The sequence below is a fragment of the Lichenostomus cassidix genome, chromosome 19 (genome assembly GCF_008360975.1).
Source record: "Lichenostomus cassidix isolate B80296 chromosome 19, HeHo_3.0, whole genome shotgun sequence".
In the NCBI taxonomy this organism is placed as follows: domain Eukaryota; kingdom Metazoa; phylum Chordata; class Aves; order Passeriformes; family Meliphagidae; genus Lichenostomus; species Lichenostomus cassidix.
This window is the reverse complement of record NC_139499.1, coordinates 2,300,814-2,420,042: the sequence shown is the minus strand read 5'-3', so window position 1 is coordinate 2,420,042 and position 119,229 is coordinate 2,300,814. Positions and strand designations below refer to the sequence as shown.

General features: G+C 52.4%; 4 protein-coding genes across 17 annotated transcripts; 2 read left to right on the top strand and 2 right to left on the bottom strand.

The window, feature by feature from the left end:
• The first annotated feature begins 1,468 nt into the window (after positions 1 to 1,468).
• Positions 1,469 to 13,344, top strand: SEPTIN4 (septin 4). Of its 3 annotated transcripts, none has more exons than XM_085078146.1 (12): positions 1,469 to 3,688; positions 5,360 to 5,659; positions 5,864 to 5,957; positions 6,079 to 6,165; positions 7,056 to 7,179; positions 7,348 to 7,482; positions 7,673 to 7,790; positions 8,101 to 8,202; positions 8,555 to 8,651; positions 8,779 to 8,941; positions 11,047 to 11,146; positions 11,355 to 13,344. In XM_085078146.1, the coding sequence occupies exons 1-12, from the start codon at positions 3,653 to 3,655 to the stop codon at positions 11,412 to 11,414; spliced, it is 1,416 nt and encodes a 471-aa protein (XP_084934272.1). In that variant the 5' UTR covers positions 1,469 to 3,652; the 3' UTR covers positions 11,415 to 13,344. The 3 variants fall into 3 exon arrangements, with proteins under 3 accessions (XP_084934272.1, XP_084934269.1, XP_084934268.1); XM_085078142.1 differs by lacking the exon at positions 1,469 to 3,688 and adding an exon at positions 4,499 to 5,111; XM_085078143.1 differs by lacking the exons at positions 1,469 to 3,688; positions 11,047 to 11,146; positions 11,355 to 13,344 and adding exons at positions 4,496 to 5,111; positions 9,718 to 9,854.
• A 3,632-nt stretch (positions 13,345 to 16,976) lies between these two features.
• On the bottom strand, positions 16,977 to 22,231 carry LOC146428932 (coiled-coil domain-containing protein 183-like). Its single transcript, XM_085078820.1, has 14 exons — positions 21,999 to 22,231; positions 21,803 to 21,924; positions 21,594 to 21,665; positions 20,755 to 20,922; positions 20,520 to 20,624; positions 20,242 to 20,349; positions 19,500 to 19,628; positions 19,316 to 19,373; positions 19,133 to 19,233; positions 18,730 to 18,890; positions 18,259 to 18,418; positions 18,043 to 18,162; positions 17,797 to 17,893; positions 16,977 to 17,177 (listed from the first exon to the last, which is right to left on the bottom strand). The coding sequence occupies exons 1-14, from the start codon at positions 22,081 to 22,083 to the stop codon at positions 17,068 to 17,070; spliced, it is 1,596 nt and encodes a 531-aa protein (XP_084934946.1). The 5' UTR covers positions 22,084 to 22,231; the 3' UTR covers positions 16,977 to 17,067.
• Positions 22,232 to 22,577: 346 nt separating this feature from the next.
• On the bottom strand, positions 22,578 to 28,543 carry SBDS (SBDS ribosome maturation factor). Its single transcript, XM_085078821.1, has 5 exons — positions 28,416 to 28,543; positions 27,616 to 27,745; positions 26,190 to 26,390; positions 25,474 to 25,638; positions 22,578 to 24,855 (listed from the first exon to the last, which is right to left on the bottom strand). The coding sequence occupies exons 1-5, from the start codon at positions 28,541 to 28,543 to the stop codon at positions 24,727 to 24,729; spliced, it is 753 nt and encodes a 250-aa protein (XP_084934947.1). The 3' UTR covers positions 22,578 to 24,726.
• LOC146428930 (S-adenosyl-L-methionine-dependent tRNA 4-demethylwyosine synthase TYW1-like) lies at positions 28,532 to 118,145 on the top strand. 12 transcript variants are annotated; one of them, XR_014855859.1, is made up of 18 exons: positions 29,467 to 30,436; positions 30,597 to 30,745; positions 31,381 to 31,521; positions 32,059 to 32,160; positions 32,924 to 33,118; positions 34,454 to 34,735; positions 35,644 to 35,751; positions 46,742 to 46,847; positions 58,295 to 58,347; positions 61,477 to 61,595; positions 70,070 to 70,179; positions 75,346 to 75,523; positions 79,653 to 79,788; positions 98,968 to 99,078; positions 106,899 to 107,066; positions 116,605 to 117,532; positions 117,596 to 117,658; positions 117,710 to 118,145. XR_014855859.1 is itself a non-coding variant. In XM_085078815.1 (17 exons), the coding sequence occupies exons 3-17, from the start codon at positions 30,611 to 30,613 to the stop codon at positions 116,818 to 116,820; spliced, it is 2,160 nt and encodes a 719-aa protein (XP_084934941.1). In that variant the 5' UTR covers positions 28,535 to 28,658; positions 30,313 to 30,436; positions 30,597 to 30,610; the 3' UTR covers positions 116,821 to 117,673. The 12 variants fall into 12 exon arrangements, 6 of the variants coding, with proteins under 6 accessions (XP_084934945.1, XP_084934941.1, XP_084934943.1 ...); XR_014855858.1 differs by having other exon boundaries at positions 116,605 to 117,553; XM_085078815.1 differs by lacking the exon at positions 117,710 to 118,145 and adding an exon at positions 28,535 to 28,658 and having other exon boundaries at positions 30,313 to 30,436; positions 116,605 to 117,673.
• Positions 118,146 to 119,229: the final 1,084 nt, after the last annotated feature.

Here is a 119,229-nt window from a genome sequence, read left to right as displayed (position 1 = left end):
CCCTGCACCCAGTGCCCGTGCCCTGTGCCTGGTGCAGTGCCCTGCTCCTGGTGCAGTGCTCTGTTCCTGGTGCTGCATCCCAGCGCTGATGCTGGAGCCCTGTGCCTGGTGCTGCTGCCCTGTTCCACCACCCGTGCCCAGTTCCCGGTTCCCGCTGAGTGCTGCCAGAGCCGGTGCCTGCTGCACGGTGCACGGTTCCCGGCCCCGGTGCCAGCTGCCAAAGCGAGTGCCCGGGGCCCGTGCCAGGTATTGACTCCAGAGCCGAGTGCCAAGGCTGGATGCTGATGCCCAGTGTGTGATGCTGGTACCCGGTGTGCAGTGCCTGGTCCCGGTGCCCGGTGCCGGTGCCCAGGGGCTGATGTTGATGCCGGTGCCCGGTGTACGTTTCTCGGCCCCGGTGCTGATGCCCGTGCCCGGTGCCTGTGTGCAGTGCGCAGTGCCGAGCGCTGTTGCCGTTGCCGTTGCCGGTGCCGGTGCCGGTGCCCGGTGCCGCTGTCGGTGATGCCGAGCGGCCGCCCCGCCCGCCCCCCCGCCCGCCCCGCCCCGGGGCCGCCCCCGCCCCCGCCGCTGCTATTTCTGCTAATCCGCGGCGGGGCCCGGCCGTGCCCATCGGCAGCCGCCGCTCCCGGACGGCGCCCGGCGCCGCAGCCATGGTAAGGCCGGCGGGGAAGTGGGACCGGCCCGGGCCGGGCTGCTCCGCACAGCCCCGCAGCGTGGCACGGGCCCGCTCCCGCAGCCCGGGCCCGCTCCCGCAGCCCGCTGCCCTCCGTGAAGGTGACGGTGCGCGGGGGCGGAGCGGACCGGGGCCGCCGGTGCCGCAGCGGAGCGCGGGGGGGACACGGGCGGCGGGGCAGCACCTGCCCGGCCCCGGCGAGCGGCAGCCCCGGGGGAGGCGGGGGGCGGCCGCGGGCCCTTCACCGGGCATCCGGGCGGGCAGCGCTCGGCAGCGTCACCTGCGTGTCCCCGCGTCCCGCGCTCCCCGCCGTGGGTGTCCGTGCGTGGGCGGCGGGAGCTACTCTGGGTGGCTCCGTGCCGAGCATCGGTCCCCGGCTTCTGGCAGGTCCCCGGGCTGCGGCGCTGGTGGCACTGCCAGCCTGGCCGGGCCCTCGGCCGGGACCGTCACACGCACGGAGCCGGCTGTGTACTCACCGGCAAGGTCCGGAGCCGCCGCTCGCATTGCCAGCCCGCGGGAGCTTGCTCTGCAGCTCCCGTCCTGCCTCACCCCTCCGCGGCGGTGGCAGGTCCCCGGGAGCCGCTCGGCCGGGCCACGTCTCCGCGGGGACCTCAGGCTGTGTCCGGGGTGGGGATGAGGACGGAGGGCTGCGGCCGTGGCTCGCGTGGCACCGGCTTGTGGCCGCTGGGACAAGTGGCCTTGGCGGGGAGCGCTGCGGCCGCGCTGCTCCGGCCGCCGCCGTGGGAACCAACCCGGCACATTCCTCCGGAGCTGGACGCAGTGAAACCAGAGAGGAGGGCGGCCGGCGGAGCGTGTCGCAACGGAGCGCCTTCCCGACAGGCTCCAGACTGTGGCTTTGGGATGCACACATCCAGCCTCGGACACATCGGGGGGAGGACAGCAGTCACAGCTGGGGACCGAGGGCAGCTTGGCTCCCTCGTCCGTGCATGTGGGGTGAGCTGGGGCTGGAGGTGCTCCAGAAGGACCCGCAGAGGCAGAGCCGGAGCCCCTGACACTGGTGCCACATCCCTCTGTCCCCAAAGCAGTTCCCAGCTTGCCTGGAGGAGCAGGATGACCAGTGGTCTCCCCCGACCTCTGCTCCCCACTCCGAAGGGGTCACATCTTGCCCGGTGCCACGTGTTGATGAGATGCCACCCGGTTCCCAGCCTGGACAGGCCCCGCTGTCACTTCCCGGCTCACAGGGAGCCACTGCTCACAGTCCCATTCTGGGGTCCCCAAGCAGGTGCCCACAGGTCCTTCAAGCTAGAGAATTCCCGGCGGGAAAGGGACCAGAGGTGCTGCACCAGGGATGTGGCTCTTGTCCCCTGTGCTCACCTGCCTGGTGCTGACCCCCTGCCCACAGCAAGGACCCACAGCACTCCCTGCCCCACATCCACAGGGTGCCAGCATCCTGCTCCTCTTGGAGCTGCTGGGAGACTCCGTTTCCCAGCTGGAATGCTGCTGAGGGGTGGAACGGGAGAGCTGGGGGTACAAAACCCCGATTCTCTGGTGGGAGCATCCTGAGCATCCAGAGACAGCTCAGAACAGGCAGGGCCCAGGTCCTGTCACCTTGGGAAAGAGCTGGACTGGTCCTGGCAGCGCTGGGCTTCGGTGGGGCCACCAAGTTCTTGTCCTGCGTGGGATTCGTGTCTTTGGGCCAGCGTTTGTGCCTGGGATGCTCAGCCGTAGTGCCACAGTGGCCGTGCCGCGGGTGGCATTCTGGGTGTCACCTTTAGAGGGCTTGGGAACGCCTCTGTCAGCCTGGCGGTGGGGACAGCACCTCGCCGGGATGTTCCCTTCCTCTCCCTGCGGAAGCAGGCTGGGAAAACACCTCCCGTGGGAACGTGGTGCGCCGTGGAACGATGCTCAGGGGCAGCCGGTGCATTTCCTAGCTCAGGCTTTGCCCGCTGCTCCCGTGTCTCCCCGTGCCGCATCCCTCGGGCTGTCACCGCACGGGGACACCGCGATGCGGAGTGACAGGCGGGGACGAGGCGGCGCGTGTGGCCCCTCGGCGGGGCTGCGGGGCTGCTGACAGCCCGGGTGTGAGGCCGGCTTGCACTCAGCCGCGTGTGTAATCTGCTTACGGGGGCACCGGCACAGCCCCGGGCTCTCGCTGCCGTCAATCCCTGCTCCTGCCGGGAGTGCGGCTTGGGACGCTTGGAAAGCGGCCGAGCCGCCCTGGATCGCGCCTGAGCTGCTCTGATGCATCTCGACATGCATCAAGGTGAATCACCGTCCCTGGTGACCCCGAAGTGACAGCTGGGGAACCCTGACTGCCACCCACGGCTCCTCCTGGGGCACTGTTAACCCTTCTCCTCCCAGGGAAGAGCCGGGAGAGCCGAGGCAGGAACGATGGGGCTTCTGGCTGGGATCCCTGTAGTGAGCAGCGTCCCTGCTTCTCCCAGTCCTTCCCAGCCAGGCCCAGCTCGAGCAGGAACGTGGAGCCATGTGGGGAAGCTTTAATTGTCAGGTGCAAAAGTGTGGAGTTCTCAAACAGCTTGTATGGAAAACCGGGTTTCTGCCCTCAAAGGGGTTGTGGAGCCCTGCTGGGGGTGCTCCAGGGTGGGCAGCACGAGAGGATGTGGGATGGAGGGGCATTTTGTCCCGGGATGGAGCGGGTTTTTGTCCTGGGACAGAGGTGTTCCCAAGGGCTGAGTGTCCTCCTGGGCTGGAGCCAATCTGTGTGTTCAGCCCAGGGGTGCTGGTGATGGTGGTGGTCCTGCAGCCCCCCAGGACTTCCCTGGCCAACGATGCTTTGCTGGTCCTCGAAATCCCCCCAGCGGGGCAGGAGCTGGGTTTGGCTCTACCCCGGGGGTCACTGTCCCCTGCTGTGTCCCTCGCAGGGCCGTGCCTGGTTCCTGGGTGCCGCGGGCGCTCAGCCTGCCCAGGGTGGAGTTATGCTAATGCTGCTCCCCAGCCCTCGGCGCAGCCGGTGCCGCTCGGCATCTTCTCCTGGCCACGGGCGACACCGGCTGTGCCATGGCCACCTGCCGCGAGCTGCAGCCTGGGCAAGAGGTACGGGGACAGCGACCTTCCCCGGCGGGGCGAGAAGGGGGCAGAGGGGGGGCAGGGGGGACTGAGCACCCCGGTGCTGCGGGAAGGTGCCACAGCTGATGCTCCGTCCCTGGGACAGCCCTGCCGGGGGCCGCACTTGCTGCAGGACACCCCAAAATATGCTGCAGACCTCGGGGCCGCGCCACTGCCGAGGTCATGGGCTTCGCTGGGGCGAGGGACAAGGGGGAGCCCCAAAGGGCTGCAGCCCCGAGGCATGGAGCGGCAGCAGGGCTGGAAGGGCACGCTGGTGGTGGTGGCATCGTGTCCCATCCCTGAGTGTCCCCGGCCGGGCTGTGCTGTGCTGGGGGTTGGCCCTGAGCCGCCCAGGTGAAGGGCGGTGAGGAAGAGGATGCCGCGGCCACACAGACCCCCCGAGCTCTCGGGACCCGCTGGGGCAGAGGGCAGCACGGGGCTCCCGCAGCCCCCACGTGGGGCCACCTGCTGTCCCCCAGCCTGGCACGGTGGTCCCCATGCTGTGGCCGAGGGGGCAGCGGGGGGCAGCGGGAGCGGGGCCAGGCGTGCGAGCGCTCAGCCCCGGCAGCGCAGTGACCTTGTTTCCAGCCCGCTAATTCCGCGCATCTCGCCTCGCCGCCGGCACCGCTGCCCGCCCCGCCAGCGCGCGGGGACACGGCGTGGGGGAGGACACGTGTCCCCACGGAGGGCTCTCGGCTCTCGGCCCCGCTCTGGGGGGACACTGACCCCCAGCCGGCAGCCTGCAGGGTCACGGGCTCCCCCGGTCCCTGCGTGCCTCTCCTTTGGGGTCGCCTGGCAGTTGCCGTGGGACCTTGGGGACATTGGTGCCTGCTGGCAGGAGGGCTCGGTCCCACGGGAGCCGCTGCCGGACTTGCCCTTGGGAACGCTTCTCCTCTCGCCAGCGCTTGTAAACAGGATGTGGAGCCATCCCAATCCCGCCGTCCCTGTCCCTCGTCCCAGCCCCGCCACCCCACGGGGCAGCAGTTCGGGGGCTGCTGTGTCTGATCCCCCAGCCCGTGCCGGGAGCCGCTGCCCGCTCCGGGATGGGCAGGGCCAGGGAAACGGGGTGTCTGGGTCCTGGTCATGTCCGTGGGCTGACATGACCTGGTGGTGTCCTGGGACCCTCGTGCCATGGTCCGTGCTGACCTGGCAGGGGGGCACAGGACCCTGCCCACCATCTGCCACCCCCGGCTGCGGCCCTGCTCAGGGCACCCCCCCACTGCTCTTCATCTCTTGTTGGTGTCTCTGCCTCCTCCCGGCTCCCTCCCTGTCCTCCTGGCAGGCCATGGGGCGCGGGGGGGTCCTGGCTGCCCCAGAAGACCCCGAGGAGCGGCGGGGTGCCCAGGGGGAAGGTGCCCACCCCTGTCCCCCGGAGTGCCAGGAGCTGGCTGCTGTCCCCGCGCCGCAAGCCGTAAGCGCCCGGGCCGCACGGGACCACGGCTGTCCCCTCTGCCATCCCCACGGCTGTCCCCGTGGCTGTCCCCAGGGTGGTGGCTTGTCCCCTGGGGTGACGGTGTCCCCTCTCTCCTCCCATCCCTGCCACCCTTAGGCTGCGTGTGTCTGCCTGCCGCGGCTCGGGGGCTCGTGAAGCTGAGTTGGGTGGTGCCATCCCGGGCTGGCACCGCCACCACCAGTGTCACCTCCTCCCTCGGTCCCCAGATAAAGCGTTTCCTGAAGGAGGACTCGGACGAGGCTGAGCTGACGCAGTTCCTGCGGGATTGCCCACCAGCTGACAGCTCCAGGAAGGTGGAGACCCCGGAGAGCCGGCGGGAGCCCGGCCACCCCGTGGGCAGCGCGGGCAGGGTCCCCCCTGACGAAGCCAGCGACGAGAGGGACGCCAGGATCTTCTCCCGCTCCCGGCCCGGGGATTTCCAGCAGCACATCGCCGCCCCGCCGCCCCCCAGCCCCAACCGCCCGCGGAGCCCCTGGGGGCAGCTGGACCCCTACGACTCCTCCGAGGTGCAGGACGTGTCCGTGGGGAGGGGGGACACGCGTGGGGCAGGATGGAGCATGTTCCCACAAAACACAGAGGTTTTGGGCAGGCATGGAGTTTGGAACTCCAAGCCCGGGAATCCCCTCACGGGCGGGAGGAGGGAGGGGCTGTCCAGGGTAGGAGGTGGGCTGGTGGTGTCCCCTGTCCCACGTCCCCTCTGCGCTCTGCAGGATGACAAGGAGTACGTGGGCTTTGCCACGCTGCCCAACCAGGTGCACCGCAAGTCGGTGAAGAAGGGCTTCGACTTCACCCTCATGGTGGCAGGTAGGGGGGTCCAGCCCGGCCCGGGGGGTGCTGACCCCACTCTGGATCCCAAACACCCCGGAGTGCTCAGGGGGAGGGGGGATACTGGCTGTTCCCCCTCATCTTTGTCCTGCTTTCCCAGGGGAATCCGGGCTGGGCAAGTCCACCCTGGTCAACAGCCTCTTCCTGACAGACATGTACAGAGACCGCAAGCTGCTCAACGCCGAAGGTGAGGGGGACAGTCACAGCCCAGAAGGGTGGCCTGGGTGAGCTGGGCAGTGGCAGAGCCCAGGGATGTTCCTGGGGGCTGCAGCCCCTCTCCCTGCCTGGCTGGTCTCCTCTGAAGCCACATGTGGTGCATTGCCAGCTGCCCACTGGCACTGGGGACAGCTCCGAGGCAGTGGGGACACCCCTGCCCAGGATGGGGACCCCCCACGGGGACTTTATTCCCACTGGGAAAACAAGCCCTGGCTTGTTGGGATCGGCTGGAGCTGCAGCATTTCTGGGAGGCTGGGGACAGTCAGGGCCTGGGGCACAGTGCCAGTTCAGCTGCAGCCAGTTTTGGAATTTAAATGGTCCAAACTTGCCCAAATCCCCGGGAGTTCGAGGGGTTGGTTTGATTTGTTTCCGTTGCTTGGAGTGAAAGCCAAAACACAGCAGCAGGAGCATCCCTGGGGATGCAGGGACAGGGACAGTCCTGGGGTGAAGGGACACGAGCAGTCTGGAGCTGTGGGGTCACATGTGGGGTACAGGGAGCCCAAAATGTTCCCTGCAGCAAAGGCTTAGCCCCAGCAGACCCTCATGCTGCCCTAGCCAGCGTCCTGCGGTGACAGCAGCACAGCCACCAAGGGATAGGTGCACATCCACGGGGCTGTGGGGACCATGGAGCATCCTCTCCTGGGCTGCATCGTGGCGTGTGTTGGGGCTGATCCAGCTGGGTCACCCCAGCCTCCAGTGTGGGGGTGACACCTGGGGGTAGCAGCATGTCCCCATGCCACCTCCATCGTCTCTGGCGTCCTCCTGGTGACGTGTGTCCCCCTGGTGACGTGTGTCCCCCTGGTGACATATGTCCCCCTGGTGACATGTGTCCCCCTGGTGACGTGTGTCCCCCTGCCACAGAGCGCATCACACAGACGGTGGAGATCACCAAGCACGTGGTGGACATTGAGGAGAAGGGGGTCAAGCTGCGCCTGACCATTGTGGACACGCCGGGCTTTGGGGACGCCGTCAACAACACCGAGTGGTGAGTGCCACGGGGTGGGGAATGTCCCCAGGATGGACACCCACAGTGGGTAGGATGCCCATGGCTCTCCAGGCTGAGGTGCTGAGCCCCAGCAGGTGTTGAGCTGGGAACCCACGGAGAGCAGGGGCGTCCCACAGAGGACTCGGTGTCACCGTGCTGTCCCCACAGCTGGAAGCCAGTGGCTGACTACATCGACCAGCAGTTCGAGCAGTATTTCCGTGACGAAAGTGGCCTCAACCGGAAAAACATCCAGGACAACCGAGTGCACTGCTGCATCTACTTCATCTCGCCCTTTGGCCACGGGTACGGGCAGCCCTGCTGGGGGGGCTGGGCAGGGCTGAGCAGGGGGTGGGCAGGGGCAGGGACAGGGCTGGGCAGGGGCTGGGCAGGGGCTGGGCAGGGGCTGGGCAGGGGCTGGGCAGGGACAGGGCAGGGCAGGGGCGGGGGCTGGGCAGGGCTGGGCGGGATGTGGCTCACCAGGCTCCCCCCGCAGGCTCCGGCCGCTGGATGTGGAGTTCATGAGAGCCCTACACCAGCGTGTCAACATCGTGCCCGTGCTGGCCAAGGCTGACACCCTGACCCCCGCCGAGGTGGAGCGCATGAAGAACAAGGTGAGGGCAGCTGGGCCAGCTTGGAGCCATCCCAGCAGGTCCCTGGGCGTTGGGGTCTCCATCCTCCTCCTGCTTGGAATTTGCCCTGGAGCGTTTTCCATGCAGACAGCACTGTAGAGGATCATGTTGCCCCCATGGCCACCAAGGACATGTCTGCCCAGGGTTTAGCTGGGGGTTGGAAGGATTGGAGAGGTGTCCATGACATCCAGTCTGGGGGGAACAGGCTTTTGGGGGACACTGGCCCTGTGTGGTGCCTCCCACGCCCTTCCCGAGGCCGGAGCCCTGCCCTCAGGGGGCTGTTTGCCTCCAGATCCGGGAGGAGATCGACCACTACGGCATCCGCATCTACCAGTTCCCTGAGTGCTACTCGGACGAGGATGAGGAGTTCAAGCTGCAGGACCAGGCACTGAAGGTGGGTTTGCTCCTCCAGCCCCACCCCTGGAGGGGCAGAGCCCCATGGCTGGGAGGACAGGTCACCGTGGGGACCACGCAGGCTCTCCAGCACAGAGGGGCTGGCACATGTCTCACCACCCAGACATGTCACCGAGATCCCACGGGTGCCACCTGCAGCTGGGTGGGATGGGGCTGGGGTGGAGAAACCCCTGCCACGACCCCTGCCGTCCCACTGGGGCTCTCCACAGATGGGGCTTTGGGATATTTTGGCAAATGGGTGCTGGATTCAGCCGAGGAGGGCACGTGGAGGGGTGTGGGTGCTGGCAGAGGGCGCCATGGCAGGGCCCTGCTGACCCCAAACCCCCTTGCAGGAGAGCATCCCCTTCGCCGTCATCGGCAGCAACACGGTGGTGGAGGCCAAGGGCCGGCGAGTCCGCGGGCGCCTCTACCCCTGGGGCATCGTGGAAGGTAACGCTGGGCTGTCCCCGGCGTCCCTCGGCCTTTGGGGACGGGGACACGGCGCGCCGGGTGCCAGCCGCGGGTTGGGGACACTCGGGGAGCTGGCCGGGGCTCCCTGACCGCGCATCCCCCGCAGTGGAGAACCCATCGCACTGCGACTTCGTGAAGCTGCGGACCATGCTGGTGAGGACGCACATGCAGGACCTCAAGGACGTGACGCGGGAGACGCACTACGAGAATTACCGCACGCAGTGCATCCAGAGCATGACCCGCATGGTGGTCAAGGAGCGCAACCGCAAGTACGGGGCGGGGCTGGGCTTGGGGCCGGGCCGGGCGGGGGATCCTCTCTGGGGTGACCCCACACGCTGCCAGGGGCGGGGGCGGCGGGCAGGGCTGTGTGCGGGGGAGTCCCGGTGCTGTGGGGGGCTCTGGCCGTGCCCTTGGGCTGGGAATGCATAGGGGGACACCCCGGCAGCGAGGGGACTCTGCACCCCCCGAGGATGGCTCTGTCTCGGCAGGGACACTACAGCAGGGAGAGGCACACTGTGACCTGGGCTGGCTCAGGGGATGTTCTGGTAGCCAGGGGGATCCTGCAGCTCCCCAGGGCTGGGGCTGGTTTGGGGGGTGTTCCAGCAGTGAGGGGAACCCTGTGTGTCCCCAGGGCTGGGGCTGGGGACCAGCAGTGTGCTCCGGCAGCGAGGGGGACGCTGTGCCCCTCTGGGCTGGGTGTGTCTCGGGGGATGCTCCAGCACTGAGGGGGATCCTGCATCCCCCCGGGGCTGCTTGTGGGGTGACCCTGCATCCCTGCAGGCTCCGGGGCCAGGGCAGGAGCCAAACACAAGTCTGTGCTGCGTTCTGTTCCCGGATCAGCCGAATCCGTGGCACCCAAGGTGCTGGGGGAGTCCCCCAAGCAGGGTCCCCAGTGGGACCCTCCAGCCGGGGTTGGAGCAGTGTGGGAGTGCGTGGAAGCTCCGTGGGTCGCGGGGGGCTGGAGCCGCGGTCTGGGGGGCTGGCAGCGGCTATAGGCACTCTGTAGACACCTCTAAGTGGTCTCTCCCTGTGCGCCCCGGGGCAGGAGCCATCCCTCCGTGCTGCGGCTGTGCTGCGGGGACTGCTCCTCTGCTGACTGAGCTGGGACCGGCCGGGGCCGCGCTGGGCCCCGCCCTGCCACCCCTGCCACCCCCTGCCACCCCCTGGCCCCTCTATAAAGTGCTTGTTGGTACCCAACGCTGTCTTGGTCCTTCTGTGCCCGCGCAAGGGCCAGGCAGCTGCCCTCGGGGCGAGCCGGCCCTGTGGCCACCCACTCTGTCCCTGTGGCCACCTCCTCTGGCCCTGTGGCCACCCACTCGTGTCCCACACAAGCTGTCCCTGAGGTGCCAAAGCACACTCTGTGCTGCTGGTGTCACCCCGGCTCACCCAGGTCTGGGGGCTGTGTCCCTGTTTGGTGACACCGCGTCCCCGAGGCTGCACAAGGGAAGGGTGTCCCCACTGTCCTGCCCTCCCGGGGATGCGATTTTGGGGTGCTGGCAGCCTTTGCTGGGCCGCTGGAGCTGCTCACCCCCTTGCTGGTTGTTGCTCTAACAACCTGCTGGCAGCAGCTCCATGTGCTCCCATGTCCCCCACGGCGAGGAGCCGAGACAACGGCAGCGCCTTCCAAAGCTGCTCCAGAGCGGCCAAAGCCCATCCCTGGCCCTGAGCCCCCGGCACAGCGGGACCCCGCGGGGCAGGGATGGCCTGTCCTGCCCGTGCCACATCCGCCCTGTCCATCACCGAGGGGCCGCGGCGGCTTGTGGCGGCGGCACGCGGCAGCACGCGTGACCCTGCCAGCCCCTCCTGGTGTCCCAGCCTTGTCGTCACCCGCTGGGGTGGCACGTGGCATCCAGAGGGACGGGTGGGAGAGCTGGTCCCTCCCAGTGCCCTGGGCAGGGGAGAAGCCATCGACGGGGCTGGCCCTGGTCCTACCAGCGCGTGGCCTCAGGAGGATGCTCCCGGCTCTCTCCAGCAGGAATGGGCTGGGACGGGAGCAGAGGATCAGGAAAAAGGGTGTGGAGCATCCCTGGGGCTGGCAGGGCAGTGGAGCGCCTGGAGAGCCCACCCTGGGGCTGGGGAGAGAGGGGAGATGCCGAGGTTATGATGTTTTAAAGCAGCAGGGAAAATACTGGCCCAGGAGAGCCCAACCCCAGTGGGATTCTTCCCAAAATGGGAGGCTGTGGAGGAAGTCCCTCGGTTGGTTGGGCGTGCTGAGGTTTGGGGGATGCCTGGAGCGGCTCACCTCCCCCTCACCTGGAAAAAGCCACTCCGCTGGTGGCCACGGGCCCGGGGGCTGTGCAGGGGGTGCTGGGCACGGCAAGGCTTGGGGCATCGGTGGGGAATGTCCATCCTCACCTCCTGTCTCTTCCCGCAGCAAGCTGACCCGGGAGAGCGGCACAGACTTCCCCATCCCTGTGATCCCCCCGGTGCCGGACGTGGAGACGGAGAAGCTCATCCGGGAGAAGGACGAGGAGGTGAGTGTGGGAGGGCTGAGCCCCCAGTCCCCCCCTCCCTGCTCCCTGCAGCCATTCCTGCAGCATCCCAGCAGCAGCTGCAGCAGCAGGGCTGGAGGTTCGTCCAAGGGCTTCCCCCACACCTCCCAGCCCTTGGTGATCCCAATTTTTCTGGGATGCTCAGCCATGGGAGCTGCACCATGCTCATGCCTGCTCTGCTCCCTTCCAGCTGCGGCGGATGCAGGAGATGCTCCAGAAGATCCAGAAGCAGATGAAGGACTCGCACTAGCCCTTCCCTCCTCCTCCTCCTTCTCCTTCTCCTCCTCCTCCTGTTCCCGGCCCGGATCAGAAATGTTTACATCACGCTCCACCCGCCCGGCCCTGCTGCCAGACTCGGTACCAACACCCACCCACCACCTTAAGCTGCTGCGGCATCGCCTTATCCAACCGCCCAGCGCCCGCGGGGACACGAGGGGACAGCGAGGGGACACGAGGGACAGGGCACCCAGCCCGGAGTCCCCTGCCCCGGGCCCCCCCTCCTCGCTAGGGACAGCTTGGTCCCCCAAGCTTTGGCTTTCCCCACAGCTCTGGGGAGGGTCCAGCCAACCTTGTCCCCACGTTGTGTCCCTTGTCCCCCTGTCACCCCGGGCTCCCTGCTTACAGCCTTTCTGCTCAGCTTGGCCCTGGCTTAAGGGAAGAGGAAAGGGGGCCTGGTGGCAGCCCCCCAACACCCCCAGCTGCCCCCTGGGGGGGACAGGGCTGTTCCCTCGGTCTTGGCTGGCACAGAGGGACAGCAGCTCCTGAGGACCACAGGGGACAGAGGGGATGGAGAGGCAGCCACCATCCTGTCCCATTGCATCCACCAGTGCAGGGGGACTGAAGCTTGTCGGTGTCCAGCCCTGAGTTCTCACCCTGTCCCCTCTGAGTGACAGCAGGGCTGTGGCACGGGGAGAGCTGGGGAATCAATGTCCCCAGGGAAAAGCCCTTGAACCCCAAATCAGAGGCTGGGCCACCCCAGCCCCCGGGATGGTGGCCCTGTAAAGCAATAATGAGTGTCCTGTGCCCGTGTCACCTCCCACCCCATGGCAACAGCACTGGCCCTGGCTGGAATTTCAGCCCCTGCTGCCACTTGCTTGTCTGTGGTGTCCCTGAGTGCCCAGGATGTCCCTGTCCCTGCTGCCTCCTGGCACAGCAGCCCTGTGTATTCTCCAAGGATATCCCTATCCACTTCGCTTCCCAGTGAAGCTCTGCTGTGTGTCCCCGTGCTCCCTGTGATGTCCCTGTGTTCCCCACAATGTCCCTGTGTTCCCCACGATGTCCCTGTGTTCCCCACGATGTCCCCATCGGTGTTGCTGCCCTACAGAATATTGCAGCTTGTCGCCCCCAGACTGTCCCCATTCATGTTGCTTCACCACAGAGCACTGTGTTGCATCCCCATGTCCCCCAGGGTGTCCCCAGCCATACTGCCACCCTGAAGGGCTCTGTGTTGTGTCCCTGTGTCCCCAAGGATGTCCCCAGCAATGCCATCACCCTGCAGAACTCTGTGTTGTGTCCCTAAGCTTGTCCCCAGCCATGCCACCGCCCTGCAGAGCTCTGTGTTGTGTCCCTGTGTCCCCAAGGATGTCCCCAGCTGTTATTTCCTGGCCAAGCCCCGCTGTGTGTCTGCAGGGTGAACCCTGGCTGCCTCTCACAGCATCCCTGGGGAGATGGATCCAAACCCCTCCTGGCTATGGAAAAGCTGCCAGGGGAGGGTGAGGCTGCAGGAGTGGGAGCAGTGGGATCGCTGGGAGCAGTGGGATCACTGGGAGCAGTGGGATCACTGGGAGCTCGCTGGCCTGGGGTCGTGTCCTGTCCCCAACAGGGTCCCCCAGGTGGGGCGTGGCTGGCGGGGCTGTGCCGGGCTGGGGCTCTGGGGGTGGGGGCTGCAGGGTGCCAGGGCAGCACCCAGCCTGTGCCCCCTGTCCCTGTGCCAGCCGGGGGTCCCGCGGCCCCCCCAGGCAGAGTCCCCCCGGGCAGGGCCCCGCAGGGAGTATTTAGCGCTTTCCTTTTTTTAATCTCGCTATTTTCTTACAGAAGCCCCTCCCCTGGCATGACGGTCCTAGAGGCGTTTATTAACGGATCAGAGAGTATAGGTTTATAAATTCTTATAGAGTAGTGGAAATATTTTTATCCCTCCACAACCGTTCTCAATAAATCCGGCTGACCCGGCTTGTCTGCAACCCTGTGTGGCTTCCAGCAAACGGGGACACCCATAGCCCTAGGTGTCCCATGTCCCTGGGATCCCACATCCCTGACAATACCACATTCCTGGACATCCCATGTCTCTGGGCACCCCACATTCCCAGGCTGGTGGTGATCAGCCTTTTGGTTTCTTCATCCCAGCTCCCATTTCCCTGGAAAAGGCTCAAAATGGATGTTGTGGGGTTTGTGCTGCCCTCACAGGGAGGATGTGGGAGAGCCCTGTGGCAATGAGCTCTGGGGATGAGGGGCACAAGGACAGGGCCACCCCTGCCTGCTGCTGGCTTGTCCCCCTGTCACGTGCCTTGGGGTCCTGGGTGCTGCTGGTATGGGCTGGGATGGGAGCTGGGAGGGCAGAGCCTGAGCCAGGGGATGGAATTGCCCTCCCTGTGAACCCCCTGGGCACTCTTATCCCCCCCAGGGATGGATGGATGGATGGAGGGAGGGATAGAGGGAGGGATGTATGGGTGGATGGATGGATGGATGGGTGATGGAGATGACCCTGAGAAGGAGGACTGGGCAATTCCAGTGGGTGACAAATGTGACATGACCTGGCCATGGGCACTGGCAGCCCAGAAAGCCAAGTGTCTCCTGGGCTCCTGGCTGTGGGCAGCAGGGGAGGGAGAGGAAGCTCCCCCTCTGCTCTGCTCTCCTGAGACCCTCTGGAGTTTCCTGCAGCTCATCCCAGCACGGACACAGAGCTGGTAGAGCAGGTCCAGAGGAGGCACCAGAATGGCCTGAGGTGGTCCATGGTCTCTGCTATGGAGCAAAGCTGCTCTGTGGGGGCTGCCAGCCCCATCCACTGCTCCACTGCAGCCACTTCTCCCTCGCTGAGGTTTTATCCCCTGGAAAAAGGGGAAGATCCTCACCTGCTCCACCTTCCCTCCTTTGCCAGCAGTGCCTCAGCCCCGCCCTGCTCTGCCCAAGGTGCTGAGCCCTCCCTGGCTGTGATGCCAATTCCTGCTATTCACCAGCCCAAACCCCACCATCCCCACCCTGAGCCCTTTTAACCATCAACATGGGAATGGAAAATGTTTGTGCTTCCTTGGCTGGAAGCAGCTCTCACCCCAAAGCCTGGGATACACAGACCTCCCACATCCCACCGTTGCAGCTCCAAGAAGGATCCCCTGGCCACCTCTCCCTCCCAGAACAGCCAGCAGAGCCTCTGCTTTTGGCCCCAGACTGGCTGGTTTATCCTGTTCTCCTTTTATCCAGTGGCTAAAACCCAGCACTGGTGCTCCAGCGACAGCCCCAGCTGTGCCCACCCTTCCCTGCACTCCATTCCATGTGATTTTCATCACACCTTTAAAAATAAAAAGCCCCAAACCCACTCAAACCCAGCCTTCCCAAGGCAGAGATTGATATTTCCACATGGCAAACGCTTCCATGCGATTCCCCAATGTCCTATTTTTGGTTTCTCACCAGTGCTGGCACTGGTTGCAGCAATCCGTGCTGGAGCTCCAGCCGAGCTCAGAGGAAGGGAATAAAGGTTTCTTAGGGCAGAAAAGGAAATCTCATCTCCTTCCCTGGGCTGTGCCAACCACGCCTGACACCTAATCAGACCTCAAGTGGCATCAGTCGTGTCCTTTCTCTTTCCCTTTCCATTTCGCTTTCCCTTACCCTTTCCCTCTCTTTTCCTTTTCCCACTCCCTCTCTTTTCTCTTTCCTTTTTTCCCTTTCCTTGTCCCTTCCCTTCCCTTCCCTTCCCTTCCCTTCCCTTCCCTTCCCTTCCCTTCCCTTCCCTTCCCTTCCCTTCCCTTCCCTTCCCTTCCCTTCCCTTTATTCATTTGTTCTTTATATAATTAGTGATATTTTTCCCTATGGCAGAGCCCCTGCAGCCTCACCTTTTCCCATCTCTGCAAACCCAGAAACCAAAGCACTGCCTCTGGTCCTTCCCCCTCTCTCTTTGTACCTCTTCTCCACTTGTCACATCCATTCCCATTCCCATCTCTCCCGGATCCAGGGGAGCCAGGAGCAGTCATTCTGATTGCAGCCAGCGCTGTCTGCATGCCCAGGAGCTGCTGGCTGGGGGGTGACAACCCTTCCCCTCTCGTGGCAGCTGTGACAAGGTTTGGGATGGGGTGTCTGAGCACATCCAGTGAATGCTGCTGATGGAGCAGGTAGTCCTTGGATCCTCTGCTCACAGCAGGGTGAGTTCAGAGATATGAAACCCCTTTGCTGCTGCTCTGCCCCTCCTGTAAAGGCACCTAAAATACCCCTGCATTGCCTTCCAGGCAGAAAATGGACCACAGGCTGGAGCCTCCCTCCAGCTCCAGCTCTTCCACACCTTTTGTGGTTTCCCTGTTCCCCACAGCCAGTGTGGAAAGATCAGACCAGGAGCGTGACATATTTCTCAGGCTGGGAGAGCTGGGGGTGCTCACCTGGAGAAGAGAAGCTCCAGGAGAGCTCAGAGCCCCTGCCAGTGCCTAAAGGGTCTCCAGGAGAGCTGGAGAGGGACTTGGGACAAGGGATGGAGGGACAGGAGACAGGGAATGGCTTCCCACTGCCAGAGGGCAGGGATGGATGGGATATTGGGAAGAAACTCTTCCCTGTGAGGGTGGGGAGGCTGTGGTGAGAACACGACAGGAACAGATGGATATGAAATCACAGCCTGGTCTTTGCTTGCACAAGAGCCCACCTGTGCCTGTGGATTCTGGGAAGCTCCATGAGATGCCTTCACTGCCATGTGATGCTATTTCTGGAGCTTCCCTGAAAAAACTCAAGTTGTGCTGTGTTCTGTGAAGATAATCCCCACTCCACGAGACCCACCAGGAACGGTGCTGAGAGCCTTGGGAGAAGCAGCCATTCCTCCCCTTGGTAACAATGCCATTGGTGATGTCACCACCAAGCCCAGGGACTGAGCAGAACGGGCAGTGCAGGGCTGCTCTGAAGCTGATGTTTCCCTGTGGAAGAGGACAAGGTGCCACCAGCCTGGGGCTCTGTCCAGGGCCACCACAGAGCCCCTCAGTGCCAGCTGTTCTTGGAGAAACAGCACCATCTATTTGCAGTAGGAGGGGAGAGAGGACAACATGGCCTCTGGGCTTGAGTGGCTGTGGCCCTGCAGGACTGAGGATCCCTGGAGCAGCATCCCCTGCTGTCCTGGCTCACACTGGGGCACTCCTGACCCGAAACTGAGGCCCTCCTGCAGCCCACAGGTGACACCTGGGGCTTCCTCCAAGGTCAGGGTGGGAATTGCAGGAGCAGGGAGAGGAGAAGCTCCAGGCTGGAGCCTCAGCACAGCTTTGGGTGTCTCTTTCCCAGGCAGGCTCTGCCTTTCTGCTCCCACCCTGGGGTTCCCTCAGGTTTCAGCCACTCCCCACATTTGCCCATCACTGGCTCAGACAGACTCCAGCCCCTGGGGCATCAGAGATCTCAGAATGGTGTTGGTGCCACAGCACCAAGGGGGGAGAAAGCCAGCCCAGCCCCATCCCATCCCATCCCATCCCATCCCATCCCATCCCATCCCATCCCATCCCATCCCATCCCATCCCCACCTCCAAACCCAGCCCAGCACCCCTCAGGGTGAGACCCCAACGTGTTCTGAGTGACAGAACAAGTGACTTCATCCAGAAGTGACTTAGGACCATCCATTCCAGCCTTCCCACAGAACTGGGAGGAATGAAAAAGATCTGTTTTATTCAACCTGCTGGAAAAAGGGGTACAAGGGGTGGCCTGGGGCCCCCAAAGCTCACGTGGAGAAACCACTACTTCCTCCTGCGACGTTTAGTGTTCATTTTGATCAGCTGCAGCCCCTGCTTCTTGATGTCCTCCCGGCTGGGGACGTTGTCATGCTGTGCATCTAAATCCAAGGTGTCTGGAGGGGACAGTGGAGAGGAGGGGCTGGGGATGGTCTGGGGGCCCTTTCCTGTTGTGCCCATGTCCCTTGGAGAGCTGGCACAATTTGTTGGGCTCGTGGCATCCCAGAGAGCCCTCGTGGGCTTTTCCTCCCCAGCATCCCAGGGTGACCTGCAGGACCTGGTGCTGCCAGCACTGTGGCCCATGTCCAGCACTGCTGGGCCTGCCCATAAAGGGCTGAAGCTACAGGTGGTCCTGCTTTGCTAAAAAACTGGGGTGAGCTGCCAAAAGCTCTTTGTCTCCTCCAGGAGCATCCACAGGCAGAGCCAAGCACTGGTTAGTCTTCACAACCAGGTGATTTTGAAGATCAGGGTCTCCCTTCTTGCCCCACAGCATCTCTCCTTGTTCCTCCTGTGGCTTGGTGCTCAATCCCCCACCACCTGCCTTTGTTCTCCTACATCCCCAGCTAAAACACCACCCAAGCCTTGGAAACAGCCACGGTCAGCCTCAAGACCCGGAGGCAATTGGTGGCTTGGTGACTGCTGGGACAGTGGGAGGCAGGCAAGGACTCCCAGAAGTGCCAGTGGGCAGGGGCTGGCACAGTCACTGTGGGACATGTCCCCACTGTGCTCTCCTACCCTCTTCCACAATGTCTTCATCCTCAAAGGTAATCTTCAGGTTCTGTGTTTCACCTGCAGTTCTTTGCTCCAGGAGGTTCCTGACCTTGGATATAGTCTGTGAGAGACACCAGGGTTCAGTGCTGCAGGGTGGGTGCCCAGTGCCATCGGGGCTGAGCTGCTCCACGACTCTTCCCTGGGGCCTTGCTGAGCAAGGATGTCTCCGGGGGCCACCTGTGTGTCCCCAGGGGCACAGAGTCCCCATACCTCACTGCGCTCATCAGTGCTATCCTCAGGCCGAGCTGCCACCCTCTGCTTCAGGAACTGCAGCTTCTGCTCACAGTGCTGCAGCTTCTCCTCCAGCCCCACCGCCTCCACAGGCTCCTCCTGGGGGAGAGAGAAGCACCTTGGTGGGGACAGCGAGCCCCTGGTGGCGGTGGTGGCTGTGCCAGGTGTCCCCTGCTCCCCCAGTGTCCCTGGTACCTGGCCAGGGATGACAATGCCCTGCACACGGAGGAACAGGTTGTCAACGATGTTCTCAAACTCGATCAGGCGTTTCTGGTTCCTCGACATCTGGTCTCTCATCTGCTCCAGTCGGGCTTCCTCCTGCTTCAGGTTCTCCTTCAGCTCCTCCTCTCGCAGCCTGGAGCCAGCCACGCTCACATCACACAGCTGCAGAGGGGTGCAGGGACACCCCAAAGCTGCTCCTAAAGCTGCTCAGGCTCCTCCCAGCCCCAGCTCCACGCTGCTGGCAGCACTTCCCATGCCAGGCGAGGAGCAAGGGAGGCCCCAGGACCCCAGTGGGAGCTTTGGGTGCTCTGCCAGGACTGGAGCTGGGAGCTCAGAAACCCTCCCAGTGTGGCTGCAGTGGGATGGAGGTCGGGGTGCCTGTTGGGACATTTCCCCCCCAAGGGTGGTGGCCAGCTTGGCACCACTGTGCAAGGCCAGCAGCACCTGGTAGTGCTGACAGGAGGGTTGAACTTCAGTTTAGCCAGCTGCAGCTCCAGCTCCTGCACCGTCTTCTTCAGCTCCTTCTTCTTCTCCCTGCACTCATCGATGTGCTGCTGCAGCTCCCCCAGGGACTTCTTCTGGGCCTCGATTCTGCTGGGGATGTCCTGGCCAGGGGAGACACAAGGACTCAGCCCAAGGTGCTCCTGCTGGGCAGAGCCTCAGGGAGGTCACAGCAGTGCAGAGCTCTGCAGGCTCTGGCCGTGGAGAGGGGCAGCTCCGTGCTGCAGAGAGGGGCTTTGGGAGAGGAGAGCAGATAACCCCCTAGTGAAACAGGGGGAGCAGAGAGGTCACAGCTCCCCAGTGCTCCAGCAGCCCCAGGTTTTGGCAGGGATGGTTTTTCCATTACCCAGAGGCAGGAGCACTGCAGGGCAGTCTTTGCTTTCTCCATCTTCTCAGTCACAAAGGCTTCCCGTGCCAGCTTGACCAAGGCAGCCTCTGCATCAGCACCTGGGGGGACAGGGAAGCAGCAGGGCAGGATGCCCGAGGTTGTGCCCACATCCCCCAGCCCTGTCCCCTGCCAGCCACTCACCCATCAGCGTGCCCGAGGAGCTCAGGTCCTGCTCTGCCGAGAGCATGGATACAGCTTGCTGCAAGGACAGTCACTGTCACCCTAGGGGGTCAGCACTGCTGCCTGCCCCACACCCCAGCCCTGCCTGCCCCACACCCCCAGCTCACTTACCCCAGCCCTGCCTGCACCAGGACCCCAGGCTCACCTTCCTCAGCTGCTTTTCATTCTCCTCCTCAATCCGGAGGCTCTCGATGTGCATCCTCTGCTCAGCCAGGGACTGGTCCCTGAGCTGCTTCTCCAGACGGACCTGGGGTCCGGCCTCGTCCATGAGTTTCTGGAGCATAACAGAGAAGGGACAAGTTGCTGCCAAAGTCAGCTGGAGCTTTCTTCACATTGGTTAATAGGTTTAAGTATTGGTTTAGATTGGAGATGAGGAAGGAATTCTTCTGTGTGAGGGTGGGCAGGCCCTGGCACAGGGTGCCCAGAGAAGCTGTGGCTGCCCCTGGATCCCTGGCAGTGTCCAAGGCCAGGTTGAACACTGGGGCTTGGAGCAGCCTGGGCTAGTGGAAGGTGTCCCTGCCATGGCAGGGGTGGCACTGGTTGGGCTTCAATGTCCCTCCCAGCCCAAACCATTCCATGAATCCATGATTTGAGCTACTGGGTTGGCCAATGTCAAAAATGCCCCCACTCCATGCAAAGAGGCTGTGAAGGAAGCTTGGCCAGGCAGGATGGGCTGAGGGACACACAGCCTTTACCATGGCTGGTGCTTCAGCCAGGCTGCCCCCAGCCCCGGGGGACAAGAGGGGGATCCAGGAGGACCCATGGAGGCCTCTGGGGGCTGTGGGCAACTCCATCTCCTTTGTTCTTTGCTGCAGGAAGGCTCCCAGGCCTAGGTGTGGTGCTGCCTGTGGGCACTGCAGGGTGGGAAGGGAGCCCAGTGACCTCACCTTGATTACATGGTTGGCTCTGAAGCTTTTCCTGGCTGTGAGCTCCTCATCGTACATCACAGTTATCCCACACAGGAGGTCCAGGTACTCAGGCAGGTACACCAGCTCCTGCCACACAGGGAGTCACAGCACATCAGCCACAGAGCCCTGGAGTCCCCTGTGTTGTCACAGGGCATGGAAGGGACCAGGAGGGCATCCCCTGGGACACAGCCCCTCAGACACCTCGTGCCTTTGCAGGGGGAGCAGGTGGGATGATGGCATGGTGAGGGGGAGCTCACCCTCTTCAGGATTTCCTGCACCTTCAGGTACAGGGTGGTCACAATCTCTCCACTCCGAATTTTCATAAGCATCTTCTCGATGTCATTGCCCAGCTGGCGAATGATCTGGGGCAGACAGGGGACAGGGAGGACATGAAGTGAATCTGTGTGCTGTGCCCAGTGCCCAGCTGGGGCTGCAGGGGCTGGATTAAAGCCCCCTGTGGGTGGTGGCACACCAGGAAGGGCTCCTGGGCACCTGCAGCTGTGGCTCTTGCCACTTGGGATCTGTCTCAGCCTCCTGCAGCTCCTGTAGGTGCCTCTGGCGCTCGTCCCTGGCTTGGCTCCACTGCTTCAGCTGGTGCAGCAGCATGTCACACACCTTCACCTGGTCATGGATTACAGCCTCGACCCTCTTTTGGGCCACCTGGATAGGCATGAGAGCATTTCCCAGGCTGGATGCTGCAGGAGAAGGGGGTGCTGCCTGGAAAACTCCCCCCAAGCTACAGCTGAAGACAATGGGATGCTGCTCTGGGATGTCACTGGTTTGACATGATGGGATCTGGGAGAGCTTTGATCTGGGGGCTGGCTGGGGTAAGGCAGAGGTGGACAACTGCTGATGGCAGGGCTGGGCTGGGCCTAGGGACTGTGCATAACAAGAGCCAGGGCTAGGGGTCAATAAAATCGATCAGGGCCCAGATGGGGATATTGTCTCTGTGCCTGCAAGAGGCCCCTGGGCAAAGGCAGCCCTGTGGGGACAGTGCCTCAATCTCCATGGGTTTATAACCAGGGCACAACCTTGGCACAGGCAGTGAAGGGCAGGGACAGCAGCTCTCTGCCAGGGATGTAGCTGGACCCTGTAGGAACCTGGGCAGTGCTGAGGACACACAGCGTGGGACAGCCAGGACATGCTGGGACAAAGGGTTGGCATGGATGGGTCCCATGGTGGAAAGGGACCCATGGGACCACATGTGAACACCCCGTGTCTCCCTCCACAGCAGCCCTGTGAGGCTGTCCTTGAGCTGGCACCACATCCTCTGCCATGCACTGTCCTTCCCAGTGTCCCCAGTGCCTGTGCCCCCAGCCCCCTGCTGTTACCTCCACGCTCTCAGTGAGAGAAACCAGATCCTGGCCCTCTGCGAAAACATCCTTGATGGGGAGTTTGTTGTACTGTGGGCAGGGGAGGGACAAAGAGATGGTCACTGTCAGCCTGGGAATGCCACAGCCTCTTGCTGGCAGCTCCTGGAGGAGCAGGGGGTGCAGGGCCAGCAGCAGGCAGGGGTGCAGCAGGAGGGTCCTGCTGGTACCTTCAGAACAAAATCCAAGACACTGGTATCCTCCTGCAAGGCCGCCTGCAGGCTGGGGAGCAACTCCCTGTTCTGCCGGAGCTTCTCCTCGCAGGACTGAGCGAAAATCTTCCCGCCTTGCTCTGGGGGACATCAGGGAGCTGTTGGTATTGCACAGGACAAGGGGGTTGGGACACCCCTGTCCCCAGGGCAGCACCTTGCAAGGCCACGAGGACACGCAGCTCCTCGCTGCGCTGGGTCAGGTCGGCCTTGGGGCCCCACGTGTTGTCGGGGAGCTCCATCCCTGAGCCCGCTGTTCCCAAATCCCTGCGGCACAGACTCGAGGCCCTGCTGCCCCGGGGAGGTGTTGCAGCGTTGTGGCCACAGGGTTCCACTGTGGAACTGTCACCGCGGCACTGCCAACTGTCACCAGCCACACAGCTCCTGCTCAGCCACAGCCCAGCCCCTCCTCAACGCCTCTGCAGGGAACAGGGTAATTAATATCTGATTAATGAGCTCTTGGAGGGGGCAGAGCAGCACTCCGGCTTTGTCTTCCATCGCTGTGGCAGTGGCAGTTGTCACCTGCCCAGTCAGGGACCATTCTGAGCCCTACCAGGAACAGAAGGACAATTTCAGGGAAAGCACATATGCATGTCCATCCAAACACACCAGCACTGCTCTCCTGGAAGCTGCCAGCCTATTTAAATGCCCACCTCTTTGGCAATTGCAGTTAATTAGCCAGGAAATAGCTGTGCAGGGAGTTATGCTCTTGTTGGAATGGGCAAACACAAACCAGTTACCAATCCTGAGCTTTATTCTGATGCTCACCATACATTCTTGCCAAACTACAAACATGACAAGAAATGCCAGCATGTACGTTTATTTGTCCATAAATAAACCCAAGCTCCCTCTACCAGAGAAAATCTTTAATGTTTGGATTTGCAGAAAAGGATTTTATAAAGAAATTGCCTTCCTAGCACTGAGCTCATGAATCAGCTTAGATTACGGTTCTGTAACTCCAGATCTTTAACCTGCTGCCATCCTGTTGTTAAACATGGCAAACCAGGGAATTCATGAATTGTGAAATTAGATACTGACACAATATCTTCTAAGGCCGTTGCATGATGTCTCATTTGCATATTTATGAATTGCATGTTAGTGGTAATTGTCAGTGACAAGCTAAATATCAACTTGATCATCTTCAGTGATCTTCAACCCTGCATTTCCTAGGCAGCATTTAAATACCCAGGGGACAAACAAAAGCATTTTAAAATGGATAAAGTGGTTCAAGAATCTGTTTTGCCTGTCCTCAGCAAAACACAAGCTCTAGAGAGGCAGATCCTCCCAAAATACTGCTGAAGGAATTGATTCTGGCCTTGCCCAAGTGCACATCAATTGGCTGCTGCAGAAATCTGCTCCCAAGGGGCAGCCCTGGACTGAGGATCCAGCCCTGCAGCCACCTCATGTGCCAAACCTCCCCTCCTCCAGCTGACTTCCACCCTCCCTGATGGAATTCCAGAAAATTCACAATGAGTTAAAAGTGGAGAGCAAAAGGTCAGGAGTACAAACTCATCTGTTCAACTGTCATATGAGCGGAGTCTCTGGAAGGCAACAGCAACCAAAGAGCACCACACTCACCTGGGAGAGATCTAATCCCTGGCTTGCCCACAGCTCCTCACCTGCTGCCTACTATCTGCATGGAAACAGGAATGTCATATTAAAGGCTCCTAAAATTCCTGCTGATTTAGCTTTTAGTCACTGAACTGTATCTGCTTTGCCTGCTGGTTTGTATTTTTAGTATCTCCTTCCCCCGTTGTTGTCCTCTCTTCCCCTTTTCTTTGAAATACCTCGGTTTAACTTCAAATCATTTGTTTAACACAGCTGCAGCAAGATTTAACAGAATTAGCAAGAACTATAACCCATGCCTCAGGAGCTGGCTGGAAAGTCCGTGCATGGATTAAAGAGCAGCACAAAAAAAAAAAAAAAGACAGAGGATAAAGGACAGCTGCCAGAATTGTTCTGTTGCACTAAAAAGCAAAGGGGCACACACAAACAATTCCTGCTGGGAATTACTGTCCAACAAAAGCCTGTCTGGCTCCATGGCCAGAGGCCACCACTGCCTGTTTGAGATTGGTTTTATCATGTGAAAGCAGCAGCTCCCAAGTACAGGCTACTCCCTCAGCCTACAAAAGCACTGCCACAGCCAGGGATATCTCCTCTACTATTAACAAAAATAAGTACTTTATTTCTTTCTGTGTCTATAATATATAAATAGATGATCATTTGTTTTTATTAATGTAGCTAAATATATTCTACGAATAAGTTATTTGCAGAACATCATCTCTAAGTCAGCAAATGCTGTTACAGCCAGTGAAGGAATTCTTTATGAATGGTCCTTTGAAATACTTTAATTATCAAGCAGCCAATTATGTAAGCCCAAGTCAGTTTTCACGCTGCCAAGAGACTGATTTTTGGACATGATCCACACTTTGCACCTGTTCAGAAGTGAAAATGCAGCTCTCTGTTCTTAAGGTCCCTCTCCTCACACACAAACCCACTCCCCATTGCACTGGTCAATCTCCCACTCGACACTGACAAACCTGAAGGTACAAACAATTGGCACCAAATCACTCAAACACTCTTCAACAGCAACCCTGAAATTACAGCAAAGCCAGAGTAACCTCCTACCACACCCTAACTCAGTCCTTATTAGTGCAGCTCTGACACAAAATCTTCTTACAGGCGAAGACATCTGTAAACCAAGCAAGTGTAAAATGATAAAAAAAACCAACCCACACTGCACGGAAAAATCCCAAAGGATTAGTGTCAGAAAATATTTGGCAGCAAGAGATTGGAAAAAAACCATGAAGGCCTAACAGAAGAGAGTGGCTACACCAGTCACTTCGGGGAGGCTGTTGAAGCAGATCTGCTGCAGGAAGGTTTTGTTATTGAAGCTTTTCGTCTCCTTCCTCCACATCCTTCAGGCTGAGCACTTCCAGGGATCCTTTCCCTTTCGTCTCGCTGCGGATCAGCTCGTCGATCTCCCTGAAGCAGCCTGGGTCAATAAGGCACACCTGCAATGTCCAACATTTCATCAGTCAGCCAAGAATGTTTGAACCTCATCAGCCCCTACCCAAGGCCTAACACTCCTTTTCACTAAAACAATTCTGGTTAGTTACTGAGAAGACTCTCCAGAGTTGATAAGCAGCAATTTTTCTACAGAAGCTTTCAGTTCCAGTTCCCCATGCTGGACATGGCTTTTGCCATTGGGATTGCTGGATTCTGATCTCTTCTCATGAAGATTTTAATACCAAATTTTGTTTACCACAGACTACTTTAAAAAAAAAAATATTAATCACTTTCAAAACCCAGGCCCAAACCACCAAATAAACAACAGTAACATTCCACATATGAGAGAAACTGATCAGTGTTGCAGGATCATCACTGCTAAGAGGAATTGCACTGTGCTCTCCTTAGCTTGGAGCACCAATCTCTGGCTACCAAAGGCTGCTTCCACGCTCACCTCACAAGGATTGTGTGAAATTAAAAATTCCCAACAGCAGCTCTGCTTCAGGATCTCTGGTAAACCTGCAGTTTATCTGAACAACTTCCACCTATGACTTCATCTCCTAGTAAAATACACAGGCGTAGTTCAAATCAAACCTGAAACCCAGGGACTGCTTTTTGCTTACAATTTCCAGCTGTTCCTGGAAGTCTTCACTCTCAATAACTTTAATCAGTGGCTTGAGCTTCTCTTTCAGCTTCTTGCCCTCCTTTGCTGGCAGGATAAACCTCAGCCTCATGTGAGCACGTTCAATCTGCATGGTCTCCTTCAGCTGCCTGATCACTTCCAGGGCCTGTTGGGCAAGAAAAAGAGCTTTTACACATCTGTTTAAAAACCAGCACCCAGATCCAAATCTCAGAGCTCCTTCCTCAGCTTCAGAGCCACCTCTCAGCACTGCTCACTGGCACTCTGTTGCAGGGGGGTTGCTATCATGCTCTTCACAGATTAGGAACAGTTCTTGCTGATTGTGATTATTTCAAAGACTTTAAAACTGTCTGAAATAAAATGAAATGGTTGTACTGCAAAACACCACAAACTCACGTGGCTCAGATGCAAAGCTGATATAGCACCTCAATTAGCATAAAAAATAGACCTTTTATTTATCTTTCAGGTATATCACTGTTATCTTTTTTGCTTTCTTTCTCCCTTCCCTGAATTCTTAGCAAACAAAGTGCCTGAGTTTGAGGAGCTGCTTCTCTCCAGCACTCAGCTGCCAGATGGCTCAGTAATCCCTCTGTGGGCCTCAGATCCTGGGGCTTTGCTGATCCCTCTGTGACTGAGAACTGAGGAATTAGCCTGGATGACAACACCTCGGAGCAGGAGCTGACAGTGCAGAAATCTCACCTGCTGCTTTGTGCTCTTGTTGGGTTTGACAGAGTAGTGAATGTCCTTCATGGCCCTTTCTATGAGGATCACTGTGTAGGGTCTCTTTGTCTCGGGGTTCACACACTTGTCAGCCACGATGGTGGCGATGTCCCTGAACATCTGCTCCAGCTGTGTGTGCCGCTCCTTGTCTGACACCTGCAGCTCCCCTTTGGACAAAATCTGTGAAACAGAGAAATCAGTTAATGAACATGGTGGATTTGAAGAGTGGAAAGTCAAGTGACTTTGTTAAATTTGACAACTGCTTGAAAGGTTTGGTTAGATTTGAAGTGCTGAAAACCATAATCAAATTAATAATGTGAATCATTACAACAAACAGCACTGGAAAGGCTTCAGACAAAACAACTCACCACAGAAACACAGAACTCAGTGAGAGGAGCACAGATTTCACAGAATCATAGAATCTCCTGAGTTGGAAAGGACGCCCAGTCATCATCCAGCCCAGCTCCTGGCCCTGCACAGACACCCCAACAATCCCACCCTGTGCATCCCTGGCAGTGCTGTCCAAACACTGCTGCAGCTCTGGCAGCCTCAGGCTGTGCCCATTGCCTGGGGAGCCTGGGCAGTGCCAGCACCCTCTGGGGGAAGAACCTTGCCCTGATATCCAACCTGACCCTCCCTGACACAGCTCCAGCTATTCCCTGGGCCCTGTCCCTGTCACACAGAGCAGAGACTGGAGCTGTCCCTCAGGAAGAGCTGCAGACCTCAATGAGGTCTCCCCGCAGTCTCCTCAGGCTGAACAGACCAAATGCCCTCAGTTGCTCCTCATGAGGTCCCTCCAGGCCCTTCACCACCTTCATAACCTCCTCTGGACACTCTCTCACAGCTTTAGATCTTTCTTATATTGAGGCACCCAAAACTGCCCCAGCCCAGAGCACAGCAGGCCAATCCCCTCCCTGGCCCAGCTGGTGATGCTGGGCCTGGTGACCCCAGGACAGGGATGTCCCTCCTGGCTGCCAGGGCACTGCTGACTCAAGAGATTTACTTGAATTCTCATTACCCACAGCAAGTCAACAGCTTAAGTCCCACCAATAAGGACTAAGAATTTAGATCTGTTAATAACACTTAAGTGAGCTCTCCTAAGTAAGCAACTGACACTTTCCTTTCTCTGCATCCTTGTAACTTATCTTAGATGAGGAACTCTTCAGTGTTGGCTGTGTCCAGATACATCAGTGCATGAAAGTTGTGTGTTAGACAGAATTCTGATCAGCCACATGCATATGCAAAATTTAAAAATATATAACAGAGTTACTGCTCCTTTTTACCTGCTTTTTAACAAGCAACCCTTTCACCTACAGCAGCATTCTGCAAACATCAGTACAAACTGACCTAACTGTGTGACTACATCTTCTCACATCTTTTATACAGCAAAGTGTGTGAAACCTACCATCTTACAGATTTCTGTTTGGTCATCTGTCCCAAATGCTTGAACCAGATCCTCCTTCTTTGCCACCTGGCCTTTGGAGACATTGACAAACACTGTGTGTGTCTGCAGGACCTCATCAAGATCTTTTTCCCTAGAGATTAGAACAGGGTTAGAAAACTTAGAAAAATCCTAGAAAGGTTTGGGTTGGAAAGGACATTAAAGCTCATCCAGTGCCACCCCTGCCATGGGCAGGGACATTTTCCACTGTCCCAGGCTGCTCCAAGCCCTGTCCAACCTGGCCTTGGACACTGCCAGGGATCCAGGGGCAGCCACAGCTTCTCTGGGCACTCTGTGCCAGGGCCTGCCCACCCTCCCAGGGAGGAATTCCTGCCCAATATGCCACCTAGCCGTGCTCTCTGGCACTCTGAAGCCATTGCCCCTTGCCCTGGCACTCCACCCCTTGCCAAAGCAGCAATGCCAGCAGCAGAGCTATGTTCAGCGAGGAGAACCAGCTCCCGCAGCCCCGGGCTGGATCAGCACGGCTGGATCCTTCCATCCCCGAGCTGTCACTGCCCAGGACGGGCAGGCCGCTCCCTTCCCGGCCCCGCGCCTCTTCCCGGCCTCACAACCGGGACCGCGCACCATCCCCGGCCCCACACGGTCACTGCTGGGCTCCGGGGACCCACCCGTGCCCTTCCCGGTCCCCACACAGGCTCTCCTGCCAACATGGGGCCCCCGGGTACGATCCCCTCACAGCCCGCTCCCCACATGGGCCCTTCCCCGGGCCCAGCCGCCTCCCCGCCGCCTCCCCGGGCACTCACGCTCCGCTGCGCCAGCCCATGACCTTGTTGCGGTAACAGGCGATCTCGAAGCGCTTGCCGGCTCGCCGTGCCCGCACCACGGCCACATTGGTGAGGCGGATCTGGTTGGTGGGGGTGAAGATGGACATGGCGGCGGTTCGCGCTCCGCCCCCGGCCCGGCAGTGAATGGCGGCGGCGCAGCGCAGGGCGGAAGGGGCGGGAGCGGCGCATGGCGGCGTGAGGGCAGCGGCGGGAGCGAGCGGGGTCAGTGCCGGGCTGGGGGAGCCGCGGGGGGACGGGGTGATGGTGTGGGTGTGAGGGAGAAGCGTGGCCGGGGGGATGGAATAACCATGTGTGTGGGGCAGTAATAACTGTGGGGGGTGGTAACCGTGAGGGGAGATGTAGTAACCGTGAGGGGGAATGTAGTAACCGTGTTTGTGCGATAATAAGTGTGTGTATGGACTAATAAGTGTGTGTATGGACTAATAACTGTGAGGGGAGGATAGAATAATCACGTTTGGAGGGTAAAAACCATGTGTACGGGCTAATAACTGTGAAGGGGGGGGGATCTATAACCGTGTGTGTGTGTGTGTGGTACTAACTGTGAGAGGGTGGTGTGGAGGGAGAGGAGGGTGAGAGCCGTGGGGCTTTGTGGAGGTATTTATTAAATATAAGTGGTGTAGGGGGGTAATAACTCAGAAAATGGGGGTATTTATTAGATATGAATGGTGTAAGGGGATAATAACTCAGAAAGTGGGGGTATTTTTTAAATATGAGTGGAGTAGGAGGGTAATAACTCAGAAAATGGGGGTATTTAGTAAATATGAGTGGTGTAGGGGGGTAATAACTCCGAAAATGGGGGTATTTAATAATTGTGAGGGTGGTGGGATAATAACCACGAGGTGCAGGGGAAGGTGGGGTAATAACCATGGGGGTTTTGGGGAGTATTTATTAAATATAAGTGGTGTAGGGGGTAATAACTCTGATGAGAGGGGTTTTTAATAATTGTGAGGGTGGTGGGATAATAACCACGAGGTGCAGGGGAAGGTGGGAGTGATAACCGTGGGGAGAGATGGAAATTGACCATGAGAGGAGGAATAACCACGAGGGGGTGTGTGTGTGTGTTTATGGGGTGATAACCATAAGGGGGTGTGTGGTTGTGTAGGGGATAATAGTGAGTGTATGTGTGTGTTTTGGAGCTAAAATGGTCTTGAATATATGCAGCACCTATTGCATTTGAGGGAATTCTGCAGAGGTTAAGGGAATCCCTATAACTGGGTTTGGGGAGCACTGGTTGAGTGCTCTTGGCTCTTCTCTTTTGTGAGTCTCGGTGTTTCTCCTGGAGGGGTGAAGGGCATCTCCTCAAGCCTTGGATCTGCTAACTCGAGTAACAGACAGTACTTCTAGCCTCTTGGAAATACTTGGATTCTGTGCTCTTGACTGCTGTCTGCAAAAACAAGAACCAAGCTGCAGATGACAGTAGGAGGGTGTCAGCTGTGTTCCTCATTCAATAAATATCACAAACCAGCCTTTTTTAAATGTCTGAATATTCCATATGGAACAGATATTCCCAGATACCATGCAGGTGTGCTCCTGGCTGCAGCATTCTGTACCCTGAATGTTCTGAACCAACCTGAAACATCTCAGTTGTTCCAAATCAAACCTCACTTGCATCATAGAATTCTATGAAAGTGTTTCCAATTGAATCCAGGCTCCAGCCTGCCGTTGAAACTGTTTGTAATCGGTGTGTGACATGTAATGTGTGTAAGCAAGGGTTGTGTTTGGCAGAATGTTCTGTGGAGGTGATTCTCCCTTGGGCTGGAGCTTTCTCATTCCAGAGAGCAGCATTTCTTGGGTCTGTGTACAGCTAAGGCCAGTGCAATCCAGTGGGTGTTTCACAAGGTCTTTTTCCTTTCAGGCACTTGAACAGCACAAGTTTTTTCTGCTTTTCCTTGTAACAGAGCTGCCCCCTATCAAGTTAAAGCTCAGAGTTTCCTTCTGACAGTATGGAATGTTAGCTTGGAGCTGACACACCTGAGGAGGTGAAGGCTTCTTGATTCAATTTGAGTGCCTTGTCTTTAGCCAAAAGCTGTTTTCTGCAAAGGCTGGGGAATAGCTGATGACGTGAGACTGTGGGTACTGTGTGGTTATTTTGTGTGCGCTCATTCCTTATTCACACTGTAGGAATCTGTGACATTCCAGATTTAGATGTCTCAATGGATACATGGAGCTACTTCCATACTTGCCTGGTGTCCATATGGCTGCACAGATTTTACATCTATTCTGCTGTTGCTTTGGGGATCAGCCTTTGGATTGTTTTTCAGTTCGCCACCACCAGAACCAAAAGGAAGGTAACTGAGCCTGTCAGCACTTTTCTCTGAGCAGACCCAAAAATCTGGGTGGAAGTGAGTAGATACTGGGTAAAGGCACCCACCATGGGCCTACTGAGGATGCTGCAAATCCCAAATGCAGTTTAGTTATCTGGTTGTGATCCTCAGCCTGGATTGTTTGTGTCTGTGGGTCACTAAATGCCCTCATTGCTCTCATGTTGGGGCAGAGATCAGCTGGACATTCCTCAAACTGGGAGAATGTGTCCCCCTGGGTTGCTCTGTCCCTCCAGGTAAAACCCCTGCTTGTTTTCCCAGTGTTTGCACCTTCATGTTTTCATGATGCTAATGAGAAGGTTGGGCTGGTTTTGGGATGGGGATTAGAAGGGGAGTAGGCCATTCAGGAATTGAAAACCTCCTCGTGCAGGTGGTGAAGTTCTGCTGCAGGAGCTGGGAGGTTCAGCTTGGTGTCTCCCAGACCAGTGTGTACTGTAGCGTGGCCTAGGTCAGGAAAACAGGTCCTGCTGTGTTTGTCTGGATGTGAGAGGAACCAAAATGCTTTGACATTGCTTAGAGTAGCCCCAGGACGTGAATTTTAAATGTTCTTGGTTTGACATCCCTTGGAAAAGGGATTGAGTGTGACACAGCTCATTTCCTAGGGTGAGAAATCCCATGGGAGTCCAGCTTCCTCCAAGGGAACAGCAGCCAAACTGGGAAATGGATGTGCTCCCTCTCAGGCACAGGAGGTCCATGTTGCTGGAGTGAAGATTTTTTATGGCTCTCAGACTGGCACAGCAAAGGTATTTGTACTTCCACTGCACATCTGTGAAATTGCTTTGAAATATTGTTTGGATCCAAGAGCGTTGCTTGCCTAGAAACACTGCACTGGCTACAGATCTGGGAGTTCATCAGCATGTTCATTAGCTTGTTACAATCATTGCCCAATCATTCAAAATAAGTAAAAATTAAGTAAAAATAACAGTTTTTCCCTTCCCTTTAAGCAAAGCATGCAGTAGAGATTGGTTATGAAACTAAAAGTTTACTCTTGCAGTATAATTTAAATTTTCTAGTAGATCTTCTTAGAGAGAAGCACTGGTTTTGGTGCTTTCCCAAGAAGAAATGTAATTTTTGTGTGTCTCTGTGAAGTGATTAGTCATTATAACGTTGTGACTCTCAGCCAGAACACTTCTTTTTGTTTCAGTGTGAGGAATTGCAGTTCCAGTGTCCAGGTCTCCTGTGTCATTATTCTTCATGTGCTCAGAGAAGTCTTGTGGCTGAGCACAGCAGGGCTTGTGTGGGTTGAAGTAATTGATAACTTTCTATGTTTCTTTGTTCAGAGATTTGCCAAAGCTCTGGCTGAAGCTGTTATTTCCCTTAAATTGCCTGTGGAAGTCTTTAACATGGGAGACTGTGATCCAGAGGATTGTTTATCAGAGGAGGTGGGTATGGCATAAACATGAGTTATAACTACAAGTTTTTCCTAAGGTTGTCTTTTCCTCTTGCATTTCTCTCCTGTTAGTCTGGAAATCCCCAAAGCTTTGTGTTGAAAATTGCCTCCCTGTTATATATGCAAGTGTAGCCCATCAGCCCCCAGCAGAAAATACCTGAATTTTAAACATTTAAAAGCACCTGTAGGACGTTTTGCTGTGACAGTGACTCTGTGATGCTTCTGCAGATTTTAGAGGCTTTTCAAGTTAGAAACGCTTTGTGAGGTGTATTTATATTGAGTAATCCTTGATGGGTTTTTCTTCTGTGAATATCCGTAGTTGCTACTTGAGAGTTTTAATTAATCCCAACAAAAAGTTTTGGTGGGAACTGTGTGCTGGGAATTCCTTGGGGTGTCAGTATGAATTGTCAGCCTTTGATAGTGCCCCAAACAAACCTGTAAATGTGAGGCTGAGAAGTTTGATATTTATCCATGGATTACTTTGTTGCTGAAGGAATCTGGTCAGGAAACTACTGATGGGCTGGATGTCCAGTTCTGCTTTGCCACCATGTCCAGCTTCATGTCTCTCTGCTAATTTAAGGTGCTCTGCAGGTTGTTCAGCACCCTTGGGATTGTCACCTGCACCATCCCACCCCAACTTGTCTTTTGACTTCTCCCAGCTGCCTGGGTGTCGTAACTCTGTTTGAAAAAAAAGTTCTGGAAAACACCGTGATTTTTTTTTTTTTTTCTCTCTCCTATCCTGTTTGTGTGATCAGACAAGCAGCAGGAACGTCTGTGTGTTCCTGGTGGCCACCTACACGGAGGGACAGCCACCAGAGAGTGCAGCCTGGTTCTGCAAGTGGCTGGAGGAAGCAGCCAATGATTTCCGTGTTGGGAAAAGCTTCCTGCAGGGCCTGAGATACGCCGTGTTTGGCTTGGGAAACTCGGCCTATGTGGATCACTACAACACAGTGAGTGTCCCCTGAGCTTGGCTTCTGCTCCTCTGGGAGCCCCAGCTGCATGAAATGCTTCAGATCTGGATGATGCTGGTGGTCTGTGTGGGAATTGCAGCTGTTGTGCTGCCTGGGTGAGGAGCTGGGTTTAGGGCATGGGCAGAATCCCAGAGCCATTGAGGTTGGAATACACCTCCAAGGTCATTGAATCCAAGCTGTGCCCCATTTCCACCTTGTCCCCAGCCCAGGGCACTGAGTGTCACATCCAGGCCTTCCTTGAGCACCTCCAGGTGTGGGGACTCCAACACCTCCCTGGGCAGCTCCTTCCAAAGCCTCACCACCTTTTCCAGGAAGAAATACCTCCTGATGTCCATCCTGGACCTTCCCTGGCCCAGCCTGAGGCTGTTCCCTCTCCTCCTGTCCCTGTTCCCTGGCTCAGCCTGACCCCCCTGGCTGTCCCCTCCTGTCAGCAGTTGTGCAGAGCCACAAGGTCCCCCTGAGCCTCCTTTGCTCCAGGCTGAGCTCCTTTCCCAGCTCCCTCAGCTGCTCCTGGGGCTCCAGACCCTTCCCAGCTCCATTCCCTTCCCTGGACACACTGCAGTCCCTCCAGGTCTATCTTGTCAGGAGGTGCCCAAAACTGTCCCCAGGACTGGAGGTGCCCCAGCAGTGCCAGCACAGTGCCCTGCCCTGCTCCTGCTGCCACATCATTGCTGCTACAAGCCAATGCTGTTGGACTTCATGGCCACCTGGGCAGTTCAGCTTTGAAAGTTTTGGTTTTTAAATGGGAAATAAATCCCACAAGCACTGAGAGGTGTGGATAACACATTTGGTAAATCCTTACTGAGTTCATTTCCCACCTTTGAAAGCTTTCTGCAGTCACCAAGGGCACAGCACTGTAAACCCTCTTGCCTGCTGCCTTTAGTTTTTAAACTTGGCTCCTTTTCCTGATGTGGATTTTAGCTTTATTCCCTGATGTAAACTGTGACAGTATCTCTGCCTGGTCATTGGTGTCACTTCACCCAGAGAAATGGCATCATGTGTCACCAGCTTGTGTTTAGAGCTTGGGCCATGTGTTACACAGGTGACCAATCTGACCACAAGCACCATGCAGAGCAGCCTGTTTGCAGAGCCCATCCCTTCACACCAGGGCTGGCAGAGGGGTTTTCCAGTGAGGTGTGTGGTGGTGTTGAGGCTGTCTGTGCTGAGCCAGCACCTGAGAGGGACTCCCCAGTCCCTGCCCTGCAGTGCCATACAGATCAGCAGCTCTATTCCCAGGGCTGATCCTTGCTTTTTGGTTGTCTGTTTGACCTTGGCCTTGGTTTAACTTCCTTTCCAACCTTTCCCCTGTCCTAGGTTGGAAGGAGGGTTGACAGGTGGCTGTGGATGCTCAGTGCCAGCAGGATCATGACTCGAGCTGAGGGGGACTGCAACGTGGCCCAGAGCAAGCATGGCAGCATCGAGGCTGACTTTGAGGCCTGGAAGGACAAATTCCTCACTCGGCTCCAGGTGCTCTGCAGAGGGGAAAAGAAGCCCTGCAGTGGGAAGTGCAAGAAAGGGAAGTGCAAATCTTCAGGGAAGCAGAGCAAGGAAAGCTCGGATCATGAACATGGGACATCAGAACATGAGAATACTGAGGTACAGCCAAAATCTGTGAGGTCTTTTTTTGATTTTGAGCACTATTTGACTTCTTCCTCCTGCAGTCCAGAGGGCTGCTGTGGGAGCCTGATGCTTGTTCTGGAACAGAGGGAGAAGAGGGGTGAGAGCCCATGGCAATGACAAGTAGAATGAGCCATCCAAAAGGACCAAAGGGTTAGTGATGGACACAGGCTTGATGGCATTTGTGTGGTGAAGGAGTCTTGCTCTCCTTCAGAGCAAGACTCACAGATGTGACAGGGAGCCAGGTGACAGATGCTCCAGGGAGCCAGGCTGGGCTCTCAGCAGAGCCTTTGCCTTGTCCCAAGGCTGAGGGAACCATTCAGTTCCCTGTGAGTTGTTAACCTGCTTCTACTTCAACCTGGTGCAGCTCAGCTGCTCTGCTTCCATCTCAAGGTTTTCCAAAGGCAGCTGGGGAGTGTTATCTGAGCAAGCCCTGTATTTCCTTTGTGTGTGTGTCTGCCTGTAATCATTGGTCTCTTCTGGAGTGTTTCTTGATTGCAGATTTTGACTAAGAAATCCTTTCTATTGCTCTCCAGTGCAAGACCCAGAGCTGCTATGGCACTTTATTCCTCCCTCAAGCCTTTTACTGTGGGCTGGAAATTATTGCTGGGTTGAATTTTGTAGGAAAGTAAGCGGTTCTTCTGGCTGGATTTGGGACTGCTGGCTGCTGCAGGGCCAGGAGGAATAAATCAGACTGTCAGCAAGGCAGTCTTGGAGAGTTTAAAGGGGTTCAGGGTTCCATATCCATTCTATGAGTTTTTGGTAGGCTATTCCTTTTTTTCAGTGGTCTTTACTGCTGAGGAGAGCTCATTTCAGTGTTTAGATGAAGGTCTTATGTTTAACAGTGAGATAAATTCCTATTTTTTTTTCTCTGCTCCTTCCCACAGGCAGAGGAATTGTTTGAAACCAGTAGCGAGGAGGAAGCTGGAGGCACAAATCCTGTCATTGATGTTGAAGATCTTGGCAGTGTCATGGGCCACATGAAGAAAGCAAAGGTACTGCTGTTAGAGGGGGTATGGAATGGTCAGGTCTGGGTCACTGAGCAGTTGGATTGATTAAAATGTTACTGGCTGGATTTGAATCTTGGAGGTTTTGGTTAGAGGAGAAGGGAAGGGGTATGGAATGAGATGATCTCTAAGGTCCCTGTCAATCCCAGCTGCTCTGTGACTGAAAACAGAGCAATGTCCTCAGTGGTCTGAGCTGGGATGTCACTGCTGGGCCACCTGAAGCCAAGCCATGGCCCACAGCAGCCTGTGTGCTTGGGAGGGCAGGAGCTTAGCAGGGGAGCATGGGGATCTCTGTTCTTCCCCTTAGGGAGGGGAAGTAGGTAAATCAAACCCTTGCTGCTGTTTGTAAGCAACTCAGTGAGCAGAGCAGCCCCAGTGATGGGGACAAGGCTGGCTGCTGTGGGAGGGCTCTGTCCTGGGGCTGGTATGGGGCTGTGCACTGCAGCTTGTGAGGGAATGGTGGGGGGTGATGCCTTAAAAGCTGGTAAAAATGAGAGGCAGACACAGCAGTATAGGGAAAAGGGAATTATCTTGGTTTAATAGGATCCTTTGGTGCACAGCTCGTCAGAGGTGGAAACACTCTGAGCAGCACCCTGTGTACAATGTGTGTACAATTTATGGAGCTCACAAATTAGCAATAAGAAACTTAACAAATGAAGTAATTCTCCTCCTATTCTAATTATCCTACTCCAAGTGAGACTACAGCCTAGTTTACACAACCATGTTCCAGAGAGGAGGCTCTGTCCAAGGTTGGAGCCTCTAGTTTTGAGATAGTTATGAATGTTTCATCTTCCCCCACAGAGAAGCCCAAACTGAGCTAAATACCAGAGTACAGGAGTACATGTAGGGCTAAGGTACAAGGAGTGTTTGTGAAGGGTGCAAGGAAAGGGAAAGGGTATAAAAATGTATAAAAAGAAAGGACAAAACACTATCAGGCATCAGGGGAACCTTTTGGCTTCCCTTTGGAGGGAGAAAAGACCACAGTTCCTCATGGAAAACGTTGCTCCTGTCTCGTCTCTCCTGCGCTCACCACTAGAGGTCAGCGGCCAAAAGGGAACCGCGTGTGCTGCAGCAGCTGCTGCTCCTGGGCGGCGCTTCAGCCCTGCCAGGGGACATGGTGACAGCCAGCGGTTTTGTGAGGGATTGGACACTGGGCTTTCACTGACTGACGGAATATGGCAGCACCGTGATCGAGGAGCGGTGTAATCCAGGAAAAGCACATATCACAGTCCAGTTCACAAATAAAAAGTGAACACAGCAATAAAATACCTCCTGCTTTTCACTGGAAGAAGTCAGTGCTGAAGTCAGCGTGGTGTGGGTTTATACACAGGCAGGGAAAGTTCACTGCCATCTGGGTGAGACAAGATCCAAGCTGCTTTCTGCTCAGCCTTCCTGTTGCTGTCCTGGAGCAGGGAGAGGGCTGGTGTTGGATGTACTTGTGTTCTGCAGTGAGTTGTGTCTCTGTGCAGACCAGGTTCCTGTGGCTGTGACCCAAGTGCCACCCCTGATCAGAGGGGCAGCTGCTGTCTGAGCACAGACACTCAGCTGGAGCTGGAAGCTGCAGGTGTTGATCCTTTGAGTGTTTATTTGGAGCAGCTGGCACAGTTGTTCTGCTGTGAGAGCTGAATGCTGTCCTCTTGCCAATGATTAAATCCTGAGAGGGCGAGTGTTGGTGTGGGCCTGAGAGTTCACACTGTGTGTGCATGAAGTGCACCTCTGTTGAAGTCCTGTCCTCTTTGTGGGCTCTGAGTCTGTGCAGGGAGAAGTTTCCTGTGCCAGGTGAGTCGTTCTCCCTGTGGCCATTTTAGCCATTTTCCCTCCCATGGGATGCTGAACTGTGTAAAATGAGTGTGACACTGTTGTTTTATGCTGGGGTAACCTGTTGTCCTGCAGGAATCCTTGCCCACACAGCTGAGTGCTTTGGGATCTGAACTAGTCACACACAAGTGAGCAAGTCTGAGAGAAACTTGTGTATTTTCAGGGTTATATCACAGACAGTTCTTGATCCTCAGGGTTCCTTGGGTTTGGAATGTGCCTGACACTTTCTAGCAGGAGTTTTGTGGGTGCCAGTGTTGGGTGTTCACCCCTCTGTATATGGGAGGTGGAGCAGCAGGTTCTGCCTTGTGCATTACAGTTAATTTGAAATGGTTTTGGGGCCAGCTTTGATCTCTTCTGCACGAATTGCCTCTTGTGAGATTCACTAGAAGGTAAGACAGCTGTGCAGGCACAGTTAGTCAGAATTCCTTGTTGTCCTGCCTTTTCTGGATGGCAGAGTGAGGCCGTGGAGGTGAGTGGATCTAATAAAGGCTTGCTCACATCTCTGCAGGTGATCCTAATTTAATTTTGTATCTGTCCTTTGTTGTCTGACTTGATGGAAATCAAGGCTGAGTTTGGTTTTACAGATTTTTCCTCCCATATTCTGCAGGTTCATTGCACTTTGGAAAGTAAACTATTGTCAAAGGGCTTGAAGCAGGTATTGGATTTTTGCAGCTGTTTGGATCAGACAGATGAATTCAGGAGTTCCAGGGCAATGCCAGAACCTCTCTTCCTGCTTGAGTTGTAGCTGTTACAGACTCTGAGTTAGAGATGAGATGGATTTTCAAAGAGCTGCTGAGTGTGAAGTTACACAGTTCATGGTGATGCTGCCCTCTGCACACCTGAGCCCAAACTGGCACAAGGTTGGGTATATATTGGTAATATATTCAAATATATTAACTGATAACTAATCCCACAGTGAATTGCACTGGAGTTTACCAAATTTCATAGCATGTGCTGATGGTTTCTAATGGATTTAAGAACTAGGTGGACTGTTGAGGTTTGCATTTGTGGCACACTTTGCCTGTCCTCCAGAGTTACTCTCCTGACATGGATTTATCAGAGAAAGTGAACTCTGCTGGGTGTTTGTGGTGCAAAGTGCCATTAATCACAGGGACACCAGTTCTGAGTGTGGATTGTCTCCCCCAGCTGGGAGAGTGTGATCAGCTGAAAGGATAGATCCATCTACACTCATTCCCAGGGAATGGAATGACTTTATTAACCTTCATATTTATAAACTTCAGGCATGAGTAACAGCAATAATAATATCCTGATTCCTCATTTTGATGGGTTAGGAAGCAATCAAATGAGCATATTTTGTTGACACAATTTTGAGATTAATGCTCATGTTTTCTAAAACAAGAAATGTAATGATGCTGACAGGCTCATTTACAATGTAAAGATAGAGGAGGGTGATTGGAGCACACCAAGAGTTTCCAGGAACCAAAATCTACCCCAGAGTGTGTTCAGTCAGTTTGTATTCCTCTATATCCATTTGCCACAGGGGAGTGTTCCTGGTCCCCTTGTCACTGTTCTCTGAAAAGTCACCCTGTGTTAGCCATGTGCCACCACTGGGATTGTAAATCCCACCTCTTCCAACACTTCCTAAGAGCCCTTGGAGTCTGGGGCTGCTGTGGAAACCCAAACCTTGCAGGCCTTGGATGGAGAAACTCTTAAGGAAGCTGAGTTGGATTGGACTGGGGCAGTGGGCAATGAGGTATTTAAGGGTTTACAGGCCAAGGGTCATGTGCAACTTGTGCTGCAGGTAGAAACTCTTTAGGGTAGGGAAGAATAGTCAGTGATATTTTAACCAGATGGAACAAAATTTAGGTGTGTACCTGTCAGTTAAAACTGATGTGGACCTCTCCAAAACCTTCCACTTTTAATGGGTGACAAATTCCTTTATGAAAAATGTGCCCTTATCTTCCTCAGCTGTTTCTGGGCTAGACTATGACCTGTGCTACTCTGGCTCAGAATTCACTGTGAGTCTACATTTTAAAATAAGCTTTAAGAAATAGAATTTAACTTCTTGGGGACTACTTCTGGCATTAACAGCTGGATTTGTCACAGGGACACTTCAGCCTTCTCCTTTCCTGTGTTCAAATCTTTATTCTCCAAACCCTGGCTGTTGGAATGAATTACAATTGCTAAACAATATTACAAGAGAGCTTGAGGCTTTTCTTGAGTAAGGTTTGTGAGTGATAAAAATGGGGGAAAAAGCCCAAAATAATTTTAATGTAACCTCTGGTGTGGTATGGCAGTGGCTTCCTTGGTAAAGGCCTTTGAGAGCTCTGAGTGTTTATCTGCAGCCTTTTCTTGACCACATCCTTTGATGGAGGGGGTCAGGACTGACCCTGCAGCAGCCTAGCCTCCCTGCTCACTATTTCTCACCAACTTTGTGCTCCATTTCTCTGGTGGTTTTTTTTCCCTGTGGATTTTTTCAGTCTCCTGCCTGTCTAATGGCACAGCTGAGCAGAATTCCACAAATTCTACAAATCAATGCAGCAGAGCCCCTCTGCTCTGGAGCCAGGCTGGGAGAGCTGGGGGTGTTCACATGGAGAGGAGAAGCTCCAGAGAGACCCCAGAGCTCCTGCCAGTGCCTAAAGGGGCTCCAGGAGAGCTGGAGAGGGACTGGGGACAAGGGATGGAGGGACAGGACACAGGGAATGGCTTCCCACTGCCAGAGGGCAGGGAGAGATGGGATATTGGGAAAGAATTATTCCCTGTGAGGTTGGTGAGGGGCTGGGATGGAATTCCAGAGAAGCTGTGGCTGCTCCTGGATCCCTGGCAGTGTCCAAGGCCAGGCTGGACAGGGCTTGGAGCAACCTGGGACAGTGGAAGTTATCCCTGCCATGGCAGGGGTGGAACTGGATGAGCTTTAAGGTCCCTTCCAACCCAAACCATTCTGAGATGATTCTGTGGTTTTCTAAGCACTTGAAAAATTGCTGTTGAAAGGAAATGTTCTGTTAGCCCTGAGTTCCAAGGAAAAGAAAGAAATGGAGCGCAGAAGTCTTTTATAGAGCCATTTGAAAAAAAAAATCTGCAAAAGATGGCAGGAGTGTGGAAGGATGTGTGCTGCCTGCTCTGAGTGTGAGAGAGCAGAAGAGACTGAATGGAAAATCTGACTGGTTTGAATTTGGGCACTTTGGGACACTTGTTAAATTGTATTAACTGGGTTTCAGCTGGGATTTTTGTAGCACAGAAGAAAGAAATAAAATGTGAAAATATGGCTCAGTTTTCAAGTATAAACAGTCACTTTTGGGTGGACACAGACACACTGTTAGTTTTGACTCCCTTGGTTCCTTTGAAAATTAATCTTCTTTATGGCCTGTCCAAAGAAGTCTCCCAAATCAAACAGCCTCTGGCAGGGTCCCTGAGCAGGGAGGGAATTGGGGTTGTGCTTCAGCAGCACCTTGTAAAAGCTGCCTACAGCACAGCAGTGCTGCTGGCACTCACTGCAGCCCTCTGAAATCCACTGGAGCCCTGCAGATAGACTGGGAAGTTGTGACCTGGGAGGAGTTTTGTCCTTGAGCACTTGGGCTGGTGTTGAACCTACAAGAAGATGACGTTGGTGGGATCATTTTTCCCTCTGCATTTCACAGAAGATGCACAGTGCCCTTTCAGGCTGATTCACTTGGATGGCAGCATAAGCTCCTGTCACTGCTTGTCTGCAGGAGTTTGGGATTTAAAATGCTGCTGTAAATGTCCAAAAATCTCTGCGCTGCCTTTTCAGACAAAAAGAAATGGAAAATTCCCTCTGTGAGGATGGAGCTGCAAGTCTGTTTTCCTTTGTTTAGGTGGGAGCTGGGACCTGCTGCCTCAGGATAACACCAGGGACTTTCTGTTATCCTACAGCATAGGGAGATGGAGACCTCCTCATTTAAAATTCACAGGGGTTTCTACTTTAGGAGAGAGAAGTCCTGTTTCTGAAGTTGGGGTTTTTTCTGGTTTTTTTGTTTGTTTGTTTGTTTGTTTTGTTTTTTTTGTATCAGTCAGAACTTCTCAGGGACTTTTCCCATTTTGAAGGGAGCCTACAAAAATGGAGAGAGACTATTGACAAGGTATGGAGGGACAGGACACAGGGAATGGCTTCCCAGTGCCAGAGGGCAGGGAGAGATGGGATATTGGGAAGGAATTGTTCCCTGGAGGGTGGGCAGGCCCTGGCACAGGGTGCCCAGAGAAGCTGTGGCTGCCCCTGGATCCCTGGCAGTGTCCAAGGCCAGGTTGGACAGGGCTTGGAACAATCTGGAAGGTGTCCCTGCCATGGCAGAGGTGGCACTGGATGACCTTTAATGTCCTTTCCATTTAATTCTGTGATTCTGTGACTTTAGGGCCACTTTTTGAAAGCACCTGCCCCAGTTTTTCCTTCTGCCCCAGCCAGCTGATGTTTCAGTCATGGCCAGGTGCTGCATTGCCCCATTCCCATCTCAGCTGTGCTGCTCTCAGCTCTTTGTGCTTCACTGGGCACTGCTGCCTGGGCTGGGTGTGTACCTTGTGATTATCTAGGCTCTGGCAGCCGTTTTTAATAAGATTTTCTGTCTGTTGGGCTGTTTGCTGGTTCACAGCTCACTCACTCCCCGTTCACAGTTCTCCTCTCTGCTGCAGGAGCTCCAGGCCGTCTCTGCTGCTGACTGACAGCACCGAGGGCTGTGGGATTGACAGGGTGTTCCTCCCTGGGCTGAGCAAATTGCAGCTCCCTCTGTGCCTGTCACAGCCGAACTGTGACAGCCACAGCTCTGTCCCTGCAGCAGGGCTGGTGCCACAGTGCACCCTCTGCTCCTCTGCTGGTGTTCAAGGGTGTCTTTGTGCAAGTGGGCTCCCTGTCCCCTTCCTTTCCATGTGTTTTAGCCTGACAGGAAGGTTGTTTGGTGAGGAAATGAGTGCCATTCCTGTGGGCAGCCTGGTGTCCCATCAGCTTCCCCAAATGCCCACGTGGCTCCTGCCAGTGGTGCCCCTGCCAGATGAGGCTGAGTGAAGGCAGAAGCTGTCAGCATTCCTGGCTGTCCTGCTGCCCCTGGAGCATTGCTTCCAGAGCTCTGCTTGCTGTGAACTTTAACTCTCCATTCATGTAATTCATGAACTTTAATAGTTCATTTCCCAGCCCCTGGGGAAGTGTTGCTAATCCTTCTTGCTGCCAGGCAGCTTTTCCTGACAGCCTGGCCAGCATTTCCCTCAGTGCAGTTCTGTTAGTGCTGGCTCCAGCCCTGGTGTGTTCCTGTTTGCTTAGTGCTTGGGCCTTACATTTGGGAAAAGATCCTGGAGCCTGTGGGTGGATGAGGCTGTAAATCATGGCAAGGCCAGGAGTTCCCTTTGTCTGACCACAGGGAGGTTAAGCAGGGAAGAAGTTGAGTCAAAATTGAGTGTAAATTTCTTTCTGAGACTAAAAGCTTCTGGGAGGGGTTTTTTTTTCCTGCCATGGCACATCAATAAATAAAGTTTTGAGGTTACAAGTGCTAAATTAAGTTAATTTCGGGAGTCATAGAATGGTTTGGGTTTGAACAGACCGTAAAGCTCGTCTTGTTCCATGGTCAGGGACACCTTCCACTGTCCCAGGCTGCTCCAAGCCCTGTCCAACCTGCCCTTGGACACTGCCAGGGATCCAGGGGCAGCCACAGCTTCTCTGGGCACCCTGTGCCAGGGCCTGCCCACCCTCACAGGGAAGAATTTCTCCTTAAGATCTAACCTAATTTTTCCCCCTTTCAGATTGAACCTGTTATTCCCCATCCTGTCCCTACAGTTCTTGCTGCAGGATCCCTCTCTGACTTCTCTGTGGATCCTCCAGACCTAGGAGGTGCTGTGAGGTCTCCACACAACCTCCTCTTCTCCAGGCTGAACAGCCCCAACTCTCTCAGCCTTTGTGTGGAGTTTAGGTGCCTTTTTCAATTTTTTCCCTCCTGCAGGATCAGTTTGAAGAGTATTTGATGGAGAAAGTGGGGAACACAGGGAGATATTGAGCACATGGACATCGTGGAGAGAGCACTTCAGAGAGCAGAAGTGGCAGCAGCACCTCCTGTTGGGCGCCTTTTGGGGTGACTGTGGCTGAGTTTGGAAGGCAGATTTGGAGGAAGCCCTTTGAAACCCTGGCACTATGACTTATTCCTGAGACAGGGAATGCTGAGGCCTTCCTTTGTGTCAGGGGCTCTGGAGCCATGGAAGTTGTGGTTTCCTTGCCTAGGGAATGTGCTGCCTCTGCCTGTTGTACTGCCTGTGTGAGAGAGAAAGGGAAAGGATTCCTTTTTCCTTCTCCTGAAGATGAAAAATGAACATGATTGCTTTTTTGCTGCACCTGAAGAGCAGGAGATCTTACCTGCTGAAAAAAGCTGCCTTTTTCAGGTCTGCTTCAATGGCAGCACCAAACCTCTCCAGGCTGCAGTGGAGCTGTGCTGAACCTTCCAAGCAATCAGGGTGTATCCAGAGGTTTTCCTCATCTCTGGCCTCACTCCTTGGTGAGCTGCATCTCCAGGTTTTGGCAGTGAAGTGTTTCAAGGGCCTGAAAAGCTGCCTCTTGTCACTGCTTGCTTGATTTGTTATGGAAAGACAGTGATTTGCCTTGGATTTACTGCAGGGCTTTCTGCTAAATCACCACAACTGGAGAAGTTTGCTCTGTGCAAAGTTAACTTTGTTCTCTCCTCTCCAACCCTAAATAACAGATCTGAAAGGTTTATTAAGCAAATAAGTCAAACTCCCTGTGCAGTGAATTCCATTTCCCACCAGGAGTATGCAAAGCCAGTCACCTGCCAAAGTGAGCAGGTCAGGTATTGCAGGGCAGGGGAAAACAAAGCATGGATTTGTTTACAGGCTGTCACATCAGGATGTGGACAGGGAAAATTATGATCCTCTCTGTGAGGGGAAAATGGTCACTGAACTGTATTTCTGCCCTGCCAGGAAGGAATTGGGATGTTGTTCTATTTAGGTGCTTTTTTCAGGTGCTGCAGTGACAGGGAGGTAGAAATGCTTTCCATGCAGAAAGACTTGGAAGATGAAGATTTTATATGTTATCTCATTCCTTCCTTATGCATGAGGCTTTCCCAGCAATATTAATATTTTACTGTTGAAGAGTCTTGCTGATAAATGAAGATCAAGGCTCAAGAAATGAGCTTTAAACCCACTAAATGACAATTAATTACTAGCTGTAGCCTTCCAGGGGAGTTGTGATGTGTTACAGAAACCAATGAAGTCCTGCCTTAAAGCTCAGGAAGCTGAGTGGAAGGAAGTAGAAGATGGATACAGCTTTCTCCTTCAGAAAGGACCATGTTGTGGTACTGGTTGTTGAAAAAAAAAAACATTTCTGAACAAAATCCCTGAGGCTGTGAGCACAGTTTTGTGCAAAATGAGTAGGGAAGGTAATAAGCTGTAACTACTATGTTTTACTCTCCCATTTCCTTCTCAAGTGTTTGTTAGGAGCTCTGTTCTGTCCTTGAACTTCTGAGTCTGTGTGTGTGTTTTATTATTTAAATTTATTTTTCTTCGGAGGCACCTTTGATTTTCTGAAATGTTCTCAGGTACAGAATCAGTCTGTTTACATGCAGGAGCAGCCAGATTCCTCTCCCTGTTTGTGAAGAGCAGTTTGGCAAGTCAGGAGCACTGGTTTCCTTAGTGATGCTGACAGTTGGTAGGGAGATTCAAACTGGAAGCATTTCCATTAACTTTTCCATGGCTTTGGCACCAGAGAGGCTTGGATGTGAAATAGCCTCAGTTTTGTCAAGACAGAATGTCCTCTGCTAGCTTTTGTTTGTTGTTTATCCATAACTCCTTTCATAAAAGCCATAAAGGACTGACAGATTACAAGTTGCATGAAATATCCAAGTAATTATTTCCACTTTGATGCCTCTTTGTGCAGACATGAAACAATAAATACCCATAAAGTCTCGGCAGTGACACTAACACAGCAGGGGAGTCACCAGTTGTTACGTGCCAGGGTTTGCTTCTCCTGCTTATGACTTTATCCCAAAATCTGATACTCTGCTCCTGGTGTTAAGTGATTCCAAGGGCTTAGCTGTGTGTGGAAAGCAGGAAAGCCAGAATTCCAAGGAGCTGGAGCTGGCTGTGGGGCAGGGGGGAGCAGCCTTTTCCTGCAGGCTCTTGTTGTGGCTGAATTGTGGTGGTGCAGCTTGGCTGCTGTCTCGGGAGACTCATGAGAGCTCCTGTGCTCTGTGAACTGCTGGGCTTCTCCCCTGAGCTCTCCCAAGCAGTGTCACTCCAGGCACACACTGCTGTGGTTATTGTGAGCTCGTTGTGCACTCATGAGACAACTTGGGCTTAAAACCTGGAGTCACTCTTGGATGAGATTTATCACCCTGGTTGTCAAAACGTCCTTGGGAGTTTTATTGCTGTGCTAGTGGGACAAATCCAGTGTGCTGTGGGGCTTTTCTTCTCCAGGTTACTGTCCGAAGTTACTGATGGGAAGAGGGATAAAATGCAGGATTACACAGGAACAGGAATTGCTGTGTGGGCATTTGCCTCAGTTGGAGTTCAGCAGGTGTGTGGCTGTGCCCCAGTGTTTGAGGTGTCATGCCTGTGTCACTGGAGCTGAGGGAAAAACAAAACCCTCCAGCAACATTTTGAATGTCAGAGAGTCAAGGCGTTACTTTATTATCTGGCCAGGATGTTGTTCTGGCCAGGATGTACCACAGAAATCATCTCATCCACACACAGCCTGGCTGTGCAGAGAGAATCATTCCATGACACATGACTTTAACTAGATTCCTTAGATATTTTATACAGTCAAAATACATAGCAATGTGTTGGGTCAGTGTTCATTGGTCCAGAGTTGAGCAAACCCCCAGTATTCAGTTCCCCATTGGATCTGAATCTCCTCACCTCTGATGTGAATTAGATTTTTCATTCTTCAATTTGCCTATCAGTCCTTTCCTGCCCAGATGTCTTCAGCCCTGCTGGAGGTGCTCTGGGGTAGCTGTTTGTAGATAGCCACTGCTGGCTGCTGATGTTCTGCTGGGAGCTCTTTAGCTTTGGGTTCCTCCAGTCTGTTGATATGTTGAGTTCATCAGACCTCACCTGGTAGAACAATGGCCTGGAAAGAAACCTAAAATTCCTTTTTCCAGGGTAAAGACAAAACCTTTTGACTAAAGTGATACAAAGTTTTTTAAGTGGTGTATTTTCCAACAGTGGGTCTAACTGGCTGTAATTCCCTGTCTCCAAACAGAGAGAACAGGAGCTGGAGGAAGGAGCTGCTGGAGCTGGGAGGAAGGAGGAGGCTGAGAAGAGAGAGATGATCACCCCAGCCCTGAGGGATTCACTCACAAAACAAGGTGAGGCTCTGCCCAGAGCAGCTGGGGGCACAGCTGGGGTTTCAGTGCTGGATTTGAGCAGGGCAGTGAAAGAGGGGCTCTGTGTGTGCAAGGGGCTGGCAGGCCTGAACCCCAGCCAGGACACATGGAATAGCTGGGCTTGCAAGGACCCTCTGGAGCTCACCCAGTCCAACTGTCCCCAAGGCAGGCTCAGAGCAGGTGACACAGGAATGTGTCCCTAGAGGGAGACTCCACACCCTCCCTGGGCAGCAGTTCCAGGGCTCTGCCACCCTCCATGCAAAGAAGTTCTTTCTCACGTGGAGATGGAACTTGTTATGTTTTAGTTTCTGGCCATTGCTCCTTGTCCTGTCCCTGGCACCACTGCACAGACTCTGGCACCATCCTCTGACACCCCTGGGGATATTTTATGGATTGATGGGATCCCCTCTCAGCCTTCCCTTCTCCAGACTGACCAGGCCCTGCTCCCAGAGTCTCTCCTCACCAGGGAGAAGCTCCAGACCCCAAATCATCCTTGTGGCCTCTCTGGACCCTCCAGCAACTCCTTTCTTGACCTGAACACAGCACTGCAGAGGTGCCTCACTGAGGCAGAGCAGAGGGGCAGGATCACTCCCTGACCTGCTGGCAATGCTCTTCCCCGTGTCCCCAGCATCCCAGTGGCTCTCTTGGCCCCCAGGACACTCTGCTGGCTCCTGGAGAGCTCCTCAGGCAGTGCCTGGGATTCCCAGGGTTTGATGTATCTGCTGGGGCAGCTCCAGAGAGGTGCTGATGGTCCCACACTCTTGAGCTCCCACAGTGCAGGTTTGTCAGGGAATATTTAAAGATCAGCTTTGCATCTGTTTTGCATCTTAGTTCCCTGCTTTTATTTCAGTTTCAAATGCTGATTTTTGTTGTTGAAACTCTTGTTTCCAGAAAAGGAAGTAGTTCAAACTAATTTTAACCAGCCACTAGATGTTTAGCTCAGCAGCTCTCCAATGAGAGCAGTTGGAGTGGATTGAATGTGTTTTTTTTTTTTTTTTTAAACAAAGGAGCAGCATGAGGAGAGCCAGACTGAGCCCTGCAGTTCAGGAGTCTCAGCTGGGAGTGGCAGAGCTGGGAGAAAGCTGATGGGAGCTTCCTTTGCTGCTCACAAGGAGGCTAAAGGGAGTTCAGTCTGATTTCTCTCTTAGGGTGGAATGTGCTCAGTTTTCTTGCTAAATCAGTGTTATAATGGAGTTGTTGAGGTTGGAAAAGGTCTTTAAGATCATCAAGTTCAGCCATCAACCCAGCACCACCACCTGTTCAGCACTAAACTATGGCCTCAAGTGCCACAGCCTCGTGTTTATTCAGCACTTCCAGGGATGGGGACTCTCCCACTGCCCTGGGCATCTCTCCTGCTGCTCCTGGGAATGCACCTTGTTACTGAGAGCTGAGCTCTGGAGTTCTGCCATGTCCTGGGAGAGCCCAGCAGCTCTGGATCCCAGCACTGCTGCTCCCAGGGGCTCAGCTGCCCTTTGGCCAGAGCTCCTGCAGGTGCTGGTGTGTTGAGCCCACCCACAGTCTGACAGGTTGGGTCACTGCGTTTCCATCAGCCTTGGAAAGCAAAGAGCCATTCTTGAACTTGGCAGTGGGAAGGAATGAGCCAAAGGCTCAGCAAGGAGTGGCAGAGACTTTGCCTTCTGCTCATGGAGGGGCTGCTAGCTGGGACCAGGGCAGGCCTTGGAGCAATCCTTCTCTTCAGCCTCAGTCCTGAAGAGGTGTGGTGGCAGTTCCTTTGTTTTTATTTGTCACGCATTTTACTGGATTTAATTTGTATTTTACTTTGCTTTGTGTTTAAGGTGGCAGCCTTTTGTTTTTACTTATGAATTTATTTAGTTAATTTATAAATTTATTTATTTATTAAATGAATGGTTCTCAGAGGGCAGGGCTCTGTGCTGGCCCTGTGCTCTGTGTGCTGCTTGGAGCATTTCCCCCTGGCTCAGTCCCTGTTGGGTTGGGTTTGCAGTATGAATGAAACTCTGCTTTTGGACAAAGTGGTCATTTGGAAAATGAAAGCAGTGCTGGGGGGAAGGTCACCTTCCTGCCATAATTTTTTTGACACAAAGAAGGCTCCCCAGAGAGCTCTGATTTCCCTGTGTTACTCCAGGGACTGGAATTCTTTATCCAGATAAGTGGGTCCATATTTTCTCCCTTCCTGCAGTGCTTGGGGTAATGCCAGTATTGGAGCCACTGGTAGGATCTGCTTACAGAGATCTATACTTTCAAACCCTTCAAATTATTGTGTCCTTACAGGCACAGCTGCCTCTCCCAGCTCTCCCTCCTCTGCTGCTCACCAAATTCTTCAGTGGTCACTCAGCTGTGAAAAAGAGAACCTGGTTTGGCTTTTTTTTTTTTCATGTCATCTAACATTTTTTCCTGTAAATAACACACCAGGAAGGCCTTTGTGGCTATAAAAATAAAACAATTCCCTCCTTCCCTCAGCATCATTCCGCCTAAAATAACAAGTGCAGTGTAGTCAAAAGATTATCTCATTTATTTAGCACCAACTGGCTGCTTTGGGTGTAGGCTCAGTGTCACTTCAAGAGTATCCCTGAAGGCATAATTAGCCCAAGAGAAGGGAAATGAGTATTAGTGGTTCAGGAGTGAGCTGCTCTTTGATATTGCAGTTGCATAACAAGTTTTCCTTGGAGCAGCATCTCCTCAGACCATTGTAGTGCTCACTGTGGGTTCACCTTCAAAGCAATTTACCTTCCCAGAGGTAAAGGGAATAGTGCTTAAGCAAAGGTTTTTATTTTAGCCCTGGCATCGAGTTTTGGCTAAATTTAGCCTCCCAATGGGGCTGTAGAGGTGTGAGCCCTTGGAGCTGCCTGCTTGCAGATACCTCGATAACAGGAACTCAGCTTGGGAAAGTCACAGCCAGAGCCAACCCAATTCTGATTCCATCAGTGCCCAACCCTGCCTCCAACCCCAGTGCAGGCTTTGCTGAGTACCCACTGCTGGGGGAAGAGGCTGGCAGTGGCTGTGGGTTAGTTGCAGTGCTCCTGTTCCTGCTTCAGCCATTTTGTGTGTTCAGGTAGCTTGAAATGAATGAAAGAAGCTGAAAATAGAAACAAACTTTTGCTGTTAATGTTTCCTGTGGTGCTTGGTGAATACAGCCCAATCTCACATTCACTTTTTGGGGTTGTTCATTGATTTTTTGAAACAATCCCTTTTTGGCTGGAAGTTGTTTTTGCTTGGCCTGGGAGCCAGGAGGATTTGGTTCATGGTGAAGAAGTTGTGAGCCTTTTTAGTGTTCCTGATTCCCCAGGAAGTGTTGTTAAATCCTTGGGGAGCTTTAGAGAGAGCCTCAAGCTGCTGTTTCAATAGGAAAGATGAAAGCAGGAAAACACAGTGGGATTTTCTTTTCCTGTAAAACAAATAAAAAACCAAACCAAACACTATTCTATATGCCAGGGCAGGGTCAGGCTGGATTTCAGGAAAAGGTTCTTCCCCCAGAGGGTACTGTCACTGCCCAGGCTCCCCAGGCAATGGGCACAGCCTGAGGTTGCCAGAGCTCCACCAGTGTTTGGTTGCACAGGGTGGGATTTGGGGTGTCTGTGCAGGACAGGAGCTGGGCTGGATGATCCCTGAGTCCCTTCCAGTCAGGCTGTCCATGACTCAGTGCCTGCCCGTGACTCTGTGCTCTTTGGGGTTGGTGCCATCATCACTCACAGCTGCTCCTGCACTTGCCAAATGTTTTATTGATGCTGATGGCCTGACTGAAGCCAAACACATCCTGCTGGATGCTGGCAGCAGGGAGAGGGATTGTTCCAGTGCCCTGTCTGCTGGAGCTGTTTGGAGCTCAGACATGATGTGGCTCAGTGACAGCCACCTGCAGCAGCTCTCGCACGTCACAGGTTGTTCAGCAGCCCCAGGGTGGCTCTGACGTGCTTCCCTCAGCAGGGCAGGAATGGAACAGGAGAGATGAACCCAAACCCCTGAGAGCTGAGGGTTTGCTCAGGAGGCTCCAAGGGGCAATGGTTTCTCAGTGCCAGAGGGCAGGGTTAGGTGGGATATTGAGAAGGAATTGTTCCCTGGGAGGGTGGGCAGGCCCTGGCACAGGGTGCCCAGGGAAGCTGTGGCTGCCCCTGGATCCCTGGCAGTGTCTAGGACTTGGAGCAGTGTGGGATAGCAGAAGGTGTCCCTGCCATGACAGGAGTGGCACTGGTTGGGCTTTAGGTCCCTTCAAGCCAGACCATTCCATGATTTCCCAGGCTGCTCATACTGTGTATTTCCACCATGCCCTTTGCTTTGCTCTCTTCTGCTGTGACAGCACCAAACAAGTCCCTGCTCTCCGTGCCTGGCAGCACAGTGGCAATGGGTTAATGATGCCAAAGGCTGATTCCACTGACACTGGATAAATTATTTTTGTGTGTCTCTGCTCCTACAGGAATAGTTTTGCTGCAGTCCAGTTGGATCTTTGTGTCCTTACTGGTTAATTTAGCCCCAGGGTGCCCAGGACACTTCTATTTTACTTGTCTCCAAAGACAAGTGGTGCATTAAGAGACAGCTCTTATCTGGAATAGTCTGGGCTGCTTCAGCAGCCACTTAAACTGTCGTGCTCTGACTTTGTGCTGGAGCTAAAGCTTTGCTTTGGCCTGTGGTTTTCAGTGGGGATGGGCAAGCAAGAGGCTGACCAGAAAAATACTGAAAGCTAGGTTTTTCAAGTGCTCACCAACCTGGAGTTGAGGTTTTTAAAAGCATTGGTGGCTTTGCTAGCCCATCTTGGGCTGAGAGTTCAAGCCCAGCTCAGCCTGGCTCTCTGTGCTGAGCTTCTGGATTGTCCAGCCTGTGGAAATGGGATCCAAAGGCATTGCACAGAGCCTGGTGCTGCTGGCTGGGTGTTTGCAGGCTCTGTGCTCCAGGGTTTGGGATCTGGCAGGCTTTGGGAGGAGCTCTTTAACTCCAGGTGGCACTAGCAGCCCACAGCTGCCTCAGGGATTGGTGACACTGGTGCAGTCCCCAAAACGTGCCACAGCAATCAAATACCGGCCATGGGGAGATTAAAGATTACTTTGCTAACTAACAAATCACTCTTGGTGAGCAGAATCAATGCAGTGACCAAACCCAGGCACCGGGAAGTGTTTGATCAGTTCCTTGGAAATGTCTGTAAATAAAGGGCAAACAGCCAGGTGAAAGGAAGGAGTCCAGGCAGCAGAAGATGCTCAAATCCCACTGTATGGGAGCTGCCAGGAGCTGGTGGAGAGCTGACTGCAATTCCAATGTGCTGGCACAGCTGTAGCACCTGGTCAGGAGCAGAGGAGAGGGGGAAAATCAGGTTTGGGGAGCTGAATCTTATCTGGAGTGTTACCAGGGCTGGTAGAATTACCCCATGTGTAACAGAGGGAAATAAAAATAAACACATTTGTATTAGAAGTGCATCATTTTTTGGTTTTGTTTTAGATTTTGGCAGGGCTTTGGAGAGTATTGGGCTTTGAAATTAAGTCTGAGCTGGAACAAAGTACAGGATATGTTCAGGCAAGGATAAAATTTGCTGTCCTTTCTTTGTAACGTGACACTCACCCCACACAAGGGGACAGTTCAGACAAATGGGAGTGTGGAGAAGGGAATGTGCCCTGAATGACTGAAAAGTGTCTCAGGAAAACAAAACAAAAGAGATCAAGTTTAGAGCAATTTGTAGTTGTGTCTCTTACTGTAGGAGGAGACTTGTGCAGGTGGCACCTTCCATTCCAGACTTACTGAGGTACAGATCTTCAAAATGCCAAGTTCTTGCAGATTTCTTGAATTTACTTGTGAGTAAAGAATCACAGAACCCTAGGATGGTCTGGGCTGAAGGGACCTTAAAGCCCATCCAGTGCCACTCCTGCCATGGCAGGGACACCTCCCACTGTCCCAGGTTGCTCCAAGCCCTGTCCAGCCTGGCCTTGGACACTGCCAGGGATCCAGGGGCAGCCACAGCTTCTCTGGGCACCCTGTGCCAGGGCCTGCCCACCCTCCCAGGGAACAGTTCCTTCCCAATATCCCATCTAACCCTACTCTGTGGCAGTGGGAAGCCATTGCCCCATGGGAATTGCTGAATCACCAGTTGGACTGGTTGATCTCTGAGGTCCTTTCCAACCCAAACCATTCCATGGTCCCTTTTTTGGGAGTAAGAGAGCAGCTGTTCTCCCCTTGGGATGGCAAAGCTGCTGTAGAAGTTGGTGAATCTGCTTGGGCTGAGGCATGAACAGCCTTCCTCCAGCTCTCCTTGGGTCAGAGGAGGTCTCAGGAACCTGCAGATTTTGGGGGATGGATTTTTTTATTGTCAATGCCCATGGCCTCCCTTCTGTAAGCTGTGCTTGGCTGACACTGGAATCCAGCAGAGTTTGTGAGGCACAATGAGGCCTCAGAGTGGCTTTCCCAAGCTCCTGGTGCCTGCACTCCTGGAGAGGATGGCTGGGTCATTTCCTTATGGATTCAGGAGCTTTTTCAACCATTGAGCTCCTTTCAGAATTGCATCTTTTGCTTTGGGATTTCAAAGACTAGGATCAGAGCAAAGTTTTGTAGCAGAGATCTGAACTGGCAGGTGTCACCCAGGCAGGGATTGTCCCTTGTGCTGGCACTGCTGGGACACCTTCAACCCTGGGGACAGTTTTGGGCACTTCAGGATAATACAGACATTGTGGGGCTGGAGTGTGTCCAGGGAAGGAACAGAGCTGGGAAGGGTCTGGAGCCCCAGGAGCAGCTGAGGGAGCTGGGAAAGGAGCTCAGCCTGGAGCAAAGGAGGCTCAGGGGGACCTTGTGGCTCTGCACAGCTGCTGACAGGAGGGGACAGCTGGGGGGTCAGGCTGAGCCAGGGAACAGGGACAGGAGGAGAGGGAACAGCCTCAGGCTGGGCCAGGGGAGGCTCAGGTTGGACAGCAGCAGGAATTTCTCTATGGAAAGGGTGGTCAGTCATTGGCAGGAGCTGCCCAGGGAGGTTTGCAGTCCCCATCCCTGGAGGTGCTCAAGGAAGGCCTGGATGTGGCACTCAGTGCTCTGGGTTGGTGACAAGGTGGGCATTGGGCACAGCTTAGACCTGATGGCCTTGGAGGTCTATTCCAGCCTCAGGGATTCAGGGGGGTCTGTTCTGGACATTTTGCCACCTGGGGATGATCAGCAATCCTTGAAGGTTGCTCAGCATGGCTTTCAGAAGAGTTGTTCTGAGTGTGCAGGTGGTGTGACACAGCTCCTGACAGGGACACTTGTGCTTGTAGAAATGCAGCTCCTCTGCTCTGAAAAAATAACAGAATTGCTCAGTTATGTCCATAATTCATCCTCATCCAGGAGCTTGGAAAGACTAGATGTGTGTCTGGCACTGGCAAACCACACCCAGAGCACCTGGATATCCTGGAATGTGCCCTGGGAATACAGCCAGCAGTGTCCTGGCTCAGTGCTGAGAGCTCAGCTGGGTCCCTCCAGGAGTTCTTTGAGTGTCAGAGAAAAGACTTTGAAATTCTTCATTCCAGGATGGAGTGGAAGTGCTGCAATGTGATTTCAAAGAGCTGAGCCCAGTTTTGCCTCAGCCTCTGGAGCAATCAGGAGCTGTGCCTTTGACCATCTCTGCAGTTCCAAATCCCTGTGTGCTCCATTAAACTCCCGTTGGCCTGTCAGGGTGAGCAATCACCACGTTTCTCAGCCTGGTGTTACTGCCTGATAACACTCATTTCACCCCAAAGGTTGTTTTAAAGCTTAATTCACGTCTATAAAAGTGACACTTAATTTCAGTGAAGTTTGGCAAGCTTCTGGGTCATCTAAAATTTATCATCTAGAGCCGGATCAACGAACACTCAGCCTCCAGATGAGATGTTCTTGTCCTTTAGTCGGGAGCTGGGCTGATTATTGCTTATAATTGAATGAATCCTTTGAATATTAGGCTGTAGAAATGATAAATGGATTGGTTTGTTCAGCTTTAGTAGCTGAAAGTACACAGGGATGAGGAGCAGCAGGTCCAGCAAAACACTGGATTGTTTGGAAGGTGCTGAATCCAAAAATCCACTTGGAGTTATTGCTCAGGAGTCATTCCTTTGGAGCAAAGGAGGGAATGTGTTCACAGGGAGTCCTGGCATCCTCAGCTCCAGACTTGGGGCCATCAGGAGGACTGGATTCAAGCACTATTTGCCTTGGCAGAGCCACAGGGATGTTGTGGCAGAGCTGCTGGGAGAGTGGAGCTGGCCTGAGCTTCCAGAAGGGAGCAAGAAGGCTGGAGCCCCTCAGGCTGGTTTGGATCACAGTTTTTCACATGCTTAATTTCAAATTTTAGAGTAGGGAAGTGTTGTCCCCCTGTGCTGAGGTCACACCAACAATCCTCGTGGGGGCAGATTTGGGCCTCTCAGGACAGAGAGGACATTGTGGGGCTGCAGTGTGTCCAGGGAAGGAATGGAGCTGGGAAGGGTCTGGAGCCCCAGGAGCAGCTGAGGGAGCTGGAAAGGAGCTCAGCCTGGAGCAAAGGAGGCTCAGGGGGACCTTGTGGCTCTGCACAGCTGCTGACAGGAGGGGACAGCCAGGGGGTCAGGCTGAGCCAGGGAACAGGGACAGGAGGAGAGAGAATGGCCACAAGTTGCACCAAGGGAAGTTTAGTTTGGATGTTAGGAAAAATTCCTTCACTGAAATGGAGCTCAGGCCCTGGCTCAGCTGCCCAGGGCAGGGTGGAGTCCCCATCCTTGGAGGGAATTAACAGCTGTTTGGATGTGGCACTTGGGGACATGGGTCAGTGGTGGCCTTGGCAGTGCTGGGGGAATGGTTGGACTCGATGATCTCAGAGGGATTTCCCAACCAGAACAGTTCTGTGATTCTGGGATACTCCCAATTTCTTGCTTAATGTTTTGTCCTTTCCTTTAACCCAAAGTGCTCAGCTGCCTCCTTCCCAGCAGTGCAGCCAGTGCTGGAGAAAGGCTTTGCTCAGAATCTCTGCTCCCCCAGGGCAGGCCTGAGAAAAGTGTCCAGCCTTGGGCTCTGGTGCTTTATGGAATTCCCAAGTGTCAAAAGCGTGGCAAAGCCAGCATCCAGAGCTGGGTGAGCACAGCTTTGCCCATTTCCCCTTGTGGTGAAAGAGCCCAGCCCTGTGGACAGTGGCTTTAGCAGCTCTGCACTTCTCTGCTGCTCCCTCCTGTCACCACAGCTGGGACTCCTGGCAGTGACAGAGATGACTAACTCCCTTCTCACCCCTGGAGTTTGTCAGACTGTTTTGATGTTGAACATGTACAGTTTTCTTGGCCTTTAAAGGGAGCTGTGGGTGCTGCACATGGTGCAAGCTGATTGCAGTAACTTAAGAGAAAATGCTGGAGCTCTGGAGCTTGGCACCTTGCTCAGTTTAGCTACTTTCTCTCTTCCCTCAAACAACTCAGTAGCAGATTTGGGTGAGCATGTCCTATTTCCAAGGTAATTTTTCTCCAAAACCCATTTGAAAGCAGCCATATTACTGTTACTGACAAGCGATCTGGGAGAGAATAATCTTAAATGAATGCTGTTGCTGGATTTGGAGAAATGGGAAAAATAAGACTTAGGCTGTGCTGGGTGACAGCAGCAGAGTGTGCCCTGGACAGCTGTATCAGAGGGAGGAGGAATCAGCACCTTTTCAGCTGTCATCCACAAATCCTGTGAGGACACACATTTTTGCAGGGCAGGGGGGCTGAGCTGAGATTAAACCTTGCTGGACAAGCTGTCAGGAAAGAAAAGCTGGAGACAGAGGCAGGACAGAGCAGGGCAGGGAGATGTTGGGTTCCAGCCATGCCCAGCTGTGTGTGTGGCTGTTTCCCTGGAACCTGCCCCAGGATCCTCAGGCTCTAAGCCAGGCTGAGATAAAAGTGTCCCCAAGGTGGCTTTGGGGACTGTCTGAGAAGGGCTGGAATGGTTTAGGCTGGGAGGGACCTTAAAGCTCATCCAGTGCCATGGCAGGGACACCTTCCACTGTCCCAGGCTGCTCCAAGCCCTGTCCAGCCTGGCCTTGGACACTGCCAGGGATCCAGGGGCAGCCACAGCTTCTCTGGGCACCCTGTGCCAGGGCCTGCCCACCCTCACAGGGAACAATTCCTTCCCAATATCCCATCCATCCCTGCCCTCTGCCAGTGGGAAGCCATTTCCCCTTGTCCTGTCCCTCCATCCCTTGTCCCAAGTCCCTCTCCAGCCTTCCTGCACCAGAGGTCACTCTGGCTGTGTATTCCAGCATGAGGAGATGGATCAAACACCATCAGGTGGAGCAGGCAGAGGAGCCTGGGCAGCTCCCTGCTGGCTGAGAGTGGCAGGAACAGAGCATTGTTTGGTTCCCTCTTAGCCCTGGCTGCCTGCACAGTGCCATTTCTGCCTGCTGCAGCTGTTGTGGCAGCTGCTGTTCCTGTGATTCCTGGCTGGCTTGGTGTGTCCTTGCAGCTGTGGGGACTTTGGGATGCAGTTGCTGTCCCTGGGACCTTGCTGTGCCAGAGCTGCTCAGGGACACAGGGCAGGGCAGTTGTGCTGCTGCTCCGTGCAGGAGCTGAAGGCTCTTCCCCTGTTACATTCATGCTGGTTGGCAGGAAGAAGGCTTGATAACTAAAATGTGATATTTTTCCTTCCCTTGAAAGTGTTAATGACAGCAGCAGCCTGCAGTAGGCAGCTGAGATGAGCCGAGTTTGGGGACAGCCAGGGCAGTGACGTATGAATGCCACCGTGAGGGACACAGCGAGGCATCTCAAATCCCTCTTATTTTTATGCTGATTTTGAAGGGACTTTTAATCCCTGAGACATATTGGCCTCTAAGCACTTTTCTCAGAGAGGAATAGAACCTCACTCCAGCAGTTTGGGTAATAATAGCACTTAGTGCTTAACGAACATTGTGCAATTAATCCTCGTGGGCTCATTGAGATGGCGTTGATCGTGGTTGGGGAGTGGGGAGGTGACCTGAGCTCAGCTTTGCTTTGGGCAGGGAGGAGCAGCTCTGTCCCTGTGGCTGCCCCAGAACCACTGGGGTGCAACTGGGGAAGCTCAGGGTGAGGTTCAGGCTGAACCTCAGCCTGTTTGTGTTCCCTTCCTGAGCCCTCCCAGCTGCACTGAGAATTGTTCCTGTCCTCCAGTGGGACAGTGGGATCAGGATCCTTGTTTCTGGGGTCAGGGCTTAGGGCCAGGGAGATGCTTCTTGTTCCTGTCCTGCTCCTTGGTGGCCCTGAGCTGTGCCACAGCCTGGGTTAGGTGGCTCTGCCATCCTGTTCCCTGCAGGAGCCTCCTGGGCACCCTGATTCAAACCAGAATGAGCCACATAAGGAAATGTCCCACTAAAAGGAAGCATTCCTGGCTGGCTGAAGTTCCTGGGGTGGCCACAGCCTGGGCACTGCCATTGTTGGTGGTGTCACCTCAGGCCAGTGGGGAAGAGCAGCACTGAGACCATGCTGTTCATCATTTTAGGTACCACCTGGCATGTTTAGTGGATCAGTTCTTGCAGGCTAAACTCAACTGTTTGATGTTTTTTGCTTTGTTTTTAGGTTATAAACTCATTGGGAGCCATTCTGGGGTGAAGCTCTGCCGATGGACAAAGGTATGCTCAGTTTCCTTTTCTCGTTTCATAAATAAAAACAAAGCTAGAGACTTGCTCAGTATTCCAATTTCCTGATGAAATATCATTTAAAACGTGCTATTATTTGCACAAAACCAAATTCCATCCTTCAAGCTGTAGTCTTGCATTTCCAGCCATTAAAATCCCTCTGTAAAGAGTGAGAATATGATTGTGGCACAGAGCTGGGAACATAATTTTCTCGTTTTTCCTGTTGTTCTGCTGTCTGCTCAAACATCTCCTGCCTACTGAAATCCAGGCAGGAGCAGCACACTGCAGGGAGAAGTGGGAAGGTTGTATCCCCAGTGTGAGGGCTGTGGAACAAGGAGAACACAGCCACTGGCACAGCTGGGCAGGCCCAGGAGGGGGTTTGAAGCCCCTGTTCTGGGCTGGCTTGTGGCAGTCAGGGCTCCCCTGCTTCCCAGCATTTCTCAGATCACGTTTCCATGGTGAGGTGTCCCTTGCTGATGGCTGAAGTGTCACAAATGGCTTGGGGGGAGTGTGTGTGGATGGAGCTGTGTGTGGATGAGCACACCTGTGGGACACAGCCTTCCCAGCCCTGCCCTTATCTCTTGGAGCCTCTGGAACTCAGGAGCTTTTCCAAGTGCTTTGCAGACTTAAAACCATTTCCAGCAGAGTCACAGAGCCCTGAAGAGCAACCTGCAGCCTCTTCAGGGTGGGTGTTGTTTGAGCTGTGCTTGGCAGGTCCCTCAGGAGCTCACAGGTTCAGAGTTGCTCCCTAATGTTGTACATTTGGAGAGCACCATTGATCAGAGAATCCCAGAATTGTGCAGGATGGAAAAGCCCTGCAAGGTTATCGAGTCCAACCATTCCCCAGCACTGCCAAGACCACCACTGACCTCTGTCCCCAAGTGCCACATCCACAGGGCTGTTAAACCCCTCCAGGGATGGGGACTCCACCCCTGCCCTGGGCAGCTGTGCCAGGGCCTGAGCTCCTTTTCTGTGAAGGAATTTCCCCAGTATCCAAGCTGAGCCTCCCCTGGCCCAGCCTGAGGCTGTTCCCTCTCCTCCTGTCCCTGTTCCCTGGCTCAGCCTGACCCCCCAGCTGTCCCCTCCTGTCAGCAGCTGTGCAGAGCCACAAGGTTCCCCTGAGCCTCCTTTGCTCCAGGCTGAGCTCCTTTCCAGCTCCCTCAGCTGCTCCTGGGGCTCCAGACCCTTCACCCTCCATGATGCAACATCCTTCAGCATTCCTGGGAGGAGAACCTCTGGCATCAGCACCTCATTAACATGCCAGCACATCTCTAGCTCCTGTGCTGTGGCAGTGATCAGTCGCTGGTCTCTGAGCTCTCCTTTGCTGCATGATTAACTGTGTTTATTTTTGAAAGAGCCCTTAGGATGCCATCCCCAGGGTGGGCTGCAGACAGTTTTTACTGCAGTGCCTGTTGCCAATGAACTGTTTCATCAACAGCCTCATTCTCCTGAGCAGCCTGAATGCCCACCCTGGACTGGCAGGATGCTTGTGGGATGCTCTGATCCCACTGCTGTTCACTCTTCCAACCATTTCTCTCTTCTATCATTTCAGTGTCAGACATGATCACGAAATGTTTAAAAGAAAACTTGCCAAACTTCAATGTTGTGACTGAGAAAGCCAGAGAGCCTATTTTTTATGAAAGACCCAGACTTTAATGCAGCACTGTAAAGCCATTTCACAAAATAAATAGCAGCTCTGTGTGCTTAGATGGGCCCACACTATTTTTAGCTTAAGCAGGAATTGAATGTAAAGTCTTCTAATAAATGGAGCTGAAATTGGTTCCAGGCAGTGGCTTTGCCTCAGGTTCACACCAGTGTGTGAGTGTCTTCAGGAGCCTTTGTGGAGATTTGTATCAGTGGAAAGCAGGATTAGTATTGAGTAGAGTTTCACAGGGATATCTCAGATGGAAAAGATTTGGTTCTGTCAAATTCTGGGAAAAAGCAGAAATCCTGTACGTTTTAGGAAGAGTCTGTTTATTTGCCTTATGAAAAGCCAAATATAACTTAGTCTCCTGGAATTTGTGAATCTCCTGAAGTCTCTGTCATTTGAAGAATGGGTGGAATAAACAGCATTTTCCATGTCATTCAATCTTCCACCTGTACAACCAGTTAGGGTTTGCCTGTAGATATTTCCCTGCTGCTCCTTTCTTTCAGCTCACCAGGACTCTCCAGGAAGAGGAAGGCAGATTAAAAGCTGCTGTGTTACATTTCAGATTTTCTCTTGAGAGTAGTAAAGTTTCTTTCTCATTTATTATTATTTAAGTGAGCTAATGACAGACAGCTCTTTCTGCAAGCAGCTTGCATGATAAATAGGAGTTGAATCCTGTTGGGAAAGCTGCTGTGGCTGTGCTGGGAAGGGAAGGCAGCATCCTGCTGGAGCCACTGCCGGCTGTGAATGAGGGTTTATAAGGTCAGGGCATTTATTTAATTTAGAGCTGGAAGAAATACTCTGCCAGAGAAATGAAAAGAATGGAGTGTTCAGTAGGACAGCCTTGAAATGGATCCTTGTTGCTCCTGAGTGAGCTTTTCCAGGAACACTTCCTGCAGCTCAAGAGGCTTCACCTGCTTTTCCTGGGCTGAAAAGCTCCAGGAGAGCACATTGTTGTGCTGGGCTCTGAGAGAGAAGGGATTGAGTGGCTTAAAGTTCTTTCTCCTCTAACACAGCGGTGAGTTTGAGCTCCTAAATGCAGTTTTGCTGCAAGGGTGCAGATAAAGAGTCACATTTTATCCTGAGCTGGGGATTTCTTGGTGCAGGTGGCACTGGTGTCCCTTAGCCCTGCTCTGTGGCATTGCTGGACTTGGAACTGAAATCACAGGTGGCTGAAGGGAGCAGATCCATGGCTGTGCCCTCAGTTGGATTTCACATGGGGAGTTGAGTTCTCCTGGTGTGAGTGTGTGTGTGTGTGTGTGTGTGTGTTTCAGATGTGGTTTCTAACTCTCCTGGTGTGTTTGTGTATTCCTTGCCCTCAGTTTGGTCCCAGCTGGGTTTCCAACTCTCCTGGTGTGTTTGTGTGCCCCCAGTTTGGGTTCAGCTGTGATTTCTAACTCCCCTGGTGTGTATCTGTGTTCCCCTGCCCCCAGCCTGGTCCCAGCTGGGTTCCTAACTCCCTGTCTCTCTCCCAGTCCATGCTGCGTGGCCGTGGTGGTTGTTACAAGCACACCTTCTATGGCATTGAGAGCCATCGCTGCATGGAGGTCACCCCCAGCCTGGCCTGTGCCAACAAGTGTGTCTTCTGCTGGAGGTAAGGAGCCCTGGGCTTTGGCAGTGGGCTGGGGGCTCTGTGGGACAGGGACAGTTAGCTGGGGGCTGGCAGTGTCCTTGGAAGTGGCACCATTATTGGTGTCACCTCCCCCCACACCAATTCCATTGCTCTGAGCAAGTGAGAAGTGATGGCTCAGGAAGTGTTGCCTTCCTAAAACAGCAGCTGATAAGTCATAGAATCATTGAGGTTGGAAAAGCCTTCCAGGGTCATCAAGTCCAGCCTGTGCCTGACCCCTACCTTGTCCCCAGCCCAGGACACTGAGTGCCACATCCAGGCCTTCCTTGGTGACCTCCAGGGATGCGGACTCCAAACCTCTCTGGGCCAATCCTTGATGATACTTTCCATGGAGAAATTCCTGCTGGTGTCCACCCTGAGCCTCCCCTGGCCCAGCCTGAGGCTGTTCCCTCTCCTCCTGTCCCTGTTCCCTGGCTCAGCCTGACCCCCTGGCTGTCCCCTCCTGTCAGCAGTTGTGCAGAGCCACAAGGTCCCCCTGAGCCTCCTTTGCTCCAGGCTGGACAACCTGTCCTCAACTCAATGACTTCCCATTTTGATCAGGAAAATGTCCCCTTTTCTCAGAGGAATGACTTTGTGGTTGGTTCCCTGGTGGAAGGAGCTGTGCTGGATCTGAGCTGCTCTGGCACTCCTCACTCACTCCTGCCTGGGCTTCCAAGGGAGGTGTGTGCCAGGCTGGGGGAGTGCTGGTGGGACTGGGAAGAGGCTGAGGCTCAGCAGAAATGCCAGCAGTGACGTGAGAGCACCTAGAGTGGGAGGACAGGGAGGCTGTGCTTTGAGCTCCTTTGTTTTCCATCCTGCTAAATCATCCTATGGGAGCTGTGCTTCCTCTGGGGCTTACACCTAACCCCAGGCTGCCAACAACACCCATTCCATCCCCCAGCCTGGGGCTCCAGCATCCCAGGGAGTAATCCATGAGCACCCTGGGAGAGTAGAAGGTGTTCCTGCCATGGCAGGGCATGGAATGAGATGGGCTTGAAGGTCCTTTCCCACCCAATCCATTCCATGTTTCTGTGCTAATATTTCCATGCAAAACCAGCCAGATTCCTCTGAGTGTCCCTTTCTGTCTTTCAGAATCTTCAGGTTTTACTAATGCAGCTATTTCATGGGAGCAGTTCAAGGGCTGCTCTAAGTCTGAGATCACTTTGAATGTGTCTCCCATGTTAAGTACAAGCATTGGGCACTGGGCATCCATTTGGGAGTCTTTTCCAAAGTGCTAATTGGTGCTCTGGATGGGCTTTCCTCACATCCTGGCTGGGAAGGAGGCAGCAAATGGCACATTTAATGTGCAGGTTCTGCTTTGCTTCAGAGCAGGGCAGTGGCTGGGAAGGAAAACCTGCTTGTTGTTCCATGTAGTGCAGAGTCCTGCAGTGGCACTGTGCTGGGAGGGACAGTGCCATGCCTGTGATTGTCCCCCTGTCCCCACACACGAGGGACATCCTGAGCAGCAAACAACTACATGGTCAGGATGAGGGGCTTTGTTCCCAGCATGGCTCCACAGAGCACTTCCCAGTTTCTCTTCCAAATTTCCTGTCAGCAGCAGCAGCCTGGGTGTGCAATGGGCTGAGTCAGGGAAGGCCAGCAAGTGTGAACTGAAGAGTGCAGACACTGATAAATAAGATACTACAGATTATCAATAATTGATAAATCAGTCCATTACTGTAGAGACCCAGAGAAGCTGGCACTGTTCCATGTGTCTCTAACTCATCATCCTGTGACTGTCACCTGTCACTGCACAGGGATCTGGCAGCAGCAGCCTGATGAGCACTACAGTGATGATTTTCCTGATGGCTACAACCTGAGTGCAAGGAAACAGCTTCCCAGGGCACTGTGCTCAGAGGATTTATTATTGATTCATTGATTGCCCTCCTGTGGGTGAGCTGGGTGCAGCTGTTGGACTCTCCCATATGGAATACAGCTGGCTGTCTTCAGGCCTCCCCTGGAAGCTGGAAGGTGTAAGTTGGCAGAAGTAAGGCTCAATTTGAAGGTCATACCAGGACCTTAAGCTTGACTTAAACCAGACCTGCTGCTGAAAGAAGGGTTTTTTTTGGTGACTTTTCCAGACCCTGTGCCTGTGGCTGTGAGAGGAATCTTCCTTCCCTCCTTCCCACACCCAACCTTGCTGATCCTGTGCTCCCTGCAGACAATCCCTGCAGTCAGGCCTGTCTCTCCACTTTGTTTGAATCCTCCTGTCCCGGGTTAATGATAAGATTCTCTCTCCTCCGAGAGCGAAGGGCCCCGACACCCCCTCCCCCACCCACAACAGAACCTCTTAGATGGAAGTGAAGAAAAAACTATTTATTTAACAAAACCACGCAGAGTGCCCTACAAGGCACAGGGGAAGGGGAAAAACAAGGTGAAAGGCAGTTATTCAACCTGATTAAAAAGTCCTTTTCTCAGACGCAGTCCCTCTCCTCCTCGCCCCCCACCCGGGGCCGGGTGGAGCTCCCCGGAGAGCTCTGCTGTCCTCTGGCCCTCCTGGGTCTCCGGGTGGCAAAGCAGATCGAAGAGAAGGGGTCCGAACGAGGAAAAAAGAAGAAGAATGGAAAAAACGGGAACAGAGCTCACTCCGACCCCCGTCCAGCACGCAGTCTCTGCCGGGCGACCAATCCTCCCCCGGAGCGAGGCTTGGAGAAAATGTTTTCAAAACAACCCGCGTTTCTCTCTGCGGCTGGGTGCAGTTAAAGAGACAGGACCACACATTTTTACACATTTTTTTTCTTTCTTGGGCATATAAGCCAACGATAGGGGATAAAGGATTATCATATCATCAATCCAAGACACCTCCATACCTCTCAAGTTGTTCATCATGTGAGGCTGAAGTGGAGCTGCAGGCCCTGGTGGCTGCAGGAGAAGCAGGGCAGCTCCTCAGCAGCAGCTGCCATCTGTGCTGCTGCAGACATGGGGAGTTGTGATCTGCTGCTGCCACAAGGTTTGCAGTCCAGGTTTTGTGCTGGGCTCCTCGTGCAGCTCTGCAGATGAGGCTGCTGGGATTCTTTCTTCTTGATCTCTCCTTTCAGGATTTTGACATTTGTAGGCTCTGCCAACATTTCCAGCTGCACAACCACTGAGCTCTCCCTGGATCCCTGAAGGAAAGGCCAAGGAGTCTGTTTATTTTCTCTCCCTTACTTTGGCAAGAAGTGCTGCAGTTCAGCTGCTTCCCCTGGGAATTGGATGTCACTGGAGTTGGCTGGTCCTGACTGACACATTTTGGTCCCAAACCAGTAATCATGGAATCATAGAATGGTTTGTGTTGGGGCCTTAAAGGTCATCAGTTCTAACACCTTCCACTAGAGCTCCTGGGTGGAGCCAGCATCCAAAAACCCTCAGAAAATTAGGGATTTTGGTAAAAGGTGAGGCTTCACTCTGCACTGGACACATTCCTTCTCCTCCTTGTCCCTGGAAGCAGAACATCCCTGGGAGTTGTCACAGCTCCCTCACTGGCTCCTGTGCCCTTGCCTGTCCCCTTCAGACAGGTTGGGGATGCAGGATTATGTGGCAGCTTTTTTGGAGGACAGGAAAAGCAGACTGGGGGATGAGAGCAGCTGGAGCTGTGCCAGGGCAGGGTGAGGTTGGATTTTAGGAAAAGGTTCTTCCCCCAGAGGGTGCTGGCACTGCCCAGGCTCCCCAGGCAATGGGCACAGCCTGAGGCTGCCAGAGCTGCAGCAGTGTTTGGACAGCACTGCCAGGGATGCACAGGGTGGGATTTGGGGTGTCTGTGCAGGACAGGAGTTGGACTCATGATCCCTGGGGGTCCTTTCCAGCTCAGGATACTCCATGATTCTCCAAGGTGGATTTTTTGTTTGGTTTTCCCCCATGGCAGCAACAATGCTGTTCCCTCAATAGCACTGAGGGGGAAAACCCCACACCTTAATTACTGCAACATCCCCTGCTATAACCCTGTCCTCCAGGGGACTCTGTCACTCTCCAGCCCTGCTCCTAGCTGCTCCCACTGGGGCTGTGTCTCTTTAGCTTAATTGCCTAAATGGAAATGTGCAAGTGACCAAATCTTTTAATCAATTAGAGCAAGTGTGGGTTCGGAGCTCTCTGACACCTCCCTGCAGCACAGGCACCAGGCAGACCTGATTTGATGAGGGTTTTTGGCTCACTGTCCAAAGCCCAATCAATTATTGTGGAGAGATGGAACAGCTAAATAAGATTTGAATTAATAGGGTTTATTACTTTTGCATCTGAGGAGGAGGCAAACCAGACAGAGTGAAATATCCTGTGAAGAAATTGGCTCATATTTCTTCTGCTGTAAATGTAATGTTTATACCTGTGCTTGGAGGTTTCAGGTTTTGCTTGTAGACAGCAGCTGAAGTTGTGTTCAGACACTAAATCAGTGGGTGGCCAAAAGCCAGGCATCACAGTAAGCCCTGCAAAATACAGAGATTTAAAAATTAATAATCTCTCACAGGGGAAGTACTTAAGGTCTTAAAAAAATGAGGGAGAAACTGAAAACAGATTTAAACAAAAGCTTCTCCTCAGTAAATTATTTGATTCCAGAGGGTAAATTCTTCAGGGAAATGGGGAGTATTGCTGTCAAAAGAGTGGACACTGCAGGTTTGTAACACCTGGAAGCCTGAAAGCTCAGAGGGTCTCTGTGCATCTCTGGCCACCAGTCCAGGTTCTGCTCAGCTGATGCTCTTTTCTCCCAGGGTTTCAGTGTGGTTGTGATTTCATTTCCAGAAGTGATCTGTTGTGAGCAGAGTTCATCCTTCACATTGGTTTCTTCCCTGCTTTGTTGAGTTTTGAGGCTGTCTGTCTGCCAGGAGCTCTTGAAATAGCCAGATAAATGAATGGGGTGAGGGACAGGATGTCAGAGGATGTACTCAGTTCATACTCCTGCTAAAAAAAGTGCTAAAAAAGTCTTGGTGCTTTATGTGCTGCTCTGCCAGCTCTGTCAGCTGAGGCATTTCTAGGAGAAAATGTTCATGTGTGGGATTGAAATCTCTGATTTTCATTTTGTAGCAATGTGTGTTCTCCTGGACCTGGGCTTCTTGAAGGTTCTGGTACTTGTTACAATTAGCTCCCAAATTCATGGCCTCAGTGGTGAATTTAAACAGATTATGGGCTCTGAAATGTCCATGCTGGGCCTTGGCAGTCCCTGCAGGGGTTGGTGCCTTGGTGCCAGCAGTCACTGATGTGGGGCAGTGACTGTTCTTTGAAAGGGAATTTGTACATTTTGACATCCAAGAAAGTTTTGGAATAGTCTGGGAAGCTGTGCTGAGCAGGTTTGGGATGGGGTGGGATGAACACAAGCACAGGACACTGAGCATCACCTGCCTTTCAGGAGACTGCTCTTCAAAATGGAGCATCTTGCAGAGCTGGGATGGAGTTTTTCACCATGGGGCATCTTTCACCTGTAAGGTTTCAAAAGCATGAATTGGAAGAGAATCACAGAATCCTTTAGGTTGGAAAAGCCCTCTGAGATCATCAAGTCCAACTGTTCCCCAGCACTGCTGAGGTCACCACTGACCATGTCCTCAAGTGCCACATCCACAGGATGTTTAACCTCTCCAGAGGTGATCACTCCACCACTGCCCTGTGACCACCCTTTCCATGAAGAAATTTTCCTTAATTCCGGTCTAAACCACCCCTGGCACCCTCTGATCCTGTCAGCCAGTTTATCTACCCCTCTAGGGTGACTTTGCCCATCCCAGGGAAAACATTTCCTTCAGATTCAATATCTGTCCTGGTCTCTTCCCAGCCCAGTCTGCCCAGGAAGCAGAAGGAAAGATACAGCCAGGTTTCCTGTCATACATTAAACATGATTTGCTTGTGTCCTGGCAAAGCTTTTTCGTGGTCTCCCTCTTCCTCCTCCCATCATTCCAGGGAAAGTCCTCAGAAGCCCTTTTGTGTGTCCTTTCCTGGTCATGTCTGATGTTTTGCCTTCCCCTTTCTGCTGATTCCCCTGTGGTTTTGTGCTCCTCCTTTGGTTTGCAGGCTCACAAGGCTGCAGAAGAGCACATTGATTTTATTGTTCCGTCTTTGCCATTTATTGCTGCAGTTTGCACTTCTGCCTTAATGGAGCTTCCAAAACTGCCAGTTCACCTCAACTTCTTTCCCCTTAAGCTCTTCTCCTCTGGGATCTCCCCTGCTGGCTCTCAGGGTTCACTGAGCCTGCTTCTTGGACTCTTCTTATTTTTATTCTGCTCCTGCCCTCCCTGGGAATGATGTGCTCTGTCCTTCCATGTCACTGTCACCAGCGTGGTGGCCTCACCTTCCTGTATCACCATGGCTCAGTTGATCACTGCAGGAAATGTTTTTTTATAGCTGAACAGCATCTGCCCTTAGAGTTTCTTAATAATCATGTGAAGAATGGATAAAGCAAAAGCTGATTGATTAAAATAGTCCCCAGGTGTTTGTGGAGGTGGGAAGCTGCACCTTCACAGAGGTCTCTGCCAGGGACACTGGGAATGCTGTCCCACCATCCTGGTGGATCAGAGGTCTGCTGAGACTGCAGCTGGAGCTGGATGGGAGGCAGGGTGGGTGGCATGGGGAGATTCCCATCATGTTCTGGGCAGTCTGAGGGAGCTGTGGCAAAGAAGTGTCCCTGAAGGAGCAAACCAAACCTGTTTCACACCTGGAATCTCTGCTAAAATCAAGGGGTTTGTGGTATGTGTGGGTTTGGGTGAGATTTCATTTTCATTGTGTTATTTTGGGGAGGCAGGAAGGAATCCCCAGCACAGTTTCCTGCTTGAGACTGGAATATCTGGGGAGGTGTCTGATGGGAGAGTCACAGAGCCTGGGGGAATGGGAAGGTGACACTGGAACTCTGTCTGTGCTGGGGGCTGGAAAACAATCTCCTGAGGCACAAAGCATTGTTTCTTTATCCTCTCTCCTGAGCCAAGGCATTAGTTCTTTATCCTCCTCTTAGCAGAGAACCTCCTTTTTGCCAAATAAGCAGCTCTGTAGACATGACCTGGTGTGTTTATTAAACAGTTGGATGTGTTAAAAATGCAGGGCCTGTTGGACACTAATAGCTGTCCAGGGTGCACCCAGAGCCTATTGATTTCCTGCCAGCTGGCCCTATTAAATATACAAGGTACAAGTTTTGCAGTTAAACATGTAAGAGTTTTATAAATGCCTTTTATAGCTGACATTCAGAAAACTTTCCGTGTTGCCAGATGGGGAAATAAAGGGGAAATTCAAAAAGCTGTTTTGGCTTAAGGGATCCTTGAGGTGGTAAAATTTGAGAGCACTGTTTGAATCTTTGCTCTTGAAGTGGATGAAGCAATATTTGGGCCAAAAGGCTGATTTTATTGAGCTCAGGTTTGGAGGTTGTTTTAGCAATGTCAGAGGGTGCAGATGCAGGTGTTTGGAGAATTGGAGAATCACAGAATCCCACAATGGTTTGGGTTGGAAGGACCTTAAAGCTCATCCAGTGCCACCCCTGCCATGGCAGGGACACCTTCCACTGTCCCAGGCTGCTCCAAGTCCTGTCCAGCCTGGCCTTGGACACTGCCAGGGATCCAGGGGCAGCCACAGCTTCTCTGGGCACCCTGTGCCAGGGCCTGCCCACCCTCACAGGGAGGAATCCAACCCAAACCTACTCTCTTTTGGTTTGAATCCATTCCCTGTGTCCAGAGGTCAGGGGGAGCCTTTGACTTGCCTCCAGTAAGGACTGAATCATCCCTTTCATCCTGAGAAGGTGCTTCCCTGCCCTTCCTCCCTCAGTTAAATGCTGGGAGTCAAATCCTAATCCCCTGTAGCTGGAAGGCTGAATGCTGCTGGAACCTCCCAGTTGTCCCCAGGGCTGATTTCCAGGGCTGATGAAGCAGAGGTCACCTGGCTGGCAAACTGAGTGTCAGGAGTGTATTTTGCTTGGTCTTGTTTTCCTGTCCAGAGCTTTGTTAATCTGAGAGCTTTTGTGAAAAACCCTAAACAATATGCTGCTCTTGATGAATTGTTCTCTGGCCTGCAGTGAGGTTGGTAGGGAAAAGGTGAAGCAAATTTTGTAGCATATTTTGGGCTGAAGCAGGAAACGATGGAGAGAGACCAAGGAGGTGTGCAGCTGTGGGCAGAAGAGGAGGCAGAACCAGTTTCCCTTTCTTTACAGAGGTTTTTACAGACATTATTTTAGCTTGGAAACCTTTCACCAGTTGTTCAAAATAGGTGTATAAAGTTTAGTATTATCCACAAAGTCCATCAGAGCCTGGAAGGAGAGGGGTGTGAGAGTGGTGACATCCAAAGGCTGGAGCAGCAGCAGGAGTTTGCTGAGAATTTCTTGTTGTGTTTAATATTGTTGGTGCCAAAGTCCCCAATTTCTCTTTGCTGAGAATTTCTTGTTGTGTTTCATATTTTTAGTGCCAAAGTCCCCAATTTCTGTTTGCTGAGAATTTCTTGTGTTTAGTATTGCTGGTGCTAAGGTCCCCAGGAGGAGGTGACTTCTCCAGGTGGGTTCCAGTGACAATAAGTGACTGTCCCCTCTTCCTCAGACACCACACCAACCCCGTGGGCACCGAGTGGCGCTGGAAGATGGACCAGCCTGAGCTGATCCTGCAGGAGGCCATTGAGAACCACCAGAACATGATCAAGCAGTTCAAAGGTAACTTCTGCTCTGTCCCCACCAGGGATGCTTTTAGGGGATAACCAACATCTTTTATATCTTCAAAACACAGGTGGGAACGTTCTGGTCCTTTGGGAAGGAGGCCTGAGATTCAGGATGTCACAAAGATGGGTGAGAAGGAACTTCTGTGGCACATTTGATGTGCTCTGAAATGAGTCTCAGCCACTGAGTATCTGCTGCTGCCTGGAGGGCGTAGAGTGGAGTTGCCTGGTAGTTATCAAATCCTTTCCCTTGGTGTGCACAGAGCCTCCCACAGGGGTTAAAGCCCCTTGGATGATGAGGAATCCTGGCTCCTCTGGAGAAGTGAGGGGAGGTAGAAGGCAAAAGCAATCAGCATGACAGGAAATACACTGCCAGCCTAAATACCCAGCTTTGTGTTAGCCCTGGAACTTCTGGGTCGGGTTTGTCTTGTCAATAATTAAACACAGCAACCAGGGGATTTTGATTTTCAGGAATTATTCAGTACCTCTCAAGCTTCAGTTACACAGCACCTCTGGAAAATTCTGCACTTTGCTTCCCACAGAAATTCCCTGCGAGTTTGATGTTTGTTCATTCTGTGTCTGTAAGTACAGAGAAGGCTGAGGGTTTTGTTCCCCAAATGTGATGCTCTTGGTTACCCTGCCAAGGTCAGCTGTGTGTGCTGGGAGGGCTGGCCAGCTTGGCAGGACAGCTCCAGCATGCTGCTCTTCCCAACTGCCTGGGAGCAGCAGGAATGGAATGGAACAGCCATAAAATGTGCAAGATGAGCCCTGGCCTTGGCTGTCGTTTTGGGAACCTGATTGTTTAGGCTGGCTGTGTTCAAAGAGAATCCAATGGATCCAGGGTGTGACAGGCACAAAACCCTTCTGTCAGCAGAGCAGAGCTGCTCTGTCTCAATCTCTGCAGCTGGCAAATGGGTGGAAAAATAGCTCAGGTCAGGGTTTGATGGGCTTCATTCTCCTCAAATGGCTGGTTTGGATCACCTGGTGTGTTTGGAGCAGCAGCTCCAGGGAAGCCTCACTGCTGAGCCTCGGGGTTCCTTTGGCACTGTGTGAGACATCACCTGCCCCATGGTGCAGAAATGGTGCTGAAACACCTCAGCAGCTTTGCAGGGGAATTAGGGGAGGGTGACAGGCTTTACCTCAGGGCTTTACCTCAGGGCCACCTGGAGAAACACCACTGGTGAGCCAATAAATGCATGGAAGGGTGTGGAGCCCCAGGAGCAGCTGAGGGAGCTGGAAAGGAGCTCAGCCTGGAGCAAAGGAGGCTCAGGGGGACCTTGTGGCTCTGCACAGCTGCTGACAGGAGGGGACAGCTGGGGGGTCAGGCTGAGCCAGGGAACAGGGACAGGAGGGGAGGGAACAGCCTCAGGCTGGCCAGGGGAGGCTCAGGTTGGATATTGGGGGAAATTTGTCATAGGAAGGGTTATCCAGCCCTGGCACAGCTGCCCAGGGTAGTGGTGGAGTCCCCATCCCTGGAAGTGTTCAAAATTCATGTGGATGTGGCATCTGGTGACATAGGTCAGTGTTGGCCTTGGCAGTGCTGGGAATGGTTGGACTCGATTATCTCAGAGGTTTTTCCCAACCTTAATTGTTCTGTGATTCTGAGGAGATCCACAGCTCCAGGTCAGGCCATGCTGGGAGTCCCACCTGCCTCTTGTCCCTGTCCCAGAACAAGGGACAGCAGAAGTGGTTTCTGTTTGGGAGGGTCAAGAGTTCCACATCAAAATGAGCTTGTTCAGCCAGGGTGGGGCCTGAAGAGGTGAGGACCCTCCAGCCCTGGAGGCTTTCAAGTTTTTGGAGTAAAGCCATTATTGCCCTGGACTAAGGCATAACCTTCTCCTTCCCTTGCTGTCTTCCCTAAGAGGGCTGAGGAGAGGGAATGATTATGGATAGACTTTCCAGCATCTGAAATCCTGCTGAAGTATCAGGAGGCCTGCCAGGACATCCCAATTCTCTCTTTTTGCAGCCTATTTTCCATTAAACAAAGTCATAAATATTACTTGAAACGTGCCTGTGCATCCTGAGCACTCTTACCCTTGACCTGGAGCTGTGAAAGGAGGAAAAAGAAAAGCTCTGGACTAGAACTGTGCTGCAAAGTGGAAAAAGAAGGGGTGGTTTGTTTTTCCAGAGTGATAAATGGCAACATGCCTGTCCTGGGTGCTGTGAGTCAAAGGTTTATTAAGGAGAAGAAAAATCGGTAAGAAAAACCCAGGAGAAGAAAAATCGGTAAGAAAAGCCCGGGAGCTCCTGTTCCATTTAGTGAATTTTACATCCTTCTGCCCTGAGGTGAGGGGGGAAATATTGTTAGAGTGGAAGCAGTGGAAGCCAAATTGAGTAGGAGCAGTGTGAGGGAGCTGAGGCAGGGACAGGGAAAGGCTCAGCTGTGACAGGAGCAGAGTCCCCAGTGGGCACTGCCTTGGGCAGGAACAGGCCTGGCTCCTCAGCCAAACCAGCAGCTCTGCACAGAGAGCAGGGGGTGTTTTTTATGGCTGATTTGTTACAGAAAAAAGCCAGCAAAACCCCAGGAACTGCCTGCTTGAGCAGTGAGGTGGCCCAGGTTGCTGTGGGGAATGAATGAAGGGGGACAGGTTGTGGCTGGGATTGTCCCCTGTGCTGGCACTGCTGGGGCACCTCCAGTCCTGGGGGCAGTTTTGGGCACCTCCAAGAAAGACCTTGAGGGGCTGGAGTGTGTCCAGGGAAGGGAACAGAGCTGGGAAGGAGCTGGAGCAGCAGCAGGAGCTGGAGGTGCCTGTGGGTGATGATAAATCATCTTCTGCTTTAGTGTTGCCATAGTTTGTACTGGATTTGGAGAGCACAGACATTAAAGCCCCATAATTGTCTCTTAGAGTAACTGATGGAGAGACACCTCACTGATAGGGAGTGAAGGTGGGAAGTTTATTTGATGGATCCATTTTTTCTGGGGAGTGACTTGTAAATCTCTGTGCCCTTGCAAAGGGCACAACACAGGATGGAAACATAACTCAAAAACGGGAGAGTGGGAGTCTGATAATACAGGGAAAAAACCAAACAGAAATGCATGACCTGTCCTAGGAAATCCTCAGAGTATCCATGGATAAATATGGACAGAGCAGGTCCCTCATCCCCCCCAGTGCCCCAGGCTCTTGTGGTGCTGCTCAGGTCCTTACAAGAGGTACCCAGAGTCAGCCCAGCCTCCCTGGGGTGCTGTGCCAGGCAGTGCTGTCCTTTCCCATGTTAACTGGAGCAGCAGGAGAGCAGCTGGAATCAGCTTTTCCAGGGAGATGTGCTCTGCTGGGAGCTGATGGCAGCAGCAGAGCCATAGGGATCCAGGACAGTCCATGCCCTCCTGGAATACCACTAATCCTGGGCAGTTTATTTCTGCCTGGCTGCCCATTTATGTGCTCAAGTGGTTGTGTGCAAAACTTCTCCCTGCTCTGGGTTGATGTGCCAGGTTTGGTGTAAACTGCTGGGGAAAGTTCCACTCAAACTTTATGGGATGTTGGGGTTTTGTTCTGTCTGCTTATAAAGCTGGCAGGGTGATTATGAGAGTCCAGATGCAAGATGCTGAGAGAGAGAAATTAATTAATTCCAAAACTGACTTGCAGTAGTTTCAGGGATATGAAAGTTAGTCCTTTAATCCCAGCGTGTGCTTGAAATGCTGCTTTCTTCTCCAATAAAGCTCTCATTTAGTGCTGTCAGGTTTCTATGGAATAACCATTAGTCCTGTCACTTCCTCAGGACTGAGCCTGGCTGCTTCCAAATGCACTGAGCCCTGCTCTGATTCCAAACCAGCTTTGCTACGTGAGGCTGGAGCAATATCCACAAACACCTCTTTTATCTGGGCTCTGCAGCAGAGCTGTAATTTTCTGTGCTGCAGCGTCAAGGCAACGAGAGGGGAGCTGAGGACCTGGATTCACACTCCAGGCTTTGTTATTTATCTTTAAAACAGACCAACCCCCAGTCTAAAGCCTCAGATAGGATTCGACTACATCAAGGCACGTCAGGGAAATGTGAAGTGACAGATTTGGAACAAAAGCTTGTTTGGAGGAGGCTGATTTCATCCGGGGTCCTGAGCACCTGGTCAGGTGGGGGTGGGCTGGAGGAGCATCTCCTTCCCCCCTCCCTGGGGCATCAGGAATGTGACTCAGGTGCTGTTTTCACATGGATGCTACATTTGAGCTCCTCGTGTTTTCCTCTCCCTGCTGCAAGGTCTCTGGCTGCCCAGGACCACGTCATGTGCTGGGTTTTCTTTGGAACACATCCTCTGTGGAGCTGCATGTTCTGTCTTTGCCAGTCTGCACTCAGTCCCTGCCTCTGCTTGGAGACCTGAGCTTGGCTCCTCCAGGAGCTGCTCTTCCTGGGGCCCACAGGGACAGCAGTGACACAGCCATGACCTGGGCTTCTTTTTTAACACTCCTGCTGAGGTGGCACTGCCTGCCCTGTGTGTTGGTGTCACAACATCCCCGAGGCCTCAGCAGTGAAAGCCTGGCTTAGGTGTTTAAGCTAGGCTTGGGTGTGAGCAGCAAATTGCTCTCAGGGCACACACAGCCCCTGCTCTGGGGGTGCTGCAGAGCTCCTCCCTGGGCCCTGGCTGTCACCTGCTGTCCCCTCTGCCTTGGGTGAGCTCCAGCTGCTCTTCTCAGCCCTCCCTGTGCCTGGGTGTGTTTTGGTACAGATATTTGGGAGAGGTTTTTGTCACAGAACAGAAGGGTTTGGGTTAGAAGGGACCCAATGCACCGAGGTGCCACAGCCTGGTGTTAACTCCCCTTTTTCCAGTCCCAGTTCAGAGGTTACACTGCTGAGAGGAGGACAAGCTCTCCAGGGTGTGTTTCTCCACAGTTCCCAGTTGCAGATAATCCCAGAGCTCCCGTTGGAAATCGGGTGATGTTCCAGCCAAGCCCCTCCTAATCAGAGCTGCTTTGTGGCAGGAGGTGAAGCAGGTCAGACAGGTGGTAGTGCAAGTATTGCTCAACACAGCCTTAAATATCACATACTACAGGTTGGACAGAGGCAGCAAGAAGCGAGTTATTTATCAATTTATTTCTCAAATTTATCAATTTATTTATCAACTTATTTATCAAACTCCTCTTGTTTCAAACCCTGCCACAAGCAGGGCCACTTTCCTCCAGGCCAGGTTGCTCAGGGCCCTGCTGTTGTTGATTGAAGGCTGTTCTCCCCTTGCCAGGTGTGTCAGGAGTGAGGGCAGCTCGCTTGGAGGAAGGCCTGGCAGTGAAGCACTGTGCTCTGTCCCTGGTGGGGGAGCCCATCATGTACCCCCAGATCAACCAATTCGTGAGGCTCCTGCACCAGCATGGCATCTCCACCTTCCTGGTCACCAACGCTCAGTTCCCCGAGGAGATCAGGTAAGAGCTGCAGGAAATTCCCACTGAACTTCCTGCTGGAACATTGCAGTGTCCTGATGATCCCATTTAGTGGATCTCAGAGTCAGCTCTGCAAGAGCACTGAAAAAACTCCCTCAGTGTCTGATTTTAACTTCAATCTCCCCGTGTTCCTTCTCATCTCTTTCTCCCCCACAATTTGATTTTCTGTATCTGTTAAACGAGCTGATCCCTTCTGGAAGTGGAGAGGATGGAATGTGGCACCTGTGAAGGTGTGACAGGAGGGGAGCAGTGATGTTTGTGCTCGGGGACAGGGACAGCTGGTGTCCTTCTGTCAGCCAGAGCAGGGCACTGAGCTCAGAGATTGCATTTGGGGCTGATCCTGGTTCTGACTCAGCCCAAAGCTCTGTGCAGCCCAGCAGCTCCAGCAGGAGAAGGAGAGGAAGATGTTTGGAACATCATCATCATCATCTCGAAGGTCTATTCCAACCTAGGCAATTTTATGATTTTATTCTATGAACCTGTAATACAACCTTAGTGCTATCACATTCACATGTTCATCAGCAAAGTGGGATCTGTGGTTTTTTGCTTCCTCCTCAGAGGGACTTGAGTGAAATCTTCCCAGCATTTCAATGAACTCTTTCAGAGTCTTTACAACTGTAAAGAATCCCTTTCTCTGATGTTTAGGAGCATCCAGGCTGCTGTTAGCAAACTCCAAAGCAGTGTAGCAAGGAAGTGCAGCAGGTGGGGAAATGCAGCTCCAGGGAGGTTGGGAACTCCTCAGAATTCCAGCAGTCCAGCCTGGAGCTGTGGGAGCTTTGTAAGCTGTGTGCAGGGTGGCCTTGGTGTGTCACCAGCTCTGTCAGTGCTCCTGGGAGAGCTCTTTTGCACCCCTTCTCGTGGTCTGAATCTGCCACTGAGGGGGGAGAGCAGGCAATTTGGGAGTGAGTAATTATACACTACAAAGGCATTCCAAATGATTAAATAATTGTGTAATCAAGTTACTTTAAGTCATGTATTATGTGCCTGATAGATAGAAATTGCTCTTTCCTAAATATAGAAGTTTAAAAAGAGAGCACACACTCTATTTTGAAGCTGCACTTTTCGGATCTGCTGAATCTTTTTAAAAAGAAACAAAAAAGAAAGGGATAAAATGCTAGTCTTGCTGTCTTAAAAATTGCAACTGATCTTTGGCTCATCAAAGCAGATGATTTGCTTAATATGGGAACTGAAGTAGGCACCCAGCTCACTTCTGTGCTGTCAGCAGAGGAGCTGGAGTCAAAAAGTTCGTCCTGAAATAGGCAGGGTGACCTCTGGTGCAGGAGGGCTGGAGAGGGACTTGGGACAAGGGATGGAGGGACAGGACACAGGGAGTGATTTCATATTGACAGAGGGCAGGGTTAGATGGGATATTGGGAAGGAATTGTTCCCTGTGAGGGTGGGCAGGCCCTGGCACAGGGTGCCCAGAGAAGCTGTGGCTGCCCCTGGATCCCTGGCAGTGTCCAAGACCAGGTTGGATGGAGCTTGGAGCAGCCTGGGACAGTGGCAGGTGTCCCTGCCATGGCACTGGATGAGCTTCAAGGTCCTTCCCAACCCATTCTAGGAGAGGAGAGCATGGCCTGGGCTGCTGCTGGGTTCAGAACAGGAGCTCCAGCTGTTTCCCCTGTGCCTTCCTCTCCTATCTGTCTCCTACTCTCTTTAAACTGCAGCTTCACCAGCCCCAGGCTCACAGTAAACTGAGGCAGGTTTTACACCAGGTGAGCTCCTGTTGAAGCCTTACCTGGCTTCTGTCTCTGAGCCATGGTTGTGAACAGCCCTTCTGTGTGGGTTTGCTGATAATAATAACAACAGTAATAATCTTTTTTTGATGTTGCTGCTCCTGTCCCTTGTGGGCTCTGTCCTGCCTGCCTGGTGAAGCCACCTCAGGGCTGGTGGAACTGAAGTCAGTTTATGGATTGAGTGGCACAGCACAGCTGGAGATTTCAGTTCAGGATTTCTTCCCAAGTCCATGTGCAAATGTCATGGATTTGGTCTCCTGCATTTCACCTCAGGTGTCTGAGCTAGCTTGGAAATTCCAGCCCAAAATCCATGCTGGTGCCATAGAGCTGGATTTGCTGTCAGTTCTGTGTCCCAGGAACACCAGTCTGTGTCCACATTCTCACTGCACCCCTGGCTGCCCTCTCTGCTTGTTCCTCCGTGGCAATACCTGCCCCAGCTCATCCTGGCTTGATTCCCAGCCATGCAGAGCCCTGTGGATCATTCCTGTTTGGGGCTGAAATCCCTCCCTGGGATCAATTCTAATTCCTCAATATTCCCCCTGCTGACAGTGAGTCTGGCTCCTGCCTGTCCTTAGGTTTGAGAAGAGATGATTCTTCTCAGTCCCTCTTTTGAAAATCACCACTCCATCTTCACTGGGGCTCCTTTTAATTAAGCAAAGACAGCACTGAGTAAAGAGAGAGTTTGGCTCAGTATTCCTTGAGCACTTCAATCCACTTAGGCCCAGAACATTTGATCATTTTGGAATCTGTGGCTTTGGGCTGCCAGTCCAGACAAACTTGTTTACAAAATGGAGATTTTAACCTGAAACGTTCAGTTTGATCTGGATTATTTCATTTTGCTGCCTAAATACATACAGAGAGAATGTGTTCAGATGGCTGGTGGAGTGTCCACATTAGGTGGATTTTTCTGGACACACAGAGCTCTGCTCAGTCACATTCTGGCCAGTTCTTGTCCCTCTGTCACCTTTGGGGCAGGCAGAGGTCAGGATATTTTTAGGTGGCACTGTTAGGCAGCTCAACAATAGCTTCTAATTTCTTCTCATCTTCTCTAGAGGACCAAATGAAGCTGGGATTGGTGCCTGCTCATTACAGACTTCACACAAAACACTCCCAAAATGCTGTCCCCAAATGCTGAGAGCTCTGTGGTGAATTAGGTCTTGGTTATTCATCTCAGAGCCCCCGGGGTGGGAGATGTTACACTCTCTGCCTTTGTCACTTCTGGCAGTGGGAAGGGTTTGTCCCCATCCTTGAGCCGTGTCCCCACCCCTGGAGGTGCCCAAGGAACACCTGGATGTGGCACTCAGTGCTCTGGGCTGGGGACAAGGTGGACTTGGTGACCTTGAAGAGTTTTTCCAACCTCAGGGATTCAGGATTCCAAAGGAGCTCCTTTCTAGGTTGTTCTTAATGCCCTCCACAATCCCTTTGCTGATGGACTGTGGTGTTGCTGCTTCTCCTTTATTCCCCTGGATTTTTGGAGAGGATCAGACTCAGCCCAGGCTCTTCCTACAGCACAGCAGCTTTCACCTTTCCAGGAGTTCCCAGTTTTGGGCTCCCAGCTGCTGTGCTCACCAGCACTGTGTGACCAGAAAGGCTCTTCTCCAGGATTGCTGTGGAATAAGAGCCTTGGCAGTGGAAAGAAACACTTTGGAGGTTTGTGTGGTGGTTTGTTTTCTAAGCAGCTTTGAGATCCCTTCAGAAATGTCATTGATGATCCAGCTGAAGGTCAGAGGAGTTCAGCATGTCCAGCATGGTTGAATTATGGCTGAATTTAGAGTCACAGAATCCCTGAGACTGGAAAGGATCATCAAGACAAAACTGTGCCTGATGCCCACCTTGTCCCCAGCCCAGAGCACTGAGTGTCACAGCCAGGCCTTCCTTGAGCACCTGCAGGGATGGGGAATACAAACCTCCCTGGGCAGCTCCTTCCAGTGCCTGAGCACCCTTTCCATGGAGAAATTCCTCCTGATATCCATTTCTGTTGGATGGGATTGTTTTCCCACAGGCCAGGCCAGACAGAACTTGGGGAAAGGGCAGAGCTGGGTGGATTTCAACCAGGGGAAGCAGAACCTCTCTGTGCCTCACCTGAACCCCTTCCTTTGGAAAGCCTTTCCCAATGTATTACAATTCTGCTGGAATGCAATCTGTCCTGGTCCAGTGAGGAAATGACAATAAAATTGTCAGCCAAGGCCTGTGGGTGGTGTTTGTTGGGGTGACAACACCTTGCTGTTGATGATGGTCACTTGGCAGAGCTGAACCACTGGGCTTTGATGGTTTTCCCTGGAATTACTGTCCAGTTCCTGTCCCTGCTTTAGTAGAACACAAACTGCAGCAGCAGATCTCCAAAAGCAGCAACTCCTCTGTCCCTTCCCTTGCAGGAGGCTGGAGCCTGTGACCCAGCTGTATGTCAGTGTGGATGCCAGCACCAAGGAGAGCCTGAGGAGGATTGACAGACCTCTCTTCAAGGACTTCTGGCAGAGGTTTCTAGACAGCTTAAAGGCCTTGGCTGAAAAGGTACCCACTCAAGAATGTACTTTTAAATAGCTTTTTTCCTTCCTTCTGCACTTTGCTGACTCAACACACCTTTTTTTTTTCCTTCTCACCTTGCCTGCTTCTCCTTTCTGCAGAAGTAGAAGACTTGAGAGGCTTTAAGGTGGACATGGAGTGGTTTCTGGGTGTGTTGGGAGCATATTTTTGTGCTTTGGGCGTGCAGGTGTGTGAAGTGCAGCAGGTTTGAGCAGTTTTCCACGTGGGGAGGAATTCAGTGACAAAAGCAGAGCAGAATGTGCCAAATGGGACAGTAAATGCTGTGAATATAAGGTGCTGTGAGAGATGAAGAGATAAAATAACAGAAGATTTCCTGGTGAAGTGGTTGCACTGAAAACAGGCTGCTGAAGGAAAGCTGGAAATTCAGGGAAGAGTTATAAATCCCCAGTGCCTTTGCTCTGCTTCTGGGAGGCTCCCTTGAAACTGCAGCACATAAAGGACATTAAAATATGTGTGCTGGAGTTTGGTGATTCTGTCACCCTCCTGCTGCAGAGAAATCTGCTTTTTTCTGGAAGATGCACCCACCCCAGGGGATCTGAGCACAGCAGCAAGGGAAGTCTTTAAAAGCACCTTTAAAAGCCCAAAAAGAAGTGTGTTGGGCTGAGCTGAGCAGTGCCCTGGGGATGCTGTCAGCTCAGCTCCGTGGGACAGGTGAGCTCTGCAGTAATTACTGAAACACTCCTGGGCCCAGCAGCACGTGAATGAATAAGAATAGTGCCTCACAAGCATGTCTGCCTGTCTTGTTCCTCTCCTGAGCTCTGATGGAAGCCAGGGCTGTGTTTACTGATCTGGCAGACACTGACACCTTACCTGCTGGGATGAACAGCCAGGAGAGACTGTTGCCTTTTGAATAATGAGGTTTTGTTTGAATAATGAGTTTTTCTGCCTTCTCAGATGACAGTGTTGGACCATTCTCTGCCAAATGAGCTCAGATTAGTAGATGTGTGAGACTCAGAGGAATTGAGTGGCACTTGCTGCTGCAAAGGCAGCGTGATCAGGTGCTTTGTGTGTGGAGGTACAGCTGCTCTCATGCAAAAACTCAGGCCAGACTCTGAGGGTACTGAAATCAAGTGCAAACTAAATTCCCTGTGAGCAGGGGAATCTGTGGGAAGAAGGGGAGCTGAAATGCTGAAGGCAGAAAATACTGAAAAAAGCCTTTTGGGAAGTTGCTTTTGCCCATCATTCCTTTCCTGCTACCTCTCTTGACCCTGGGTGTTCATTACTGGGAGTTGTCAGGAGTTTCCTTGCAAACAATTGAAGGTGAAAGTATTGGCAAGTCTGTCCATACAGCTAAAAATACCCTGGTCAAGGTGAAGAGGAGAGGAGAAAGCAGCTCCACTAGCAGGTGCATTTTCTCCTCCAAGCAACTGCACTTTGAAGGGTCCTTGAAACTCTGATAACACAAGAGGCAATTAATGGTTGTTCCAGTTGGTGAAGCCCTGCTCTGCCAGCCCTGCTCAGCTGCACCAGGCAGCAGCACACGTGGGGACAGCAGGAGCTCTTGAGGAAGCTGCTGTCTGTTGGTTTTTCCTCTTAATCCCAAGATCTGTGAGGCTGGAAAATCCCTTCCAGACCATCGAGTCCAAGCTGTGCCCAATGCCCACCTTGTCACCAGCCCAGAGCACTGAGTGTCACATCCAGGCCTTCCTTGGGCACCTCCAGGGGTGGGGACTGCAAACCTCCCTGGGCAGCTTCTGCCAAGGCCTGAGCACCCTTTCCATGGAGAAATTTCCCCTAATATCCAACCTAAATATCCCCTGAGGCTGTTCCCTCTCCTCCTGTCCCTGTTCCCTGGCTCAGCCTGACCCCCCAGCTGTCCCCTCCTGTCAGCAGCTGTGCAGAGCCACAAGGTCCCCCTGAGCCTCCTTTTCTCCAGGCTGAGCTCCTTTCCCAGCTCCCTCAACTACTCCTGGTGCTCCAGACCCTTCCCAGCTCCATTCCCTTCCCTGGACACACTCCTGCCCCTCAATGTCCTCTCTGTCCTGAGGAGCCCAACTCTGCCCCCAGGATTGTTGGTGTGACCTCAGCAGTGGCAGCACAGGGGACAATCCCTGCACTGCTCAAACACATCATTCTGGTACCTGAAACCCTCAAGTGCTCCTGGGCAGCAGCAGCACCTTTCTGTTCCCTCCCAGCTGCCTTGCCCAGAGCTCACAGGAATTGTTCTGTGGGACTGTGAAATCTGATGGGTGGTGGCAGCTAAAGCAGCTGCGAATTCCTGAGGAGCACAAACCCCTTCCCAGGCTGGGTGTGGAATGCTGCTGCGTTTTGTTGGGAAGGAGATGTTAATTTATCCGGAAACAGACACAAGTGGCGGATTTTCGGATTTTCGCAGTGCCTGACAGACCTTCCAGACTGATTCAGTCCTTCCGAGGCCCAGAGGAGCTGGCACTGCAGCTGATCTGAGTCACTGCTGAGCAGTCATGGGCAGCTTTGAGCTGGGCACGTTGAGAAATAAAAGTGGCAAAGGGAGTTTTTAAAACCACGAGTTGTACCTGCTGTGCTCTGGTGGGGTTTGGCAGGTGCTGCCCTTGCTCTTTCCCTGCTCCTGGCAGGGTCTGCTGCAAAAGAATCCTCTGGCTGGGTAATCCACACTGAGAAGTGGGAGAAAGGAAGAGGGAAGGCCATGGTTTTGTGTGAGAGGATGTTTGTCTTGGCTGTTTCCTTCCCTCCAGCCAAAGCCCAGGTCCTGTTCAATATGGGAGAGCCCAGGCAAAGGTGGGCTGCAAACCTCTTGCCTCAGTGAGATGGTTATGTTATATATTATATATAACCACCTCAGAACCCTGGAATGGTTTGGGTCAGAAGGAACCCTAAACTCACCTCATTCCAACCCCCAGGGACTCCTTCCACCAGCCCAGGTTGCTCCAAGCCCCATCCAGCTTGGCCTTGGCCCAGTTATGCTGATAATGGATTTCATGCTTTTAGCTGAACTTCTGCACAAAGTTCCTGAGCCTCAGTAAAGGACTGAATTTAATAACAAATTGTTCCCAGGATGATCTGACAGCCTCATCCAGCATGTCTGGGATTAGTTGCTACATCCATTTTCAAAGGAAGCCCAGGAATAAAAGATAAAGAGCTTTTGTGCTGTTTCTCTCTGCAGCAAACAACATGAGCCCCCCCTTTGTCCACTGCTCCTTGGAGCAAGTTTGATCCTTTCTAGAGCTGCTCTCATTGAAATGATCTTCATGTTCCATCTTCTGTGCTGAGAAGCACTTTTTGAGAGAGGAGTTTATGTTAAACAGCAGGTGGACTCCCAAAGGCTCCCTTTGTTTCTTGTCCTGAGTCCTCTACCCCTGCAATTAAATGGAGAGGGAAAAGAAAGATGCTAACAAATGCAATTTAGACTGTGCCCTTCCCAAACACCACATGTGAGTTTTGGAGCCTCAGCCTCTGACAGCCTTGAGTTTGTGACAGTGATTGAGAGGTGACTTGGCTTGACAGACAAGTGCTTGGAGCAGGCACTGAGGATGTGAATCCTTCTCCCACCATCAGGACGAGAAATCTCTGCTGAAAGATGTTTCTTCCAGAAATTGCTGCTTCCTAATCCGTATCCAAATGAGGAATGAACTACAAGTTAGTGATGAAGGTCCAGCTCAGGAGGGAAGGGGGAGATTTTCCATCCCTGGAGATTTTAGAATCAAGTTGATGGGTTTTTATTCAAAAATACATTTAACCAGATGTGCTGAAAAGGAAAACAGCCAATGCCCTGTGAGCTCTCATCCCCCCCGAGTCAGATTTGGGATCCTCTGGTGTTTGCTCTGGGTTCTGTTTCCCTCAGGATGACTGGACCAGGTTGAGGGACTTTGGAAGCTTGTCCTGGTTGTTGTCCATGAATCACTGAGTGTTTTCCCAAGCACTGGGATGTTGGCTGGGATAAAGGGGAATCCCCTGCTGAGCTGCTGAGAAATGCAATGGGGCTGCAGTGACCCAGTGTGGCTGAAGTGTTTATGGATTGCTACCCAAGCAGTGGGAAAACAGCTGGAGAAAAGATGGTGATGAACCCAGAGCAGGATTCATGGTTCAACATGCCTTTGCAATGGCTCTGAGGGTGCTTTTTGTTGTCACAGAATCCCAGGATGGATCAGGCTGTGGGACCCCAGAGGGTCACTGGTGTCATCTCCCTGCCCAGGCAGGGCCATCCCAGAGCCCAGGGCACAGCATTGTGTCCATGTGGCTCTGCAATATCCCTGCTCAGGGACACTCCAGCCCCTCCCTGCTCTCTGCTCAGGGCTCAGTCCTGCCCAGGGAAGAAGTTCTGCCTCCTGTCCAGGGAACTCCCTGGGCTCAGTCCCTGCCTATCCCTCTGGTGTCACTGCTGGCCCAGGGAGCAGAGCCTGGCCCTGCTCTGAGCTGCCTGCAGCCAGGGACAGCCAGGGCTGAGGTTCCTCTCAGCTGGAGGCTGAACAGCCCCAGCTCCCTCAGCCTTTGCTGGGCACAGAGATGCTCCAGGCTCTCCTCATCCTCCCAGCCTTGCTGGCTCTGCTGCAGGAGCTCCCTGTGCCTGCTGGGCTGAGGATCCAGAGCTGCACACAGCACTGCAGAGGTGCCTCCAGGGCTGGGCAGAGGGACAGGATCTCTCTGGGAATGCTCTTCCTGACCTGGTGAGAATATTCAGCTCTTGAACAAGAGGCTGTTGGTCCCTGGCTGTCCATGGGCTAGCTGAGCTCTGGGCTGAAGGTCCCTGCTGTCCCTCGTGCTCTGAGGAACACCTCCCAGCCTTGGCATGGTGTCACCTCCTCTGTCTGTGCCTCCTTGCCTTGCCCATGACAAATCCTGTCCCCTGCCCAGGCTGGCTGGCAGGACTCGCTGTGCTCCAGAGCCAGGCAGAGCTGAGCTGCAGGACCTGCTGGGGCCAGCTGCCAACATCCTCTCACCCAGCCTGGAGCCATGCACAGAGCAGGAATGAGCCCTGCAGGTGAATAGCATGGTGTGGCACTGCAGGAGCTGATGATGGAGCAGAACCTTGTCCTTGCTGCCCTTCCTGGAGGGTCACAAAGCCAAGGCAGCAGCTCGGTGGCACTGTCAGGAGCTCAGAGCTGTGCCTTTGGACATCCCACACCATGTGTGCTGCAGGGCTGGGATAGAACCTTGCCCTCACTCCTTTTCTGCTTCCAGGGGATTAGGATTTCCTGGAGAACCAGGGTCAGGGCTTTCTGGGAGAGGTGGAGCAGAGGTTTTTTCCTTTATTAAAGATCAAAAAGGGAAATAGTTCTGTGCCTGTGCTAGGATATCCCACGCTGGCAGTGCCTGGGTTTGGTGATCAGATGTTCCTTGCTGGCAGGTGCTGGGAATGGTTTATCCAGGGATGTAAAAACATCTCCCATTACTGTCTCCAGGCTGGCATTTTCACACTGCTCACAGGTAGTTCCTGTTACATTTCTGGGTGATGAAGAGGACAGTTTGATATTTAAACATTCCCAGCCTTGCATCTGCTGCTATTTACTTGAGTCTTTTTGTTTTTCCCAACGTTATCCTGTCTTCCAAGGTACCCTTGGCTTTGTGTGATTACAAACAGCAGAAATGCACTGAATTACATCCTCAGCAGGTTGGAGTGCTTATTATTATGTAATAGATGACAGGAACAATTGTTTTTATGAAAAGACACATTTGATTTGCAGGGAGATGATTTATGTGGCTCCTGGGGGAGGGGAGCCATGTCTGATGCTTCTGAGCTGAGGGACTTTTTAAGGAGAATTTAAATGTAAAATCTGCAACAGATGTTAGAATCAGTAATCAATTTTGCCACTATAAATTTAGAAGAATTTGACTCTTCTGCACAGTTAATGCTCTCACCAGCTGTGTGCTTGTTTTAATGGGATTGCTAATGAGACTTCTGGTGAAAGCCTTTGGCAATGCAGTCTGAGGAGTGTGACACAGGTATGATGTTAATATGGAGTTATTGTCTCTGAAATCCATCCTGTCCTTTCAGTGTCCTCACAGCAATCCAAATGAGCCTTCAGCCAGATTCTTGGCTGCTGAGGGAGTGAAATCTCATTTCTCTCTCTGTTCCAGTGCCTCCTTCCAGTCCCTGGTTTGCTTGCAGGTCAGGAAAGGGGGAAATGTTCATAGCACAGCTCCATAAAAAGGGATATGTTATTCCCAGCTGCTGCTGTCCTGTGTGTCCTGGGAAGGCAGAGAGTGAGGCTGGGGGAAGGGAAGGTGTCTGGGGCCACCCAGCCAGCCTGAGGCACAGATAGGGTGAAATCCATGTTTTCTCAGTCCTTTATCCTAGGTGAATCCTCTCCTCTGGTTGCTGCCTGGGGCTGTTTGCTGCTGGCTGTGGCTACAGAGGATGGCCAGTGCCACCTCAGGGTTGGGACAGGACACCGCTGTCCTTTCCCATGGCCTCAGAAATGGGATGAACAGACCCTCGTCTTCCTCCCCAGCTCACTCATCCCTTCCCTCCTTAGCCAGCAGACACTATCCAGCTTGCCCAGCTTTTCTGCCCCTGAACAGTTAGGGAGCATTTGCAATTCTTTACCCTCTGTTAAACAGGATCTCTGCCTTGCCCTGAACTCTTCTGGAAGCTTCCTGAGAGCTGCCAGCCTTGGCTTTTAGGGAACTTGCTTCAAACCAGTCTCTGTTTCCCCTACCTGGTTATTTATTACCCAAACAACAGCCAAGAGTTGTTCTCTTCCCCAGGTTTGTTCTTTCCCTTGCCCAGAACTCCCAGTTCCCCCAGCAGCCTCCATGAGTTTGGGGACATTTGGTCCCATTTTCATTCTCTGGGTGTGAACTGGAGCAGTTCTCATATGCAGGCACCCTGTGTGTGCTTTTATGGGAGCTCTCCAGAAGGAAAGAACAACCCTAAAATTCTGCTTGCTTGGGGCTGCACTTTGCTTTAAAACAAGGTTTTATTTCAGCCCATAAAGCTGAGGAAATGGGGCTGAATGGCTCAGACTGGGTCTGTGCAGAGCAGCACACAATATTCCAGTTGCTAAATGCATTAACTCAGGATTTCTCTCCTCGCTGGCCCATTACCAATGGCTCTGCCACGAGGAGTGGGATGAGAAGCATTTCTTGGGTTCATTGAATCCATTCATTTGGATCCATGCATGTGACATTTCAGGGAAAGACAAGTTGACAAAGCATCTGCAAGCAGCAGTGATGTGTTTGCTCATCTGGGCTGGGGAGTGCAAAACTGAGAGAAAACCACTGCAGGCAAGGAAAGGGATTTTCTGGGAATGTGGTGGTGGTGAGAACATCCTCCTGGATTTGGGAAAGGCACAAAATCAGGAAGACACTGCTTTGGAGGGGAAGAAATCCTCTCATAAGGGGTGTGTGAAGGAATGTTTGGATGGTAAGGGTGGAATGGTTTGCACTGAGTGGAGTGACACTTGGACACATGGATGGGGTGCCCAGGGCTGTTCAGTGCCACATCTCTGGTGGGCTGGGCTTGGGAAGGTTCTCCTGCCTCAGGGTGAGATCCAAGCACTCAGCTCCAAGGGGATTGGACCTGATTTAGCTGGTTTGGAGCTTTAGAGCAGCATCCTGCAGCAGGAATGTGGCAGCAGAGCTCAGGGAATGGCTGTGCCTTCAGAGCTGATCTCCCTCAGCTCTCATTTCAGCTTCTCTAGGTCACAGAGACCCCAAACTTCCTTTGCCAGGCTGACTTTGGGCACTAACCAGGCTCATGCTGAGGAGTGCTGCTTCCCTCGTTGATGGGATGTGGTGCCTTGGCTCTGTTTCTCTCTGCCCTCACCAGTCCATGGGGAGCTGGGGTGGCAGCTGGGTGTTGGTGGCTCTGGTCACATGCTGGTGGCCATAGGTGACCTCCCAGACCTGTGGCACATCTGTGGTTCCCATGGCTGCTCCAGTGACCCCTCTGGAGGTTGTTGATTTGAGTTGGGCACTTGGGATCCAAGTGCTGTGTGTTCTGCTTGGATGGAGCTGCTGTTGGATTTGGGAGTGGGAGAAATGCAGGAGCACCACCAGGAATTCAGTCCTCTCTGAAGCTGCAAAGCTGCTGGGACATCTTTCATTGAATTCCCAGAAATTCATATCATTCTGATTACAATGTGGTAATTCACAGAATCCAGCAGGGAGGATGTGTTGCTGTTGGAGTGAGTCCAGAGGAGGCCATGGAGATGCTCCAAGGGCTGGAGCCAGGCTGGGAGAGCTGGGAGTGTTCACCTGGAGAAGGGAATGCTCCAGGGAGAGCTCAGAGCCCCTCCTGTGCCTAAAGTGGGGTTTTAAAAGGAGGGAGAGGGACTTTTCCCACAGCCAGGGAGTGACAGGACGAGGGGTACAAAATCAGTTTGGTGCAAGAAGCAAATGAGATGCAGTGCAAATGATGTCTGTGAGTGCTCAGTGCTAACCCAGCAGGTTTGGAGTGGTTTTGGGGGTGATGAGCCCTGCAACTGGAGAGCTGATGATCCATAAGAAATGCAAATCATAGAAAACAACTGTTTGCAGAGCTGTACAAGTGTTTGTATGTTTGCATCATTGCTTTTATGGCCTTCTGGCTGTGGGTTGGAATTTGCTGAGCAATCCTGGGGACTCTGATCTCCCTCTGGGCTCTCAGAGGGAGCAGAGAGCTGTGGAAGCAGCAGGATCTGAAGGTTTTTCATGGACATGGATCTCTAAAGGAATGCTTTAATCAGAGGTGTTAGAATTTCAGGAATACCCTGAGCAGGCTCCTCAGGTGGAGCAGACCTTGCACTGTGAATCCCCAGACACTCAGGACCAGAGCAAACCCTTTGCTGGGATTTTTTTTTTCATTCATCATTTTTCATTTCAGCACCTGCAGGAGTTCTCTCAGCCCCAACTCAAGCTCTACGACTTACCAGAATGGGCTCTTGAAATGTTTAAAGCCCATAATGTTTGTTCTTTTAGAGCCCAGCTCCTGAATCAGGGCTTTACAAGAGCACTGAGCTTGCAAGCATTGCTTAATCAATACGAGAAATTTATGTCAGACTCCTTGTTTACATTGCTCCTCGTGCAGTGAAATGGGCAGGATTTTCAGCAATCCTGGTGGGGCTTTCAGATCTATTTTTAGATGATTTGGACAAAACCCAGAAGAAAAATATAAATCATTTGCTTCGCAGCCTGCAAGAGTGTTTTTTAACGAGGTAATTAGGTTTTTATGGCAGCTTAATCTCGGCTTTCATCACTGGAAGTTGCCTTGGTGGTTTGTTATTTCCCAGGATAACGAGTGTCACTTTATTCCCTTAAATACAGCCACCCCTTCCCAGGCTGTGGCTGAGCTCCTGTGCTGTGCCACCTTCCCAGGGAACAATTCCTTCCCAAAATCCCATCTCTCCCTGCCCTCTGGCAGTTCGAAGCCATTCCCCCTGTCCTGTCCCTCCATCCCTCATCCAAAGTCCCTCTCCATCTTTCCTGTGGAATCCTTCAGGTGCTGGGAGGCCACAAATGGGTCACCCCAAGACTTTCTCTCCTCCAGGCTGATCCTGCAGTTACTCCCTCAAACCTTCAGTGTTGCAGAACTATTTAAAATACAGTTTATCCCCCATTCCTGAGCAAAACACAGCAATTTGGAGGAGCAGTCTTTCAGAGCCCTGGGAAATCTCGGTGGGAAGTTGTTTTCCTGGCTGAGATTTCCAGCCACAGAGATCTGTGAGGAAGCATCCAAGTCTTTGGCTGTGTGTATAAATAACTGGGATGGCTTTACACCCCTGAGCAGCTGGCAGTGCCGTGGGGCAGGCTGGGCTCTGGCCATGGAACCAGAGGGACTCTGGGAATGTTCAGTTCCTGCCTCAGCTAGAGCTTTTGGCTGAAGTGGGGCTGGGTTGGAACTGCTCTGTTTAAGGTGCTTTTCTCCCTCATTTGCTCTTTGCCTGTGCAAATGCCATCCAGTTTTCCCTTCAAGTTCCCCAGGCTGGGAGTTAAGATACTGATTACTTGTTGTTTCAGGCAAACTTCTTGCCACAGAATCCTTTGGGATGAGTGCAACCATTCCCAGCACTGCAGGGCCACCACTGAGCCATGTCTCCACATCCACACGTGGTTTGAACCCCTCCAGGAATGGTGACACCACCCAGGTGCCAGGGCCTGAGCACCATTTCAGTGAAGGAATTTCCCTGATATCCAACCTGAGCCTCCCCTGCCCAGCCTGAGGCTGTTCCCTCTCCTCCTGTCCCCGTTCCCTGGCTCAGCCTGACCCCCCTGGCTGTCCCCTCCTGTCAGCAGTTGTGCAGAGCCACAAGGTCCCCCTGAGCCTCCTTTGCTCCAGGCTGAGCTCCTTTCCCAGCTCCCTCAGCTGCTCCTGGGGCTCCAGACCCTTCCCAGCTCTGTTCCCTTCCCTGGACACTCTCCATGCCCTTCTCTGGAACTGCCCTCTTTATCTGTAGCTTGTCCTTCATATTGTACTTCTCTCGCCTTCCCTGCCCTGCCAGGGTCTGCCTGTGCCCTGAGGGGACAGCTTTGTCACTCTGAGGTGACAGCTTTGCCATGGGACCTCTCCAGGAGCACCACGGCCTCCCTCATCCTGGCCAAGCAGCCAAGCCTGAGACATCAGCTCATGGAGCATCAGGATGTGGCTGTGGAGCTGACACTGGGATATTTTGGGGAAAGGGAAAGGGAAGGAAAGGAAGAAGGAGCTGTGGGAAGTCCCAGACCTTGACTTCAGCTCTGCCCACTCTGAAGTCTTGTCTTTTCCACACCTGCAGTGGATGGAGCAGCCCTGTGGATGTGGCACCTGGGGACAGGGTCAGTGCTGGCCTTGGCAGTGCTGGGGGACTGGTTGGACTGGACCTTGGAGGGCTTTTCCCCCCTGACCCTCCTGTGTGTGTTCCCCATGCCCTCACACACAGATCCCTGTCCGGGTGCAGCAGAGCAGGAATCATTCCTGTGGGCAGAGGGAAGGAGCTGGGGCCTCTCTGGAGTGGGTGTCACCGAATCTGCGGGAAAAACAAAAACCCTCCAACAAGATTTTTAATGTTACAGAGTCAAGGCATTACTTTATTATCTGGCCAGGATGTTGTTCTGGCCAGGATGTACCACAGAAATCATCTCATCCACACACAGCCTGGCTGTGCAGAGAGAATCATTCCATGACACTTGGCTTTTACTAGATTTTTCAGATATTTTATACAGTAAAAATACATAGCAATGCATTGGGTCAGTGTTCATTGGGCCAGAGCTGAGCAAACCCCCAGTATTCAGTTTCCCATTGGATCTGAATCTCCTCACCTCTGATGTTAATTAGATTTTTCATTCTCCAATTCTCCTCTCAGTCCTTTCCTGGCCAGATGTCTTCAGCCCTGCTGGAGGTGCTCTGGGGTAGCTGTTTGTAGATAGCCACTGCTGGCTGCTGATGTTCTGCTGGGAGCTCTTTAGCTTTGGGTTCCTCCAGTCTGTTGATATGTTGAGTTCATCAGACCTCACCTGGCAGAACAATGCCCTGGAGAGAAACCTAAAATTCCTTTTTCTGGGGTAAAGATAAGCAGAACCCTTTGACTAAAGTGATACAAAATTTTTAAACTGGTATCTTTTCTGACATGGGCAGCTCCGAGGGAAGGGCTGGATGGGCTGGAGCCAAGGTCAGGGCTGGCCCAGCTCCTGTCAGCTGGATGGAGCAGGACAGGCCCTGTCCCTTGGGATGTCCCTGGGGATGTGCCTGGCAGGTCCCTGCTGCTCCAGCAGCTGCTGCTCCAGCCCTGGGACATGTCCATGCAGAAAAGGTCCTGATCCCACCTGTCCTGGGAGCCTTCACAGCACCATTCCCTGTCAAGCTGCTGCTGGGAGGCTTTTGAAAGTCACAGGAACTTGGGCAGGAACTTGCTGGAGGTTTTTGTCCTGCTGGAAGGGGTTTTTATTCCAGGAGTTCACTCCCTGCTCCGGCTGCAGCCTGGCTGTGCTGTCCCTGTGGCACCCCAGCTGCTGCTGCTGCTTTCCCTGCCTGTTTGGAGTGCAAAATCCACTCTTTCCCAGGCAAAAAACCATCACTAACCTGTTTAACAGCGAGCTTGAAGTGGCTTTTGCTGCTGATTTGATAGGATCTGCTTTAATGCTGCTCTATTTTAAGTCCCATTGCATTTAAGTCCCGTTGCATTGGGTTTCTTTTTCCCTGGGTATAAATTTTACATGATTCCTTGTAACTGCACTGCAAATGTGGAGAAGAAAGAAAGAATCACTGCGATGTTGTTGGTGCTGATTTCCTAGGGTAAGTGTGTTAAAACTGAGTCCATGGAAAACGGATAAGGAGCAGTCATGGTTCTGGGTTTATTTGAGAACAACATTTTCAGCTCTCAAAACAAAGCTGTTGCTGCACTTTGTTTTATTTCTAGAGATTTTTCAATAATCTGATTAATTTCTGCCCAGGTGTGAAGCAATAAAGCAGATTACAAGCAAGTACAGGAAGAGTGAGTGTGGAGGGGAGTGAAATTTGGTGTTTTTTTCTCCTTGCTTTCCAGTCCTGATCCCTCCTTCCTGTGCTTCACACATCAGCAGGGCTGTGCAGAGGCTGAGGGGCTTTTCTGGTTTAGAATTCCAGCTTGGGAATTAGTGCTGATCATTCATCTGCAGGATTTTCATGTTCTTGTCAGGCAGGATTTCAGAGCTGGGCAATCCAAAGGGTTTGGTGGGACACCAGGGCAGGGCTGTTGAGTGCTAAAAAACCTGCTGAAAACCACAAGTCCAACTTCGCTGTTTTCCTGATTATTATTCAGGACAGTTTTCATCTTATCTTCAAGGCCTTGGAAGAATAAGGAATTTCATATGGAGATCAGGCTTGGCTCCTCACAATAATTATACTTCACAGAGACAATTTTGGTTCTTACATGTTGATATTAAAGCTGAAAGAATTAAAAACTGCTTTAAAGGGACTGCCTTGGGCTCCAGGCTCAGGATAAGGCACAGAACCATTCCCTCATCACATGGACATCACCTTGTAATTGTATTTTTCCTGATTGCCTAATTAGCCTTTTTCCCTGATTATGTCACAAGGAGCAGGAATGGCTTTTGCATGGAGAAGTAGTGCAGCCAGGTTTGTGTTTTGGTTTGGGGTTTATGTTTGTTTTTTTATTAAGTTTGGTGTTATTTTTTAGAAACATCCCAGTTTTTTGGCATTAGCACTCAAATCATGGGATGGGTTGGGACTTTCTAGACCATCCCTTCCCACCTCCCAGCCAGGGGCAGAGGTGCATCAGCTTTGAGTGAATTTTTTTAATCTCACCTGAGAAAAACTGAGCATTTAAGAAATATTTTCATGCTCAGACATACCTGAGAACAGAAATCTTGGGTTGTTTTTGAGCCCTACTTTAGATACCCATATTTGATTTTTTTTATACTCACATAACTATAAATTATTTTCTGATGGTCTTACACTTGGTTTATCCACATCCAAGGAAGACCTCAGTTCTGGGAATGTGTGACTGAAAACTCAGGGCTGACTCTCAAAATTAGAAATGTCTCAATTCCCATGAAGTTCAGAGTTTGTAGTAACTTTTGGGTCTCTCCAGGCAGGAAAACACAGGGCACAGTGATCCTTCTCCAGTTTTTGAACCTTCAGAAACCAGAATTATGGAAAATCCACGTCCCCATGCACTTGTGAATCAATAATTTGATTTTGCTTTTCCCCCCACACAGACAGGAGGCTAAGAAGGTCCTTAATGTGAGCTTAAATGCTGTGCAGGGTCCAACCAGAGGGTGATGGTGACCAGGGTGGCTTTGTCCCCAAAGTGGGGGACAGCTGGAAGATCCTGGGTGATCTCTGCAGCTGAGCCTCAGGTGGAGCCTGGAGTTGAGCTCCCAAGCACTGAAATGCTTGCTCTGGGGATTCAAGGCAGAGTTAATGTGTTAATTAGCCGATGCTAATCAGCACCTTTTTAGCTCTGGAGACAAAGGCTGCCCTCGCTCTCACCTGGGTATAAATAGCAGGTGCTGAACAATGCTCGGTGTTTGCTGTGGTTCCTACGCAGCACAGCCTGTTCAGGGTGTGCTTTAATCAGCATCAGCCTGGAGAAAGGCAGCTCAAAACTTCTGTGCTCCGTGCTGAGTTCAGCTGGGAAGGGAAAAATGCCTCCTGTGCTGGCAGAGCCATGCCAGGGCCCTGTGGTGACATGGCACAGGAGGTGGCACCTCCTGGGGGCGGAGGGACAGTGGGGAGCTCCTGGGGGAAAGGGAAGCTCCTGCTGCCCAGCAGAATGGATTCATCTGCATCCTTCCAAGGACACTGAGTCTTCCCAGGTGATGGTCTGGAGTGTGATGGGTCCTACAGTGACTACAGAGGAGGCCATGGAGATGTTCCCAGGGCTGGAGCATCTCTGCTCTGCAGCCAGGCTGGGAGAGCTGGGGGTGTTCACCTGGAGAGGAGAAGCTCCAGGGAGAGCTCAGAGACCTTTCCAGGGCCTAAAGGGGCTCCAGGAGAGCTGGAGAGGGACTTTGGACAAGGGATGGAGGGACAGGACACAGGGAATGGCTTCCCACTGCCAGAGGGCAGGGAGAGATGGGATATTGGGCAGGAATTGTTCCCTGTGAGGGTGGGCAGGCCCTGGCACAGGGTGCCCAGAGAAGCTGTGGCTGCCCCTGGATCCCTGGCAGTGTCCAAGGCCAGGTTGGACAGGGCTTGGAGCAGCCTGGGACAGTGGCAGGTGTCCCTGCCATGGCAGGGGTGGCACTGGATGGGCTTTCAGGTCCCTTCCAGCCCAACCCATTCCATGATCTGAAGAGCTTCTGGGAGCCTGTGGGTTCACCAGAGCTGGGTTTGGGAGAGGCAGGAGTGATCTCCAGTCCTTTTAGAGAGGCTATGTCTCCAGGCTGAACTGGAAAGCTTTGCAAAACTGTGCAATCTGGGGGGTGTTGGGATCTGAGATTTCCTTAGGCTGCATTTTGGATCTTGCCTCCCTGATGAGCTTTCTGCATAAAGCAACTCCTTATCGAGATTTTGGCTGCAGGGGCTTTTTTTCCCCGATCCACATCCCTGTGACAAGTCACTTCCAAGTGTGAAAATCGCTTTGATATCTTTACTCAGCACTTGCTCACTCTGAGAACGTTGCATAACCCGGGCAGGAGAACAGGCTCAGCCTGGGGGGCTCTCCTGGTGCTGGGAAGGGGCAGATCTGGGGCTGAGCTCACCTCCCAGCTTTAGGCTGATTTTTTACCACGATCAGAGCAGCCCCTGCCAGCTCAGAAGCTCTGAGAATGTGTCAGGAAGGGAGCTTGCAAGTGGAGCCTTTCCTTGAAGAGAGGAAGAAAATCCTGATGAAAGGAGCTGCCTTTGAAGTGGTTCCTGCTCCTCATCCGGTGCTTGCAAAGGGCTGGCAAGTTGTGTGAAACAAAGAGCAGGTTCTGTTTAGGCTTTGCACCATCATTTCCTCCCCCCCAAAGAGTGTTTTAGTGTTTTTTCCATTCCAGCTGTGCTGTGTTTCTGTTGAGAATGTTGAGATTCATTAGCTGCAAAAATAGGGATTTCTTTGGAGGAGTCTGTGGATGAAATGGCAATAAAATAATTTTATCTATACCTAGGCAATGCATGTAAGTGTTCAGGATATCTAAGCCAGCGGCTGAGACAAAAATCTGAGACAAAAATCTATTTCTTTCCATACAGGGGGACACTGTTCCTCTGCCTTCACAGCAAGTTCAAGTGACAGGATCCAAGGAAAGGCTCTTGGAGATGTTTCCCTGCTCCACCTGGAGAAGGGAGATGGTTTCCTGTCCTTGGTTTAGGTTTAGGTGATTTAGGTTTAGGGTTAGGTGCTTCTCCTGCCCCTGTTGGAGAAGGGAGATGCTCCCCTGCCCCACCGACCTGTGTCCCTCCTGCTCTTTGCAGATGATGTGTTTCCCCTTCCCTCCTCCTGCTGGGATTAGACCTGAGCTGCTTCATGAAGAATAATTACATTAGATCCAGGAAAAGATGAATGTTGAGGAGGAGAGAATTAAAAAGAAACGCTACAGAAGAAGCAGCTCCAATCCCTCGTGGTTATTGGAGTGGGAAGGGAGCACTTTGTCAAAGTGACACTGAGTCCTCTGCTCAGGTGTCCTGGGCTGGGGCTGAGGCTTGGCCAGAGTCCAGCATCTGAAATCCACCCACTGAAAGGATTTTTATCCTCAGTATCCTCCCCTAGCCCTGGTCAGTTGGTGTTTCCCTGGTGCTCTGTCCTGACACTGAAAGGCTGCAACACTTCTTGGGGTAGCCTGGAAGGATTTTAGCAGGAATTGCCTGAAGGTAAAACACTAGGGTTCCCCTGGCAGGTTCTTCATTCCTTTGCCCTCAAGAATTTTGGGAACAGAAGACTGACCTACACCCCACTGACTTGTATTTTTGGGACCCCTGGGGCTGCTCCTCCTGGCTCTGTGCACAAAGACATAAAACAGACCCACACCCTTCCCTTCCACCCATCTGCAGGTTGTTCTCACATTAACTCCTCTTCCTCTCGTGTTCTGCCCCTGACTGGAGTGGAGTAACAGCTGCTTTTCCTGCAAACACCGAGTGTGGAGCATCCCAGGCTGCTTTCACATGCTGACGCTTTAGATCGTTAAATTCTCACGGCTTAAGCTCTTTATTTCTTGTTTTGCTGTGCTTACGAGAGGATCTCCTGGGGCCTTATTGTACAACAAATACAAATAATCCATGAATAAAACAGGCTGGCTGTTTGTACTGCTGGCAGTCTGCAAGGATTGCTCCCAGATAACATTTTGGGATATTACTCATTTTGAGTTGTCTCTCCTAGCAGCGTTTCTCTGCTCAACAACACTGCAGAGATGTTGCCCTCTGGAAAGAGACTTCTTCAGCCACAAGATTAATTTCTGATTTTTTTTTACCTGTTTGTTGAATCCTTTTGGCAGAGCTGCTGTTTCCTTCCCTGCTTTCCCTCCCCAGCCTGGCTGAGTTCACTCGGTTTTTGGGATAGTTCAGGTGTTGCAGTCATGGACACACAGAGGCTGCAGTAATTCCTTGTAAGTGCTGCCCCGGGGGGAGAAATCCTTTCAATTCACTCATTGCACTTGCAGTTTTATGAAGTCCTTGACCTTCAACTTCTAAATGAGCTGGGATGTGAACTGGAGAGTACTAAAAATGAGATTTAAATGGGAGAAAGCCCCACTTCTCTTCCTGTGAGGATATGCTGCCCTTGCTGGGGGCTGCCTTGAAACAGAACCAGTTCTGTGAAATACAAACTGGTATTTACTGGTGCCTTGAAGGTGCTGGGTTTGTTCCCCACTGGGAGCTGCCCTTTGGGGAGCCAGTTCTCATTAACTGGTGTCTGATCATTCCCCAGGACTGATGTGCATTGCAGATTTTCCTCCTTAGATCTTTTCCCCTCTGCTTTCTTCTCTCCCTGTTATGTGCAAATGCTGTGTTGACTTTTCTGTGTTAGTTCCTCTATTGTTCTTTTCTCTTCAGTGATTAACTGTTGATTTCATACTTGTCTCTTGACCTTTCTTTTGCCGATCCATTCAAATCACAAATCACAAGAATTTCTCCTTCTTTAAATATCTGCTTAAATGCCACAAGAAGAGGTCAGCTGGTTTAGTTCTTGAAATATTTGGAAGCTGCTGCTGGTGTTTATTTGTTTCTCCTCTAGTTATTTCTTAGTAAATACCCTGGAGTGTTTCCATAGCAAATTGGTGTAGAAATGCCACAGTAATGTGTGGTAGGTGAGTGATACCTTGATTTTTATATGGAGGGCAAAATTCACTGATGTGGCAGTCAGAGGCTCTGAAGGATTAAAATAGTGCTTCTCTGGGCACCCTGTGCCAGTGCCTTCCCATCCTCACAGGGCAGAATTCCTTCCCCCTGTCCTGTCAGTCCATCTCTTGTCCCAAGTCTCTCTGTCCATGTTTCCTGTAGCTCCTTCAGGCCCTGTAAGGCCACAGTTCTGTCACCCCAAAGCTTCTCCTCTCCAGCTGAACAATCCCAGCTCTCCCAGCCTTCCCTCCCAGCAGAGCTGCTCCATCCCTCTGCTCATCCTGGAGCTCCTCTGCACTCCTCCAGCAGCTCCTTGCTGTGCTGAGCCCAGGGCTGGGGCAGCTCTGCAGGTGAGCTCTCAGCTGAGCACAGAGCACAACCCCAATCCCTTTCCTGCTGCCCACACTGGGGATCAACACTTTTATTTTCCAGTCCACAGTGTGCAGGGACAGCAAAGGAGTTAATCCAAACTGCAGATCTCTGGAAAATGGTTCTATAAATAAAAATAAATTCCAAAAATAAGTGAAATAAAACATCAGTGGAAGATGAAGGGGAGGGGAAGGACGGAAACAAGCGGATGTGAGGAGTGAGGAGTGGATTTGTTCCATGGCCAAGTGCTCGTGTTGAGAGGCCTTTTGTCACCAGTGACTTCTCTGGAGAGCAGCCCTTAGAGGGCAAATCACAATAACTCCAAGCAGAGAAGTTCTGGGAGTGCTGTCTGCCACCTTCACAGGAGGAAGTTGGACCTGGGAATCTTCTCCACAGCTGCTGACAGGAGGGGACAGCCAGGGGGTCAGGCTGAGCCAGGGAACAGGGACAGGAGGAGAGGGAACAGCCTCAGGCTGGGCCAGGGGAGGTTTAGATTGGGTATTGAGGAAATTTCTCATGGAAAGGTTGTCAAACACACAAACAAGCTGTGCAGGGAGGAGGTGGAGTTCCCATCCCTGGAGGATTTAACAGCCCTGTGGATGTGGCACTTGGGGACATTGGCAGTGGTGGCCTTGGCAGTGCTGGGGATGGTTGGACTTGATGATCTTCAGGGCTTTTCCAACAGAAATCATTCCATGTTGCTGTGAAAGTACCCAGTGCTGGATGATGCAGCTGGAGGCACTGAAACACCTGGAACTAACAGGGAGATGTTGTCCCTGGGGCAGCAAATCCCAGAGAGAAACATTTCCTGCTTCTGTTCCTGTTCAGTGAAACTCCTGTAAAACCAAGTGCCTGGGATGTGAGATAGAGGGAGCATTTGGGTGGCACAGGGGGCTCAGCTCAGGTGCTGATTTCTTGAAGGAACAGGTTTGGTTCAATGAGTTCTGAGTTCTTGGAATAAAAGAATGATTTAATTTCTTTTTCCTGTTTGAAGCTGTGTGGGAGGCTGGAACACCTTCCCTGGGTCACAGTGGGATGTTAGTGTGATTTTTCCTTTTTTCCTTCCTCAGAATGGGATGTCAGTGTGATTTTTCCTTTTTTCCTTCCTCAGAATGGGATGTTAGTGTGATTTTTCGTTTGTTCCTGGGTCACAATGGGATGTTAATGTGATTTTTCCTTTATTCCAGCAACAACGCACTGTTTATAGGCTGACCCTGGTGAAAGCTTGGAATGTGGATGAACTCAAAGCTTATGCTGATCTTATATCCCTTGGGAAGCCAGACTTCATTGAGGTCAAGGTGAGCTGCATGTAGTTACTTATTTCATTATTTTATTTTATTTTTATTTTTATTTTTCTTTTTTTTTCCAGCAGTATTTCCCATTGTTTTGTCCCCATTTCCCTCTTCCCTTTAGTCTAAACTTCTTGAGTAAGTAAAATTTTTCTAATGTGACGTGTAAGAAACTTTCTTTTGCTTTTAATATTAGTGAATAATAATTAATTAACATTCAGTTAGTGTTTTTAGTGTCTTATGTGTGCCTTTGGAGCAGAATCCCATGTGCCACAAGCCAAACTTTGTACCAACCAGCCTCAATTTGTGTCCAACAGGATCCTCACTCTGTGGCCTGGTTTTGTATTTCAGTGAAAATAGAAATAGATATTCCTTCTTTATGTCAACCAACTGTTGAAACAAAATATTCCAGGTCAAGCTGGTAGTTGAAGGTAGAATTCTTCCCATCCTGGCCTCGAACTTTGCCAGGGAAAAGGTGAAAGATTCAGTGCTTGGGGTTGTGGTTGGCTGTATTTGAAGGGCTGCCAGCAGCAGATGGGAGATGCAGCAGGGCAGGAGGGGTTTTCTCATGGGCTCCATCCATTTAGTAAATAGAGAATGTGAAAAAAGTTACAAACCTGTAAAAAAAGGCACCTTCCAAAGTGCTCTGAGCATTTTCACCCAGCAGCTCCTGCAGAGCAGCACAGGTACCTCAGCTCTGTGTTTGTGCAGCTCTGTTACTCCTGGACTCTCTCTTTCCCTTTTCTCTTTTACTTCTCTCCTTTGTCTTTTTAAACTTTCTTTTATTTTTTAACCTTTCTTGTTATTTTTTTCAACCTTTTTTTACTGCTGCTATGAAGAAAAAAACCTGGATTTTGCTGCTCTGAAATAACCCCAAAAGCTTTGACACACCAGCACAGAGAGGTTTTCTCTCTGGATGTGCTGCTGAAGTTGGGAGCTTCATCCCAAATCCGGTTTGGAGTTTGGTTTGGGCAAAACCCCTCGGTTTTACACCTTCCTGGGTGTGTCACTGGCTCCTCCCAGGGAGGGCAGGGCAGGGATGGAGCTGCTGAGGCTGCTCTGCCCGAGTCATTAATGGTAATTAGTGAAATGAGGCAGTGCCAGTTGATGTTTCTGGGATTCCCCTGGGAGCTCTGTAAGACAAACATCTGTCTGCAGGGCAAACATCTGTCTCCTGCAAGGCACAGGGCTGCTCTTCCCTCTGCCACTCCTGCTTTCCCAGAGCTGTCCCTTGCAAAAATCCTTACACTGCCAGGAAAATAGGTGAGGAGAGAGGTGAGTGGCCACAGATGTGCTCCTGGTGCTCTTCCAGCTGGGACAGGGGTTTCTGTGGATCTCTGAACCCTGGTGTGCAGGCTGGGACAGGGAGGGGCTGGGGGACATTCCCAGAATCCAGCAATGGCATGATGGTGTCACTGAATCTGCAGGAAAAACCAAAACCCTCCAACAACATTTTAATGTTAGAGAGTCAAGGCATTACTTTATTATCTGGCCAGGATGTTGTTCTGGCCAGGATGTACCACCGAAATCATCTCATCCACACACAGCCTGGCTGTGCAGAGAGAATCATTCCATGACACGTGATTTTACTAGATTTTCAGATATTTTATACAGTAAAAATACATAGAAATGTATTGGGTCAGTGTTCATTGGGCCAGAGCTGAGCAAACCCCCAGTATTCAGTTTCCCATTGGATCTGAATCTCCTCACCTCTGATGTTAATTAGATTTTTCATTCTCCAATTTTCCCATCAGTCCTTTCCTGCCCAGATGTCTTCAGCCCTGCTGGAGGTGCTCTGGGGTAGCTGTTTGTAGATAGCCACTGCTGGCTGCTGATGTTCTGCTGGGAGCTCTTTAGCTTTGGGTTCCTCCAGTCTGTTGATATGTTGAGTTCATCAGACCTCACCTGGTAGAGCAATGGCCTGGAGAGAAACCTAAAATTCCTTTTCCTGAGGTAAAGACAAACAGAACCCTTTGACTAAAGTTATACAAAATTTTTTAACTGCTATATTTTCCAGCAGAGGCACTGGAGGTCCAACCTCTGACTGCGGTGACCACACAGCATTTGTGACATGGGAATATTCCCCAGAAAACTTGGTGGTTTTGATAAACAGTAATTTCTTGCATTCCACTGAGAATGGAGCATATTTGGGCTGTGGATAGGGCTCAGCATTTTTTTTTCTCCAGCCCCTCAGTGTGGCAGGTAAAGCCAACCACCAAAAAGTGCTGAGAGACACTGCAAAGCCTCTGCCTGGCAGTGGGGCTGAGCTCAGGGGGATTTCCTGGGGAAAGACTTGGCGTCACTGATGTCCATTAGGATGAAGAAAGCTAATCCAGTGCTGCTCCAGAGGGGCTCATGGGGTGGATGGAGAGAGATTTAGGTTCTTGCAGGGCTTAATCCTTGTTCTCATTTCCATGAGTGCCTTACAGTGCTGTAACTCGGTGGGACCCCATTCTCTCCCTTAAGCCAATAGTAAAGGGAGATTCAGCCATTAAAAATGTATCAAAATGATTTATTGCCTTAATCTGTTCTAATGCCAGCATGTCACTGTCACACTGGTACAGAGCTGATGGTTGTATTTAAGGGTTGGAACGTGCAGAACTCGTTTTCTTGCCGTGGTGCACCCTTTGGGTTCTGAAAGGCAGAGGTTTGCTTGATGTGCAGCAGTTTTGTGTCATGGGGAAGGGTGTGGAGTACCAGGAGCAGCTGAGGGAGCTGGAAAGGAGCTCAGCCTGGAGCAAAGGAGGCTCAGGGGGACCTTGTGGCTCTGCACAGCTGCTGACAGGAGGGGACAGCCAGGGGGTCAGGCTGAGCCAGGGAACAGGGACAGGAGGAGAGGGAACAGCCTCAGGCTGGGCCAGGGGAGGCTCAGGGTGGATATTGGGGACATTCCTGGACTGAAAGGGAGGTCAGGCCCTGGCCCAGCTGCCCAGGGCAGGGGTGGAGTCCCCGTCTCTGGAGGGCTGTGAAAGATGACTGGACATGGCACTTGGGAACATGGGTTAGGGTGACCTCAGCAGTGCAGGGGGAGTGGTTGGACTCGAGCTTAGTGCTTTGTCCTTGCTGAATTCTGGAATCATGGAATAGTTTGGGTTGGAAGGAACCTCAAAGCTCCTCCAGTGCCACCCCTGCCATGGCAGGGACACCTTCCACTGTCCCAGGCTGCTCCAAGCCCTGTCCAGCCTGGCCTTGGACACTGCCAGGGATCCAGGGGCAGCCACAGCTCCTCTGGGCAAAGTGAAACTTCATCCCTCAGCTCACAGCAGCAGTGGGAGCTCCTGCCTGAGCAGAGCCTTCCTGCTTCCCTCTATCTCCCAAAATTTAGGAGGAAACCCAAGCCTGCCTGGTTGGCCCTTTGTCCCAGGGCTGTCCATGCCATGGTGTCTTGGGCAGAGCAAGGATCAAAGTCATGGCACAGAACCTTCTCAAGCCTTTGTGAAAGTTTTCAGCCACCTGGAAGTTGTCCCTGCTGATTTTCCCGAGGATTTTGTTGCTGTGGATGGATAATCTCAGTGTCCAGCTGAGCTCAGGGTGCTGCTCTGGGACTGGAGCTCCTGCTCTGCTGCCTGAGGCTTGGCTGCACAATGGAAATGACCAAGTAAATGTGTGCCAGGAAGGGCCAGAGGGAAGTGTCTGTCCCAATCTGCTCACTCTTGTCATGTTAAACAGTAAAGATTCTTTAATTGCTTAAAATAATGAGGAAAATGAGCTGTGCCTTAATGAGTTTTTAATTGCATGCAGCAAGAGGCAATTGCCCCCACCTGTCACAAACCCATTCAGGATCTGCTGCCATCCCAGCTGGAGTTTAGATGAAGAGAAGGTGAAGCTGAATCTCCTGTTCCTGGTCCCTGCTATAAATAAACCCAAACAGTGCAAGATTTCCACACCTGAAAAAGGACCAGCACTGACCACTTGCTGTTAGAGAAACACAGAATCCTTTAGGGTGGGATGGACCTAAATGTGAGATCAAGTTCACCCATTCCCCAGCAATGCCCATGTCCCCAAGTGCCACATCCACAGATCTGTTAAATCCCTCTGGGGATGGGGACTCCATCACCTCCCTGGGCAGCTTATTCCAGGACCTGACCTTGCTTTCAGGGAGAAATTTCCCCCAATATCCAACCTGACTCTCCCCTGGCCCAGCCTGAGGCTGTTCCCTCTCCTCCTGTCCCTGTTCCCTGGCTCAGCCTGACCCCCTGGCTGTCCCCTCCTGTCAGCAGCTGTGCAGAGCCACAAGGTCCCCCTGAGCCTCCTTTGCTCCAGGCTGATTGGTCACAGGTTGGACTTGATGGTCCTGGAGGACTTTTCCCCCCTGGCTAATTCCATGGCTGTGACTGGGGGCAGAACAGGGGTGATTCAGCAGTGGCCATTCCCCTCTCCATCCTCAAATAGCTCCTTCTGGAGAGCTGGGATGAAAGGCTGTGTCCTGTGTTTGAGTTTGGCTTTCCCAGGACGAGTTCCTTCCACTTGCAGGGAGTCCCTGCAGGTTTCCAGGCAGCACAGCTCTGTTCAGCCCTCAGCCTTGTGGGGTGTCTGCTGTGAAATATTGGGGCTGTGCTGCATAACCAACCATCCCCAGCCCTCCCTGCACATTGAGGCGACACAAAGGACTGATGGCCTCTGTTAAATCAGCTTGAAAGTGATTATTAAAGCAGCCAAGGCGCTGGATCCTGGCTGAAGGCACTGCAGCAGGAGCAGACGTGCGTGAGGCCTTGTGGCTGGAATTTGGGCAGAGCTGCTGCTCAGCTCAGGAGCCTTTGCCTTGCAGACACTGCAATCCATCAACGTGGCGTTGAGGCTTTTTATATTTGTCTGGGGTCATGGCTGCCCTAGATTTTAAGCAGTGCCTCTGTCACTCAGCACCTTGGCCCACACTTTGTTCTGCTGCTAACGCGCACGAGCGTCAATTCAATTTATAATTTGTGGGCTCAGAGTGAAGAGAATTGTTTTGTTCAGTAATTAAATTGGGAAGTCTGGAGTGTGAGTGGAGAAACAAAGCGCTGTCAGCTGTAGTTCCCCAGGAATCCTTCCTTCAGAGCGCTGTGGATTGAAAGGATTGCTGGCTGTTGGCATCCCGGGGTGGCAGCCAGGTCCTGGAGGCAGCAATGTGCTTCCCATGCTTCCCACAGCACCAGTTCCCACCCTGGCACGAGGCTCTGGTCAATCCAGCTGTGCTCACTCAGCTCCATTGCAGCCAAAAATCAGCCCTGGGCTCCTGGGATGGGAAGGAGCTGGAGCTGCTGGAGGAGTGCAGAGGAGCTCCAGGATGAGCAGAGGGATGGAGCAGCTCTGCTGGGAGGAAAGGCTGGCAGAGCTGGGATTGTTCAGCCTGGAGAGGAGAAGCTTTGGGGTGACCTCAGTGTGGCCTTGCAGGAGATACAAGAAAGATGGAGAGAGACTTTGGGCAAGGGATGGAGGGACAGGACACAGGGAATGGCTTCCCACTGCCAGAGAGCAGGGAGAGATGGGATATTGGGAAGGAATTGTTCCCTGTGAGGGTGGGCAGGCCCTGGCACAGGGTGCCCAGAGAAGCTGTGGCTGCCCCTGGATCCCTGGCAGTGTCCAAGGCCAGGCTGGACAGGGCTTGGAGCAGCCTGGGACAGTGGAAGGTGTCCCTGCCATGGCAGAGGTGGCACTGGTTGGGCTTCAGTGTCCCTCCCAGCCCAACCCATTCCATGATTCCATGAGTGTGTGAAATCCAGAGCTTGCCCAGCACAGTTGCTCTGGAAGAGCTGGGATGCTTTTCAAAGGCTTCTGCATTTCAAGGTACTTGGCCCGAGCTCTGTGGATTAGGCTGCTCAAAGCACCCTTATTAAGCAGGTAATTAAGAGGCAGCATCGTTGCTGTTCCTGCCGCAGGGAGGGTTGGGGAAAGAGCTCTGGGTGAACAATGGGATCCTTTCCTTTTTAATTCTTGATGTCTTAATAACTGTCTTCATGTATTAGTGCAAAGCAGAACGTGACCGCCCTCATCAGCTCCGCACGGGCTTTAAGTGCTATCAGCTGTTAATTAACTCCAGTTTGAACAACTTGGGGAAGTTGAAAGCTGCTTTCCTTCGGTGTGCTGGAAGCTGATTCCCATTGATTTGTACTGGGAATTAATCAGCCAGCCAAGCACTCACTTATTCCATTTGCCTCTGCACTTTCTTTGCTTGTAAACGATACCTTTGTAGTTCGCTGAGATCATGAATCATGTTGGAGCTTCTGAAGAATTTTCCCCCCCTCTGTACTCATACATTTTTCATGCTGCTCGAATCATAATCTGGATAATGAATGCGGGGAGAGTGTTGCTGTGTGTCTCCAGCTGAACTTTGGGGATCCAAACCCCTGATTTGCGTGGCTGGCTGCTCTGATGTAACACTGACTAATAGACAACGAGCCTGTTTAAAATCTGGGCTCAGACTTACAGAGCTGGGCTAAATAAAACCAAAATATAAAAGCTGGTGAGCACTGCCCTGTCAATCTTTTTCCAGCCTGGCTCTGAGTTATGGTGCCTGGACACATTAATGGGGGGAGGCCCTCATAAATTTATTGGTGAGAAACTAATTGCTTCCAAAACTTGTACAGGTCCCAATTAGCAGCAGGCTGTTTCCCCTGCAGCACTGGGGACACTGTGCTTCAAAGTGTTGGCAGAGATGTGTCTGCTCATTTCATGTCCAGGGAAATGCAGGTAAATCAGGGATTGGGAGCAGGAGGCATGGCCATGCCACGTGTGAACCTGCAAAATCTGTTTAAAGGAGGTTAAAGTGTTCACAGGGGGAAACCATGAGCTGGCCAGACACAACCACCCATAAAACTGTGTTTTAAAGGCTGGTGCTTGATGGGATTTTGTGACTGGAATAAAAGAGCTCAGCCCAAGAGCAGAGGGGCTGGAACCAGCCAGGGAGGGATAGGGGGACTGGGTGGTGTCTGCAGGAAAAGCCCTTTGTTCTGTTTGTCCTTTGGGTGCCGCTGGGTTGTGACCAGCCCTGTGATCTGGTGTGTGATCTGCTCTCGGGGATGGCAGATTAATTGCTGGCAAAATGGCAGGGAATTATTTGATTAGGAGAAATTGAAGTGGATCATGATCCTGTCTATGAAATGTTTTCAAGCAGACATTAAAAGGACACCCTAAAGTCGAGCACTGATTGCATTCCTAGTTGGGGACACTGAGTGCTCACTGCCACCTCCCTGCTACTGACCTGCCTGTGGTCTGTGGCAAATTGCAGGGTGAGAAACATTCAGTGTTTTAAAGGGTTCTTGTCTGTGAAAGGGTTCTGTGTCATGGAGTGGTTGAACCAGACTACAGTGAATTTTGGGAGGAAGGGAGGAAGAGAGGAAGTGGGGAAGGAGGGAAGGAAGGAAGGGGGGAAGGAAGGAAGGGGCTATCAGCACATGTGGGATGGTTTTATGAGGGGCTAGAATGAGCTCTGGATGGTTACTGGAGGACAGGGCAGAAATCACAGCTTGGGCTTGGAAGGCAGAGGTCAGAGCTGCTTCCCTCTGTGTCACATGGACAGCATCTCTGGAGTGTCCCAGGGACATGGCATTGGTTGTCCCTGAGACTCTTCCAGACTTCCCGCGTTTCCAAGCCTAGTGACCTTCCAAAGGTTCCTTTTTCACTCTGGAGCCTCCTCCCTTGGATTCCTGTTAAAGCAGCGTTCCAGGATCGAGCCCAGCCTGTGTTTCACTGCCAGGGCCACCCTGCTTTGGGGATGTGGCACTGTGGCAAGGACCCATTTCTGATGCCATCTCCGAACCTGGCCCTGAGACCTGCAAGGGGGGCACACCGGGGCTGCAGAGCTGGCACTGCCTGGCAAGGGCTGAGCTGACTGTCCTGTTTGTCCCCAGGGCGTGACATACTGCGGGGAGAGCTCTGCCAGCAGCCTCACCATGGCCAACGTGCCGTGGCACGGCGAGGTGGTGAGCTTCGTGCAGGAGCTGGCGCGGCTGCTCCCGGAGTACGGCATCGCCTGCGAGCACGAGCACTCCAACTGCCTGCTGCTGGCCCACTGCAAGGTGAGCCTGCTGGGGGGAGCCTTTGCACTCTTGCCTTGCTTGCTTCTAACAGATTTCCTTGCCAGAGTTAGCATGGAATTGGTTGGGAAAGAGTTTTGGTTGGAAAAGCTCTCTGGGATCATTGTGTGCAGGTCAGCAGTGCCTCATGTCCCTAAGGGCCACATCCCCACGTGTGTTAAACCCCTGCAGGGATCCCCAGCCCTGGGGACATGGGGACAGCCCATTCCAAAGCTTCCCAAGCCTCTCCAGTCACTGGCAGGAGAATCCACAGTGTGCCCCAGGATTCCAGCCCTTCGTGCCCCCCTGGATCCCATTTTGACCCAAGGAACGCTCTGTTCTTTTCCTGTTTGTCTAAGCCACCTCTCCAGAGGTAGAATCACCATATTTGAATCAGGGAATCACTGAATCATTTAGGTTGGAAAAGCCCTCCGAGGTTATTGAGTCCAACCACCCCCCAGCCCTTTCAGTGAAGGAATTTCTCCAGTATCCACCCTGAGCCTCCCCTGGCCCAGCCTGAGGCTGTTCTCTCTCCTCCTGTCCCTGTTCCCTGGCTCAGCCTGACCCCCCAGCTGTCCCCTCCTGTCAGCAGTTGTGCAGAGCCACAAGGTCCCCCTGAGCCTCCTTTGCTCCAGGCTGAGCTCCTTTCCCAGCTCCCTCAGCTGCTCCTGGGGCTCCAGACCCTTCCCAGCTCTGTTACCTTCTCTGGGTAAGCTGTGCCAGGACCTCACCACCCTCATGGTAAAAAATATTATCTTATATCCAATGTAAATCCACCCTGCTGCTGTTAAAATCCATCACGCCTTGCAACAGGTCCTGCTAAAAAGGTTTGCCACCATCTCCCCTTCAAGGACTGCAAGGGAAATGAAATGAAATAGAAGTGAAATGCCCAAAAAAATTTAATTTTAAAGGATGCAGGAAATGAAAAATAATGAGTACATATTTGCTTTCTGAGCTTCAGAAAAGATTAATAGAAAGGCTGCAGAAATATAAAATGATGTGCCAGCTGGGCACCTGATGGAATTGTAGAATCCTGGAATGGTTTGGGTGGAAAGGGACATTAAATCCCATCCAGTGCCACCCCTGCCATGGCAGGGACACCTTCCACTGTCCCAGGTTGCTCCAAGCCCTGTCCAACCTAGCCTTGGACACTGCCAGGGATCCAGGGGCAGCCACAGCTTCTCTGGGCACCCTGTGCCAGGGCCTGCCCACCCTCACAGGGAGGAATTTCTCGTTAAATTTTCCCTAAAAACCCAATCTAAACCTACTTCGGAATCTGCAAAGGGACCAGCTGTTAAGGAGTGGAGAAAACGAGGACACCTGGCACTGGTTGTGTTTGAACTCACCTTAAATTGGCTTTATTTACAGTCTCACTCCTGGCTGTTGCCACTGGCAACTGTTCCCGAGAAAGCAAAATCTCCTTTTGCATTGTAAGGTCCAGAGAAAGCAAACAAACAGATTGCTGAGAGCTCCTCGAGGCAGAATTGAAGTAACACCATTAACAAAAAGAATAAATTGGTACCTGCCCAGGAGGAATTCAACAGCTGCTTCTCCTTCCACAGCCATTAGCAGAGGGTGGCTGTGGGAAGCAATCTGGCCTCGGTGCTAAAATAGCTAATAAAAAATAAATTTATTTCCATTATGGTTTAATTTTTCAGTTTCAGGCTCTAGTGAGGAATAAAATCTGTCAATGCCTATTACTTGCAGGAAAACCTGTGCTCTGGGATTGATCAAACTGGAGTGAGTAATTGCAAAATCAGAGGGGTCTTTAAAAAATTAAGGCCTTGCAGGAAGAGTGTAATAAAAATCATTAAGAAATGTGATTTATTTCACTGTGTTCTCCTAGTTCCGAGTTTGGAGGTGTTCAGACAATGCCCCTGATGAATTTAATGCTGCTGTTGAATGCCATAATGTAGGAAAGAGTTTGGGAATGTCAGGAGTTTGGGTTTGATGGGAATCATTGATTGGCACCTGTTTGTGAGGAGTGATAGTTCAGGACTTGAGCTCTAAAGTCTCTTAAGGGCAGAGATTTAGAGAGAAAAGGGATTTTAGGGAGAGCAAACTGCAGGTTTTATGTCTGGTGTTATTTTCTTCTCTCTGGAGCTCACTCAGATGGGAACTGGGGCATTTTGGAGCCTTCAGTGTCCTAAAAATCTCCCATTCAGCTCCCAAGTCTCTTCCCACACACAATTCCCTTTTTTTTCCTGCTGGCCAGCAGCAGTTCTGATCTCTGGGAGCCTTCAGCACTCAGGGAGTGACAAAGTCCCACTTTATCCTCAGAGAGCTTTGGATCCCAGGGCAGCTCAAAAAGCCCCAAAAACTTCAGCCTTACAGCCAAATGTGTGATTTCCACTTCCCCTTCACAGAGCCCTAAGGATGACCCCAGAGAATCCCTTTTTCCTGCTCCCCACAGCCTGAGAATCTATGGATTACTGGGATTTCCAAGGCTTTGGGGCAATGGGTGGCAGCTCTAGAATCCCAGACTGGTTTGGAGAGGGACATTAAATCCCATCCAGTGCCACCCCTGCCATGGCAGGGACACCTTCCACTGTCCCAGGCTGCTCCAAGCCCTGTCCAGCCTGGCCTTGGACACTGCCAGGGATGAGTGGGGACAGCCAGCCTTCCCTGGGCTCCTCATTCCAGCCTTTCCTGCATCATCTAAGCTTTCCCAGCTTTTTCCCAGCTTTTCCCCCTGGTTTCCATCTCTCTTTGGGAGTTGCCTGGTGTGGTTAGGCTCCATCCTGTTTGATTCTTTAGCAACAGTGCTGAATTCTGGAGTAATTCTCTTCGCTTTCAAGTCAATCCCATAAGCCATGGTCACAAAAATGGGATTTGTGGCACCACTTTGAACTAATGGGCTGAGATATCCACACAGCAGCAACTTTCTGATGGAACATTTAATTCCAGGGACCTTTTCCAGGGCTAGACCTGAGGCTGCTGCTGTTCCTGGGCTGGAGCAGTAAATGTACCTTCAAGAGGAGCATAACAAACTCCTGAGCAGGGGGAAGGTGCTGCAGCTGCCTTGCAGTGAGGATTTCTCTGAAGGAAATTCAGTAATTTCTGGACTTAATCCTCTGCCCCACGGTGCTGGATTTGCTTTCCATGTGTGTTCCACCCTGTCCTTGTCCCACAGCACTTCCTGGCAGTTCCAGCCCGTTCTGCTCACTAAACATCTCCCCCTGGAGCAGGTGAGTTGTTTTCCAGCTCCTTGGGCTTTTCCAGCACCAATTCCTGGCCAGTTCAGTCTGTGCTGTGTGCTGCTGCTGGCACTGCCATTGCAGAGCTGTGGGGCAGAGCAGGAGGATTCCATGGCTGAGCATCCCTGTGAGCCCAGGGCTGATTTCTGTGTCTTTAGCCATGCACAGCACAGGGAATGCTCCTGGAATTCCAGTGCCTGCCCTCTCTGGAGGTCTCACAGGGTGACATGAGCAAGGTGGGCTCAGCACTGTGGTGCCATCAGCCCTTCCTGCCTTAATTCTCTGATGTGCCTGCCTTACAATCCTGGGATTGGTTGGAAAATCCTGGGCTAGTGGAAGCTGTGGGTGGCACAGGATGAGCTCTAAGGTCCCTTTCCACCTGAAGCATTCCAGGATTTTGTGTGGCTGCAGTGCTGGGGGTGTCACAGCACCTCCTAGGCAGGTGTTGGGGACATGGAATTGCCTGGCCAAAAGTGCCCATCCCTCTCCATCAGCCAGCAAATCTTCCCAGCAAGAGGGAATGATCCTTTTCCTCCCTGGAATTGTCACCACGGGGCTGGAATGTGCCCTGCAGGTCTGGCTGTGTCCTGGCTGTGCTCACAGGAGCCTCCAGAGCTGGGGAAAGGCACTGGAGTTGTTCCATGCTGAGCATTCCATGCTGAGCATCCCAGCTATATTTAGGGAGGAAAAGGAAGCACTTGACTGCCAGCTGCACATCCCTGACAAGGGTTAGATCAGCGACAAAGAGTCCATCATGTTCAGTTCCTTCCTGCCTCAGTCCTCTGGAGAGTGGGAGCTGTCCTTGTCATCCAATATCCTGGGAGCTGTCCTTGTGATCCAATATCCTCAGAGCTGTCCTTGTCATCCAATATCCTGGGAGCTGTCCTTGTGATCCACCATCCCAGGAAAAAATCAAGGGGAAAGCCAAACTTGGGGGCAGAGGGTGAAGAAGAGGTGGAGCATCCCAGGGTGTGCAGCAGAGGAGGGGATGAGGTGTCTCAGGGGTGGACAAGGTGTCCCAGGGGTGGACAAGGTGTCTTCAGCAGCCAGAAGCTCCTCAGAGCAGGTGTGAGCAGGGAATGTTGGAATTCCCAAGGCTCTCTCCCTTTCCCTTGTCCCCTCCCAGCAGGAAGGTGGCTCTGCTGGGGTTGATGTTTCAGTTATGACAAGCAGCTCTCCGTTGTGCTGAAGGAATCCAGCTTTGATCCATGGCAATGGGAATGGCCAGGATGGAGCCCTGGCTCCCTTGGCAGGGCATTCAAAACCCCAAACCTGTCATAATGAGCTTTCCCTTGGAATAACTCCCTGGGTCAGTACAAGGTCCCTGGGCTGTGGCACTGCTTTGCTCACATCAGTCCTTCCACTGTCCCAGGTTGCTCCAAGCCCTGTCCAGCCTGGCCTTGGACACTGCCAGGGATCCAGGGGCAGCCACAGCTTCTCTGGGCACCCCAAGAGCCTCACAGGGAAGGATATTTTATGCACCTATATAAAAATATCCAAGAACATATAAATAATGGATCTTTTATATATATTCTTGTATATAAAATGGAGATATTTATCCCATATATAAAACGTTTTATAGTATAAACTACATCTATAAAAATACATTAAAAAATACATCAGTCCCAAACCAAATCCATCCCTACAAGTTCTTCTCTTGGTCACAACTGCCCATTAAGCCCCAGCATCCCTGGTTTTTCCTCTCCCATTTGGATCCCTGGCAGTGTCCAAGGCCAGGCTGGACAGGGCTTGGAGCAACCTGGGACAGCAGAAGATGTCCCTGCCATGGAATGGGATAATCCTTAAATTCCCTTCCAGCCCAAACCATTCTAAAGAGCTATAAAGGAATATATATCAATATTCTCTAAGTATTTTATATTCATCTCTTCCCATATATCCATGTGAACATTCCCATCTCTCAGACTGATGGAACTCGCTATGTTTGGATGCTGCTGAGCTGCCAGAGGATCCAGAGGAGAGGAGAATTCCTACTACAGATTTTGTCCTCAAAATGACAATTTTTTTCCTCTTAATTGGCATTAAATTTATTTACATTATTGCCCTGCACTGTGTTCAGTGGGATGAGTGATCTCCAGTGGGATCTCTCCCACCTGAGAGGCACAGACTGCAGGGATCCTTGGAAACCTTGGAATTTCAGACCCTTGGATGTGTGCGTGGAATAAAAAATAACTCAACTAAATTAATTAGATTAAAACGAACCAGCAGGGAATGGATTTCAGCTCAGCAAAGAGTGGATTTCATGGAAAACTGGGAGAAGCAGGCTGAGGGGACCTCAGAGATAATTCAGAGCTGGGATGGAATCTTGGCAGGGTGGGAATGCTGCTCCTAAAAATTCCCAAAAGTCTTTGTGCTCCAAGTGATTGGTGGCTTTGGGTTTTTTTATTTGGTTGGTTGTTTTTTGGGAGCGTTTTTGTGGCTTTTGGGTTTGGTTTGGGATTTCTCATGGGAGTTCTTCATTTTTTTTTGTTTTGTTTTGGGGTTTGATTTACTTTGGGGAGAGGCTTTGTTTGGTTTGGGGTTTTTTTGGTTGGTTTTGCTGGGGTTTGGTTGGTTTGGGATTTTTTTGTCTGATTTGGGGTTTTTTGCTTGGGTTTGGTTTTTTCCAATTGGTTTTTTTTTGGGGGGGAGAGAGATTTTGGGTTTTTTTCTGGTATTTCATTTGGGTTTGGGTTTTTTGTCTGTTTTGGGATATTTGAGAGTTTGGATTTTTGGGGGCAATTGTGTGGTTTTCCTTCTTTTATTTTTGTTTATTGTGATTTTGGGAGCTGGTCTTTTGGGGGGAGCTTTGTGAGTTTTTCCTGAGGTTATTTTTGCTTGGGTTGGGAAGTTTTTGTTTGTTCTGGGTTGGACTTTTTTTATTTGTTTGTTTCTGGATTTTTGTGGGATTTTCTTCCTTCTGTTTTTTATTTGTTTTGGTTTGGTTTTTTGTTTTGTTTTTGGTTTTGTTGGTTGTTTGGTTTTGTTTTTTGGGTTTTTTGGGGTTTTTTTTTTTGCCTTCCACTCCTCAGCACTCCCTGTGCCACATCCCTGCCTCTCTCCCGTATTTTATCCTGCTGGATACACCTGGAATTATTTCCCAGCAGTGAATTGTCCTCCTGGATTGTCCTCAATCTGTGCAGCTGTTCCTGCCCGCCCTGAATTGCTTTTACAAACGTGTTGGGAAGAAAAGAAATGTGGAGTGTGACTCTCCTCCTTCAGCAATGGATAGGAATGTCCTGCTCAGGGCCTTTCCTGGGAATTCAGGAGCAAAGGGAAGGCTGAGCCATGCTCTGGTGATGTCCCAGGGGAGCTGGGACTCCATTTAATGCCAGTTTGTGATTGGATATGTGGATACATCCCAGTTTGGGTGTATTGATTTATCCCAGTTTGGATGCATGGAGATATCCCAGTTTGGGTGTGTGGATATATCCTAGTTTGGGTATTTGGATATATCTCAGTTTGGATATAGGGAGATATCCCAGTTTGAATGTATGGAGATATTCTAGTTTGGATATATGGATCTGTTCCAGTTTGGATCTATGGTTATATCCCAGTTTGAATGTATGGATCTATGGTTACATCCCAGTTTGGCTGTATGGCTATATCCTGGTTTGGATGTATGGATCTGTAGCTATATCCCAGTTTGATGTATGGATCTGTAGCTATATCCCAGTTTGGCTGTATGGATCTGTAGCTATATCCCAGTTTGGCTGTATGGATCTGTAGCTATATCCCAGTTTGGCTGCATGGAGAGTTTGCCATTCCCAGCTCCAGCAGCAGCTGCAGTTCCCCAATCCCAGTGTAGGGAAGATCCAAGGGAAGCTCCCAGCTGTTTCCTGTGTCCATGCACTGCATTTCTCCCCCTAAAGAGCTCCCCAGGCAGTGCCCAATTCCCTCCATCCCCTGCCCACGCTGGGCTGGGATCACAGGGATGTTTGGGGTTGCCTCTGCTGTTATATGGACGTTTTCAAACTGACCCTTAAATCTTCTGTCACCCATGGAATAATCCCAGAATTGCTCAATCCAAGCTGTAAATCTTGGGGACACTTGGGGCTGTTCTTCCCCACTCCAAGTTTGGGATTTATCCCTCAGCAGGAGCGATTTCGTTCCATGCCACAGCTGCCCCTACTGCAGTGGGGTTGGTGGCTGTGCTGGCACAGCACTGAAAATGGGGATTATTGATTGATCTCCTCTCTAATGAATCCCAGGAAACCTTTGGGTGGCTGTTCTGTTGGGAATGGGGTGACAGGATCATGGAGTGGCTTGGGTTGGGAAGGACCTAAATCCCATCCCATTCCAGCCCTGCCATGGCAGGGACACTGCCACTGTCCCAGGCTGCTCCAAACCTTGTCCAGCCTGGCCTTGGACACTGCCAGGGATCCAGGGGCAGCCACAGCTTCTCTGGGAATTCCATCCCAGCCCCTCTCCACCCCCACAGGGAAGGATTACTCCCAGTATCCCATCTAACCCTCTGGCAGTGGGAAACCATTCCCCCTTGCACCCTAAAGGCTTTGCTGGTTCCTCTGCTTTGGGGTTTTCTGGCCTTTACTTTGCTGAGTGTTGATGAACCAAAGGGTTTTGTGTGACACTGGGACATTGTCACCTCAGCTCTCCAGAGCCTGGATGCTCTTTGGGATCAGCATTGCTCCTTTCCAGGTGACACACTGTGTCCTCTGCCACTGCTATCCTGGTGGCCTCACACACATCCCCACCTTGGGCACCTTGATTGATGCCAGGACTGTTCCCAGTGCTGTGACTCGGCACTGTCCCCTCCTGGCTCCAGCTCGGGCTGTAATTCCATGGGCAGGGATGGAGGAGCAGCAGCCACGGCTGATTGCAGAATTTCAGGGCTGTCAGCAGTTTTCCCAACCAAAAAAGCTTTTAGCTCTTGGGCACGAAGTCAAGTGCCATTTGAAATGCGCAGCCATCAAGTTTGGGGGGTGAAAAAAACCCCACAATAACCAGGGAGCTGCTCTGTTTTCCCTCTTTTTTCCTTGGATGAAATGCATAAGAAGCTCTTAGCTGAGATAAATCCTAATTGAGGCTTCAGCCAAGGCTGGGGCTGAATGAGCAGAGCAGGTCTGGGAGACAAAAGCAGCTCCCTCTTGTCAAAGTGAGCCATTCTTCACATGCAAAGAGGATTTGTGTCATTAAACCTCTTCCTCTTCCCCATTCCCGACTACAGCCCTCCTGCCCCTTTCCAGAGTCTCCCAAATCCATCCCAATCCCTTGGCACGTGGCTCTGGTGCTGCTGTTGTCCCAGGCTGGGCTCCCCTGGACTCACAGTCCCACACTGAGGGTTGGGGTGACCTTGGCAAGGTCCCTCCTCAAGGGACACCTAGGATTGTCCCCAAATCCACCCCTTCCTTCCAGGGCTCTCCCAGCTCCCCACACCAAGGTCTTTCCCATGGAAGTGTCAGCTGGCAAGTGCAGAAGGGCTGGGAAGGCTTTGGGATGTATTTTAGGAGCCTCCTGGAAAATGGGGCTGAAGTGGGGGATGATCTGGTACTTTGGAGGCTCCAGCAAAGCATCCAACAGTGCAACTCTGAGGGAGAAAATCACAGGATCCTGGAATGGGTTGGGCTGGAGGGACCTTAAAGCCAATCCAGTGCCACCCCTGCCATGGCAGGGACACCTTCCACTGTCCCAGGCTGCTCCAAGCCCTGTCCAGCCTGGCCTTGGACACTGCCAGGGATCCAGGGGCAGCTACAGCTTCTCTGGGAATTCCATCCCAGCTCCTCCCCACCCTCCCAGGGAACAATTCCTTCCAATATCCCATCTCTCCCTGCCCTCTGGCACTGGGAAGCCATTCCCTGTGTCCTGTCCCTCCATCCCTTGTCCCCAGTCCCTCTCCAGCTTTCCCAGAGCCCCTTTAGACACTGGCAGGAGCTCTGAAGTTTCCCTGGAGCTTCTCCTCTCCAGGTGAACACCCCCAGCTCTCCCAGCCTGGCTCCAGCCCTGCGGCAGCTCTGGGGCTCCTCTGGACTCTCTCCAGCAGGACGAGGTTGTTCCTGTGCTGAGAATTGCAGGGCTGGAAGCAGAAGTTTCACCTGAGTGGGACAGAGTAAAGGTGGGGAATCAATTCCCTGCTGCCTCTTGGTATTTATTGACCTGAATTCCTTGTTTTCCTGTTAAAACCACTCTCCAGGAGCCTCAGGATCACTTTACCCTGCACCTCCATGTGGTACAGAATTAAAAAACCACCAGCTGGTGATCCGTTAATCCACAAACTCTCAGCACAACTCTGGGTTTGGTGTTCCCTGGCTTTCTCTGGCTGTCCCTGGCTGTCCCTGGCTCATTCCCTGCCTTTCCCTGACTCCCTAACATGTTCCTTTCCCCTGCAGTTCCATGTGGATGGAGAGTGGAGGACGTGGATCGACTACAGCCGTTTCCAGGAGCTGGTCAGGGAGCACGAGCAGAGCGGCAGGAGCTTCACAGCAGCTGAGTACACAGCCAGGACTCCTCCCTGGGCCCTCTTTGGGGCCAAGGAACGGGGATTTGACCCCTTGGATGTGAGATTCCAGCGGAAGAACAAGGCAAGGGACATCTCAGGGTGCTGAGGGTTTGGGTTTGCCACACCCTGGGCTGCCCAGGACTCCATTTCCAGGCTGGCAGTGACTTTGGATCCATCCACCTGGATTACCCTGATGTTGGGATTTAACCTTCCCTGGATTTAACCCTTGCCTCCTGTTCTTAGGGCTTCCTGGATGAAAATATTGCTGCCATTCTTCTCTTGAGATAAATCAGAGCTGGTTCAGCTGGGGGGCAATGCCTGGGGTCTGCTCAGTGGGGAATGTTTGGGGTGGGATGTGGGGCCAGAGGGTTCCTTGGACTCCTGGGCAAGGAGAGCCTAGTAAGTGCTGGCAGCACAACATTCCACATCCCTCAGGAAAAATGCCAGGGGATGTCAGCCCCACAAGGTTGGATCAGGACAGCTGGGGCCACACCTGGATCCAAACCCTGATCCCTGCTGGCAGCAGCATTTTAGGGACTTTGTTCAGGTGTTTTAAACCCTGCTGCCATTTCCTGTACAAACCCATCCCCAAGAAGCCAAACCTTGGGAATGAGGCACCAGCACCCCTGTGGGTATCAACTGCAGCTCCTGATAGCTCTCCAGGGATCTTCCAACCTCGTGGCTTTGGGGATGAGGTTTAGGAACAGTGTTATCCCACTCCCAGCAGCCCTAAACAACAGCTCCACTCCTTCAGAGCCCTGCCAGGCTCTGGCTGGGTGTGCCCAGTGCCATGCTGGGTGTGCCCAGTGCCCAGCCAGGTGTGCCCAGTGTCCAGCCAGGTGTGCCCAATGCCCAGCTGAGGATGCCCACTGTCCAGCCAGGTGTGCCCAGTGTCCATCTGAGGGTGCCCAGTGTCCAGCTAGGTGTGCCCAGTGCCCAGCCAGGTGTGCCCAGTGCCCAGTGGGTGGGTGGTGTGGGTGTGGTGGTGTGACTAGGTGTGCCCAGTGTCCATCTGAGGGTGCCCAGTGTCCAGCTAGGTGTGCCCAGTGTCCAGCTAGGTGTGCCCAGTGTCCAGCCAGGTGTGCCCAGTGTCCAGCTGTGGATGCCCAGTGTCCATCTGAGGGTGCCCAGTGCCCAGCTGGGTGTGCCCAGTGTCCATCTGAGGGTGCCCAGTGCCCAGTGTCCATCTGTGGATGCCCAGTGTCCATCTGAGGGTGCCCAGTGTCCAACTAGGTGTGCCCAGTGTCCAGCCAGGTGTGCCCAGTGCCCAGCTAGGTGTGCCCAGTGCCCTGCTGGGTGTGCTCAGTGCCCAGTGCTGTGGATGGAACATCCCTGGGATGGCGACTCCATTTCTTTTTTAAAGCAACCTCTTTTCTTAAGCTGTGCAAAGTGTTTCTAAAGCAGGAAGAAAATAAATGAATTTTGCCTAGAGCACCTCTGGTGTGTGGCTGCTTGCAGGGTTTGTCAGGAGGGTGGGAGATGGATTGGGAGGAGCTGAAAAGCACGAATGTTGCACAAGTTCTCTCTGCTAACAGATGTGGAGTGGCTCATCTGTTGGTGTGAGAGCATTGGTGTGGCTGTGGGTGATGGATGGTGGAGCCATTCCTGAGCATATTTCCAGAAAAATCACAGAATCCTGGGATGGTTTGGGTTGGAGGGACCTTAAAACTCATCCAGTTCCACCCCTGCCATGGGCAGGGACACCTTCCACTGTCCCAGGGAGTAGATAATTTACTTTTGTAGGGCCTACTGTAAGTTTCTAGTAAAGAAAACTCTTTATTCTGCAAAACAACTCCTGACAGCAGATGCTGCTGATCTGGGTCAGGGCACACCTGGAGCTGTGGGGTCTGGCATGTTTGGTGCCCACCAGGACCCACCACACCCCCCTGATGGATCCCAGCCCTTTGGCACCTCTTCTTCCTCCCTAAATTCCCTCCATCCCACACCCACCTCCCTGGCAGAGCCCCCCATCCATCCCAGTTCCCTGCTGGGCTCTGCTGGAGCTGCTCTGGGAGAGGAGACTCTGCCCTGGAAGGTCCTGGGGCTGCCATGGCAGTTAGCTCTTGGTGTGAAATGCTCCATAAATCCCTGACAGGCCTTCCCTCAAAAATCCAGGGGGGCTCTGAAGAAAAACATGTTTTCCCTGTGCTTGGCGTTGGTGCCATTTCTCCTCCAGGCCCCTGGGACACCCAATCCCTGCTGTCCTTGTCACACTTGTGGGGTGGCTAGGGCTGGGAGGGGCCTCTGCTGATCTTCCCTGTGCTCCTCCATCCTCTTCTGATCCTCTCTGGGCTCTCCATCCCTCTTCTGATGCTTCCTGTGCTCTTCATCCCTCTCCTGATCCTCCCTGGGCTCCTCCGTCCTTTCCTGATCCTCCCTGTGCTCCTTCCATCCTCTCCTGATCCTCTCTCTGCTCCTCCATCCTCACCTGCTCCTCCCTGTACCCCGAAATTCCCTCCATCCTTCTCCCTGATCCTCCCACAGCATTCCCATGGGAATTGGCCCCTGGAATGTC

What these genes read in the sequence shown, in the direction of transcription:
- SEPTIN4 (XM_085078142.1), top strand. Translation starts at nt 4,617, where the DNA reads ATGTGGAGCCATCCCAATCCCGCCGTCCCTGTCCCTCGTCCCAGCCCC. An exon ending in CCCCTGGGGCATCGTGGAAG is followed by an intron (nt 8,652 to 8,778) that starts GTAACGCTGGGC and finishes CATCCCCCGCAG; the next exon opens with TGGAGAACCCATCGCACTGC. An exon ending in GTCAAGGAGCGCAACCGCAA is followed by an intron (nt 8,942 to 11,046) that starts GTACGGGGCGGG and finishes CTCTTCCCGCAG; the next exon opens with CAAGCTGACCCGGGAGAGCG.
- LOC146428932 (XM_085078820.1), bottom strand. Translation starts at nt 22,083, where the DNA reads ATGGAGCTCCCCGACAACACGTGGGGCCCCAAGGCCGACCTGACCCAG. An exon ending in GGCAAGAGCCACAGCTGCAG is followed by an intron (nt 20,625 to 20,754) that starts GTGCCCAGGAGC and finishes TGTCTGCCCCAG; the next exon opens with ATCATTCGCCAGCTGGGCAA. An exon ending in TGAAGACATTGTGGAAGAGG is followed by an intron (nt 17,178 to 17,796) that starts GTAGGAGAGCAC and finishes TGTCCCCTCCAG; the next exon opens with ACACCTTGGATTTAGATGCA.
- SBDS (XM_085078821.1), bottom strand. Translation starts at nt 28,543, where the DNA reads ATGTCCATCTTCACCCCCACCAACCAGATCCGCCTCACCAATGTGGCC. An exon ending in ATGGGCTGGCGCAGCGGAGC is followed by an intron (nt 27,746 to 28,415) that starts GTGAGTGCCCGG and finishes TCTAATCTCTAG; the next exon opens with GGAAAAAGATCTTGATGAGG. An exon ending in AAACAGAAATCTGTAAGATG is followed by an intron (nt 26,391 to 27,615) that starts GTAGGTTTCACA and finishes TCTGTTTCACAG; the next exon opens with ATTTTGTCCAAAGGGGAGCT.
- LOC146428930 (XM_085078819.1), top strand. Translation starts at nt 30,611, where the DNA reads ATGGATACATGGAGCTACTTCCATACTTGCCTGGTGTCCATATGGCTG. An exon ending in TAAAGGCCTTGGCTGAAAAG is followed by an intron (nt 79,789 to 98,967) that starts GTACCCACTCAA and finishes CCTTTATTCCAG; the next exon opens with CAACAACGCACTGTTTATAG. An exon ending in TGCTGCTGGCCCACTGCAAG is followed by an intron (nt 107,067 to 116,604) that starts GTGAGCCTGCTG and finishes TTTCCCCTGCAG; the next exon opens with TTCCATGTGGATGGAGAGTG.